Source organism: Ziziphus jujuba, chromosome 8 (assembly GCF_031755915.1).
Source record: "Ziziphus jujuba cultivar Dongzao chromosome 8, ASM3175591v1".
Taxonomy (NCBI): domain Eukaryota; kingdom Viridiplantae; phylum Streptophyta; class Magnoliopsida; order Rosales; family Rhamnaceae; genus Ziziphus; species Ziziphus jujuba.
The window spans coordinates 4,456,135-4,600,313 of NC_083386.1; the positions used below are offsets into that span (position 1 = coordinate 4,456,135).

Sequence of the window (144,179 nt, forward strand, 5' to 3'; positions counted from 1 at the left end):
ATACTTTCTTCGGAGACATATCGGGGAGACTTGGAAAAGATGATACCTTAGGTGATTCTGGACATGGAACTAATGGGCCAGGAGGCAAAAGAAAACCAATTAGCAAACTGAATGTAGGAATAAACTAAAAAATAGAACAGTATAACAATTACAGAAATAATATAGTCGAAAAAAAAAAAAAAAAAAAAAAAAAGCAAGAACAAGAAATGCGTACCATCCTTGTTATTGTTCACCTCAGCAACCCTACTAGTTTTTGCACTTGGTACAGCAGGTCCAAGCTCTACCAGCAGAGGCTTTATTGTAGGAATGAATATTTCATTGTAAAATGTAATAATATCAACATGCTCCGGTCCTGGTCTCTGCTTCCAAACCTTTAGAATGGTTAGATCTGCCTAGGTAATAGACAGTTAAGAAGAGAGTAAGCTTAGAAATCATACCCCATTACTACGTGCTGATGACCAATCAACAAACACACTGCGAAAAACTTGGGGTTTACAATGTGGTTGCTTCCTATAGTTGTAAATTATTTCCCTAAAGGTGAGGCTAAGTTGAGAAATCTGCAATCCAGAACAATGGAAGAGTAAGGAGAAAAAGGGAAAACAAATGTTTTTGGGGGGAAAAAAAAAAAAAAAAAAGGTTGAACAAAAAATAACACGTAACAAATTACTGATATCAGACCTTTGCAACACCATAGAAACAACAAAGGATAATCTGGTCAATATGGCGGTTAAAGAGAAGTGCTGTCTTCCGACCAAGTATTTGTTGAAAAAGACAGTAGACATGCTCCCTGATTTGCTGGGGCAGTTGCAGCCTTTCTACCATACCATTGATTCTGACAGCAGCCAACTTAATAATCTAGGTGAGAAAAAATACAATTGATGAGCAGTAAAAAAGAAAACTAGAAAGAAAAGGAAAAGCCAGAAGAATCATATCCTAATGAAATTCAATGGCAATTCAATGATAAAACACATACCATATAAGATATGGATTCTCACAAGACCAAAGCAATTTCTACAACATAATTGCTAAAGATGAAAATCATAAAAATTATATACAACTAAAAGAGGCACACAGAGCAGTACAGACGCATTCACTTGGAAAATACAACCAAAAATCCTCTGTCTGTCCAGAACAAATCAGCTTGTTAAGATATACTTGTCATCGCCAGGGACATCTATCATGCAATTTAACAAAAATACACGCTTGGTTGGATGGCTCCATAGAATGTGGTCAGGATAAGTTTCCAAAACTAATTACCTCAATGGCCTTATGCCTCATTACATCCCTCTACCATGTTCCAAAATCCAGCAAAAGATGCCTCAAAAAAATCTTAAACATAGCATGATACCTTGAAGAAAATTTCTAATCTTTTTGAGTAAGTGAAACAGAGAATGTATATTTTAAAGTCTGATACCTTGCTAAAGAAAATATTGATTCCAGTTTCTGCACATGTTTCCCCCCCACCTCCTGGATTTGGCCGCGTTGGACTTTACAACATACAACAAAGGTAGAATCCAATTAAAAACATTGAAAAATTTAATACAGAGCAAATAAATTAGTTTGGCACTTCCTGGGATCAAGTATGGTACCTTGCAAATGCAGACTGCAAAGGGGGAGGAGGAAGCTTTGATTTAAGGTTACTGAAGGGTAGAAGACGATCCTTCACAGGTGATGTAAACGAATTCCGCTCTACTAGTACACTTCGAAACTCTGCATTTGGTCTCTTTGGAGACCTGATATCCCCATTATGGCCTGGAAAAATAAATATGTATATGATCAGTTGGATAAGTTGAATCTAATTTTTACTACTTCCACATACTACCACAAAAATTTCCACTGTGGAATTAGTAAAAGATTTCTGAAGTCCACCTGGTGACGTCTCATTCTTTTGTAAAGAAGGTACTGGAGGCAACACTCCACAAGAGAAGTCGGCAATTGCATCCAAAGATGGCATCGGTTCTGCTAATAAACCAAGACGATTTATTTCTGAAGAGAGAGAGGGTCTTGCAACTGTCAAAGAATTGTACATTGAGGAACCCTTCTCCCATACCATACTTTCCAAAAGGCGTTCTTCCAATGAATTTAGATGCCGTCTCAATTCTCTAGGAAGAGATACCTCATGTCTAACAAAACTTTCTATCACCTTGCTAAGATCAAAAGCTGTGATACCAGTTCTCTCCAACACTGCAGGAAACAACATTGTAACAGTCTTATGTGTTGCAAGAACTAATTCAGCAGAGCAGGCAAGCATACATCTGTGAAACCTCTCATTAGTCAATAAAGAGGTCAAATTAGGAGCATGCAAAATTTGAGCCTCTGCTCTACACATTGCTTCCAGTACCCGAAAATATAGTTTGACTGCTTCCAATCTTCGTTGTTCTGCCCAGACATTGTCCATGAGGTTAGCACTATGTAAACTCCCAGTTACACAACTATCTCCCAGAGCACTGCCCGGAAATATGGCCTCCAATATTATTTTTGCCCTGCGAATCACATCATTAGTAACATCCCTATCACATGATGCAAGAAAGCATTCCAGCTCCTGTGATGGTTTTGCTGGAAGTGGAGAAATAACTGTCCGAAGCCACTTTGCTGTTGTCATTGCAGTGCTCACAGGTGTAGCTGCCATCTTTGAATTAGCACCATCAAGAATTCCATTAGCATGAGAACCAGGAGAGCGATGGGGAGAGAGTGGACTTGTAATTGTTTTTGTTGGAGAAGCTATCAAATCATATTTCCTCTAAAAAACAATATGGAAGACACTGTCAAACCAATTTTGTCCAAGGGACACACAAAGAAGGAAAAACTTCAAATAACCTCATAGCATTTGAACAATGTGATGCACATAGAAGGCATACCTTGACACCACTTAAACTCATGGAACCTCCTGACGAGCTCCCTGAATTAAGTAAGCTGTCTTCCTCATTAAGAAACACCCTCTCATCCAGTTCACCCTTATTCCTAATTGCCTCATCATAATCTTTATCTAAAATATCTACACTAGATGACAAAGACTCGTCCATCAAACCATCAAAATAGGCTAAACCATCTGCATTTCAAGGGACCAAATAACAGAAGCTTCAATAAGCATTAGAAAAAGCCAAGCTATCAAAACAAAAAATTGTATACAATAGAAACTAAAAGCTTTCAAAGGAACCTGGATCGATGTTCTCAAGATTTTCAACTTTACACTCAGATGCCAAACGAGGCTTCTTCTTTAAAATTTCCGCTATTAAAGTATTGGCCTTTTCTATTGTCTTCTTTAGCTCATCTTCCGAGGTATTATATATGTTGCAAAGGGATGCAAGCAGATCCACGCCTTTGTTGCCTTTCTTAACTGAAATATAGATTAATGTATCAACAAAAATGAAGAACAAGATGGACCCAGAGCAAAAAAGAAGAAAATAATAAATTGATCAGAAAAAACAAAGTGTCAAAATGGACGCTAAAAAAAGCCCAACATAAAAGTACCAAATTTTGGAGAGTCATTGATGCTAAAGTTTCGGAAGTGAACAGGGACATGAAGGATTAAAATAGCCTGCAACAAATATCACCAAGAAGTAAGAGAAGTCTTCCAGATGCAGAATGCAGAACCCACACCAAGTTTTTTCCTATTTTATATGCATATGTATGTATGTATGTCTGTAAGTAGGCATGTACGCAGTATGTATAACTTTATTGAATGTAGAATTAACAAGAGGATGAGAAATCCTCTATATTATAACACAAAAGAACTAACAGCAAAAATTTATTAACATAGGAAGAAGATAACTGACCAGTACAGATACCAAACCATTCATGCAAGTCACTAGGTCCTTGAAGCGGCTGAACACATGCACCCTCAATGCCAAAAACAGCAACCAACCGAAACGATGGTACTTTGACATATGACCAGTGGTATCAATACTGGCATCACTTGTCAAGAAGAATTCTTGGCACGCGCGTTGATAGTACCTTGTAGAATTAAAACAAGAAGATATGAATTTAATATAAGATCTTCAATAAAATCTAGACAAATAGAAGTTTTACTTAGAAAATGCAAGTTGTTTGGTAAATTGAGATGATATGATACGATACCAGATTTACAGTTCAGTACAAGATATCTAAATACCATTCATCAAATTCATCAAAAGAAAAAATATCATTCACCAAATCATGCTATCTAAATCTCTTTCCTCAAATCAATGGCAAGATTTCAAACTTCAAAATGCTAAAATTTAAAATACATAATACCCATTCCCATGCAATGGTACAAACAATTATTACAATTGGAATGATTCTTTTAGTTGAACGATAATTGGCAAAACAGTTTCACTTTTCATGAAACCAATATGCAAATAAATAGGCTGCACAAATCCACAATGCAATCCGTAGAAAACCTCATATGGCCTTCCTAAGCAATTGTTGATACCTAGAAAAATATAGTTCATATGACTAAAAAGAAACCAGGTGGCCTCTAAGTGGTTAGAATTCGTAGCTATACTGTAAATATAGCATTTTGGAATCTAAATAGTAAAGCAAGCTTCTTTAACCAAACCCAAAATTTAATACAATGGATTTTTATCCATAACACAATTAAGAAACAAGAGAAAGTATTAGTTGTCAATTAACATTGCTATTGTTTCCACCACTACCAATTTGCAACCCTGGCTACCACCGCATAGAACAACGATTTGCTACCACAAAACCATACGTATGTATCTTACATCAGCACATTTCATGAATGCAAAGTAGTATCAACAAGGATCACTGATTGTTATTGTTCCTTTAAAAAGAGGATCAGGGATTGCCTTCAACATGAGCCTCCCAGAAACAAAATGTATTTCTGAGTTGGAACTTGGTTCCACCTTTTAAGCATGCAATTAATTATAAGAGTTTATACAAGATTAGATAAATTACTTGATGAGAGAGGAAGAAGTTCAAACCATCGAATTATATAATGATAATTAATCAGCAATGTAAATATAGGAAGGAAAAAAAAAAAATACGCAAAAGAAAGGATATCTACTTGATTAAACGGCTCAAGTGCGTAAAATTGACCTGTAATTCCTTTGCCTGATAAAGATGAATGCAAAAGCATGAGTAAAGTCTCAGATAGACTGGCAACATATATAAAAAACAAAGTAAAAGAAACCAGATAAAGCATCCCTCCCAAAATATAAACATAAATTACTATAAAGCATTACCTCAATCCTGTTCTCCCAATCCATGCCATACAGATGACTCAAAATAGAACCAGCTTTAACAACAAACTGAGGAAACTCTTTGAAAAAATCCATAATGCTGGGAAAAGAAAAAGGATGGCAAAAATTCAAAACCAAACGTTTACAAATTGAAACAAAGTAAACCAGACTAACATGGGACATACTTCAGCTTTGCAGCTCTCAATATCCGGCATAGAGTAATTCCATTATCATCAGGACTCTGCTGCACATAATCTGCATTCTTATCACTTAACCTCTTTACAGCAAACACGACAAATGCATTCCAGTAGCGTTCAGCTTCTTCAGGCTGGTACAATGAAATGTAGTTCGTTTAGTTAGCAAAGAAAGTAACAACCTCCTTAATTCAACATCGTACAGTTTTACAACTCTATCCAATTGAAAAAAAAAGTAAAATGTACCATTCCATTTCCGATGGCAGGCACATTCGTTGATAGTACATGTTTGGTCTCTTTAAACAGCCTCAAAGCTTCCATATAAGTGTTTTCATCCATAGATAATCCACTCTGCAACCAGTGCGGTGTCCAGTGTACAGATAGTTTTAGAATTTATAGAATTTAGTACCACCAAGAGACTATGTATAACACATATAAAGATAATCATAAAAGCATATAAAGCCAGGTTAAAACTGATAGCAGTTAAAATATAAAAACCTTGCAGAAATCGGTAAAACGAGTTTCCATGGGATCCACAATGCCACCATCTGTATGCAAACTATTTAAAACTTTATTATCTTCCGTCTTCTCCATAGCCGGCGGACTCATCAAACCCTAGCTGATTCAGTAAATCGAAATCAAACCCAGCTGCAAAATTTGTTAAATTTAATATATAGTCACCCATATATCAAACTTGACCAGGAAGAATTCAAATAATTTGGGCTAATTTGCTAATTTTATAAAGTTGCGGGCAAAACTCAACCCAAAAAATAAAGAAAAAGAACTCAAATTTTATAAACAAAAAAAGAAAAAGCAAACAAGGATTTCTAAAACGTATGAATAGAATTTGGTGGTGCATTCCTTGCCCTATTGAGCAAACTAACAAAGCCTAATTTTTTATCTCCAAAATTAATACTACTATTTCACTCTCCAATTAATTAACCGAAAGACCTAGCTAGAGACCAAAATAATTCAACGAAATCATAACCCAAAAAACAAAAAAAAAAAAGACACAAATTTAAAAAAGTTTGAACTAAAATGATAAAAATTAAAAAAAAAAAAAAATCTTACCGTTGGCTCCGGAGCAAGAAGAACCAGTAGAGATCTCTGAGTGATCTCTTACTGAGCTCTCACAAAGCAGCAGATCCAGAGAAGAAAACCTGAGCAAACCGCCAAGTTTTCACAGATCGAATCGAAAGCTAAAAAGACGAGGGTTTTTCACAAGCAAAAAACTCTCCCTCTCTCTCTCTCTCTCTCTCTTTCTCAATCTCTGAACCCTATCTCTCTCTCTCTCTCTCTCTCTATCTCTTTCCCTTTCTCTTTCTTTCTCTCTCTAGATTGGGCCTCTTTGTGGGGGAAAACACCCTTGTGGTCGCGCGGGAAAACCAACATGCGTCGTCATGGCATGCCAATCATACCCAACATACATACATACATCGAAGACCAATGGGAAATAGACACGTCATGGGTGTTAGGTTGTTTTACCGCCAAAACTTTTTTTTCTACCTTTTGGAGATTCTCGGTGAGAGAGAATCGCGCGGTTTTTCACAACAAGTCGCCGTTACGGCTGGATTGAGATGTCGTCTTGGGAATGGGGGAAAATTAATAAAATAATGAATAAATGAATAAAAGTTGGCCCCACTGACCCCACACGATTGAGGACCCCACTGAATAAGTGTCGTCATTCCCCCTGCCACTTGTCGTTTTCTGACGCTTTTCGGCTTTTCTAGTGCGGACGTCTACATGAACCAAATGGTGCACCTTTTTTTTTTTTTTTTTTTTTTTTTTGAGGTGTTTGAATGTCAAAATTAATGGTTCGGTTAAAAGTATTGAATAAATGAGCATTAAAATGCTGTTGAATTTAATCAAATCAGTTCAATATCTTTGTTATTTTGATATAAATCTTTAAAAAATAAAACAATGAATTTGAATTGCATATTTATTTTTTATTGCAATAAAAGTAAATATATTACACTTCTCTCATTATTTTTTAAGAAATAATACATGTATTGGGGGCAAGGGAATTTGAACTCTTTAACTCTTGTTAAAAAAAATTTAAAAAAAAAACCAAAAATAGCTTTGTCACGGACAATCAATTTTTTTTTTATATTATTCTTTTGTACTAAACCTAAACTTACAAGATACTAAATAATTAAATATATCGTTTTTTTTTTTTTTTCAAGTTGTTCTATCTTTTTGTCTCTAGTTAACCACTCTATCCCTTCTCAAAATAAATAAAAAAAAAAGAAGGTAATCTCTCATCATTCACATAATATATTATGTGATATTTATAATTTCAATATTTCAAAACAAAATTATACATAATTAAATAAGTTTGGTGTAGATATAATTCGCAAGGCCAATTCAATAGCTAAATCACTATTTTATTAAACGATGGTTTTGAGTTTGAATTTCCACACTTTGTATATTAAAAGAAATTGCCATCTGTGTGACGAGGTGGACGATCATGAAACATTAGCAAAAGTCCAACTTACCATATCTGACTTTGCCAATTTAACTTAATTGTGTAGTTAGGCTTTGATTCTTTGTGAAACACTTAACCTCATAAGGTTATTTACGCAATTCTGCAAATGGGATATTATGCTGATGTGAAATACCAATTAGCAAAAGTCTGTGATTCCATAATTGTCACAATTGACAATCTTCTTACAGTTTAGTTGACACTTTTAAAGTGTTGTAACATAAAAAATTTATTTGTTGACACACCACTTCCATAGCGACCGGCCATTGATATGGTAAAAGTGACACGTAGCGCAACTTCAAGTGCTTTAGCAAGTTTTGCCACCATAGGGTCTTTCCATTGTGAGGGGGGAAAAAAAAAAAACAAAAAAAAAGTGTATTTAGTTTTGCTTTATTGGGCATTGAGATCAAATATGTAAATTATATATGGACCTTTTACTTCTTTATTGTCTATTTTTTAAAGTAAAAAGTAGCAACTTTATATAAATTTGTGGAAATTGGGAACCAAATATTTGTAGTAAAGTGGCATATGATTATAAAAATCATCCTCAAATCAATCGACAAGTAATTTTCAACAACTTGATTACCCCCCCAAAAAAAAAAGGTAATTTTTCAGCAACTTGTTTTGAAAATGATAGCATGGACACAAAGAGTATAGGGATTTTTTGGTATTTTCATAGCAATTATAGCAAATGGAAGAAAAAAAAATATTATTTTTGTTATAAAATAAAGTAAAAGCAAAAGATATTAAGTTGTAAAGACCGGGAGAAATGGATAGAAAATCATAATATTTCATTAATTTATTCCATCTATCATTATCTCTATTCATATAGATAAAATTTAGGATATATACCAATACAAACGATGATAGAGTTCTAATGGCATAAAACCTCTCAATGGTATAGATTGATTTTAGTATGTTTATATTTATCTACATATTTATCACAGTTTTTGAATTTTAAAAAATAATATTAGATTTAAGTACGTTTATATTTATCTACATATTTATCACAGTTTTTGGCTTTCAAAAAATAATATTAGAGTGTGTACAAAGTCATAATGTTATGGCAAACAGAATTTCCTTTACCTCATCACTTGAAACCCTTGATTGGCCACATATCAAGGGCTTAGGTGTGATCTGGAAGGCCCATTAGACCATTTCAACGGCCCACTAGAGTTCAACTAAAGGGTCAAAGATCAAAACCCTTGGTCAATGTAAACCGTCCTCTTAAGAAAAATTGGAATGATATTAGTAGTTAATAAAATATACTTAAAATTACATCTAATTCCAATGGTCATGAAAAGGTTTCAGACAATAAATAGACAATTGAAAGTAGGTTAGGGTTATTTGGACTTGGAAAACATAGTTCTGGTCAATTAGAGAAAAAAATAATGAAATTTAAAATCAATATATATTTTTATGTTTTTTTTCTTTGTAAACAAACATATATTGTTATTTATTAAAATTTCTTCTAGAAATTTAGTTTTTATTTTAATTATTTCCTGTAGCAAAATTGAACAAGTCCTATACCATAATAGTCAAACAAGGGTATTTTTAATTTTTTTAAAAATGTTTTACCTTCATTTTAGACAACAAGTCTTTCTCTTCACCATATATGCACTGTTTCCAAATAATACATTTTCCAATGCAAGTATGAAATTGTGTATCTTTAGAAAACCCTTTTTTTGTTCCCTGTCAAGAAAATAACAAACATTTTTTGGGGGGTCTTTTTAGATACCTTTAAGCTTCTTTATGTGCACAATTTTTTGAACATCATATTCCCTATCTTTAGAACCTTTGTTTTTTCATAAAATGTTCAAAAGTAAATTAACTCTAATTAAAAACCCATAAAACAGACGTGAAGGAGAAAATATATTTTGGAATAAGTTGGATAAATGAAAACAACAACAAAGATAAATAAATCCTTTACCTTTTAATAATTTACAAATACTAGACCTTACAGAATTGCATATTTGCACACCAAGGACCTTCAACACGATAATCTACCGTATGCCTCCAGATGGACGGTTTGCTTGGTGCTGTCATCTCCAAATTTAGCCAATGCACGCCACGTCAACATTCGTTAACTTTTTAGTACCCATCTCACCCTCAATTATTCGCCAGAATACCCGTTTTACCCTTATTGAAAGGAGAATAATTTTTGAAGCGGAAGAAACGGGTTGGATAGAACACCTTCACACGTGTACAAGCAGCCAACCCACTGACCCACTGAGCCAAAATCCAGCCCAAACGAAGAAAACCGGAAGAAAAGGAAAAGAAATAAAAAAATCAAAAAAATCCCTCACAATCACAAGCTGCTCTGTTTTTATTTTTTATTTTTTCTTTCTTCTACTTCACCTTTTTCTCTCTCCAAAGCCCTCCAAAATTTTTTTCCCTTTCTCTCTCTAGATTTCTTTTTTCTCTGAAAAACCTGAAATTTTCTACCATTCTATTTTTTTTTTTCAAACACTTTGGTTTTTCTTTCTTTTCAATTCATTGATGGATCTACCATTTCCATCCCATTTCTTTCCAATTTCTTCTCCACCAGATCTTCTCAGCTAGCTCTTTATAAAAGCCGAAGCTCTAAATTTTTATTTTATTATATATATATATTGGGTTCTTATTCTCCGTTTGGATTTTGGATTTGTTCCGAAGAGAAAGCGAAACACAAAAAGAGAGTATGAAAGTGCCGTGTTGTTCGGTGTGCCAAACGCGGTACAACGAGGAAGAAAGAGTGCCGCTTTTGCTTCAGTGCGGGCATGGCTTCTGCAGAGAGTGTCTATCCCGAATGTTCTCGGCGAGTTCGGATACCACGCTTGCTTGCCCCAGGTGTCGCCATGTGTCCGTAGTCGGGAACTCCGTCCAGGCTTTGCGGAAGAACTACGCCGTTTTGGCTCTCATACACTCCAACTCCAACGCCCGCGGTTCCGGCGGCTCGGCGGCCAACAATTTCGACTGCGATTACACCGACGATGACGACGATGGGGATGATGATGACGATGAGGATGATAACGATGACGACGACGATGCGGGGGACAATGAAGCTGATTCGCGCCGCCGGTGTAGCCGGCCCTCACGGACGTCGAGCTCCGGCGGCTGTGGGCCGGTGATTGAGGTTGGAGTGCACCAGGAGGTGAGATTGGTGAGGAAGATAGGAGGGGAGGGAAGGCAGGCTGGGTCAGAGATGTGGGCGGCTGTGATCGGGGGAAGCGGGTCGGGTCGGTGCAGGCACCGGGTTGCGGTGAAGAAGGTGACGGTGGCGGAGGAGAGCAGTGTGGATTCGGTGCTTGGGCAGTTGGAGAATTTGCGTCGTGCTTCGATGTGGTGTAGAAATGTGTGTACTTTTCATGGGGTTACGAAAATGGAAGGTTCTCTGGGTCTTGTAATGGATAGGTGTTATGGGTCGGTTCAATCTGAAATGCAACGTAATGAAGGCAGGCTTACTTTGGAGCAAATCCTAAGGTTTTTTTCTTTATTTTATTTCTTTATAATGTATATCATTGGTGCTGAGTAAAGATTCCTGAAAATGAGTTCTGATAAATTGTTGGCAAACTGCTTTCTTCTATTTATTCATTATTATTATTATTATTTTTCTTATCCCTTCTTATGTTAGAAATTTACAATTTTGATATATAGTCAGCAAGTGGTGTGATGGATGCCTTTCCCTGCAAATAGCAATTATATTGTCTGTCATTTTATCTCTAAACATTTTCAATGTGATCCAATCCCTATGGCAGCCAGCCTTTTTATTATTCTCAATAGGTTGGTAAATATGATGACATGAACCAGGAGATGATTTGCTGCTTCACCCAAGTTTGATGGTCTCCATTTGTCCTCTTTTAGGAAATACGATTAACCCTTCATACTTTGTTATTATTAACTCTTCTATTTATTGTCCTCCCATTAGTCGAAGCTACAATGTGGGAATGAAAAACGTATGGGAATTTGGAATGGGCACTAGGGCTGATGTCGGAAGTGAGAAATTTCTTTCTTATTTGCTTGTATGGATATTTATGGGAAATACAAGAATTGTAAGGGAGAACATTTTCTGTCAAATCGAGGTAGATATGATGCCTTTTGGCATGAAAAAGAAAAAATCATCCATGTTCCAAATACTTATTTTAATGACCTTCCTTCCTCTTTCTTTAAACCCATCAATATTCATATAATACTGTTTACTGACAGGATCTCTCCTTTCATTAGATATATCATACAGTGAAGCTTCCCTTAATATGATATTTTGATATATCAGTATGAAACTTAATGATCTTAGGAAGGAAGGTAAAGAATTGATGGTGGATATTGTAATGGGGAGAGATGTATTAATATGTGATCTTGAATTTTAAGCGTCTGTGGAGTTTCAATCATATTGCAGAATCTTAATCTAATTCTTTAAACCCACCAATATTCATATAATACTATTTACTGACAGGATCTCCCCATTCATTATATATATATAGCTTCCCTTAATATCATATTTTAATATAGCAGTATGAAACTTAATGATTTTAGGAAGGAAGGTAAAGAATTGATAGTGGATATTGAAATGGGGAGAGATGTATTAATATGTGATCTTGAATTTTAAGTGTCTGTGGAATCTCAATTGTATTACCGACGTGCTGATTTAGTATAAAAGTTATTGTTGGTTGACAATTAGGAATGCCCAAAATAATTTTGATATTTATGTTAGTTATGTATTTTCTAATATATTTTATCAATAGTTTTAGAAAAAGATGAAAAGCTAACTGGAGCAAGATTTTGAGCTTATTATTATTATTATTATATGTTAATTTCTTTTAATACTTTTTTATAGGTAACGAAACTTTCGTCTCAAAAAATGCATTAACATATATGATCGTTTTATGCTCCTTTTTCCTTCTATGGCCATTTTCTCCATTGGTGCTGCATTTTTTCTATGAAAATATATTTTTTAGTTTAATTTGGTGAACAATGAAAAGTTTTCCTCTGTTTTTGTTGGTGAAGACTGGGAAAGATTTAACTAAAGAAATATGCTCTAATAAAAGGACTTTTGAATTCTTTGGGAACATCCTCAGCCTTCATGAGATCATTGATGGAACAGTCCTGGTTCTTTCGAACGAAATTTTCATTTTTGTTGGAGAGCTTCTGATTGAAATTGGATTCTTTTAATATGAACTGAAGCTTGCTTTTAATTCCATACGAAAAGGAAAGAGGAAGAAATATGAATATTAAACTTGATTGTAAAAGCCATCTTGAATTTAATTCATTGTTAAAGTCAGGCCTTTATGTATGAACTATTTGGAGAAAGAAACCACAATATTTTTTTCCATGCGAGTGTGAAATGCAAATAAATATTACTATTCTATAGTAGCTAAATTGATTCTTATATGTTTGGCAATTTGCTACTTCGATTAGCAAGAGTTGGAAAATTTTTATCGTAGAATAGATGGCAAAATTATGTTTATAAGTATGCTATAATTGAATATTATGTATGTTTAATTCTTTTAGGTAAGTACTAAAACCATTTTGATTTCATACCAAAACTAAGTCACCCATTTTGAAGTGTATTCTGTGATTTATATTGGTAACAATTAGGTGGCATATATTCTTGTCCTGACATATTGAACGCGTGACAATTGTAGATATGGGGCTGACATAGCACGAGGGGTAGCTGAACTTCACGCAGCTGGTATTGTTTGTATGAATCTGAAACCATCCAATCTTCTTTTGGACACAAGTGGCCGTGCAGTGGTTTCTGATTATGGGCTTGCTGCAATTCTGAAGAAACCTTCCTGCCGGAAAGCTCGATCAGAGTGTGATAGCTCAAGGATCCATTCATGTATGGAGTGTACAATGCTCAGTCCTCACTATGCAGCTCCAGAAGCCTGGGAGCCAGTAAAGAAGTCATTAAATATTTTCTGGGATGATGTAAATATTTCTTCAGAGTCGGATGCCTGGAGTTTTGGTTGTACCTTGGTGGAGATGTGCACTGGTTCCATCCCGTACGTAAAACAGCATAGGCTCTATTTGAAAGTTTATTGCTACCTTTGCACTTATGTTTTAGTTTCTAAGTTGACTTTCTTTATGCAGGTGGGCTGGTTTAAGTGCAGAGGAAATCTATCGAGCTGTTGTCAAGGCTCGAAGATTGCCTCCGCAGTATGCTAGTGTAGTAGGGGTTGGGATTCCTAGGGAATTGTGGAAAATGATTGGTGACTGTCTGCAGTTCAAGGCATCAAGACGACCAACTTTTAATGCGATGTTAGCAATTTTCCTCCGTCATTTGCAAGAGATACCACGCAGTCCTCCTGCAAGCCCTGACAAGTAAGATTTTATCTTATTTTGTTGCCATTTCTTTTTGTGTCTTTTGTTTGATGGTAGGTTTTGTTCAATGCATTGGCACGCATTTCTGAAAGACTTAGGATGGCTAGCATGCAATATTTCCAACTTCTGATTATCTTACAAAAAGTTTACATTTCTTGTGTGCATATACAGTGAAGTTGCTAAAATCTCTGGATCAAATGTGACAGAACCATCTCCTATATCTGATTCAGAAGTTTGTCAGGACAACACTATCCTTTTACATAGACTTGTGTCTGAAGGGGATGTGAATGGTGTTAGGTTAGTGTGCATAACATGGAACTACTTGAGCTTGTTTATCTGAGAACATTATGGTTTTTTTATCTTAATCTCTTTATGCCTTATTTCTTATTCAGAGATCTGCTGGCAAAGATTGCATCAGGAAATGGTAACAATGCAATATCTTCATTATTAGAGGCTCAAAATCTAGATGGTCAAACTGCTCTCCACTTGGCTTGTAGACGTGGTAGTGCAGATCTTGTAGAAGCTATTTTGGTGTATAGAGAGGCAAATGTGGATGTGTTGGACAAGGATGGGGATCCTCCACTTGTTTTTGCATTAGCAGCGGGATCACCAGAATGTGTTTCTGCTCTCATTAAAAGAGGTGCTAACGTGAGATCTAGGTTGAGGGAAGGCTTTGGCCCATCTGTTGCCCATGTTTGTGCTTACCATGGACAACCTGATTGCATGCATGTGGGTTTTAATTAATACAATTAAAGATTGTTTTCTTTTTACTTTTTCTTGTTTTTGGAAAGTCTTGCCCTGACTACTTATATTCTAAACTTTTAACAGGCCTTACTATTGGCTGGAGCTGATCCTAATGCAGTAGATGATGAAGGTGAATCTGTACTTCACAGAGCTGTTGCCAAAAAATATACTGATTGTGCTCTTGTCATATTGGAGAATGGAGGATGTAAATCCATGGCTGTCATTAATCCGAAAAATTTGACGTAAGTACTAAACTCATATTATGTCGTTTTTCACTGATATTAATAAAGTGATATTATAGCAATCAGATGGTCAACTTTATTTATGATTCATGATGCATTACACATGTTTGTTTGACACTCCACCCTCTACGCTTGTGACATATTTTATAATTATTCAGGTTAAGAAGGATAAGTAGTGTCTTCGTGCTATTTGCTAGTGCCTTTTTTGTTACCTACTGCCATCAGAGGGTACCAAATTGTAGCCTCTCCATGGATGTCAAGTTTGACATGCAAACTTCAGGCATCTTGACTATACCACTTATTTTTTGCATGATATTTATGCAGGTGGTGACTTGATATCATATTTATAAAACTCTTTCCATGACTTGGTATTCATTTTAGCATATCCGTCAATTGTGGTTTGAGCCAAATCATCATTTGCTATTTCTGGAGCTTGTGATTTCCGATTACATGTTTAACGGAGTTGACATGTTTGTAATTTAAAACATAATATTACATTTTTAGTCATGCATATATATATATATATATTTCATAGGTTCTACTTCCTTAGTACAGAAATGTCTGCTTTTACATTTATAAATATTTGCAGTGGTTCTAGTGGGAGCTGCTACTGAATTCTGCCGTAGTGTGCATGCTACCTTTGCCTCTTGGCATCTCAGATTATGCCATTAACCTGGTAATTGTCATTGTTTGATTAAATTTTTATGTTTTTCCAGGCCATTGCACTTGTGTGTGGCAACATGGAATGTGGCCGTTGTCAAAAGGTGGGTGGAAGTTGCTAGCCCAGAAGAAATTGCTGATGCAATTGATATACCCAGCCCAGTTGGTACTGCATTGTGCATGGCTGCTGCTGTAAAGAAAGATCATGAAATTGGTAATACTATTTACAGTTTAGTTTGGAGTCACTTTGCATAAAAGTCTTGATTTTGGGGTATTTGTTGATGCGAACTGTTGTCAATTATCATTGGTTAACAGCTTTTAACAGAGTGATGGCTACTCAAGAGGCCATAGTATGTATGGAGATGTATATGTCTTTTCCGTTCTTTTCTGGTTTAATCTGTTTGATTTATTTTAACTTTCATCAATGAAATGGCTTGAGTAGCTTTTTGAAGAGAAATTTCATGGCAATCTGATGTTTGAAGGTTAAACTTCAGTGAACTTGCTGGCTTTGCTTTTGAATTAAATCTAGAGTTTTGTGTATTATGTTATCGACTATCTGTTTTTCCATAAAGATAATCCAATTTCCAGGAACATATTACTTACTACCTATTTTTTCATTCTATTTTCTGTTGTTTGGTTATGCTATGTCCTTGATTTTTAGCAAGATACCATCAAACTTAAGTTTGTTGCTTATTGATATTTATTTTCCTTTTTACCCATTATCTGCACTCTCTATTTATTCTTCTGTTTACTCCATTGTCAAACTGTTTAATTTGTCTTTGACTCTTCTTGTAGAGGGGAGAGAAATGGTGCAAATACTGCTTTCTGCTGGAGCAGACCAAACTGCTCAAGATGCCCAGCATGGGCGTACAGCTTTGCATACAGCTGCAATGGCTAATGATGTTGAGCTGGTGAAGGTATGTAAGATCCTTCTGTTGTAAATGACTTGTACTTAGCTATTGGCAACGAAGCTTTATGTGCATTATGCTTCTGTCATCACTTATCAACTTGGACATTTCATTTGGGCATTTTTATGTTTTAGATTAAATATCATATTTTTTATTATTGTTTGAATAGATTATTCTAGATGCTGGAGTTGATGTGAACATCCGGAATGTACACAATACAATTCCTCTTCATGTAGCACTGGCCAGAGGGGCAAAATCATGTGTTGGATTGCTCCTATCTTCTGGAGCAGATTGTAATTTGCAGGTTTTTCTTCAATCCTTCAAATACTTTATTGCATCATACATATGCTATTAGGAAGTTATTGTTGAAAGATACATTATAACAATACTTAGCTGTCTTTGTGGTTGACACCACGTTAATTTATTATTTGTACTTGTTAAATCAATTTCCACCTTTTTTTCCCCTTCCATCTGGCTCTGACACAATGATAAAATTAATTTAGCAATCCATGTTCAGTATAATTTAATTTAGGTCAATACTGATATTGGTTTATCTAATAAAACTGCCCTTGATGAAAGTAATGTGAAAGTAATGACAGAATCATGGAAATGGTGACAAGTTGATGAATGTTAAATTTTGTTTCCTTGATTCTTAGAAATCATAGATCCATAAAACGAAGGGATTTTTAGTTTTAGACCAATTATCCCCATGACCACTTTGTAAATGATCATTGCCTAGATGTTGGCTTGGGAGATTTGTGCAGTTTTGGATGAATGCATTTATATATTAAAGTGCATTTATTAATTGCCATCAAATTCTGGATTAGTTGTTGATTGCTTATGAAGCTGTGGGGAAATGGAGAAGGAATGAAGAAAGTTTAGTATTAAAAGTTAATTTTGAAAGGCATATATGGTCATCTTGATGGGGAATTGGGGATCTTTTGATTTTACCGATTTGCAAGTGTGAGATATTGTCTATCCATAATCAGCTTGCACAATATCTATTGCTCTTATTGCCAGGATGATGAAGGCGACAATGCTTTCCATATAGCGGCGGAAGCAGCAAAAATGATTCGTGAAAATCTTGAATGGCTCATTATAATGCTTCGGAATCCAGATGCTGCCATTGAAGTCAGAAATCACAGGCAAGTGTCAAATAGAGGAATCGCTATTTCTTGTTGCTTGGCCTATTTAGCAAGCGATTCTCACATTTCAAGTCTATTTAGCATTATGTCTTAACTTTTTAAGTTGATTGCAATCAAGTGAAGAGACAAGATACTGTGTCCCCTCTGATCAATTTCAGATTGATGAATATATGCTTGGTTACAGTGGCAAGACTTTACGTGACTTTTTGGAGGCCCTTCCCCGTGAATGGATTTCTGAGGATCTGATGGAGGCACTTGTAAATAGGGGAGTTCATCTGTCTCCTACAATGTGAGAAGACATGATATGGTTTTGCTGATTAGTTTGCCTGTCTTAATAATTCAGACTTTGTTATCTAATACTTCTGTTCTTTATGATCTAGATTTGAAGTGGGTGACTGGGTTAAATTTAAAAGAAGTACCACAACTCCCACATATGGCTGGCAAGGTGCAAAACATAAAAGTGTTGGTTTTGTACAAAATGTGCCAGACAAGGACAATCTCATTGTTTCATTTTGTTCTGGGGAGGCTCGTGTTTTGGCTAATGAAGTTGTAAAAGTCATTCCGCTGGACAGGGGACAGCATGTTCAGCTCAAGCCAGAAGTAAAAGAGCCCAGGTTTGGTTTGGACATTTTCCATTTATTGTTATTAAACTGATATGAATTCAAGTAGTTTCCTAAGTTATCCTTTCAGCTTCTTTCTGCCTTTTTCTTTGTTCTAGTTTTGGTCCAAAAATGAAGATACAAGAAATTAAGTGAAGGTTTGAGAGGGTTTCCTAGGAAGGCTTTGTTAGAGTATTTATAAATAAAAATACAAGATGATGAATTAAGCAATGTTGATCTCAGACATAAATAGAGCAAATGAATGACTGTGGACTTTCCAAGCCTTGGACCTAAACTTTGAGTTTTAGAAAGATGCATTTTGGATGTGCTACAAGTGATTGTAATCAACATAATGTCATCCACGTGTCATTGACCATTTTTTATCGCCTTGAGCATTCTTTTGGCGATTTCTTTGTTCACCATACAAAAAAGAAAAGAACCTTGACTTTTCCTTGTTCATGCTTAGTTCTTTTTTAAGTCATCTGCATTTTTTTTTTTTTTTTTAACTGAAGTAGCATTGAAGTTGCTGAATGACCTCTTCTGTTATCAGGTTTGGTTGGCGTGGCCAGTCACGTGACAGTATTGGAACTGTTCTATGTGTTGATGATGATGGTATCTTACGTGTTGGGTTTCCTGGAGCATCAAGAGGATGGAAAGCTGATCCTGCAGAGATGGAAAGAGTTGAAGAATTCAAGGTTGGGGACTGGGTTCGTATTCGTCCTACTCTGACAGCAGCAAAACATGGATTGGGATCTGTGACTCCAGGGAGCATTGGTATCGTGTATTGTATCAGACCGGATAGCAGTCTACTGTTGGAGTTGAGTTATCTTCCAAGTCCATGGCATTGTGAACCTGAGGAGGTTGAGCCTGTAACTCCTTTCAGGGTATGGGGTTTATACTGTCATTTATGTTATGGTGATAGTAAATAATTCTATAATTATGTTTTTCCTCTGTTTCATTTGTATGCTAATATGCTGTTGGCTTTATAGATTGGTGACTGTGTATGTGTGAAGCGATCTGTTGCGGAACCTAGGTATGCCTGGGGAGGTGAGACCCATCATAGTGTTGGAAGAATAAGTGAGATTGAGAGTGATGGTCTTCTGATCATTGAAATACCAAGTCGGCCAATCCCCTGGCAGGCTGATCCTTCTGACATGGAAAAGGTGGAAGACTTTAAGGTAACACCTCTTTGTTCATTCTTGTATATGTGTGATTTGGAATATCCAATTCGTGGTACTTAAATAGCATTTTTCCTTTGTACAAATCTTGTTATATCCACTGTGGGCAGGTTGGGGACTGGGTTAGAGTGAAAGCTTCAGTGCCCTCCCCAAAATATGGATGGGAGGACATCACGAGAAACAGTGTTGGGGTAATTCACAGCTTGGAGGAGGATGGTGACATGGGTGTTGCCTTTTGCTTCAGGAACAAGCCATTTACTTGCTCTGTCACAGATGTAGAAAAGGTGCCTCCTTTTGAAGTGGGTGAAGAGGTTCATGTGATGCCATCTGTGACTCAGCCCAGACTTGGATGGTCAAATGAAAGTCCAGCAACTGTCGGAAAAATTATTAGAATTGACATGGATGGTGCTTTGAATGTAAGCATGCATATCTTTTCACTTGCATATGTAATATCTAACGTGATGATTTCTGAACAATTGCCTTCTTGTACGTTATGGAAAGAAGTTGCTGTAGCATTACGTTTATAAAAGTCAACAAGGGATAACAATATTATCTTTCATTAAGGAAATTGATGACATTTTATTTGAACAATTTAAATAAGGTTATTGTAGAAAACGATAAAAATAACTGTTATCTACAATTAATGATAGCTTATCTTATATATTTGTGTTTTTGATTTAACAAACTTTGATAGGTTTTAGTTACCAAAAGAAAAAATAATTAATGTGGTTATGAAACCTTTAAACTTTTTCCCTAAAATACCGTTTACCTGGTGCAAAGGACATGTGTGGTTTCATGGCCTACTTGTCTGCTTCTTGTTCATACTTAATAGGTTTTGATCTATATTTTTATTACTAGAAAACTAAATCTTTTTTGACACAGGTTGTGAATGATAAACTGTAAATTTTCGGTCTGATAAGTACAAATCTTTTATATCTGCTTCATGCTTGATGTTTGGTTTTCTTATTTTGATGCAGGTAAAAGTTGCTGGCAGACGTACCTTCTGGAAAGTTTCGCCTGGAGATGCAGAGCGACTTTCTGGTTTTGAAGTTGGTGACTGGGTAAGATCAAAACCATGCCTGGGGACTAGACCAAGTTATGATTGGAACACCATTGGGAAAGAAAGTTTAGCTGTTGTGTTCAGTGTACAAGACAATGGTTATCTAGAGTTGGCTTGCTGTTTTCGGAAAGGCAGGTGGCATACTTACTATGCGGATGTTGAAAAGGTTCCATCTTTCAAAGTTGGGCAACATGTGCGGTTCCGTAGTGGATTAGTTGAGCCAAGATGGGGCTGGAGAGGGGCTCAGCTTCATTCACGAGGAATTATAACCACTGTTCATGCTGATGGGGAAGTGAGAGTGGCTTTCTTTGGTTTGCCAGGGTTATGGAAAGGTGATCCAGCGGACCTTGAGCTGGAGCAAATGTTTGAAGTGGGAGAATGGGTGAGATTAAGAAAGTATGCAAGTAGTTGGAAGTCCATTGAGCCAGGTAGTGTTGGTGTTGTGCAAGGAATAGGGTACGAAGGAGATGAATGGGATGGAACCACATTTGTTGGTTTTTGTGGGGAGCAAGAAAAGTGGGTGGGGCCTACTTCCCATCTTGAAAGGGTAGACAGGCTTATTGTTGGTCAGAAGGTTAAGGTTAAACTCTCTATAAAGCAACCAAGGTTTGGTTGGTCAGGCCATAGTCATGCTAGTGTCGGAACTATATCTGCAATTGATGCTGATGGAAAACTAAGAATATATACTCCAGCTGGATCAAAAGCTTGGATGTTGGATCCGTCAGAAGTGGTACTGGTGGAAGAGGAGGAGCTTCATATTGGAGATTGGGTTAGGGTTAAAGCCTCTGTTTCAACCCCAGCATATCAGTGGGGAGAGGTTCGTCATTCAAGCATTGGAGTGGTGCACAGAATGGAAGATGGGGAGCTTTGGGTGGCATTCTGCTTCATGGAGAGGCTATGGCTCTGCAAGGCATGGGAGATGGAACGGGTAAGACCATTCAAAGTGGGTGACAAGGTGCGGATTAGAGAAGGACTAGTGACCCCAAGGTGGGGTTGGGGAATGGAGACGCATACAAGCAAGGGACAGGTGGTTGGGGTGGATGCAAACGGGAAGTTAAGGATTAAGTTCCGATGGAGAGAAGGCCGGCCATGGGTCGGAGATCCAGCTGATATTGTACTTGATGAACCCTCTTCTGGCCGAAATGAAACTCAAAAGTGAAGGCCCCTTTCACAGCCTATGGGTATTTCAATTGGCTCGCAAGCCTATGCATTTCTGCCATCACAAAGCTTTTTGCAGAGAAGTGGGAAGCTGATACTGATGCCTGCTGCACCATGATCCGATTGGCTATACATTTTGTTGCAAAGAGCACCGCAAGTGCAACTACATGATTTATTTATTGTTAATAAAACAGTATAAGGGATGGGATAGATAGGAATCTGAGGGAGAAATTGGTATGCCTTATTGTTAATTATAGGAGATACGGAAGGCATCCAGAGAAAAAGGTGGCAGTAGGAAATTTGTATTCTAAAGACGATGTTTGTAGTTTGACAAGCTTTTGAGGTATATATACATGTTTTTATATGTTTATTGATGTTCTTCAAATTGGAGGCTTTGATCTTTCCGAGTTACTATATTTTCTAGGTTGATCTTTACTTGAACTCTAGTCCTTGAAAATGTTCATATAAGATAAACTATCTGCATATTGAAAAAGGAAGTAAGTTTGGGATTAGTATTCTCATAACAGAGGACAAAGGCAAATTATTAGGGCATGGTAAAATAAAAATAAAATTGAACAGGGTAAATTTATATTTCATAGAATCATCACAGTGGAACAACATCATTTTTAGCTCATCATCGAATATGAGCAACCAAAAAAAAAGCCCAAAATTCCAAGATCCTGTTCTGTAGTTTTGACTTGTCAGGCTTTCTTCTTTCGCTCTTCTGTTTACAAGTGTCGTCCTATTAATTGTTGGCGGACCAATTAGGATTGTGGAACAGTCTTACTCCTGATCGTATATCATGTAATACGTATACTGCAAGAAATGTCACGTCACACACGCACTCACTGAAGCTTTTGGAGTTCGAAGTTTTACGTTTTGACAATACTTATACTGCAAGTAATGTCACACACACACACACACTCACTGAAGCTTTTGTAGTTCAAGTTTTACGTTTTTCAACGCGTAAACAATATTTGATTCATTTTTATCCTAAACGCGTTTTGGACCCTATAAGTGTGTTTGAACTCTTGTTTGAAATTTCAGTAAAACATCCAGAAGAAAGTTGTTATTTTACACTGGATTTGACCCATTTTTCCATCGGTGCGGAGCCTCTTGAATCTTGTTTTTCTGACATATCTCATGGGGTACCTAACAATGGGCACTGCAGGGACTGATAAGGTTTATCTTAGCGGTTTTGTTTCTCTTCTGTGGATCGTTCTGGAAAATGCAACTTAAAAGGTGATGCCAATTGGATAGGCACTTTGTTGATTTGTTTCATTACTGTTAATTTCTTTGTGATTATGCCTCGGAAATTTAGTGATATGTTAGGAAAGTTATTGTCACATGCAATATATGCCTCGGAAATTTAGTGATATGTTAGGAAAGTTGTTGTCATAGGCATTTCATATTGCATGCAATTGTGAAGTTTGCTTTGTTGGGGTTATTCTCTATGGTTGTTTTCTGTACCAAGTATTCTGGCCTCAAATTTCATTCAAAATCTGGGTTTGTGGTGAAAGGAAAGGGATCAGGAAAGGTAAATGATTTATTGGGTGTTGGATATTTATCTCTTCTCTCCTTGGTCGTTTCATGGGAAAAGGAGGGTGCTGGATTTGGTGTATTCGAATTTCTACTTAGAGGTGACAATGGATGATGCTTCTATGGAGATTCCTGGGAATGATGGAGGAAGACCAAATCTTTGATTGGTGCTTGTGTTTATTGTTGGTTCTTATGTTTATTGTTTTTTACTACTCATCCCCAGAAGCAATCGGGATTATTTCTTGATGGGACAAGAAACTGATAATAATCAACAAGAAGGAGATCATCTGCTGCCAAGAATCGACTCATTTGGTATTGATATAGACCAACTATTGTTTGCATTGTACCAGCGGTGACGATATGGGAGATCTTGTTGGTGAATGAGGATGAAGAGGAGAATAAAGAAGCGATTGGATTTGAAAAGTATGAGAGATAGGAAGAAAAAGATGAGGATATAGAGAACTTTATGCTGGATGAAGAAGGCAACTCCAATAGGGAAATGATTGAAAGGGAAGATTATGAGAGAGAGGGAGAAGATGAGGAAAAGAGAGGACTTCATGTTAAATTATGAAAGACGGAGAAAACAAGGAATGGAAGACTAGTGAGGTTACACTACGGGAACTAATCAAAGTCCATGTGGCACATTGAAAGCGTAGATTTTGAGGTGGCGGTGGATATGTGGTTGTGGACAATACAGGAGATTTTGGATCAAGCATTAACATGGATTTTCGAGTAAACATCTCTTGAAGTACAATACTTTCCACGTATGAATCTTCATTTCATAGTAGAAATTTGCTTTCAACAAATAAACAACCAGGTTAGTGGCACCAGGAGAATAATAGAGATTTGTTTTCTGCGGATGACAATATTCAGTTGTCTACTAGTCCCCACCTCCAACAACCAACCAAAAGACGATAACAACATTCAACCTACAATGCCATGAAACTGAAACTCTACCGCAATGTTTTGAGCAAGATCATTCAAAAATTGTTGCAGCCAAGGAAACCACCCAAAAACGATAGCTACCACCGACTATGGTGATGGTATAACCGTAGTATAATCTAGCTTCTCAGAGAAAGGGTGTGTTGTTGAAGGCAAACTTAGAATTTCAATTATGATTTGCTTTGGTTGGGTATATAGCAATCATGTAAAAGAAAAACTTTCTGGAAGCTGACAATGGTAGCTTTTATTTAATAATAGAACTGTTAAGATGCAAGCAGATTTGCAAATTGAACTCTGAATTGTGTGTTGTCATTGATCTCTTCTTATTGACTTTTGACCACATTTCCAGGCTATATATAAACATGTTTTTATATTTTCTCATGTTGTTCAAATCGAAGCCTTTTCATCTTTTGAGATTTTTTGGGGTCTTTTTGTACCAATCTTATACTTCCCTCATATTGATCTTTAGCTTAACACAATCACATTCAACTTTTGGTGACTACAAACAGTCAAATTAACAGTTCCAGCGTCCTTTTAAAAATAGGTAGGCTTGGTTCTTTAGTAACCCAAACTTGATGGTCCAGTCATTGGTTATGGTTCAAGGTTCAAGAAACACAAACTTTTATTTATGCAGTGCGCCAAAGTAGATGAACATATATAGATGCTACAACTCTTACCATTCAAAGTAAACAAGCAGCAAAAGTGATTGAAATGAGTTTATACAAATGAAATGCATAGTGACTTCATTTGATGGAAGCGAGCCTTAAGGGAGCCACCAAAAAAAAAAAAAAAAAAAAAAAAATTGCTTTCCTAACTTTTGCAAAATGAGCCACAAATATTTAAACTAGTAAATGCAAATGGGATACAATTAGTGAGCATCTGGGACCGGGGAGTTGAAACTTGAGCTGGTGACCCTTTGGGTTACCCTCTGAAATAAAATTTGTCAGAGGTCGATTGCGAATGGAAATAAACTCAAAAGTAAAAGCAGAAAAATTCCCCCCAAAAAAACCAACACTGGCAGATGCTCGCTTGTGAGCATGCACCTAAACATGCTTTAGTGTCAACCATACAAGCTTTAACAAAAACACTCTTCCTCAGGGATGTCCTCCCATACACCCATTCATATTTTCAGCAAGCCACTTTGAGAAGCCATCTACCAGCGCATCCCTCATCCATGCATGCCGGCAACTGTCAGCTGCCTCTTCTACAGTCAGCCAACTTCTGTTTCGGGTATTCTGCTCTGGCCATGACTCGAGTTCCTCCGTGACAGACAGCGCAAACATTTCAGCTTTACATAAACCTTCTGGACTAAACTCGTCTTGAGCGGTTTTGCTCTTAAAATCATAACACCCCAAATGACCCTGACATAAGAGTAAAACAAACAAGAATTGGTTATTTGATCTAACTGAGAAGGCATATAATATCCATATAAAAGATGACACCCTATAAGTACATGCTAATTTTACCAAATACTAGTTTTAGTTTCAGCACATACAGGTTATCATAGAAAACCAAGTGAAACCGAGCCATAACAGTCACATATTTTCTGAGGCAAACAAATCCAAAAGTTCCTTCAAAATAGTACCTTTTATCAACCAATTTGATAAATCCTTACCTTTCTTTATTTATTATTTTATAAAAAGAATAATAAATAGCAGCAACTAAAGATAAAACCAGCATAAATAGTCCACAGTGCAACTCATAAATCTCCCAGAGCATCCCGAGTCACACAGAAGGAAATTACCTAAAGTTATAATCTTGAAATGAAAACAAACGGACAAGCCAATAATTCAAGATCTTAAAAGATCAAGACACAAAAGGATAATTGGAGAGTTTCATTATGCTGAAAAAACCAGAGGAAAAGGATATGCACATATAAGATTATTAAGAGATATTTCACCATTAGTTCTCCTCGAACTCCAGCCTCTTCAATAGCTTCCCTCACTGCAGCCTCTTCAACGGTTTCATCGTTCTCCCATCCTCCCTATAAGAAGAAACAGGACGGTAATCAATTGATGTAGTCATGTAGGTTTGACAAACCACCACCAAAAGTTCCTAGAGTTCTTAATGTAGTAATTTTAGCATCTATCTCATCGAAGATCTTTTGGTTGCTCCACAAACATAAGTTCAATACCTAAGGGAGACAAGCCATGCATTGCTGACAATTAATTATTACACAAAGAAATAAACTTGTAATCTTCAACCAGATTTCATTCCTAGGCCACATTTTAGCTCATGACTTTCAGAATGCTATATCTTTTGTATTCTTATTTCAAAACAAAACTGAATGTTTAAACAAAAGAAGAAAGGCAAAGTGAAATGGTACTCGTCAAGTGAATTTCACAAAGAAAAGTATCACAACTTTTTTACCTTTTCAAACTCCAGTATAAGGAAAAGAATGTACCTTTGGAAACAAGAGACCTGGACCACTAGGGGAGTTAATCATAAGCACCTCAACAATCTTTTTGGAACCAGCATCTCTATTGTCATCAGAATTTCTATACCTAAATGGAATACACCTGACAAAATATGCCAGTTTAGTCTTTAATTTATATTAAACAGCTAGTAACCTCTTAGCAGATTTCAAATAGTTTTAAAATTTATGATAAAGCTATGAAATAACACATAATTATCAAACCAAATAGCAAAAATGTCAATTAAATATATTGCCAGCGAATAAATTGCTGCCTTCCTTGGCCACAGTAAAATTTCATCTTATTATTGTACCACCAAGATCATCCCAAATAAATATTACAATGGGCAAAAATGTCAATATCAACTGATACATTGATGATCTGAATTTACTAAAGAATTGGCTGATAAGTACATTATTATCAATTTCAATAATAGTAAATAGATGACAACAATGGATATATTCCTTAAAATATAGAAAATTCAAATGATGCAAATGTCATAGATACTACAAAACTTCTCGAAACAACTCTCCTAATACAAATGTCCAGTAGAAATGTTCAATTATACAATAAAATTTCATTGTGATATGTACCACCATAGATCTCAGACATGTTACCAATCACGAGGAATGACAAGCAAATTAGAGGGAGTTGGGTGCATTAAACCACTAGCTGTCAACCAAACTAACTACTTCGTGTTATCCATCAATATTAAGGGTTTCTATGTCTTTTGTGAACTTTGTGGTTTTAGTCAATGGGAAACCCAATAGGTAGTTAGTGGCTCCTTAGGTCTTAGGCAAAGTGACCTTTCATCACCTTTCTCATTTACATTAGTGGGAGATATTCTAAGAAGAATTCAAGTTAGAACATCCTTAATATTTTAACAAAGGTTTTCAAATGTGTAGAGGGTGAAAATCATCATGTATATGCTTAATTATTCTATAAAAAAAAAAAAAAAACTGTGCTAGGAAATAAGAATTTCAAGGTATTCAATCATCCTTGTGGGGCTTAACACATTAGATCCTAAGTACTTTGCTTTTTGGGCCACAACAAATTTTATGTACTTTCTGATTATGTACGGATATTAGCACGTAATATGAGGGTAGAAGTTGAATAGCATCTATAGCTTGAGCAGTTTTTTGTTGAACTCAACCTTAACTTAGGTTCCTATTTATACTATTTTTATTATGAATAGTATAAATAGTGTATAAATATTATATATATATATATATAAATATATATATATATAACCTCAAGCATTAAGAAAATTAGGGCATTTCCCTAAAAATATGCCATATCCCTGCCAACTACATTGATAACATTCAACAAAATGTAAACGTAAAACTCAAAAACAACATTCAATCTCCATATCTACCATGGTCAACTGCAAGATTTACTTCTATAATTTTCTCAACCCAACTTCTCAACCACTTCTATTCCAGTTTGACGTCATGTAACTTAAGCCTCACCTCATAGACCCACTTATGCATTTGAAGCTATAGGTTTAGAGTGTTTTTATCTAGATCCTTCTTCAACTTGAATCCTCAAAAATCATTTTATTCATTAGACCAGTAATAAACATTTTCATAATCCCTCAATCTTCTTAGGAAAATATGCCACCACAATAAAAACCACTAAATTCAACTCAATGTCCTAAAAACTTTGACTATATTGATTTACAATCTACCACACACTCTTCACACTCCTAGAGGGATAAAAATAATATATGTCTGAACAGAACAAAAACTCCAGCAGAGGATTCAACATCTAACCAACAACTCCCAACCCAACCCAAGAATAGAGAAAACCAAAATTCAACTCTGACAGCAATGTAAAGATACTGAAGATATCCCAATGTGATACACCAGTTCCCGTCAAATAATAAAATAAATCCAATAATCTGATCAACAAATTACCATGTTTTCTTAATAAACCAATGAATAACCTTCACCTAATCCACATTATCCACCTAAAAACATAATAAAAACACAAATCAGATTAAAAACTATTCATTTCTGCTCCGTATAAGATTAAAAATGAGACAAGGACCATTGTCATAGCCATCAACCAGTCAACATATATTAAACAATCAAAAATTCATTTATCATTCATTTTTTTTTTTTGTCCCTTAATATATAGACACTTCATAAAAAAATCTTTCAACTTTGACCACATTGCCATTGAAAGCAACATTTCACATAAACAACAAAAAAATCAACATCCACCAAAAACCCAACAAATGAATACATACATATAAACAGTATATAATGTCACGTGCTAAAAAAAGGTAGATTAGAAGATGAAAATGCAATGTACCCGGCGATGAGTCGACGACCATCGTCGTACCGTTGCTGATGCCGACCAGTGCGGGCCACCAAATCAGACATACTATGCAAGAGATTGATCTCCCAAAAGGTCCTTCCTTTTTCACGGATTTTCAAAGCCTCAGCTCCATTTTTTGTTTTTTCAGTTCTTTTTCTCTTTCTTTCTCGGTCACAACGACGAGGAGTCTCAGAGTTTCACACAATGCTCACGCCTGCACCGGAAAACTGCTCCACCATTGCTGTCCTCCCCTTCGACGGCGCTTCTCAAAGCTCTCTTGCATGATCCAATGGCGGGTGTTTGGTTCGTTTCTAGGGTTTGTTTCAGTTTTTGCAGAGAGAAAGAGAAATCAGAGAAAGAGAGAGAGCGAGAGAGATGGAAATGAGGGGTTTGAGGTTAGAGAGAAAGAGAGTGTAGAGAGAGAAAGCGCTTAGAACGGATCGGACAGGTGGGGTCGGTCAAAATCGCGTGGGCTGATGGGTCAAATAATCGGGGGCCCAGTTTCTGAGATCCGGTGGGGGCTACTATGCTTCTAGGACCACCGTATTGTAAGAAAGCTTCTTTGATTTTAATTGGTTGAGGAAATCTTTTAAGCGTTTCCATTGGATTGTTTCTGTTCTACTACTGTGGTGTTGACTGCACCTGATTTTGAAATCGGTGGAAGAAGTCAGCGTATACCGTATTGGTTGTTAAAAGGCAAGCTCTGTTTGTTTTCGCGTCGTGTACGGAACGGTTGTAATTCAGCGGTTCGATCCAGTGGAGTCTTCCTGTCCGTTGGATTAGACTTTGCTTTTTTTAAAAAATTCGTTTTTTCTAATTTAAGTGAATGTATAATGAGTACCTTCGCCATGCAAATAGAACTACATTACGACAGAATTTTGGCCCATCAAAAAGAACCCGTGTTTTGTTTTGCAAGATTCCATTGGGCCTAATAGTGAAGCCCAAAAATTACTTGAGCTGTTTTTTTTCCCTCTCTTTCTCCAACCTTAGGCCTCTGTGTTACACAGTAGCAGCTGCTATAACCTAGACTTCTAAGCAATTTCCATCCTCAATCTTCATCGTTGCAAAGTGCAAAGCCGGTGAGTTCTCATCTCATCTTTCTCTCTCTCTTTCAGCATTTCATCGGAAATCGTGGAATTTCTGGCTATGTCACTGGTAATTTCATCAAAAATCGTGCAAAGCCGGTAACTTCACACAATGTTTTTTTTTTTTTTTTTTTTTTTTTTTTTTTTTGGTCTCAAACGTCGACCGACACCGGAGCCTTTTTTTCCCCCCTTCAGTTTAGTAAACAAATTAATTCTGAATTAAGAGAATGGCGCTTGATTTTGGCTTTGATGGTTTTTAGAGTAAGTGCTATATGCTAAACAAACAGTGCGCGATAAAGAATGAAGAAAGTTTTTGCCTATTATATAATGTTGAAATTTCTATTGTGGTATGGAAGTCTTTCAACTTATATATATATTTTTTCCCCAATGTGAATTTTCTTTGGTGCAGTAAGTTTCTCTAATCTTTTTCAAATTCCAAAGCTGTTGGAGAGGTTAAATTTCCCAAGTTGGAGGAAGATTGTTTATGCTGTCACTATGGTCAGTCTTAGCTTCATTTTTTTGTGATTTTTTTTTTTGTCATTATTATATTTTGATCCAGTGGATAAATATGCCATATGGTGCTTTTGTTCTCAGGACGTGTTCAGGAGTGCCATACTGCAACCTAGGCCACCTGAAAGTTTTGCTCTACAGCTAGTTCAGCAAGTTATAAAGCCTCAGGTAATCATTGTGTGAAGTAATTGATCCTTGGTGGAGTTGTCATAGTCTTTGCATTACTTTGTTGACATATTAGCTGCGTATCATTTCACATGCACATGATGAAGATTTCCCATTTATTTGTTTATTTTTTCATAATTTATATTTATAGTTTGTTGTGATTTGCTTGCCTATGTTTTTGGATTTTGTCATGTTGTTATTTCTATTCAGTCGATTGATTTTTGTATGACAGAAACAAACGAAGCTAGCTCAAGATGAGAATCAGTTATTAGAAAACATTCTTCGAACATTGCTTCAAGAATTGGTGGTATGTTTTTCTCTCTAGTTCTTGTTCTTCAAGAGCTGATAGACACGCACATGACCCATATTTGAAAATTATTACTGACATTAAAACAAAGTGGGGGTTTGAACTTTGCTTGGTGTGGTGTAGCAGTTTAATATGCTGTGTTTTTGAGATTTGAATGTAGCTCTGTTTAGAATCTTGTATAAACTTTATTTTAACTCTAAAAAGTAGAATATAAAACAAATTGGAACGGAACCTTCCTATCAGTGTGGAGTTTTTCCATTTTAGCAATCAGCATGGGAGTGATCCTCTATTTTCATTGTTATTCCTTGAAATTATGTGTTAATAGACTTAGTTTTTATTGCTTGTATTTGGTGCAGTCCTCTGCTGTACAGTCAGGGGAGCAGATAATGCAATATGGGCAATCAATTGATGATGGAGGAAGTACCCAGGGTCTTATTCCTCGTCTTCTTGGTTTGTATATATTCTCATTTGCTTTTATTTATTTATTTTTTTTTTCCGTTTAAATTTTTTTTCTATTTTATCAAATACTCGAATATGCTCAAAAAAGTTATATTATTTGGGACATCTTTCTGCAAGAAGTATTATACAAAACCTTTCTTAGGTATTATTTTGGTACTAGGGAAGCTTGTGAGTTGTAAGCTTGTTGGTGAAGGCCCAATCTAAGAAAGTTTTACTCTTCCAAACATCTGTCTGCTAGAATTATTATACAAAACCTTTAATTAGGTATCTTCTGATATTATGACGGCTTGTAAGCTTGTTACTGAAGGCTTAACTATTATCTGGAGGGCTCCTCATGGAAGCCTTGCATGGATCTTAAAAACCATGACAATTATTTGTTGCATATGACTTTTTAATGTAATGAGCATGTCATTTTATGTTTCAGTAAGACTTATATGTTGTAGATAGAACTAAACAATAATACGTTTTAATTTGGAATAAATGATTATTGACAGACATAAAATAGTGTCAAAAGATCTATTTTAGGTTTAACCAAAACTATTTGATGGCTTAGCATTTCTAAATTTTAGGGTTATTGTGGTTGAAAGGGGCAGCATTATAGGTATGATTCAGCCATTTGTTTTGGGATGAGAAAAATTTGAGTTGGGGGCTGTTCTGGGGCAATGAACAATGCTTGTGGACAAATAACACGTAAAAGGAAGTGGCTGTTGATGGAGTTTGGGATTCGTTGTTTGTAGATTGATATTAAAGTTTCCAGTGGTAGGAATTGAGGGTGTTGATGAGATTAAGAGCGTTTTAATTGCAGTTGGGTTTGTGTAGACTTGCAGAAGGTAACTGAATGGTAACCATATTAGCTGAATGGGCATAAGTATGTTATTATTTTTCCTGTAAAAGAATAAAGCCGATGGAGAATGTTTTTGTCCCTTGATTAAGCCACATTAAACACTTAGTGCAAACTTGGCATCTTTATCTACTTCTTGAAACTGCTTCTCTCTCTCTCTCTCTCTCTCTCTCTCTCTCTCAGTTCTTTATCTTCTTTCTACCAGACATTGTCTTGTATCTTTGTGAGAAAGAGCATATTGAAGGTGGCATGATATTCCAGCTATTGGAAGACTTAACAGAAATGTCTACAATGAGGAACTGTAAGGATATTTTTGGTTATATAGAAAGTAAACAAGACGTACTAGGGAAGGTATGTTATTTTTTATTGTCCCCAGATCTTGTTATTTTCTTATTACTTTTTGGACTATTTTTCTATCTTATGATCTCTTTACTTACATTTCTATATAACAATGACTGCATTACTTGCAGCTAGAGCTTTTTGCTCGTGGAAAACTTGTGATGTTGAGAACATGCAATCAACTTCTTCGTCGTCTATCAAAGGTAGGTGTATCAACCATAATACTTGGCAGTGGTTTTAATAGTATATTTTTCCTCAATGTTGTGATTTTCTCTTGAATTATAAGGCATTTATGCAAGCTCTAAAAGTAAGTTCAAAGCTATATAAGTGTTGGAAAGTACTTAAAAAAACTGATGCTCAATGGTGAATGCTTGAATATTTGGTAAACTTTTAGGATTTGTCGACCTCCTTTCTTTTTCTTATGTTTTTGATGAAAATGTGTCCCTATAAGGGGAAAAGGGGGGGGGGGGGGGGGGAAGGTAATGCTAAATAGTTAATATATTACCTATTATATGTTTTCTCAATAATATGATTTAACTAATATTGCTTATTCTAAACAAATTTACATTTTAAAGCTGATTTTTGTATAATGTAGAAAAGCTCTTATGTAACTTTTGCTCATTATAATATCTCATACAGAATTGCATGATGGTAGTTAGTAATTGTTCATTGAAATTTTGAGGATGACATGTTTGACTGTGCCGATACACCTAAACACCGTAGTATATAGAAAAGGAATAGAGTTGGTCCTCATCTCCATCTAGTTTGATTTGAACACATGTTTTGATTGTGCCCATATACCTAAACACAGTAGTATATAGAAGAGGAATAGACTTGGTCCTCGTTGCCATCTAGCTTGATTTTAACATGAATTTCTAGTACCAATTATAATTTTCTATATGAGAAAATTTTTGCCGATATATAAATTTTTTGAATTAATAACATAATAATATATATATATATATATATATATTTAAAACATAGCAATAACATTTATTTACTTGTTTTTTAAAAGTTTTCTTACTGATGTTTTGAAATTCTGAGTCGATAGGCAAATGACGTGGTATTTTGTGGACGGATTCTCATGTTTCTGGCACATTTTTTCCCATTATCTGAGCGTTCAGGTACTTAAATCTCTACTCTTCACTTATGTTTTGATTGTCTTTGATGGGTATTCATCTTTGCTCTTCTGGTTAATGTTTGCAGCGGTGAATATAAAAGGAGTATTCAACACATCAAATGAAACAAAGTATGAGAAAGACCCTCCTGATGGTATATTTTGGCTGCACATAATATTTTACTTCCTTTAATGTCAATCTATTTCTAATGAGTATAATTTTGTTTGAGTATAACTTTCATGAGTACATATTTGAGTTTCTTTAATTTTCAGGCATTTCAATTGATTTCAACTTCTATAAGACCTTTTGGAGTTTACAGGTAAATCTATGCCACAAAGAAGCATGATTCATGACAAAATAATAAAAGTATTTGCTTTTGCAATTCTTTTGTAATAATTATTATATTTCTTCCTTTAAATTTAATATTCTGAATATATTTTGTCTGAAAAACTAATGGAGTAACTCAGTTGTCGTAGTAAAAACATCTTTTGCTGATAGCACAAGATATTCTATGAATATAAGTTGGAAACTGGAAAAAATCTGGAATATTACATTGTCAGTCATAACAATATATATATAATATATATATATTTTTTCAGCAAGTCATCCTTGACTTTTGGCATGTTATCAAATGGTAGTAATGTTGTTTTTCGTATATAAGATAAGTTGTTCTTAGTATTAGACCTTATTCACATCAATCTTGAAAGGGGAGGGATTCTTCTCCTTGTTACCCTTGTGGTTTGATGTGGCATTAAGCATGCATCAACGTAGCTCCTCCCCTCCTTCTCAATTCTCATTCTCAAAAGTGAACTATATATCTATTCTTCAGATCTAACCACCTTATTGACTTCTTGTGCTCCTACGAACATTTCTTTTGCTTTGGGTTTGACGGGATAGTAGTTCAATTTTGTATGAATAGCTGAGAAAGCTCTTGAAGTGCTGTGGAGTAGATGATGGATAATTAGCTACAAAGATGTGATCATAGACTAGATTGGGGATTTGATTTAAATATCAAATAAATTGAAGCTTATCTTCTTTTCATTTACAGTTACATTTGCTGATAAGTATTTTCTGTTTGGATTTTCAGGAACATTTTTGTAACCCTGCTTCCTTAACTCTCGCTCCTACTAAGTGGCAGAAATTTATGACCAGTTTAATGGTATAATCATTCTGTCTTTCTTTTTTGGTACTTTATCTTGAAATTTTGTTCTTTCTCAACATAATAGTTTTTCTTTCTGTTTTGTTATATACATCAAAACTCTTTTCATGAATTTGATGGTTCTACATCTATATACTTTTTTTTTTTTTTTTTTTTTTCTCTCTTTCATTTTATACATCAAAACTCTTTTAATGAATTTGAGGTTTGTAGGTTGTCCTGAGTACATTTGAAGCTCAACCTTTGAGTGATGAAGATGGAGATGCCAATAACTTGGAGGAAGAGGCAGCAAATTTCAGCATAAAGTATCTTACAAGCAGTAAGCTTATGGGTTTGGAGGTAAGCAATGCTGAAAAGTGTTCATGTCTATTAGTTTTTGATCTGTGGCAAAACATTTATTTTTAATTTATTTAAAAGTCTTCTTATCGTCTCTCTCTCTCTCTCTCTCTCTCTCTCTCTCTCTCTCTCTCTCTCTCTCTCTCTATCTGTTCTATTTTCATTTCTATTGCCGGGGGTCGTTATGGGGTTGCTTATGATTAACAGTTAAAAGATTCAAGTTTCCGGCGCCATGTACTTGTGCAGTGCCTCATATTGTTTGATTACCTGAAGGTATCTACTACTGAAGTTCTTAATTTTATTCTTATATGTTTATTCCTTATTTTTATTCTAAGTGGTGGATGATCGGGGAATTGTTATTTGCTGGTAGGCACCAGGGAAAAGCGAAAAAGATATGCCTTCTGAAAGTATGGTTAGTTCTGTTACTGTGTTTTGTAAGTTATATAATCATGTCTTTTAAAAGAAAAATTATGCATCACCTACTGCTATGCTCAGAAATAATGATTATATATTTAATGTGGTGCAGGACCTGAGAAAGAACAAGAACAGGGAAAATAAAGTAAAGAAAACTGGAAAACAATGCACTCATTTGATATTCAATAATAAAAATATTAGTCTTCTATTCAGGGTTTTAGAAGACCCTGATTTTATAAATAAAACTACTAATTGAAGGAAACCGAACCAAAGGGAAAAGTGATTAAATAAGAAAAATTAATTAAACTTGTAAACTAAATCATTAACTTGCATCATCTCCTGCATCCTGTTTAAGCATGCAAGTTTTATAATTTGGAATATCATGGTTTTCACACATTTTGCTAATTCGATATTGATTCTCATTGCGGAGATCAAATTCCTATGCATATGTTTACCTTATTGTAGTTTTCTCAGAATTCTTCTTCTTGTTTACAGAAAGAAGAAATAATGTCTTGTGAGGAGCGTGTGAAAAAGCTGCTTGAAATGACTCCACCCAAGGGGAGTGATTTCCTTAACAAAATTGAGCATATCTTAGAGCGTGAAAAGAATTGGGTCAGAATGTTTCTAATCTCTTTCTTTCTTTTTCACACAAACATCCACACTAATGCTCTATTTCATGAAACTTTTGACGATTTCTATTGACTTAATTATGCTGTATATTGCATAGGTATGGTGGAAACGTGATGGTTGCCCAGCATTTGAAAAGCAACCAATAGAGAAGAAAGTAATCCAAGATGGAGCTAAAAAGCGGTAAGAAACTTATTGCTTTACTCGACATAGGATTTTAGACTTTAGTAATTGTATGAGATTTAATTAATTTGTTCCACTTATGAATATAATAGTTGGTTTGTAACAATTCTAGGAAGAGAACATTAAGCAATTTAGTTGTGCAACGGGCTTGATGTTGTTATTAAAAAAGAACAATAATGAGGAGCATCTCAGCGACTTGATAAATGTGAACCGAAATGAAGTGACTATAAATATGTGGACTTACATATGTATATGCATATGGTTGCTTTTAGTCGTTAGATGAGGGCCTCTTTAATGTTGCCATTTCAAATAGTCTTATCATTGAGATTAATTTTCAGTTCTCGTTTTATTTCTTATTTTCATATTACTAAATTCAAGTCAAAATTCCGATAGTTTGTTACTTACTTGAAACTGTATTATTATCTAATAACGCATATAAATACAAATAAAAAAAAATAAAAAATAAAAAATAAAAAAGGTATAATGGTTTTGTTGAATGCAGATCAAGAACTTATACGATTACCTGTTTGATGCAATATGTGTTGCAATCAATCTTTGTCTACATGGCTTTTTATTCTAATGCCCAGGCTAACTAATTATAATTTAGAAATCTTTATAACTTTTTAAGGCCTTTCGCTTCAGTGACTTTCTTGGAACATTTCATTTGCATATATCAATGTGTTTATGGTGTCCATCTAGCTTTGGTTAAGAAACAAAGTCTTATTTTTTATCGTCTTTTAAATTCTTCAGTAGGCTGAAATGGAGACTGGGAAATAAAGAACTCTCTCAGCTATGGAAGTGGGCAGATCAGAATCCGGTGTGTACAATTTCACTAACTCCTGCTAATTTTACGTGGTAAACTCATATTAAAATAATCTGTTTTTTTATGCCTACTGCTTATGAAAATCAAAATATGGTTTCCAAGACTGCTTAGTTCTCTACGCTTCTCACTTTGGGTCACTTGGATTCACACTGGATGGGAATGGATGAATAAATCATAAGGAATTCATAGGCAAATGAAGATAATTCATCTTTCCCTACATCAATTAAACTTGTTATAGAGATGGCAATTGATTAGAAGTTGAATATGTGAGGAAACATCCAATACAGTGAAATGACTAACATTTGTGTCTTTGATATTGCCAAGATAATTGGTCCCGTCACAGTAGTTATGGAACTTTTTCAAATCATCATTATTTGCTCATGGTCTTTCTTGACATGTCCAGAATGCTTTAACTGATCCTCAGCGTGTTCGAACACCGGCCATCACAGAGTACTGGAAACCCTTAGCTGATGATGTAAGCACTTTCATTTGATTCTGGATGTCAATTTAACTTCTTGATATGTTGTTTAATGTTCTCTATCCTTTCACATACTATAGGACAACATATGCTGTTATGAGATTGTTGCATATCTCTGTATCTATACATTATGTTCACTGTTAGCTACCAATAAGGATCAATTCTTGATTACAGATGGATCCATCAGCTGGAATAGAAGCTGAATATCACCACAAAAACAACAGGGTGAGTTTCATGTCTTAGAGCGCAGTATATTATTAAATTTGGTTTGGAAATGCAAGATTTGCAGTCTTATATTTTTAATTGCTTAGTTATTTATTGTTTTTAAACACTTAGATGTAAATAAAAAGCAAGATGTAAGAGGATTAGGAATCGTCTAAAATTTTTGAAGATAAATCACCAACTAAACCAAAGAATTTTACAGTGTTTTTTCCAGCCAAACTGAAATGATAAGGGGGTCTTTAAACTTCTTAGATGAGGAAACCTACAGTGATACCAAATCTGCAATTTAATTCCTATATCCTTAATTTTGAAAGAATCAAATAATTCCTATATCCTTAATTTCCAAAGAATCAAATAATTCCTATGCCTTTTGAATTAGGAAGCTGTGAAACCTACATCATCCAGGTCCAATTGCAAAAGATGCAGGGGCAAAGACTGAGTTGGAACTGTTTTATTCTGTCCTATTCCATTTATTGTAAATAAACACAACAAAAAGTGAATGGCACTAGGAAATATATTTTCATCCTTTCTAATTATCCTCTATTAATCCATCGTCTCTAGTCATTCTCACTTTTATGTGCCACATGCCCTCTACCTCTCCAAACATCCTCTGAGCCAGAGATCATCATAGCTTTTTACCCATAATAGTCTGAAGATGATAAGCTAAATGTCTAAAACTAACCTTGTATGAGTACTCAGGTATAGTATCCTTATGTAATTGCTTTCCTCAGGACATTTAGAATTCACCCTATGGCCCCATTGGCATCAAAAGTTATTATTAGTCAAACTATAATTGCTTCTTTTCACTTTATAGCTCAAAGAATTCTGTTCTACAAGGAATCTCCAATGCTATTTATTCAATGAAGATTCCCAGAGCTAATATTTCCAAAGCCAAGGCGGCCCCCATAGAATTTGATCAAGTAGCTATCTTCCAATCTGCCAAATGATCCTTATACTCTTAATCATTTCCTTCCAACGAAAATCTCTTGTGATATTTGTGATCTTGACCACCAATTTGAATTTTAAACGTTGTCTAATAATACAATGGAATTCTTTCAAGAAACTGCCTTTATGTTAATGCTATTTCCATCCAATAACCAGTATCTTTTTGTAGGTTTATTGCTGGAAAGGTCTGCGATTTTCAGCTAGACAGGACTTGGATGGATTTTCAAGAGTATGATTATTATAACTGACAACTGAAACATATTTGATGTATATTTCACTTTAATTCAATGTTAAAGCTCATCTAAATTTGCTTACAGTTTACTGACCATGGTATTGAGGGAGTAGTTCCTCTGGAACTTTTGCCACCTGATGTCCGTTCGAAATACCAAGCTAAACCAAATGATAGGTCTAAACGTGCTAAAAAAGAAGAAGCCAAGGGTGCCTCACATCAAAGTGAAGAAAATCAGGTATAATTGGCAGCAGTACTGTTATACTACTATAGATTACTTAAGATTTTTCATATTTCAGAAAAATATTCTCATAAAAATTGAGACGAAGCTTTCTTATCGGTAGAACTTTAAAATTTTCAACCGTCTTTTTAGTCTGCGGGATCTTCCTGCATGTACACCTGCTACCGTGTATTTGATTGAGTATTTTGCGTTAGACTATGCTTTATTTATTTATTTATTTATCATTGCATCATACTAGATAAGTATTGTGTGCCATTTATTTATTTTCTTAGTTTTAATATTTTTCTTTTTCCCTCATTTAATTTTTTCCAAAACAACCTTCACATAGTACTACAGATTTTACACCATGTCCCTGAAATTTGAAAGCAGGGCTTAAGATAATTTATTTGACTTTTTAGCATCCTGTGTTACTAATTTCATATTCTTGAGACAAGCATGATTCTTGAATGATGGTAACAGTTAAAATAAATAAATAAGTAGACTACGAAGTCTAGGTCTATTGCATGTTGGTATTTTTCTATTTATCCTGTCGATATATAAACATACTTAGCAACTTTCTTCTAGCTCTCTAACAAGGTTTTGCCTTTTTCTTTTCGTTTCTGCCAAAGATTGCCACACCTGCAAGTGAGATAGATGAGGGAATCAAAGCGGATCTTGAGGCCTCTGGAACACCAATGGACACTGATGCCACTGCTGCAACTGGCAGTATGTCTCAAGGTGGCAGTCCAACTGCAGATGAACACCAGAAGCAAAGCTCTGACACAGATGGTCAAGAGGCAGCTGGCCAGTCAGAACCAGATGCCGATGTAGAGGCTGGGATGGTTGATGGTGAGGCAGAGATGGAGGCAGACACAGAGGTCGATTTAGATGCAGTTGGCTGAAGGATGAAAGAATTTACTGCCTCTTGAAGGAAGATAGTTGTTGACATCTATTTGACACTTTCTAGAATAGGATCAGAATCTGCCTAAACCGTGGAAGGCAGATTAATACCTGTTACAAGTATTAACCGTGGAAGGCAGATTAATAACTGTTAAAAGTATTCCTTTGGCCAAGTACCGACTTTCAACGTTCTGCTTTCTATGCAACAATTTATCCTTTTCAAGTAGAGGTTCCATCACGTTAATCCATATTGCTCAATCCAATTATTCTCTTCTAAAATATCTTAATTTTTTTTCTCCTCTTTATAGATTTGAACTTGAAACGCAAGAAACAATGTAGTCTGATAACAAATGCAGAACCTGATATCCGGGAAAATCCATCTCCAGTTTTTTAATGGATATTCCTCTAAACTTAGTATTTTTCAAGTTAATAGGCTCGTAACGAAAAAAACAACAATCCGTCACATTAATTCCACATCGAAAATTATGCCTTTTGATTCAATTGATGTTCGCAATTTCAATATGCTTGTCCAGAAGGCAATGCAAAGTCTCTAAATCCATATTTTTTTGGATCTGTTAAATCATTGAAAATAATTCGAATTATTTGGAATCTAAATATAATCTCAAATCTTAAGCTAAGTGAGGGCACCCATCACAAACTGCGCATATACTAGTATTGGTTGCCACAGAAAAGCAGCAAAAGTGGTATAAAAAATAATACTTGAATATCTTAAACAACAAGCGTGTATACATGTTAAACAACAAGCGTGTATACATGTACTGCTGAAAATCTTGAAGACCTAAGAAAGAAAATTCCCTAGAGATTAGCTCAAATGTTCCCATGATATGACCAGAAGCTCTAGAAGAACTGGCAGAATCTTTGTTAGAACAACAACAGATATAGCTTAGGATGGAACGTTGGGAGTCTAGTCCAATCCAGCTCCAAATATTTTGCCTCTTTGTCGGATAGCCCTATGCTCTCTGTAATAAAACATAAGTAACATGAGATTTGACCACCACATTATATAAGGTACAGAAAGCAATGCAGTCTCATTGGCTCTAAGCACAATATAAAAGGTACAGAAAGCAAAGCAGTCTCATTGGGTCTAAGCATGGCTCATCACCTGCTGCATTGGAAGGTACAACTTAAATTCAGGAGGAAGTTCCTCTTCTGAGTACAGGCGGTCGGAAAAGTATATCCTCCTCAGGCGGCAGTTCGCATGAACCTGAACTCGCAATGTCTCCACATAGTTTGTTCCGTAGGCTCTCCTTGTAAAGTCAGCCAGATTCAACTGGATTTGATTCCACCCTTCATCCATTTTCAGCGGCATGGTACAGATGTACGGCTTCACACGGGTGATAGCCTACAAATATAAAAGATAAAAATAATTAATCCACACATTTCTATTTATTATTTTACAGTGGAACAAGATCACATAAGACATCTTTTAGTCTACACCTAATAATTCCCAAAACCAACATCTATCAACATCAAATAAAATCCTAAAATCAATCAACAATGATAACAATTGTACATAACATTAAAAGCAAATAAAATAAAAAAATGCTAGAGCACCATGTTCAGTCACTCAAATTTCAGAAAGATTAGAGGCAATACAGTATTCTAAAGATTATGTAAACAGGCACATTAGATAAACTACGGAGGTGAATAGGAGAGTATGCACAGTTCAACACTGCTCGTAGTAGTGAATAGTTCCAATAGGGTATGTAACATTTCAAAAAAGCTTCACGGTAACTAACTCAGACTATCTTTACCGAGTATAAACTAACTCTGACCTCTTGATGTTTTGCTATATTAATGAATTTGCAATGCCTGGACTAGACAATGCGTAGCAGAAAAATGTATTGAACAGCTCATGTTTCAATGTGATAAAGGTATTTCTCATGGATTATAAGACAAAGCTATTTCTTACTTGAAGTGTTCCCTGATACATAATAGGATTGTAATCAGAAAAATAATAATCATAAATAAGCATGGTTCAGACTTACAGACTTGGAAATTAGAAGCTCGGAATCGTCGCCTCACATTCTTATCATCCAACACTTGAATCTCAAATGTGAAATATTTCTTCAGGTTTTTTACTATCATAACCAAGAATGGCAGTTTTATACCAAGTGTCGCGGCTGGATCTGCTGGGCAAGTGATGTATGTGGACTGGATATTTGATCCAACTATTTCAAGGACATTGGATTGTATATCTTCATCTTGAGGTCGTTTTATATGGCCATTGACAACTGCTCAATAAAAAGCAATAATATCAATAAATCAAAAGTGACAGTCCTTTATACTATCCCCAGGCCTGATAAAACATCTGCCTCAATTTGAAGCATTAGATCATAACAACAACCCCATAAAACTGAGATATAAAAACAAGTAGCCAGTTTGTTCACGTGAAAGCAAGATAGTTCTGTACAAGATGATTACTAAAAACACTGCCTTCAGAGAATCTGAACTTCAAACCACAGTTTTTTCACTGTATTCATCCCTTTAGCACACCAGAAACAGGCTTAGGAACCGAATTCTTTATATTGGTGTATATAACAATTCTAATCTCTCCAAAAGAAAATCTCTGTTCTCTAATTACAGGAATTCAATCCAAGTACCAACAAAAGAGATGGGAAAACTAGCAAGAACGGAGCAAAATAAACCAACAAAAGAGAACTCCCACTTGCTTAATTGACCATAGTAAAAAGAAAACAAGTTCATAATAAACAGGAAATCGTGGTGTCTCTGGCCAACCCACAAGAAGAAAAGCTTCTGTTGGTAAAAAAAAAAAAAAAAAGATAAAAAAAAGAAAAAGAAAAAAAAGGGGCATCTCTAAGAGGAAAAAAACGTGGTTTTGCAACCATTACGAAGAGTAACTCCACCTCCAAGGTCCAAACTTCCAGACAAGAATTATGACTCAATTCACTATCACTCCCTACGACGTGCAAGAAATCTTCATAACCAAAAGACAAACAAAAAAATTCGAATGATTAAAACAAGCAAACAACATATCAAAAGGCAACTTTATTCGTCATGAAACACACAACTCGAAAAGCCAAAATTTTGTATCAATTTTCACTAAAAAAGATGCATTGTTTAAACAGGGAAAAAAAGAAAGAAAGAAAGGGCCATTAACAAAGGAAGTTTGAAGGTAAAGTCAGCCTTTACCTTCTTTATCCCATATCTGCAAAGGCTTGCTCCTATACAATCACAAAGGAAACGAAGCATAAGAGTCAAATTTGAACCAGAAAAACCATTTGAGCCAAAAAAAAAAAAGAAGAATCAAGATTACCCAAGACTGTAGAGAATTGAAAGAAACCCAGATTGGAAAGTGTTCTTAAACATCTTTTCTGTGATGCTATAAAGCTTAATCTGCAAAAAAATCACAAACCCATCTTATATATAGAACGAAATACGGAGTAAAGATATACAAATTCAACATAAACATCCCAAAAAACAACAAAAAAGTAATATATCGGTTTGGACCTAAAACGACAACGTCAGGCAGAATGTTGAGGGAGACGAAGAAACCCTGTCGGAAGAATCGACTCTCCGTCTCAAACGAAACAAGAAAGGAAAAAGCAAAAAAAGCTTCAAACTTCGGACTTCCGGTTGCACTTTACCTCTTTTTTTTTTTTTTTTTTTCCTCCACTTATTTTTTTAAAAATAATTTAAGTAATATCACGAATAAATTAATTTGTCGATAAGTCCATAGTAATTCAAAGTGATAATAATCTTCTAAATGTGGAGATTTCTTAAAGTATATATTTCATATAAATAGCTAGATCCTAATTGGTGTAAAAAAATTAATAAGCTTTCCCAATAACTCTTTTGAAAACCAATTTTAAAAATTACGAAAAAAAGAAGAAGAGGATATTAATATAAATTACCCCAAATAATTTCTCTGCCAAACATCTAACTATTTGTTTTACATTTTTTTTTTCTTTTTCATTTTTTCACAACAAAAAATATCCTTACTTATTTTTAGTTTAAAAAAAAAATGACAATAGATAAAAATATATATATATATATATAAATATAATTTACAGCTCAACGATTGGTCTTTGAAAAAGCTAAATAGTAGCCCAACCATCGTTCGTCTGTAGGGCCCATGGAAAATATTAAATAAATATTAATAGTATTTGGGGTTAGCCCTATAAATTGATGGTTTTCTCTCCCATACCAAACACTGTGAGCCTCACTTTGGTTGACTTAATTTTTTTTATTTTTACAGTTACTACGTCTCACGCCTCTATAGGGTCTAGAGATGCCTTCAAAGCCAAGGAAACAAAAGACTCCATCAAAGGCTTCAAACTCTGATCAAAACGAATCTCCTACTCTTACTCACGTGGTGGAGGCAGATTTTATGTACTCCCTGTAAAAAGCTTCTAGAAAATATCCTGCACTCATTGGAAAATCTGCTTTCATCGGTGAAGTCTCTGATGATGGTGAATTTGATTCTAAAGGGTGTAAAATTTGGATTTCTGAGCATTCTATGGTCGCATCTTCCTTCACTCCTGGTTCAATCGTATCGGTATTTTACCATTGTCAATAATAGTATTCTATTGTCGTAGGGGATATATTTCTTGAATGTGTTTTTCTATTGCAATGCATGCTTATAATTGATTTTTCTTATAAGTTATCACTTGCCTACCTGCATCTCTACCACAGGCATTAAATACATATACGAATGACCAAAAACCAAAGTAATAATACCATTTCATCATTTAATATAGTGTCATATCCCACCCTTTGCAGTCATAATCTAGTTATAATATCTGCTACTAATTTTATGATGTTGTGGTGCATTAAGGAAGGTTTTGTAAATATGACTGTTTGTTATTTGTGTTTCGTTCTGTTCTTTATGTATATTCCAATTCCTTCATCTTTTCATTTGCTATTTAGCTTTCTTCTTTTACGTCCTAATTCTTGCACTATTCTTTATGTCTCTTGGAGGTTGTGTATGTTTTTTATATTGTCTTCTTTTTTGCTAGTTGATCTTCCTTGTATAAATCCTATTGACAGGTGTCATTGCCTTCCCTGGATAGTGAATTTTCAGATATTTTTCTCAGCTCATTAGCAGATGAATGTGCTAGGCATTTTGGAATTGATCCGGGTGACCAATTGGCTGATAAACCGGGGAACTACTTTGCCCTTGCAAGAATTTTTTTCTTCTAGTAAGGTTGGAATTGCAACGATGTTATTTTCACTGTGTATTTCTAATATTTAGAACTATCTCTCACATGGCAATAACATCAAAAGTTGATAAAGTTTAACTCAATGCAATATAATGTTTTGTTTGAATAAGTAATGGCAATATATGTGTCTGAGCACACGTTTTTCAAGAGAGATCATTAACATGCCACGGGGTGAAATACTGCTGTTTCAAAAGTTGTTTCCATGGAAGATCATGAGATTTTAGTTCAATGCGTTTACTGTTTTCTTTTTGTCTTTTTGGATCTCCACTGCTAAACTATTTGAACTTTATTTGAAAGCACACTATCATATTTATTAGTCGCCATCATACAATCTAATTATCTCATTAGTTAGCTGCACAATTTGTGTTAACCACTTGAATGATAATAATAAAAGGAATATGGATAGATTTCTTGAGGAAATTCTTAGGTGACATTTCAAAAGCAGAAATATTTGTTCTCTGGTCTATTTTAGCAAATTGTTGATGGGTTTACGCTTTAATTTATGTTGTCTTCATTCCAGGTTGCAAGAAATCAAGTGAAATTGTCCGCTAACCTTTCAAACATAATGGGACGTCCTACCTCTGGCAGAGTTGTGTTTGTATACTCTACACAAAATGAATATGAATTGCTAGCTGGTCTTGTAAGTAAATGTGAAAAACCTGATGGCTCCAGGGCTAATCATCTCGTGGTACATGATTGCAATGAATTAGTTTTAGAGCGGGTTCATTCTAGGAATACACTAGCCAGAAGTAGAATTTCCATGAACATTTCTTCAGACAAGTCTTACAAGCATCCCGAAAACGAGGTGCTTGCATCCCATAAGACACCATTGAATCAGTCAAAGTCTAGTTTTTCGAGTGTTTGTCAGTTAATTTCTTCTTCATGTGAAGACTCTAGAGTGAATTCAACTTATTCAAATGGCTTATCTCCGGGTCCTTTTGATGTTATGGAGGTGTTAGGGGATGAAGTTTCTAGAAGGCTTCTGCAGACATGCGCTGCTGCTTGGCTGCATTCTTGTTGTTTACTTAATGGAAACATCGTGACAATTCCCGTACTTTCCCAGATTTATAGTTTCAAAGTGATTGGTGCTAAAACATTGTCGGTAAATGGTTCTCATGATAATGACAAATGGAACTAATGATGGCTTTCTATATGAAGCGTGTGGAGTTGATCGTGTTTATGAGGCTTTTTTTGTAAAACGTGAAACAAAAGTGTGTCCACATTTACCATGGAAAAGACAAGATTCCTCTTGTGTAGACACTGGTTATCGCAATGCAAAAGCTAATACAGAAGATAAAATTTCAAATTTGGGTGGTCTTTCTAAAGAATATGAAATTTTGAAGGAGATTATAGTTTCCTCATCATCGAACACTCTGTCAAAGCATGTAATGTAACACCAATATCATGGTTTCCTCATCATAATTTCTTTATGTTTTCTAAATCAAATGTTAACCATTGATGGAACTGTTTAGATCTGGTTGTCGGCCTATAAAGGGAGTGCTTCTTCATGGCCCACCAGGCACCGGAAAGACTTCTTTGGCGCCATTATGTGTCCGTGATGCTGGTGTTAAACTTTTCTCTGTAAATTACGGAGAAAGTGAGCTATCTTTGCGAGAAGTGTCTGATTCAGCTTGCCAAGCTGCACCTGCTGTGGTGACACTTAATTCCTTTTTAAATTATTTTCCTTCTATTTTGACAGATTATTATCATTTTGTGTTTTCTAGTGAATGTATGTAGTTGTAATTAGGTTTTTAAATACTTTGTTAAACTCCTCAAATAGCACTTCCAAAGCACTACATTTATATGGCGAGCCTAGAGGGATGTTGATGATGATGATGATGATGATGATAATAATAATTTATTTATTTGTGTATTTCAGTTAAATGGCTAACTAATAGGTTTCGCTTACAGGTTTTTATTGATGATTTGGATGCCATAGCACCTGTAAAGAAAGAAGGGATTGATGAGCTATCTCTGAAAATGGTTACTACATTATTGATTTTGATGGATGGGATAAATAGAACTGAGGGAGTACTTGTAATTGCTGCCACCAGCAGGCCTGATAAAATTGAGCCCGCACTCAGACGACCTGGAAGACTTGACAGGGAAACTGAAACAGGTAATATGAAATGTCTTTGTGGTGCCGAATTTTCATTTAATGGTGGAATCCAGAGCCTTTCTAAAGTTTCTCTGCTTGAGATTCTCTATTGCCCTTTGGACATGATCTTTTTCCAGGACACAGTGTTGTCAACTTGTTGCCATCCCACCTTAGAACTAACCTTCACTAGAGAGAACTTGCAAATATACTTCTACTTTATAAACGCATTCTTTTTCCATTAATGTAGTGTTGAGAGAAATTGTTTCTTATCCCTTTAGAACCAACCTTTCACTTGATAAATATGAATTTTATAGACCTCTAATCTTTAACGAGGCATAATTAAGCAATGAGGACTTCTCTGGTCTGCTCACTCAATTTGCTGGATGCAAAATTGAATGTAGCTTAATAGATTTGGCCAGATATGTGACTTGGCTTCTTGTTTGGATGTTGATACGCAGGTGTGCCATCTCCGAAGCAGCCGTTGGATATATTACTCTCCATTTTAAGTGAAATGGACCATGCACTTTCGGAAATGCAAGTTCAACACCTGGCTAGGGTAACACATGGTTTTGCAGGTGCTGATCTCGCTGCACTTTGCAACATGGCAGTCTTGGCTTGTCTCAGAAATCATGCCAAGTCTAGAAATTCCTATGATATTCAGAATGGCGTTGAAGGTGATTGCATGTTGAAAGTGACTTTTGAAGATTTTCAAGAGGCAATGATGAGAGTGAAACCCAGTGCCATGCGAGAGGTATTCTAAATGCTTTGTTGTTTGTAATTATTCAACCGTGGTTAATCTGTGACATGATTCTAAGGCTTAGTAGCTTATTCTTTGTGAATCATCTGGCCTACAATTTTTTTTCTTGAACTTATCAAATGATGGGAAAACAGAGGCCTCCAGGACATCTACTGAGTGTAGATCCGACTTAAAAACATCACTTGAACACCTTTAGAAGTTTATGTCCTTTGACATTTCCAAAAGAATACTACTCCTAAGTTAATAATGTGAAACTCCATTTGTCAATTGTTTGATTATCTATGATGTGTGTTTTTCAGTAATAGTAGCAAATGTTGTTGGAATTGCCAGTCTGTTTTCAATGATGATCAAATGGTAGTTAATTAAAGATACATTGGAGTTGGACTTTTACTGTTGTTAGTACACTCAGAGGATTAATTCATTCAGGCAGTAATTTCTTACAAACGACAATGGAAGAATTATGCTTGTTGAATCAACCACTCATTGTAATTTCTTTTTATTTATTTATTTTTTCAAATACTTGTAGGTTAAACTTGACATTCCAAAAGTTAAGTGGGAAGATGTTGGCGGACAGAGGGAAGTTAAAAATCAATTAAAGGAAGTTGTAGAATGGCCTCAAAAACACCAGGATGCATTGACACGTATAGGGATTCGTCCCCCGGCAGGGGTCTTGTTGTTTGGTTCTCCAGGATGCAGCAAGACCCTCATTGCGCGAGCAGTAGCTTCTGAAGCAGGATATAATTTCCTTGCTGTTAAAGGGTACAGAGGTTTTCAATAAATGGGTTGGTGAATCTGAGAAGGCTGTTAAATCTCTGTTTGCAAAGGCAAGGGCCGTTGCCCCATCCATCATATTTTTCGATGAATTTGATGGTCTTGCTTCTATTAGAGGGAATGAAAGTGACGGAGTTTCAGTCTATGATAGGGTCATATCCCAACTTCTTGTTGAATTGGATGGTTAGTGGCAAATTAATAATGTTATTGTCATATTATTTTTCAAAACATGATTTTTTCTGTTTATAGGAATTTATTTAGACAAACATAGAAATGGAATTCAATTTATAAAGCTCTCTAAAATAATAGGAAAACAAACTCTTGATAATTGATCTCATTATGCACCCTTAAAGTCTATATATTTGTTAATCAATTTGACTGCAGAGATATTGATTTCCAATGTAATTCAGGCCTAAATAAGTTTTTATTTTTACTGTGTTTTTACATTTTCTTGAAAGAGAGTCTTGGTTGAGTTCAGGTTTGCATCAAAGGGTTGACACTGTTGTTATTGCTGCTACAAACCGGCCTGACAAGATTGATCCTGCCCTCCTAAGACAAGGTACTCTTCCATTTTATTTCTTCCACTCATTCCATCTTTCTCGATTGGACACTTGTGCACACACCAAGACTTTAATTCATCAGTATAAAGACCTATATACTACAAATTTGGTTTTCACCATTATGTGTGTGCCATTTTGAACACTTTGCATTTTTTTAAGAATTGTTAAAATTTTTGTAGAAGGTCGCTTCGACCGGCTGCTATATGTGGGACCTCCAAATGAGAGTGATCGTGAAGAAATATTCCGTATCCATTTGCGAAAGATTCCATGCAATCCTGATGTTAGCATTAAGGAGTTTGCTTATCAAACAGAAGGCTTTACTGGGGCTGATATTTCATTTGTATGTGGTCAAGCAGGTCATGCAACTCTGGAGGTTTGTTGAGAACCTGGGAATGGGATTACTTTTGATTAATTTTTTTTTTATGCAAACATGTTCGCAGCTTCATTCTATTTTATGTTTATCATCAGGAGAGTTTGAATGCTACGGAAATAAGAATGCAACATTTGAAGACTGCTATTGGACAAGTGAAGCCGTTAGACATCCGGCCTTATAAAGCGTTATCAGCAAAATTCCATAGGCTTGTTATTTCTATTGGACAGGAAGAGAAAACAGAAGAGAAAAGGAAACATCCCTTGTTTAATTGGAAGTGTCTGATCCATAAAGTTTCATCTTGTTTTACTCTTACTACTCCCCAGTTAAAATAGACAAATATTTAGTGAGGGCCCTTAGGGTATCAAGGGCCGTATTATGCTGTTTTTTTATTAATTATGTCATATTGAATTAAATTTTATTGTGTAATATTTTGTTTTGTTACATATAAATTTTTATAAAAAAAATTATTTTAACACAAAAAATATAGAGTTTTTATTAATAAAATTGATTTTTCGTTGTTATTTGTAGATTATTTTTAAAAATAACTACATTTTTTAAAATAGGTTAAATTGATTTTTTATTATTCGTTTAGTTTTATTAAGAAATTACGTTATCCATAATAATATTAAATAGAATTATGATTATTATTTATGATCTAAAGTTATATAATATTAAAAGCAGTTATAAAAAAAGTTTTAACATTATCTAAAGTGTTACATTATCCATATTATATTAAATTGAGTTTTGATTATTAATTATTAATTATGATACTGTTAAATTATAAAAGTTACATAATACTAAGAAAATTTAGAAAAAAATTACGTCGAAAAATAAAAATTAATATTATTTGAGTATTTTTTTTTTAAGTAAATATCTCTAAATTACCATAGCAAAGAAAGAAAGAAGAACATTTTAAGGAAAAAAAAACAAAAGAATAAATCTTTTATGAAACTCTAATGGGGTATTTAGGTGATGGTAAAATTAGTACGAATTCAAAATTTCTTTAAAAAATGAAATTTTCTCTTGTTTATATAGTTTTTAAAAGGAGGAATTTGTAGGCTCCATTAGAAAATAAATCGCATAATGTATGAAAGTAAAAAGGAAAGTGAATCCTCCCAAAAAGATGTCATTTTAAAATTCCCCTATAAATTAGTTTTACATATTTTTTTAAATATAATTTTATTCTTTGATTTTAATGTATAAATTTATTTAATTATTTATAAATCCTATATTCTTCTATAATTAACCAAACACTATAAAAAGAATTCAAAAGAAATACCTTATATGGAAACTAAATTCCAAGAAACTAATTCTCGAAAACTAGTTTCCTTCAATATTTTCTTTTTTGCCAAATACCCCATAAACGGAAAAAAAAAAAATGACGTTGTAAGGAAAAAAAAAAAATCTTCAGTTTAAATTTTTAACTTACCATGGCAACAAAAAAACAAAAGAAAAAAAAGAAGAAGACATTTTAGGGAAAAAAAAATCCAAAACTTTCCAATCAAGGAAAATATAAAATAAAAAAAAGACCCCCCCCCCCCCCCCAAAAAAAAAAAAGGCAAATGCTGAAAATAAAATAAAATAAACAAGAAACCATGGATTCAGCCAAGAAAAGAGAATACATCAGTTATAATGTGAAGTCCCACATCGGTTGGAAAAGGGAACGAAGCATGACTTATAAGCATGTGGATACCTTTCCTTTGTAGACGCGTTTTAAAACCTTGAGGGCTGGGTTGTAAGAGGATTTCCTAAGCCCAAAGATGACAATATTGTATGCGGGTGTATGCGGGTGGTCTGAATTGTCATAGATGGTATTAGAGCCAGTACCTGGATCGGTGTGCCAGCGAGGACGCTGGGCTCCAAGGGGAGGATTGTGAAGTCCCACATCAGTTGAAAATGGGAACGAAGCATGGCTTATAAGAGTGTGGATACCTTTCCCTTGTAGACGCGTTTTAAAACCTTGAGGGCTGGGTTGTAAGAAGATTCCCTAGGCCCAAAGAGGACAATATCACATACAGGTGGTCTGGGCTGTCACATATAAACTTTCAGCAAAAAAAGCAACATTGTAGGAAAAAAAAATCCATTAGTTTTAAATTTCCAACTTACCATGGCAACGAAATTAAAAATAAAATTAAAAAGATATTTTAGAAAAATAAAAATATCTACCAAACTTTCCAATTTTGACCTGTATAATGCACTTCATACAACATGTAAAATTCTTGTGGAATAGCATAAATTTGTAATTTTATTGATTTTATGCTACATTAGACGTGCATGCTTCAAAACAGCTAAAAATTAAACGAAACATAGTTTGCAGAAACTAAAGTGTAACAAAAATAAAAGCTCAAGGACTCAAATGTGTAAAAAACAAAAAAAACATAAATAAATTTAAGGACCACAATGCAAAGATGAACATAAAGGACTAACAATTCCAATAACTTTTTCTTCCTTTTACAACATAAATTAGGGAGGAGAGGGAATATCTTTTATCTAAATATTTGATCAATCCAAAACATGATGTTAATGCTAGCAATCATTGTCATCAGGAATTAAATTGAAAAATAAAGGCTCTAATTAAAATTTTTCTCTGATGAAACTTTGTTGATGTTATATTACCAACAAAAACATCTACTCTGGTGAAACTTTGTTCATGTTCAATTCCAAGAAAAAGTTGCTTCAGGCACATGGTAGGAAAAGTTGTTTATATTTGGGTTTGTGCTATAATATAAAAGAAAATGTTTTGTAGCAGCAATTAATACAAAACTTGTAATCAGGATTTTCAATAACACTGTTGGACCTAAAAGTTTTTTTTGCACAGCATGGAGCTTGTTTCAAACTCGTCAAGTAGACCTTAAAGATGAACACGTGATGGCTTCATAGAATCTTTCACAATCTGAAAATGACGATCGCACACCATGATGGCAGACATGTTGTGAAGTTCCACATCAGTTGGAAAGGACAACGAAGCATGATTTATAAGCGTGTGGATATCTTTTCCATACGATACGTTTTGACAAAACCTTGAGGGCTAGGTTGTAAGAAGATTCCCCAAGTTCAAAGAGGATAATATCTAACGCGGGTGATCTGGGCTGTTACAGTTGGTATCAGAGCTAGTACCCGGATCGGTGTGCTAGCGAGGACACTGGACCCCAAGGGGGGAGGATTGTGAAGTCCCACATCGGTTGGAAATTGGAATGAAACACTCCATATAAATGGGTGTGGATACCTTTCCCTTGCGAGACCTTTTAAAACCTTGAGGAATGGGTTGTAAGAGGATTCCCCAGGCCCAAAGAGGACAATATCGCATGCGAGTGGTCTGGGCTGTCACACATGTCTTCCCTGAGAGCAAGCATACCAGCTTGTCAGGACCCGTCCAGAATTCCTTCCCCGGAACCCTAGACAAGCCCTGATCCTAGGGAAATACCACCGAACCTTTCAACGGAAAATCCAGCAGCACCTCCGCTAAGGGTAGGACTAACCAAAAATTACCTGCACTAAAAACACACTTCTATAAACATCCCTTTATTCCTCCCGCAATACTACAATCTGATTCCACAATTTCAGCACTTCGAAAGATAACAGCAACTCAGTGCAAAAAATAAAACAACTACACGTCCAATACAGTATACAGAGCATTAAGCAGAAACATGTGAAATTTATACAATGACAGATAAGAAACAATACAGGATGGAGAGGAAAAAAAGAAGAAATACTTCTTGAACCTTCGGCAACGAACTGAGACGTTAGGCTCGCCTCGGACAATCAACGTGTCCAACCTGAACCTAGGGGAACGAAATTTAAGAGTGTGAGATGCTAATCATCTCCGTGAGTGACCCTAACTACCGAACACCTTTAATATTAATAATATAAAAATAAAGGAATTTAATCAATCCATACCGAACAATTACATAAATAAATAAATAAACAATTGAAATAATAATTTCTCTCAAAACCCTCACTATTCACTCCGTTGGAAATGTTCCCCTTTTTAAAACATTTTCACAAAGCCCGATGTACGTACTCCCCGAAAACCAATGGATTAAATCATTTGATAAACAATAAATAATAAATACCCCAATATATAATTAAAATGTAATAAATTATAGTAAATAATTTTTGAATACCTTTGGGGTTTAAAAAATTATTTGCAAATTACACCTGACGCACCACACCATATATCGGTGATGCCCTCCGATACCCAGCGTCCCGAGCACCGACTGGCGGGGGGGTTAAAGAGAAAAACCTGCAAACGGCACTTCGGCGTCTCGACAACACCGCTGCTGAAACCATCTCCCGGCCAAGGAGGGGGGCGGCTGTGGCCAATAACAAACTTGCATGCCCACGGTCCAATGGCAACAACGGGAGAAATAATAACCGCACGTTAAACCACATAATACCTGCGCGCTACCACGTGTCCATACACCAGAATACCAATACTGTATGAGTGCGTCTAAAAATGAACATTATTAACCAACCGTACCGTTTTTCAAAATTACCGTGGGAAATATATTAAATTCTCACACTTACCATCCCACATATTTTTATTAAACACATCGGTATGAACCATCGATAACAAAGAAACCACAATTTTTTTCGAAATACGAGATGCAACCATAAAAATACCGCGGGCATAATTTATAAAATTTAAACAAATATTTTCGTAAAATATTTAACCCAATTATGCCCAAAAAATATTACTTAACACCACGTACGATTAATACCGAAATCCACTTTGCTCATGCGTAAAAATAAATTAAATCACAATAAAATCACAACCAAATTGTACCACATGAGCATAATTTAAATACAAATTAAACACCAATTAATTGCCCAAAAATGATATAAAATCCAGACGTAATTAATTACTGAAAATACTTGCTCATGTGTAACAAATACCATTTAATCACAATAAAATAATAATCGAGAATTTCTTAATGACCCCAAAATTTCATTTAGCACCAAGGGGTAAGTATATATATAAAATAATATTTTTCCCGATTATATTTAAAATACGCCACATGAGCACCAATTACAGTTATCAAATTAATACCACATAATTACAATTAATTACCCCAAAAACATTTTCAAAGGTGGGTCACTCATATGGAGCACGCAATTAAACCATGATCCATCATGGGATCAATTCCATGACTCACCGGTGCTCCTAGAACACAATTCACACACAGTCAAATAAATTAATATTTTATTCGGATAAATAATATCCGGTACCCGGGGGGGTCAAACACAAACGTTAACCGAATCGAAGCTTGAGCGACGAGGATTACAAATCCGATCTCCATCGACCCCAATTCCGCCGGAGGTGGCTGGAATTTGGTCGGGAAGCTTCGGCCGGTTTTAAACTTGAGGGATCTTTCAAACGGTGGGGATTTTGGGCAATCTAACCCCGGAAATGGGCTCAGAGGGGTCGAAAATGATGGGATAGAGGTACAGGACGGGCTGGGTTGGTCGGAAACGGCGAGAATCGCCGGAAAAACATAACCGACCGCCGCCGACTTCACCGGCCCGATCTGGGCCCGTCCGGCGGCGACAGGCCGGGAAATTTGGTGGCCGAGATCGCGAGGAGGTGGGCTTCACCGGTGGCCTGCGCGTGTGGCATTCCGGCGACTGAAATCCGATCAAAACGCCGATCAACAGAGAGAGGGTGAGAGAGTCAAAGGAGAGAGAGAGAGAGAGAGAGAAGGCTGTGTGTTTTGTCTTGCCTTTGTCGGGCTCGGGGAAGAAGGGAAGGGAAAAGAAAGGGGGTGTTTTCCCACGTGGGGAAAAAAGAAAAAGAAAAAGAAAAAGAAAAAGAAAAAGGAAAATAAAAATAAAAATAATTAAATAATTAAATAACAATATTATTATTTAAAATAATAATAAAATAATTTGATTTTAAACATGGTTGACATGTGGCATTTCACCATGGTGACACATGGTCACCTTCATTAAGTCACACGTGGCACCTCGTTACGCGTTTAAAAATAATATTAAAATAATACGATGTTTGAAAAACTCTACAGGTCCATAACTTTCAAACCACATGTCCAAATTGGACGTGCCGCTAGTCTACGGACTCGTATCGACGAGCACTTCACAACCATGCATGAGTCAACGCTCAACCTTGCATGAATAAAAAGTCAACTTCGGCACCCCTTGGACAGTTTGGACCTCAACTTGTTTTGCTCATAACTTTCAAACCGTAGCTCCGTTTTCAACGTGCTACCAGTCTACGAACTCGTGCCAACGTGTACTCCATAACGGTACCTCAGTCAACCTAGAATTCCAACCGGGTCAAAAAGTCAACTTTTGACCCCTTTGGTCAACGGTCAACAGTCAACCTCGGTCAACGTGCGAAAATTCCGATATGGTTCGGGACGGGGTGTTACAAGCTTCCTTACACAGGCCTTCAAGGTCAGCCCTTGTAAAGAGGTCGGTATCTTATGCTATTCTTAGAAGATCAACATCATCACTTATTTGCATTTTATAGGTCTACACATGCAGTATCTCATATCGGGCTTCTAAATCCGGTGGTGGTACATAGAGCACCTAGAATAATTTCATTAGGACAACAAAATCTTCAAAAAGTTTTCAGTGGAAAATTTTCACTAAATATTACAGTGGAAAATTTTCAAAAAGTTCAAAAGTTCATAACCTTAATTATTATCTTATTCTTGATTAAGTGCATTATGTATAATGTTGGGCAAAATGACAAATCAACCAGGAAATGCCAAAAAAAAGTCAACTCATTGTTGGATGATTCACAATCTGTGCTTCCAACTTTAGAAAGAAAACAATAACATCTTACTTGAACCATCTGGGCTCAATTAAGACAATTCACATAACTCAATTTCAAAAATATAGTAATTTAGACAAGAGACTAGGCCCACTATAGGACAAAATTCTTACCAAATCAAAACGCCCACAACGCATTAATGCAGCATCAATTTCCTTTGGACGATTTGTAGCAGCCAAAACAAGAATTCCCTAAAATAAAATTAGATCATATATTCAAGCCACTAAATTATAGATTGGACTACGATAACTGCAACTGCATAATAAATAGATTTTCAGCCTAAAATGTCAGTACTTACCTTAGCCACTTCGAGGCCATCCATTTCAGTTAGCAGAGTAATTAGAAGACTCTCTTGTACAGTAAAGTCGTTGTTTGAACTCATACCTCTGCCATTTAACATGCAAATCTCAAACAACTTGTATTCATGCTTGTCTGCTCATCAGATACAATAAAACACCAGAGAATATCCTTATCCTATTGCATCTCTATAATTTCTTCCATAGAGAACAAATTGTGAACATCACTGCTACCAGATTAGTAAATTATCAATATTACCTTTTTGGGTTCTAAAGTGTCATCTTGCTCATGCGGTTTCAGATATACATGAATCCCTTTAATGAACCATTTGAAGCATCCATGTAAAATCAAAAAGCTCATAAAGAACACATTATGATTGCTAAAACTCCCAGACATTCAATATGAATTCAAAATGTTCAACAGCCCATGCTGCATTCCAACCGCAAATACAGCATATGCCCTATCCCACCTAAAAGCCTGTTTTAAAAGATTTCTTGATGGAAATTCATATTTCAGATGGTAAAAATTCCATATTGAATACTCATTCGCAATGCAAAGAGTCCTAATAAAAAGTTGAAGCACACTAACCGTTTCACAGCAATATTATCAACCTCATCCAAGAATATTATACTAGGCGCAACATCGCGAGCTGTACGAAAGATATTCCGCAACAAAGCTTCACCTTCACCAACAGACTTAGAATATATATCTGCACAGCCGATACATTGTATTTCAGAGCACAAAATATAACATTTCATAGGCATTTTCAACAGGATTTACAGATAGCAGGAGAAGGTCAAACTGGTGGCTAGGGTTGTAAGAGAAAAGGAATAATTCATGGCATAGGCATCCTTTACATTGAATAGAAAATTCCAAAATTTATTTTTTCAGGTTGACCGACCTATTATTAGCATGTCTACAGACTACTTGATTCAAACAATGATTTTATAGCTAACAAAGCCAGTTTATTAGACTAGTTCAATCATGCAATTTTATCTAGAGAAGACAATAGTACAGGGTGAGTTTGTAGTTTGTGGGGCAAAGTGCATTAACCCTTGAAATAATTTAGGTTTGGTAACATAGTTAGAATTTTTTTTTATGTTTTTTTTATTTTGTTTTTACCTAATTATATGTTATTTGCTTATGTTAAATATTAGACATCTTAAACAACTAAAAACTAGAAATAAAGAAAACAAAAAAAAATTTGAAATTGTGTTCAATTTGGTGTTTATTTTCTTTTTCGTCCTTAACTTTATAGTTAACTTAGATACGTAACAAACTCTGAATTACACGCAACCATATAGAGAAAAATAAAAACGAAAACTTAAAATCAACCACATTACCAAACGCCACTTTAGCATTCCCTGTGCCAACTACAGTTTGATTTCAAATCAATCTTCTCTAGGGGCCGTGTTTCTGTGTGATTTATGATCAATCTATCTTCTGAGATTTAACAAAGTATTTGAAGATGTTTGAACCAGTATTTTTGGCTAAATAGATTAGCTTTAGGCCTAAAAGACAGGTATGCTGAAGATTGGAGTCAAGCTCTGTCTCACAGAGTTTGAAAACTAAAGTTAAGTGATTAGACTACTACACGTACCTGTGTTTTTGTCCCACATTAAAATACTTTTCTGTAAGTAAAGCTTGTTTTTCCAATTCGGCAGGACACCCCTATAATTTCATTACTATTCTACCAGGATGATTATCTCTGGGGAAAGCTCTTAGTTATTAGAAGTCCTTAGTTTATTTGATAGATCTTTCTTTCTTCTCTCTCTCTTTCTTAGATCTTTCTTTCCTCTCTCTCTCTCTCTCTCTCTCGTTATTTATTTATTCTTTTCTCTATAATTTATTAGATCTTTCTTGTTCATCCTAGTTCTTTATTATTCTTTTCCATAGATCTTTATTTATTTATTATTTTATTTCTATAGATCTTTGTATTTGTTCTTGGTTGACATCCGAGTTGCTTTTCAAGTCATTTAATTACTAAGGCAGCCGTCAGATAGTTTTATGCTATGTTATACACAATTATTTCATTATTAGATTATCTTATGTGCACTGTTATTATCATTTTTTTCTAAGTTATTTTAATTTGAACTGGCATGCTTAGAAGGGCAATGTTTACTAGAAAAATTAACCAAATAGAAGATGAGGAAGAAAGTTCCAACCTCAAGGAAAAAAAAGAAGCCTGGGCAGCATTGGCTGCAGCTTTAGCAAGAGTGGTTTTTGAGCACCCACGAGGACCATGCAGAAGAATTCCACGCGGGGTTGGTATTCCCAACCTTTCACATGATGCAGAATGTTTAATTGGCCGCTCAACAGCTTGTTGGAGCTTTCTCTGTCCATGCAACGAAGTATGATATAACTAGTTCCCAGAGACTTTGTATTAAAATGACTTGTGTAAATATACATACCTTCAGATCTTTTAGTCCTCCGATGTCTTCCCAAGTCACCTCTGGGATTTTCACTGCTAAACCTTTTGTTATACTTGGGCCAACTATAGATGTTGCATGTTTCCAGTCTTCCAGAGATACGCTAAATTCATCATCATTTTCATCTGCATCAGAAAACCTTTTAATTGCAAACATGGTAGCTTGACGATGTAAATCTTCCAGATCAGCCCCAACAAATCCATTGCAAGATACAGCTATGGCTTCCAAGTCAAAATCAGAATCTATACGAGTACTTTTAGTGTGGAGGTGAAATACCATGAACGCAGCTATTACAACATTTTACCACTCATATTCCTTTACAAATTGGAGAATATATTTCGAAGGTCAAACAATAAATTGATTTTAAAAAATAAATCTTGTGAAACAAATGGCCTAAAAGACAGTGTAACTGTTCTTTAAAGAATTGAACTAAACCTTGAGAATTTGAAAGCGCTCCTTTGCATTAGTGCAACTTCTACTTCATAATCAAAACGCCCTGGCCTTCTTAGTGCAAGTTCAATTACATCCACTCTTTATACATAGAAACCAGATATTATTTCTAAATACGAAAATCTAAAAGTATAACAGAAAATAATAGACAAAAGAATACATATATATATATATATAAAGCACAGAATCACATTTGCTAGACAAGAACAATACTAAAGATATAAGACATGGCAGAGTTCGCCACTTAGTTGTCCACCGGATATAAAGGAAATGAAAACGATCAAGGATGGGTTACTCTTAGGAATCACACTACAGAGTTCTGGGAGTGAATTGACTTGGTTGGTTTTGCTGTTGGATAATATTTCTATAAGATTTGATGCCATTAATCTCTTATTTAGCAAAATTATCTCAAAGCATTCTATACAAGGAATCCCAAACTCATTAATACCATTATTTCTCCAATAAATAAATTTAGTAGTTATAAAGGAACATACCTGTTAGTTGATCCAACAATAACAATTCGTTCTGAGTTAATGGAGTCCATCAGTTTACAGAGTTGAGCCGACACACGAATATTTTCTTGTCCACTGCACATGATCAATTTGGAATCACAAGTTACGCCATATAAATTCAAGGCTCAAGGCTCAACTAGATAGAATTGATAAAAGAAAAAAAAAAAAAAAATATATATATATATATAATATTATTAGCAAAAGAACTCTTTAACCAAAAAAAAAAAGTGTTGGTGGTTGCATATATACCCAGGAAAGAGAGCATCTATTTCATCTATAAAGATAACTGAAGGCATGCCTCCAGATATAGAGTGTGATGAGGCCTCAGAGAAAGCCTCCCGCAAAAGTTGTTCTCCTGAATGAGCGCTGCGGACATAACCCGGATCGACTTCAGTTAAATGTACACCACACTCTTGAACCACTGCACGAACCATGCTTGTCTACCATTTAAAAAATAAATAAGTAAGAAGAAATTGGATTTTAACTAAACACAAATAGATGATACAATATCTTCTTTATACCTTTCCCGTGCCAGGAGGACCGTGGAGAAGCAAACCACCACTGAAGCGAAAAGATGAATAAAATTAGCAAAGCAATCAAATAATAAATAAATAATTTGTAGATTGAAAGAGAAAGAGTTTGTTACTCTGAGACCCAGCTTTTCTGCTTTTCCTGAGAAGAGATAAGGAAAGGTTATAAGTTCTCGTAGAGCTTCTAAAGCATCGGCGTTGCCACCTATGACTTCTTCTGCTTTCCACTGCTTCACCTCCATACCTCACGCCGCTGAAGTTATAGTTATAATGCAAAATAATCTTTATACGTTCTACTTATACTGTAAAATGATCTCTTAAGTCTTAACCTTTTCAATTTTCTAAACTATTCTTCCTTTTTTTTTTTTTTTTTTTTTTTTAAGTAGATTTTTTTTTTTTTGAGTGTTGCTTTTAACACGACCAAATTTTCTTTCTACACTGCAATTTTATATACAATCACCAAAAGCTCCTTTTGAGCACCCCCCCCGGCGCCCCCCCCCCCTCTCTTTTTTTTTTTTTCTGTTCTGAATTTTATGGCGAATTTTCATGAAATTTTTGGTTATCAACTTTGGGAAGTAAATCAACTATTTCCCTAACCCTAACCTTAATCAATTTATTATATATATATATATATATATGAGCATGGAACTCTACAATGACACCACATCCAAAATTGTTAATTTATTCGACATTGCAGATCTCTCGGGTTTCAATTCCATTCTTGATGGGTTTATCTAGAATTTTGCTTTTTAATCTTCCTTTTAAATATAAAAGCAAAAAGCAAAAAGCAAAAAGCAAAAATTAAAAAGAATGAGCCGTAGCAATGAGTGTCAACAGTGGCAACTATATTAGAGTAACCCTAACCCTAATTGAAAGGGAAAAAAAAAAAAAAAAGATAAATAAGGGATCTTTGGTAAATTTGATTTTCAAATGATTGTATAGAATTAGTTTGAAATTGTAAAAATAATTTCTCGTTACTAAATTGCTTCCAAGGTTTAATGTCGGATCGGGATTATAGTTTCATCACATTATTTTTATACAACAATTTTTGTTATTCTTTATCTTTCAGAATGAGTAAAAAATCTCATTAAATAAACGGTAAACGAGTGTAAATGAGTTAAATTTTTACTTATTAAAGAGTTTTAAATATTGATTCTATATTGAAATCAAAGTGAAATATGAAGAGGTTGTCTCGATATTTTTCATAATAAAAATGCAATATTAAAAGAAAAAGCAAAATAAAGGGGTTATAATGATATTTACCCATTTATATATAAAATAGATACAATAAGACATAAAAAAAAAAGAATAATTGCCAAATAATTAATATTTTGGTTACATGGATAAGGAAAAGATCAAAAGTGTCACTCGAAAAAAATTATAACCATTAATATACACTTTGACTACCAAAGTTTATATACTGAATTTATCTTATTAAAATCACCACATATATTTTTTTTAAAACTTCAAATTTTTTACTTAGCTTAAATAAAATTAATTAAAATATAGATTCAAGCTCTACCTTGCAATGGTTTGTTATATGCTGTTGGGGAACTTCACTACAGCCCTATTTGTTTTGCTTTTTCAGAAAATTAGTTGCTATTATGGAAAATTTTATGAAAGATCCTCAAATTTTAATTTTTGTTTTATTTTAGCACTTTTATATTTTATTTTTGTTTTACATAATTTGGCCTTTTAGTAATTAAACTATTAGTCAACTTTATAATGACTAACATGTGCTAGGCATGTGACCTTTATATAAAATGATGTAGTTTCACACCAGCAAATCTAAATTTATGGTTATTTTCCATAAATTCTTCTTCCTTTACATATAATTAGAAAAGCACAAAACTAAGTATCTTTCCTTAAGAACCTATAGCAAAAAAACAAGAAGCATGAATTATACAACTATAAGTTCTATGATGCATAAAATATAGAAATTAATTTAAATCTAGGTTATGCCTCAGTTGGTTCTAACTCAACAAGACTAACATCATTCACAAAGTGATAAAATTAAATGAATATATTAAAAACAACAGTAAACTTTTAACGATCAAAAGCAAAATTAGGTTTTAAGCAACTTCATTAAATGATTATAGAACTAGCAACATTATGGTCGTAGAAAATAAATTTAGTTCATGATAAATTTAAAATGAAAAATCACTATCATTGAAGAATTCATGTTCACAAAACTAAAGAATTAAAGAGAAGAAGAAGAACAAATTAAGAACAAAAGAAGCCCTAAGCTATTGCTTAGCCACCTTCTTGAACTCTTTAATGCTGCTGCCCACTCCTCTTAAAAACCCTGGAATTGCTTTTTAAACACTTCTTCAAAAATTGCTTCAAAACTTGGATTGGACTTTATATCCTCTTTTTTTAAAATTGCCACATATACCCTTCATATAGGACTTTTGGAGCTTCAGTTCATTTCTCTTTTCAATGTGGGATTGTTGCAAAACATATATCACCTTCTACAAAGAGTGTTGGATGAAATTTTTTATGAGAGAGTGAGAAAATTTGATTACTTGCAATCAAAGTTGTAAGTTGTCTTAATGACGTGCAAATCTAGCATTATTGATAACTGCAAAGTATGTGAACATAAGTCCCATTTAGACTAGATATGGGTATCCTAAAGGGTATATAAGAGGCTCGGATTACTCCCTTATTCGGTTAACATTTTAGAGTGGAATACCAAGCCTCAATAAGTAATATTAGAGCCAGGGACTCATATAGAGCCATATGTATGCATGAGATAAAAATTCTAGGTTATTGAATAGTGGCCCTCAGATTGCAGACTATGATGATGAATTTAAACCCCATGATCGACGATTGAAGTTTGATGATACAAAATTTCATGTTAAGGTGGTGCGGCGATGGGGACCTACATGCTAGTGGTACATGTAGGAGGCTATGCCACCAATGAAGCTCCATGAGACATCCCAATGAGATGGGGACAAAATAATGGTTGTCAGTTTGAGGGAGTGCTGGCCAAAGAGAGGAGAAAAAAAAAAAAAAAAAAAAAAGAAAAGGGTAGGTGGTCCTTAGTTTAAAGGGGTTTCAGGGGGTGATTGTAGAGTGTGCAAACATAAGTCCTACATCACCTAGATTTAGGTATCCTAAAGGGTGTATAAAAGGCTTGGGTTACTCCCTTATTAGGTTAACTTTTTAGAATGGAATCCCAAACCTCAACAATAACTTTATCCATCATCTAGATTAGCATTTCTCTTTAAAAGATCTTGGTCCAATATCCTTTTTTTCTGGGAATTAAGATATATAGAGAATTCTCCGATTTACATAAAATATAAATGATCTCCTAATTCGAGCTAAAATGGAGTATATCCAAATTGGCTATGAGCACGTGCAGTGTATCCGAATTTGTTAAAATTAGATATGTAATATGGAAATTACAAAATATACAAAATTGGCAACTTAGAGTTATTTTTTCTCCACTAGGCTTCAATTATTATTATTTTTTCAATAAATTTAAAGGGAAAGGCTAAGGTTGGGACAACCTAACTTTTTTAAAATCATGTCTTAAATGTTAACCTTTGATTTTTTACACTTGGATAGGACTTTATTATTTTTTTAGCCCAAGTGATAGAATCAAGGGAAAATTTCATTTACATCCTTTCAATTTTGTTGTTATTTTTAATTTCCTTTTGGCCTTTAACTATCAAAATTAATTAACAAGTAAAAACTGACAAAAAGTAATAAATTGGCTTGTATATATATATAGAAGAAAACTAAATGAAGATTAATGATCATTTTTCAAAAATATGAGGTTTAACTAAAATGATAGCAAAACTAAAGGGTGTGAATGAAATTTGCCTTAGTATCAAAACTCATGATTTAAAACCTGATTTTAAAAAAGAAAGGAAAGGAAAAAAAAATTATAATAATTGTTTGTTTGGATTATTACATATGGAAAGGAAAGGAAAAATTAAAAAAAAAAAAAAGAATTTAGTTTATAATTTCACCAAATATTTTAAATATAAAATATTCCAATCAATTAGCTTTTGATTAATAAAGATAATATTAGAATATTCAAAAGTATCATTTAACTTTTATCATTTCCTTCCGTTTCTTGTCAAATTTGAGTTGGAAAGCTAAATTGGTTAAAATATACATAATATATTCTTTCCTTGTTTTTTTTTTTTTTTTCCTTCTTTATCCTTTCCTTTCATTTTAACAATCCAAACAAAAGAATTAAATCATTCCCTTTCCTTTCCTTCCTATTCCTTCAATCCAAACATAGTATTACTGAAATTTATTAATTCAAATTTGGAGATGGAACCTCTCCAAGAAAGTTTGGATATTACAAGGATAAATATACCTTAGTTAACCAAGCTAAGACATCATATATCTATTTTTGGATTTGAGCTATTAATAAATTTTTGAGTATGTATTTTGCTCGCTAATTACTAAAGTTGGTTAAACATCTTTAATGACTTTGTTTACACTTTCTAACCTAATCTAATCTATATATTATAAGGTGTTTTTTAGAAGCATGATTGGTGTATAATTTGATTAATTTGCTTTCTTTAAAATATGTAAAATTGGGAGATCGAAATATCAACTATATATTAGTGACAGATAACCTTTACCACTGAACTGTTCATTCAAAAACTTTTAGCGGTCTAATTAATACCAAAGTTGGTAATAAATCAAATTATAAGATGATAAAATTGCATAATTAGTGTTGACTAAAAGCTAGCATACTCTATGGTTATGGAGTCTGATATATTCACTTATTATTATTATTATTATTATTATTTAAATAACATTTAGATGGATTTTAGATTGACTTCCAAGTGAATATTATCTAAAACAAAAAACATGTTCAAGTGATGAGGTTACAAAGATCAATTCCAGTAGTACTAAGGTACAAAACTAATCTAATCTATTAAGTTTTTTTGTTTTTTTTTGTTTTTTTGCCCTTTGGTAGAAGATGTTAGAATTTATGGATCTAAACATACATAATAAATTCCATAAATCATAAATTACTAACCTCCAAATGCAGCCATTGATAAATTAAATCTTTAATCCTGCAAAATAGAAAACAATGTAAAGTAGTGCCTATGGACACACTACTTTCAAACCATTCTCAGATCTCTGAAAACCCTAATATCAAAATACCGTATGGCATATATTTGTTTGCTTGTCCTAGACCTTTTATAGTCTCTGCAAGTCACACTTACCCATTAATTTTAACACATACAAATTACTAATAATTTAATAATATAATAATACTAGGAAAAATATGGGTTAGTCAATCGGCTTATAAAGAGAGTTGGTCCTCCAGTCCAATGGGTCAACTAGAGTCTTATAGAGAGTGTGTGACCAAAGGCCGTACTACAAAATAATAAAATAAGCCAGTCCTATTAATGGCATAAATAGATCCTGTAAGTGAGTAATTGATTATGCTAAGTCCACAATTATTAATTTATTTAACATTCTCCTACTTGGACTGCATAATCATCATCATATATATAATCCAAACTCACTTATTACAGAATCTCCCAAACCATAATACCATTTCATCTAAATATATAGCATATCGACAGGGCACAACAATATACTAGACTAGGCAGTAGAGATTCTCTCAGTAAATCTCCCAAAACATGATACCATTTCAACTGAGCACTTTGCATGCCATAAACTCAGTCTAGGTAGTAAAGATTTACCTAACCACGTACAATCCCCCAACACATAAATACCATTTCATCCGAGCACATTGTGTATCGACAGGATACATCAATATACCCAAACTAGGTAGTAGGGACTCACTATGGCACCTGTGGATCAACATACACACATACATAGACTAATAGTTTCAACAGGCCTATAAATATAGGAGCATGTGTAATAAATCATCTCATAAATAAATAATGATCCACATACATCAATATATCAAAATACTCAAATAAATAAATAATACTCAACATGCATATTACTGCAGAAATTATAATAAACTCTCGCTGACCCACAACCGTCCCAGCTATCTAACAATCCCATACGGGACACATGCTCCTTAAATATGCTTACGGGTAAGGCCTTGGTTAGTGGATCTACCACTATGCTATAAGTAGGCGTGTGAACAACAGTAATGAGGCATTCATCAACTTTTTCCTTAACCACAAAATACTTAACATCAATGTACCTTAGACCAGGGGTACTTTTTAAATTATTGGAGAAAGATACTGCTGTAGAATTGTCACAATACATCATAATAGGCCTCTCAATGGAGTCAACCACTCCCAAATCACGAATAAAATTCCGAAGCCAAACTGCATGACGAGTAGCTTTATAACACGCCACATACTCTGCCTCCATAGTCGAGGATGTTGCCACTGACTGTTTGGCATTGCTCCAAGATACAGTACCTCCTTTCATGATAAATATAAACCGAGAGGTAGATTTCTTATCATCCACATAGCCTTTATAATCTGTATCACTATAACCAATAACATCTAGGGAGTTGGTACATCGATATGTCAACATATGATATTTAGTACTCTGAAGATACCTAAAGACCTTCTTAACTGCTTAGTAATGAATAGGACTAGGATTGCTCATAAATCTACCAAGTACACCCACAACAAAAGCTATATCAGACCGTGTACATATTTAAGCATACATCAAACTACCCACTGTTGAAGAATAGTGAACATTTCTCATCGTCATCCTCTCTTTATCATTCTTGGAACATTGATCCTTAGAAAATCTTTCACCCTTTGTGACCGGTACATTTCCAGGAGAACAATTATGCATATCAAATCTCTTAAGAATTCTATCAATATAGGCTCTTTGAGACAATTGCAACATATAATTAATTCTCTCTTGAACAATCTTGATGCCCAAAATAAAAGAAGCCTCTCTAAGATCTTTCATATCAAAATGGTTGCACAACATTTGCTTTGTCTCAGCCAATAGGTCAGTGTCAGTAGTAGCCAGAAGTATGTCATCAACATACATTACCAGAAATATAAAACTGCTCCCACTGACCTTTATATATATGCATCTATCAACAACATTCTCCTTAAAGCCATTTTGGATGGCAACCTCATCAAATTTAAGATACCATTACCTAGAAGACTGCTTAAGACCATAAATTAACTTTTTAAGCTTATAAACCAAATTACCATTCCCTGTTTGCTGAAAGCCAATTGGTTGAACCATATACACATCTTTAAATAAATCACCATTCAGAAAAGCAGTTCTGGCATCCATCTGATGCAACTCTAGGTCATAATATACCACAATTGCCATAATGATTCTAAAAGAATCCTTTGTGGATACAGGAGAGAATGTCTCTGTGTAATAAATTTCTTCCTTCTGGCTAAATCCTTTGCTACAAGTCTAGCTTTATACCTCTCTACTTAACCATTAGAGTCTCTTTTAGTCTTAAAAACCCATTTGCACCCTATAGGCTTGCTACCCAATGGTAACTCAATCAAATCCCAAACACCATTTGATGCCATGGATTTCATTTTATCTTCCTTTGCATCCAACCAAAAATTTGAGTGCGAACTGCTTATGGCTTCCTCATAAGTAACTAGATCTGAATCATCACTTATGTCAAAATCATGCTCCTGCAAGTAAACCTCATAGTCATCAGGAATAGCTGACCACCTAGTCCTTTGTGACCTTCTCAAAGGCACATCAGCATCTACAATAGCTGGGATATTCTGCTCCTTAATGATGGTTTCATCCTGATCAACCACTGGTTCATCAACTATTGGATTAATAATATCTCTATCAGGAATTACAACACTAGAAATGAATACATTTTTTTCTTTAAATTGAGGCTCCCTTGGACCATTACTATCATTAAACCCAAAATCATCTTCAAAATAAATATCCCTGTCTGATTCAACAATTCTCGTGGTGTGAGATAGACAAAAGAATCTTGAACCCCTAGATCCTATACAATAGCCAACAAAATACCCATTTATAGTTTTAGGATCCAACTTCTTAATTTGGGGATTATAAATTCTTACTTCAGCTTTGCAATCCCAAACTCGAAAAAGATGCAAATTAGGCTTTCTTCCTGACCACAACTCAAAAGGAGTCTTAGGAATGGATTTACTTGGAACTTGATTCAAAATATAAGCAGCCGTCCTTAAAACCTCTCCCCACAAGTAATCTGGCAAGCTAGAATTTGCCAACATAGATCGTACCATGTTCAACAAAGTGCCATTTCTCCTCTTAGCTATGCCATTCCGCTGAGGTGTAACAGACATTGTATATTGCATATCAATGCCACACTCACTTAAATAAATTGCGAATGGCCCTGGGTTCCGTCCAGTCTTATCATATTTGCCATAAAATTTACCACCTCTATCAGACCTTATAGACTTTATCTTGTTCTTTTGAAGCTCCATCTTTACCTTAAATTCTTTAAAAGCAACTAAAGAATCTGACTTCCCACGGATAAGCTCAACATGTCCATAACGAGAAAAATCATCAATGAAGGTAATAAAATACCTATAACCATCCAAAGCAATTGATGTAAAAGGTCCACAAATGGCAGTATGAATTAATTCTAAAACATCTCTACACCTTGCTATCTTATCATTTTTAACCTTAGAAGTTGATTTCCCTTTCACACATTCAACACAAGTTGACAAGTCCGAAAAATCAAGGTTGGGAAGTATTCCATCCTTCACTAATCTTTCCATTCTGTGCCTAGAAATATGTCCCAAACGCTTATGCCATAACATTGAGGAATTATCATTAACTTTGGACGTTTAGAAGCAATAATAGGGGCAACAATAGAATTAACAGAATAATTAAGACTATTATTAAATAAATCAAGTCTATATAAATTGCCACATATAGTTCCAAAACCAACAACTTTATCATCCTTATACATTTCAACTTTATTATTCCTAAACAAAAAACTAAAACCTTAACTATCCAAAAGTGAAATAGATAACAAATTCCTCCTAATTGAGGGTACATATGAAACTTTTTGTAACTCTAAAACATATCTAGTGGCAAGTTTCAACTTGATTGTTCCCATGATATCCACCTTCACTCTTGTTATCTCCCATATAAACATGCTGCTTAAGATTGGTTGGCCTCTTTTGCTTTATCATCCCTTTTCTTTTCTTGCTTTCCCTTCAAATGAAAATAATCTATCTTCTTGTGTCCAACTTTATTGCAGTAGTCACACTTTCCATTGAAGTAGACTTTCCTTTCCTCTATGTGATGAGCTCCATCCCTAGGTCCTTTTGGCTTCATACCAGAAAACTTCTTCTTGTTGGGCTTAAATCCTTGTCCAGGCATAAATCCTTGTCCAGGCTTAAATCCTTGTCCCTTCTTTTGGAAAATCCTCTTGGACTTATCTACCTGATGTTAAACTATAGCAATAGATCTTGACCTACTTAGCTTAATATCATTTTCTTCTTTTACAAGAAGAGCAGTTAATTCCTCCAAACTACATTCTTCTTTCTTAGTATTCAAACTAGACCTTATATTATCAAACTGAGATGGAAGACTCTTCATTATCGAATAGGTCAAGAACTCCTCTCCAATGTCCATCTTAAGGTCCTTTAACTTATTATAATAAGAAGAAAGTAACAGAATGTGGTCCTTTACTCCTTTAATTCCATCATATTTAGTATTATTCAAAAGGTCCAAATAATGATGCTTCTCATTCATATCAAACTTGATAAATTTCTTTCCCATCTCTTCAAGAAGTTCCTTCGTAGTTTCCACCTTTTGAATACTTGCATAAATTGATTCGTCCATATAATTCTCTATCATCATCATACAGCACTTATTAGAATGCCTCCAATCCTCATAAAGTTTCCTACATCATGACAGTCATAGGTAGAACATTCGGGGTGCTACTAACTGTGAAAATAGTAAACACAATAAAGCATTTAATATATATATATATAAAAGAATAATTATTTTCCAGTCCCTCAACACAAAACATAAAATATCAATATCGCTAGGGTCTTTATAGCACTAAAGATACCCTTTCGCAGGCCAGGGACAGTCAACCAAATAACCACAATCAAATGCATTGAACTGAATCACTAACAGGGCAACTCAGAACCTGCGGTATATGGCATTTAATTAACTTCCACTGTCATTCCAGGCGTCATACAAAGCAACTAAAACCACCGACAAGTATAGACCCTGATTAATAAGTGGGAGAAAATAACATATTGGCAATTTCATGAAATTGGTAAGTATAAAATATCCCATCCACTATGCCAACATACATTACATTGGTACACATAATGCAGACAAAATAAGTCTCACAACAGGTGAGTACCTAAAATTTCACACTATTATACCAACTAGACACAAAGCCTTTTTAGGGAAAGCTAAATTGTTCCAATTCCAAACATATATATTTAATTTTAATTCAAGCAAATTGGAATAGAATAATTAAACAACTAAATAAATAATTTTTTTTTAATAATATTGAACAATAGATAAATAAATAAGCATACAAACAAATAAATAAAACAATATATATATATATATATATATATATATATATATATATATTTTGAAATTTCAGCTGCTGACGTCAGCTTTCTCCTTCCCTCAGCTGGGTCCCAGGTCGACGCGGTTTACTGGTTAATGGGTCGTCCGACCCGCTTGACAAACCCGCCTATAAAACACAAGTCCAGTCACCGTTTTCTACAATACCGACGCCATTTTTCTCCTTTCGGTGTGGACAACAATTTTAAGGGATCAATTTGGCTAAAGGAGAGCTTAAAACAAACACCCAAACTCAAGATTATATTCGGCCAAAACTCAAAACAAACACGCATGAAATTCCATAAAATTCTAGGCACTTTTCGGGCAATATGGTGCCTCTTGATTCATGTCTTCTTAGGAAACTTTTTCCCCAGATCAATTTGACCCAAAGACCCAAAAATTTTAAACACCAATGTGAGAATGACATACGGCCAAGGGTTTCTAGATTTTTTTATTTTTTTTTAAGGAAAAATTAGGTGTTTCAATACATAATTGGGGTTCCAAAATATTCCATTCGATACAGAAAACACAATCCCGTAATATTCAGATCAAGTCAAAAAACAAAAGTCGGGCATATATTAAGTTTCTTTGTCAATAAGATAATAGCTTCACAAAACCATGTATGCAGGAAGGGAAAATAAAATTAAGAAAAATATATTTGATCATACAGAAAATCAATACGCATACTGTAATATTCGAAACATAGTCAACGTTAGTACGCATACTGTAATATTCGAAACATAGTCATGAGACAAATCACAACGAAATTTATTATGCATATTAACCACACGCTCTGATACCAATTGTTAGAAATTGTGGATCTAAACATACATAATAAATTCCATAAATCATAAATTACTAACCTCCAAATGCAGCCATTGATAAATTAAATTTTTAATCCTGCAAAATAGAAAATAATGTAAAGTTGTGCCTATGGATACACTACTCTCAAACCACTCTCTGATCTCTGAAAATCCTAATACTAAAATACCGTATGGCATATATTTGTTTGCTTGCCCTAAACCTTTTATAGTCTCTGCAAGTCACACTTACCCATTAATTTTAACACACACAAAATACTAATAATTTAATAATGTAATAATACTAGAAAAATATGGATAAGTCAATGGGCTTATAAAGAGAGTTGGCCCTCCAGTCCAATGGGCCAACTGGAGTCTTATAGAGAATGTGTGATCAAGGGCCATACTATAAAATAATAAAATAAGACAGTCCCATTAATGACATAAATAGATCCTGTAAATGAGTAATTAATTATGGTAAGTCCACAATTATTAATTTATTTAACAGAAGAGTTATCCATTAAAGGTTACTCGATGAAAACGTGCAAAATTGAGATTAATTTGTTTATAGGATATAATAGGAAATATATGGAATATGGAAAAATTAGAATAAGAATGTGATCATGTTTAGTCTTTTAGTGAACAATTTACTTGTGGATTTTGTCTCATTTCGAAATCAAGTTTTAGGTTCAATTCAAGATGTGTGTTTGTAAAAGAAAATATAAATTATAACGACCATCGACATAGTTTAGATGAGAATATATAAGTTCACTAACAAGAAAAAGAAAAAGTCAATACTACACAAATTTTTAAAGTTGACTTATCAAGAGATTAATGTGGATAAAGATGAAAGATTTGGGTATTCTCTCTTTTGTTAGGGATGGGAAATGACTTTAATCCCCACTTCATCAAACAAATCCATTACATAAACTTGGTTTGCTTAAGGAAGTTTGGAGTGGGAAGAAAAGGACAATAGAGGGCAACAATTTTAAAACCAAAGGCATATGTGTAAAAATAAAATTATTATGTGATTTTGACAGTTGATATTGATGAATTTAATTTCTATATTATTTGATGACGTGCCATTATTTATACTTTTAACAAATGGTGATGTGATATAAAGTTTATTAGGTTTGGATTTAAAAATAGTACATGAAGATAGATACGAAGGAAACAATAAGAAAAGGTACACGAAAATGGATGATGTTCTTAGTGTTTTTGGCGAAAGATGATGTTCCTAGTGTTGTGATTTATGTGGGTTGAAATTTTATTTCAAGTCAATTCTATTTGTCTTATTAAATTTTACTTGGTTTTTTTTTTTTTTCCAAATCATGTGATTGTTAGAAATAAATTTTTCATTTTTTTTTTCTATCTATAGTACGAAATAACAATTATTCAAGTCAATCAGAATTTATTGATATGTGGACAAACCAAGACTACAACTTAACTGTATAACATAATTATGTAAAACTTCATTTGAATGTAACCAACAAATGTAACATTTTTAAAATTTTTGGTAACTAATAAATCAGCTTACAATATTATTATAATTTTTTTTTACAAATTAATATTATCATAAGTTATAAAAAAAATGAAAATAGTTAATTTTGATAATTGAGTATTTTTATTTATACCATATATAAATTCAAATTATATAGAAGATGAATTTTGAATATTTTATAATGTTAAAAAAAGTTATAAAAAAAAACCTGTAAAAAAAAAAACTAGAAAGCAAATACTAGTTATTATATTGAAAATATGATATAAAACATATATTATCACTTATAACACTGCTCAATTTGGATTGAGCTGAAGCTGATGAACATTGCTGACTTGCTTTAAGGCCTTTTTTGTTTTTTAATGGGGATAAATACTTGCTTAAGCTTTACTTATTCGTGATTCATTGGACATTGCTGGCAAAGCAGTTTTTTATAAAGGCAGAGTTGATGGACAAGACAATCAGACAATAGATTAAGGATCCCAATGCATGAATGGGACCCACCAATCCCCCAACTTGCACCATCAAAATCGTGTGGACCATATAATCCTTGTACCTAGTATTACACCACACCTTATCTTTACCCTTCTACATCTCTCACCCCCTCCAGGTGACAACCAATCCATGCCTTTTTATTTTCATTTCATTTTTTCAAATCTACCCTTTACATTTGCTGTCCTCCAATCCCTTATTTCACCACCACGTGTCTCCTACCCCAAGAGATTCTCGACACGTGTCGTCCACGGCAAAGTAAATTAGCGGTTGTCAAAGCGTTTCAGGTGGACAACGTGTCACCTCATAAAGACCAAATAGGACACGTAGTTAAGCTGCATGTGAGGGAGGGTGAGTGGAGGGGTGTTTTGGGAAAATAAAAAAAAAATTGTTTCTGAATACAAACTCTCTGGGTCAGTCCACCACAATCCAAACTCTCTCATCGACCACGATTTGCTTATGGTGGGGCCAGATTCGGACATGTGTGCCAATAGGGTTGCAGTTTTAGATGGGGGACTCTCAGCCACTAGTCTCTCCTCTTGGCTTCTCAGCCACAAAAATTCATCACCATATCTCTTTCTCTCTCTCTCTCTCTGTGAGTATCTTTCCTCCTACTACAAGTTGACTATAATATATAAATATAAAAATATATTTACATTTTGTGAAACTAAACTGTAGGAACTTGAAAAACCTGTTTGTGCTCAAACAACAGCCGCCTCTGTTTATTTCTTTTTTCTCATTTTCATTTTATAGCTTGAAAAAACTGCTAGCCCTTCAAACTGAAAGACAACCCATCAGAGTTTTCAATCATTTATATCTCATTTCTTCAGCCGGAAAGGTGTTTTTGTCTGAATCAGGAATTCGGTCTGACTCATTTTCTGAAATAATTTATCACAAGGTATTATCTTTATTTTCTTTCTTGGGGTTCTTCAGGGTGATTTCTTGTTTGATTTATTGTTTTATGACCAGAGAAAATATGAAAGATGTGATTTTTATATTAAATTTGTTGTTTTTTTTTGAGAAAAAAAATGTGTTGTTTCGAGTATCTGTGATTTTAATGGGCTAGGATTGATCTGACTCAGTGTTGTTGTTCTCTCCTGGTTTGGGTTTGAATCTTTCTTGGTTTGGTAGAGAAGATAAAGCTAATATTTTGAAATTTCAAAATGAAGATGATAAATCTTAGAACTCCAATCAAACTGGTTCTGCTCTGAATGGTTAGCTGATTGGTAGTAACCAAGTTCATCTAAATATTCCCACCAAAAAAAAAAAAAAAAAAGAAAAGACGAAAGTAAATAAATTGATGATTTTGCTGTTTATTGCCTTAAAAAAATCATAAAAAAGGGATGAACATGTGTTGCTTATGGTTTATATTATTCTATGAATCGGATCCTTGAGCTGTAGATTTGAACTTTCTGTAGATACTAGATACATGGTTCAAGTGTATTTTCTCATTATTATTATTTTTCTCCAGCAACCGACCTAAATATTCCAATTCAAAAACAGAGTTCAATTCTTGAAATGTTTCAAAATGAAAAAGTAACCAGGAAAACTAGCAACCTGCTCAGAAAACTTGAGTAATACAAAAGAAAACCTTTCTATTTTCTTTTCTTTGTATAAGAAAAATAGAAAATCACACTTGGTTACCCTTCAAAGTTCAAGACCCAAGTTACATGAACGTTTCGTTACAAGAAGATCAACATGATAGAGAATTATAGAACTTCAAATGGCCTTTTTTATTTCTTGCTGAAAAATGGTCATATTTATGATTCTTTGAAGATAGATTTTTCACTTTGTACACTTTCATGACATTTTTGTTCTTTCATTCAGATTAAATATCATGGATTGGTACTTTGGGAGTGGCACGGATGATCTTGTTGTCCCAAAGGATAGGGGATTATCGGATAGGCTTCCTTCACCTGATAGTTGGTCAACATGGGGAATATGTCCACCTGAAAGCTTTCCATCGCCTAACAAATGCATAGATTTTGATCATAAATTCACTAGAGAAGATACCAGCTTCAATGGTATTGGTTTATGTGATCAAGTTGAGATGGAAGATTCTACTCATGATAAATACCAGTCTAGTAGTTCAAGCGGATGTGGAGGACTGTCTGATGAATCTCGTCAGCGGAACATATTTTCATGCAACCGGCCTGATTATCAGCTTGACGACCTTGCTGGACTTGATCAGATGGATGACATTTTCTTGTACAAGCGTAACTTCTGGAATTAAAATACTTTGTTTAATTCCTGTAGGAAATCATGTAGAATTTCTTAGTTGTCTAAGTTGTGATGATCATGTATGGCATCTTAGGAAATCTAATGGAAACTCAACTGCTCCATTGTTTTTTTCTCATTCATCAATATAGTATTCAGCTATCAAAATCAAGAATCTGAATTGATATTATACTGTCATCTGTTCATAGGGCTTCCATTTTCTTTGTGGATCCCTATTTTAAGAAATAAAATTATATTCTCTCATTTATGTGCAGTATAGCTCTTCATTCATTAGAGAGAGAATGATGCAATAGAGCATTTCAATATCCATAGGATGCCCATGCTTCCTCTAGATGCTTAAGTCTTTATTTTCCAATCAAACTACTCCTTTATTCTTGTTTACATATTTCACCCGCGCTGGTTTCCCTTAATGCAGGAATTCTTTACTTGAAGATCTTCCGGGAGCTGAAAATCCAAATGAATCATTTTACTCTCCTGAATCCCCATGTGACATGATGGAATGTGATGATCTTGAGAAAGAGATGAATTTGGATTCACAAAGTTTTACAAGCAGTGTACACAGCGCAGGAAGCTCAAGGTATCTGAAAACACATGCCTTCTCTCCCTCAGTGGGTTTGGAGAAAGAAGATCCCAATGCCTCAGAGATCAATGCAACCAATTCAAACCGAAAAGATTGCCCACAAATGAAGGTGAGATATTCCATTCTATTTAGATTGTAAGTGTGGATTTATTAAGTAGCATCATAGATGCCAAAGCTGAGGGGGGCATGGTCGACCAATAGGAAGATTAACTGTTGTCGTTTACTGTTTGGGTTGGCTAATCTGGTGAAAGTGAGCGTTGCTATTTGAATATAGGGTACTGTTTCCTGTAGCTATGTACCAAAGTAGAAGTTCCGACTTCTGGGTTCTGTCATAGGGGGTTGTAGAACTGTTTTATTCTGCTTGTGTTTAGTCACAGTTTCTGAGAAACCCTTCAGGTCATCGCAAAAAGTAGTTGAACCTAAAAGCTCGAACCTTCTTGCTGTATACGGTTAAATTATATGGTTCAAATCTAACATGGATATCATGTACTGTGGATGATTTTCTTAACGACAGAGCCTGAAACTTAAATGACTAGAACTAGAAGAATGGTACTTGCATTATTTCATAAATAAAGATCTTCTACTTGTTTCAAACCTTGCTATTTATCTGAATCGCCTCTTCAGGGTCAATTATTATGGAGTTCATTCTCATACCTTCAACATGGAGCATAGTTTTATTCATATTTGGCAATTTTGCTCTGTTATATTTTCAAACTAATATCCAGGCTAGCATAAATCTTGGAAATACACTATTTTATTCTTTGACATATTAAGATAGGTTCCATTTAATATTTGAAATTCTGAGAGTTGTCGTACGTTTTGAACTATCTGCATCAACGAATTAGTCCTTTTTATAGATCATGCTGAAACCCAAGAGAGCATTGATACTTTATTTGGGTTGGTTAAATTGCCAGGACACTTGCAGCATTTTTGTTCTATTAATGCTTATTTTGCATGATTGGGCTTGACGTTGTTTGGTTAGTGTCAACTGTTTATTTCATCTGATATTCTTCCGCCATTGCCCTGTCTAGTCACTGCTAAACGTCTGCAATTCTATTGATTAACATGATCAATGATTAGAGTTACAACTGACTTTTTGTCCATTGACTATTTATAATGTTGGTGTTTTCTTTTGGTAATAATCTATGGTATCTTGTTAGTAAACACTCTTGAATGCATTGAATGGGCTTATTCCATCATTTTATTGTAAGCATTTGGTCTCAGTGGTTTGATTTTAATTCCTTTGCAACTGCTGTTGGAAATAAGAATACTATTCCATATAGGGGAAGATCCTGCAACAATATCAGTATGTTGTAATTTTGAGGCTAAATGAAGAGTCCAAGCGTCATTAGTTATAGCGGAAGCATAAAGCTTTCATGCTTACAGGACTTTAATTCTAGCAGAGCATCTGAGTCTTTACTTGGTGGCTGTTCGTTTTTGCATTGATATTTTTATTTACCTATCTTTTACCTTTCCTCCTTTGGCAATAGTTTATAGAACAGGACCATGCCATTCTATCTTTTAGAAGTTTTAATGGTTTGTACCTTTCAATGTTTTTACTTTTCCTCCTCCGGCTGTTCATTTCCGACACTTTCTTCTCTGTTTCTTTTTAAAAACAATGTAAAACATAAGGCAGACCAAAAAAAATTTTTCCTACATATTTGTTAGCAAAGAATTTTATTTTTTATTTTTACTTGTTTTGTTTTTCCATCATATTATGTGATATCTGCTTCATTTTCTAGCTATTCCTTACACTCTATCACATCACTCAAGTCACCCTTAGACCCAAAATCAGGATTTTAACACCAGACCAGATGGTTCCGATAGTGTGTTGATCTACTATCGATCCAAAAAGCTTAAATTGTTAGGTGCTGACATCCATATAAAGCTTACACATAAGGACACTTACCATAAGAAACCGATTAGTGACAAGAAATAAAGATGTTACTACTTTCCAGCAGTTCTGTCAAGGAATGATGTTTTGTCATGATTTCTTTTCAGTGAAGATTGTTTTTACGTTTTATATCTCACCATTATTGTATGTATGAGAGTTGCTATGTGTATTTGTGCTTTTGAGGGAGAGATGGGGAGAGGATAGAGAGAGAGGAAGGGGGAAGAAGAGAGAGGTGATACAGGATTGAAACATTGTTGTTCCTTAGCTCCTCTATTTATATTCATTTTCAATCAATTTTAGGATCTATGCCATTAGTGTCTTTTATTTTTTTATTATTATCAATGACTTAAAATATGTGTTGTTGGATTTACAAGGTTATCTAATCAAGATAATTTTTGTTTAAGGCACTGCCGAAAAAAGTCTTGGTCCCTTCTGGGCAGAACAGCATGAATGGACATATCAATGGGGATAAATCAGTTGAAGAATCTGTTCTGCAAGAACTCAAAACGGTGATGACACAGGTAACTTATATGCAGCGAGAGAGAGTTGAAACACTAGAGTACCACAAGGCATGGGCTGTTCTCTTAACATTATCTTCTTTGATGTCAAATTAACAGTTAACAGAAACGACACGCATTTGCGTTCGAGATTCTTTATACCGCCTTGCAAAGAGCTCGAAACAACAACATAGCACAGCACATAGCCAGGATGAAGACCTCAAAACGGAAATTCCCTCTTCATGGACAGCTCATGCAGAAACGACAAGGTATATTTTTAGCTGTTCCTTATTTTGCCTTTTTTGTGATGGTTTTTTTGGCTTATTACTGCAAACTAAACTAACCTTTAGGTTATCCCCACGATTCTGTATAAGCAAGTCAGAATCTTTTAAGCATGAGCATGCACCGCACAAGGTGAGGCTGTTTCTTAGGCAATTGGAGCCAGATTGTATGGTTGAATCTTTATTATGTGTGGAAGAGTTACCGAGGAAGCTTAGGAACCTTGTTATATCATATTAGATTTTGTATGGAAAGTTTGCCTTATTTTCTTCTGTGTCCTTGTACTCGTCCTGGTTGTACAGGCAACCCCATTATCCTGATGACTATAAGTATCATATGCAGGTCTGGGACAAAGAAAACCAAAGAATCGGAGACCAACACTATTGACAGAGCCATTGCAAACCTCATGTTCAATAAGTTAGATTTTCCTGTACAAGATCTCTCTCTTACTGCATCGTCAAGCTCCGATAACAAAATCATGGGATCAATGGAGCCACTGGATTGCAAGCCCTACAAGTCGCAAGTCCATCATTCAAATTCTCACCTAGCTCAACCAAAGGATGCTGAAGTTCCTGTCCTTGGCCGGCAGCAGGATCAATACACAATGGTGAACATGGAAACTGGTTTCTCAATAAAAGTTGCAGAAAATAACAAGTCTTCTGTACTGGATTTTGGGTCCATAGCTGGGTAAATGGGATTTTTGAAAAGGCCATTAGAAGAGTGACACAACAGTTGCCTTCTAAATATTTTCATTCTGTATATACCCTTTTAATCATACACACGACCAAAGGCTTAACTACTTGCTCCATCTCGTTCTGTTCAGTTTTAACTACTTGATCTATACGTTCTGTTCAGTTTTGATCTGCCTGTAAATGATCGTGATGATTGAAGAACTTTTTGACAGATATAGTTTTTCATGTTAAGGGAAGTTAGCATTAGCAATTTCATATATGTTCTATAAAATATGTAGGAGGAAATGGAACATATTCTCTGTATACTGTTCATTTTTGTTGCTATATTAATATTTTGTATTATTCAGATAATTGAAACTTATAGGACTGAAAACGGCAAGCAAACATGCTTTGCATACCTGTTTGGAGTTTGCTTGCAAAAGTGGTTTTGAAGGTTGATTTGAATCGATTTGCATCATATTTCCAGTTGCAGAGGATTTATAAATTTCGGTCTCTTTTTTAATTTTTTTTGGTAAATATATAAATTTACAGTCTTCTTGGTACCTTGGAAGCATCTAAGGTGAGCATCTAAGGTGCTATGCGGACGATGGTTCTTCATGGTCCCATCACTTACCAAAACTACTTGATTGGGGCCCATATTTTTTGGTCCAAAATTGGAGTTCATGTCCAATTGATTGGAATGGGGCTTCAGATTTTATGAAGAAGTGCAAAGTCCCATACCCTATCATAAGCTTGTAAAACTGAACACAAACCCAAAGTTTTATAATTTGGAATCTTGGTTCAACTTTATTTTCATATTTTTGTATTGCTTCTCCATAAACGGGTTTTGAAATGGAAAGTTTGTGATATGCCATCAAAAGAGATTCCAGGGAAAAAAGGAAGGGAAAAAAAAAAAATAGAAAAGAGAAAAAAAAAGAAAAAGGGTAAAGTTACATGTCAACTTTTTCTCATTCTTTTTTAATTTGGATTTACAATTGAATATATTTTTCCTTTTCTACTTGTAATATATATCGAAATATTGGAATTGAGTGAGGTCATAGTGATTTTAAGTCTACTTTTGGTTTACTTTCGATGTCCATTTCTTTTGAAAAACGAGGGAATCAATGTTGACAAGAAAAATAATAATAATAATTAAGGAATTGAAATTAAAAAAAAAAAAAAACTTTTAATAGAGTTGAGTGAAAGAAAATGAAAAAAAAAATATAAAAGGAAAACGCATGCAAAGTCAGAGAGACACGTGTAAATTCAATTTTTAAGTGAGTACTATTAAATAAATTTCATAAATAATAATAAATTAAGGAACACTATTGATTCTTACGTTTTAGTTAAAAAAATTGGTTTTAGCTTATAAATTTTAGAAATGAGAAACAAGAACAATTTGTGTCTTTCTTTCTGCAAATAATTAAATCCAAAGGGATATATATAAAATTTAATTCTCCACACCAATCAAATTGTTTGACTAGATAATAAACAAGTTATAATTCGCATCCACAAGTCAACTTTGGTGGAGGACTGCTTATTGGTTATTTATTTATTTATTATTATTTTTTTAATATTTCACATCTTCAAAGTGCAGGTGTCAAATCAAATACAATATATAATATATATACATACCTGATTTTAAAACTATTGGGACATTAAAATCTATATCCAATTGATATAAATGCTATGCACTTGGACAAGATAAAAACAAAAATATAAACAATATTCACAAACACCTATTCCTAGAAAAAAAAAAAAAATTGCAAAGTTGACATGATATTCTAAAAGAGATTATTGTCAAGCTTGTTTCATTAATTCATTAATCTATTCAAAAAGTAATGGCTTTTTTATAGTAAAAAAATGATTTAATTAAACAACCTGATATATTTATAAATACATATATCTTGTTGAATTATTTGTCTTAAACTAGGAAACATATATATACTATTATATTTGTTTTTTTTTTTTTAATTTTTAATTTTATTTTATAGGCTATACAACAATACAGATGAGTACTTCATGATAAATACTGTCGGATTTCTACTATATTGATATCCATCAATATGTATTTCTATTTTAAATTATCAAGTCAGATAATAAACTGCCTCTAATAATATTGTCTATGTTTTATTTCACACTAAATTATTATGTGTATTTTGATGATTGAAGAAATAGAAATGTCAAATTGCATTAAATTTAAAACAGAGGACCGCTTAAGTTTGAAAATTAGAAATTCATGGTGTGATAGCCAAAATTACTCTGTTTTTAGTTTCCAAAATTAAAATCTTGTTTAATTACTAATTATTATTCTTTTAAATAACATTTTCATAATAGCTAATCCCACCTATTATCTTATAATGGATAATAACTAGATATTGTTATGAGATTGAAGCACATGTACCATATTCTCATCTACTTAGTGATATATTTTAACAGATTAGATGGAATATACTTGCACAAGTATGTATAGGAGAATCAATACCCTTTCTGATTTCTCCATCGATGTTATGGATGTATTTATGTATCTAAGCATGCATGTATACATATATATATATATATATTTTGTCCCAAACCTGTTGGCCACATGTGTGTTTGTTTGTCTATTTGATGTACATAGTTCTGTTTTCCTGGGAGACAGAATCTAAGATATCTTGACACTAAATGTCCTTTAATATGTTGCAGGAGAATATTTCACTATATATATATATATATATACATGTGTATATGTATATGCATGTATGATGTACATATGCTTTCCAATCCGGTATGCAAGGCAACGAAAAAGCCTTAAAATCCCTTCAAAGCATACTGTTGAGAAAAGATTTACAGAGAGCAAAGCCGCAACTAAAGCTAACCACTACTTTATTTGTCCATTTATAGCTATAACTTCTAAACTAAAGCTTAACCATAATCCACTTCTCTCTAAACAAGAAAAAAACATTGAAAAATTGAAAAAAAAAAGGTAAAAAAAAACGAAAAAAAAAGAAAAAGAAGAAAACTCCAATTTCCAAGTATTTTTTTAAATACATGAAAAAAAACCAACATTCCCTCAACGTGCTATCCACAACTATTAAAACTTGTTCATAAATATTCATCCTCTCTGCTGCATCTCCATCTGATTCATATATATATATATATATATATATATATCCTTCAGTCATCCTTCAAGCTTCACAAACCTCTTCAATGGCGGTTCCACAACCACCATTACCACCACCATCTGATCATAATCATCATCGTTCTCCGGCCAGGCCTCTCATATCTCTCCAACCAGCACATGCAACAAAAAATCCATCAAAATCAAAGAAGATTTTCCGGCGAGTCCGCTCTGTTTTCCGGTCATTTCCAATAATCACACCATCATGTAAAATACCAGTTTCGATCAACGGAACCCGAATCAACGACGGACACATCCACGGCGGGACTAAAATGACCGGAACAATTTTCGGGTACCGGAAGGCTAGAGTGAACTTTGCAATCCAAGAAAGCTCTCGTTGCGTCCCTGTTCTTGTTCTGGAGCTCGCAATTCCGACGGGAAAACTCCTCCAGGACATGTCAATGGGGCTTGTGAGGATAGCTTTGGAGTGTGAGAAACATCCATCGGATAAGACCAAGATTGTTGACGAGCCTATTTGGACATTGTATTGCAATGGAAGGAAATCCGGCTATGGCGTCCGGAGAGAACCTACTGATGATGATTTGGCTGTTATGCAGCTGCTTCATGCCGTTTCCATGGGTGCCGGAGTTCTTCCGATCGAATCCATTGATCAATCCAACGGCGAGCTTACTTATATGAGGGCACAGTTTGAATGTGTTGTAGGGTCTAAGGATTCTGAGACTTATTACATGATAAATCCTGATGGAAATGGAGGACCTGAACTTAGCATATTCTTTGTTAGGATTTGAGTTAATGTTTGTTTCTTGGGAAAAAAGAAAATTGGGATTTGGATGGAAAGAGAAGAGTTATCCACTGTAATGGTTTTTTCACTTTTTCTCATTGTGCATGTATAGGGAAGAAAAAAAAAAAAAAAAAAGACTGTATAATTTGGTCTTTTTGAGAGCCAGAAATGTTAAGAGTAATTAACTTCTTAATTCTAAAGATTGTGAAGTTTAGATTTTCAATTCTGTATTTTGTCTTTCATAAATCTTGAAATTCATAAAGAAAGAAAACAATCTCCAAAATTTCCTCTTAAAGCATTTTTTCTTTTCAATGGCTAATATTTGTTTGGATGGGGGGAAAAAAAAAGGGAAAGAAGAGGAAATTTGTAAGGTTTTTTTAGGGCTTTGACTTGTAAATATGGGCCTGGCTTGAACTAGTTCCTCCCTATCCCTTTGAGTAGGACAATTGTAGAAGAGAATTCACAATTCAAATAAACCAAATAAACCAAATTATTTCTATTACTTTCCCAAGCCATCTAGAAAAAAAGAATTCAAGAACCAGAAAAGAACAAAGGAAAATAAATTAAAAAAAAAAAAAAAAGGTTTCATAGAACTTTTGACTTGTCTTTATTAAACACAATTAAGAAGAATACAAGACCTGAAAGTGAAAGCTTCTTAAACAGTGGCTAAGGAATAGGGATTTCCAGCAAATAAGATTTCATTGAATTGCCTATAATAATTTGTCTAGAAACGTTAGAGTTAAGACTTTTTAGTTTTAAGCTAAACTAATATATGTACTTTACAGTTGATATTTGAAGATAACTTGAAAACAGAGTAAAAACTAGGTCTAGTACTTTTGACTTCGAAATAATACTTGCTAATTCTTTGTTTTTCGATGTTCTTATCTAATTTAAGACTTCCTTTACCATCAAATATGATCTTGTCGGCTGAAATACATGTACACATACAGATATATATTTAATTTATAAAATGGGTCAGATTAACTTTTTTTCAAAATTCTTTAGTTCTCATTTGTCACTTGGTCAAAAAGGAGAATATTTTTTTATTTTTATTTTTTTTGCTGTGCTGTAAATTTGTAATTATAGAGCACCATTTTACAACTTTGAAAGAACAAAAAAGTTTTATAAACATGATTTGGTCTTCAATATATATATATATATATATATATTCCATGCACTATGAATATATAATAAGTATAATCTTCTGTACGTGTAAAATTAACACTGACTTTGCTTGATCAAAGAGAACGTTACAATGAGTTGGATAGACAGGGATGTTATTTGACCTTCAATATATATATATATATATAGTTTACTTAATTTAAACTACTTATTAATTACCCATCTTACAAGTTAATCTAAAATCTCCCTCACATTTCCCTCCAAGTAAAAGGTCCTCCTTTTCATTTCTCAGTGTCTTTTTTTTTCATATATAAATTGGATTCTATACATAAAAAGAGTGTCTTCCTCATCATCATCATCAATTTCTTCCAATTCTGAGTGAAGAATCAACACCTTTACCAACACCAGCTGCAAAAAGCCTTGCAATCTCCAACTGGGTATTAGCAATGATCTCAGTTCTCTTCAAGTCCATCTCTCCTCTCTTAGCCTCAGCTTCCACTCTCATCCTCTCTATCTCCCTCATTGTCTCCATTCTTGCTTGTTCCGACTTCACTACCACCTCGGCTAGCCATCGGATGCTCTCTGCCACTCCATACTGTTCCTTCCTTCTCCTTTTCACATTCTTCTTCTCCATTTTCATCTTCATTTTCTTGGTTCTCAACCTTTCCTTCTCGCTGTAGAGTGCCGGTGTGCTGCTATCTGTCTCTATTACTTGAGGATTGTTTTTGTCCGATCCATTGTCCGATAAGTTTATTCCAGCTCCATCTTCCTGGTAACATATCATTGCAAACATGAATTTTACTGATCATGTTATAGTTATAACAATTAAATTGATGTTGTAAGGGTATGTTAAGCTTTAGAAACAGTGACTTTGCCACTGTATTCTTTCGAGATAGCTAGCTAACTTGCTGCTAACTATTTGTGACGTGTTTGATATATAATGATTTCTTTTCATTGCCGAGGTTTAGAAAGCTTTTGCAAAACTTACACATTTTTTTTTTTTTTTTGGGATCACAAAAGGAGTTACTAAAGTAATAGTACCTTCTTATAGGATTAGCAAGTTCGAGTATATTTTCACAACCGAGGTAATTAATTAGAAACCTCTAGGCTTGGTCCTGTGGAGTTAATATATACATAATCATATATATTATAAAGCATAACAGATATCTTTCTCTCCAGATAAAATTAAAAAAAAAAAAAAAAAGTAAAAAGAAAAACAGAGAAATGGGTTATCTCTGAAATCATCAGGGGATGAAATATAGCTTAAGTATTGTCATAATGCTATTATTTTTATATGTTGGAAAAACACTAAAAAAGTTTAATAGAAAATGAATATATATATATATATATATCTAGAGAGAGAGAGAGAGAGAGAAGTTGGAGGATTATGGAGGTCAACAATAAAACACTGACCTTTGTCCTTCCAACACCATTTGATCCATCGGAATTTTGTTGGGCTCCATGAGGAGGTGGAGCTAGAGAAGATAGTGGTGGTTGTGGTGGTGGTGGTGGTTGATGAGGCACCAAAGGCGAAGGTTCCAACAGCATCAATGGAGGGTTCGGAGGTTGTGGAGGAGGAGCAGGTAGTACAGCAGCCGGTACCGGATTTTGAGGCTGCGGTACTACGGAAGCAGCCGTAGCCGCCAACGCCACCGGGGACGGTCCATTTCCACGTAACAAAAGATCAAGACGAGGGTATAGAGGCCAAGAAGAAGCATCGGCAGTGGCAGACTCTGATCGGTACCTTTTCTTCATGGACTCGATCTTGTTCTTGCACTGTGTTTGAGTCTTTGGTGATTTTGTTGAATTAGACCTTGATGAAACATATCGAGCAACATCTTCCCAATCATGGCCTTTAAGCTTTGCCCTGTTTCTAAGAACCCATTTTTTCTCATAGGCTTCAAGAAGGCTTGATACTGCTCCTTCACTCCACTCATCTCTCTTTAACCTATCACCACCACCACCACCACCACCACTTCCACCAATGTTATTAGTACCACCGCCGCCACCGCTTGAGCCGAGAGGTTTTCTCGGAGACTCTTCCTTAGCTGTGACGGTGGTGGTTGTGATGGTGGTGGTGGTGGTAATGTTGTTTGGAAGGTGAGAGGGATTTTCTTGGTTAGTTTCTTTGTCCATCGCTCCCCATATTATTGCTGAAGTTTTACCCTTTGTTTAAGCTGCTAACATCCACACACAACCCACCAAAGAAGAAAAGTCTAAAGCATAAAGGGAAGAGTAAAGAGTGGGGTGAGAGAGAACCACTAGCATTTTAGAGAGGAAAAAAAAAAAAGAATGGCTAGCATTAGTGGGGGAACAACAAAAAAAAAAAAAAAGGGAGAAGTGAAGTGGAGAGAAAGAGAAAGAGAAAGAGAAAGAGAGAGATTGAACCACTAGCATATTAGAGAGAAAGGAAAATTAAAAAGAAGAAGGGGATTTTTGGGATTAGTGGGCAACCATGAGAGAAAATGGGTTCAACTTTTGTCAAATGAGTTAATGATGTTAACCTCCCAACTTTTTTTCATTGACACTTTTTAGGGGGGGAGGTGGTGTTATTGTGATTGCGGGTATGTTGGTTTTATTGTTGTGGTTGGGTTTTTTTGGCTGTTAGCGTTGATATGAAGCCAACCAAGACATCCACTGGACCTATGAACAAGGTGGTGGAATGGTGGTGCTTGGTGGGTCACTCACGTGGGTTTGTCACCCACTCTCCCCAAAAAAACCACAATTTCACCATCTTGGTAATGGTCTTCTTCTTCTACTTCTACTATTTCCACCAATACCCAATTGAGCTTTGGTTTGTTAACTTTGCTTTGTATTGTTTGCTTTCACTCACTCAATTCCTTATTAGTAATTTTGCCCTTTTGATCCTCCTTTTTAATTCCTTATTAGTAATTTTGCCCTTTTGATCCTCCTTTTTAGCTTTTTTGCCTTTATGCCCTTTTGAAAAACCTTTTGGTGGAGTCATGACCCACTTGAGTAACTTATTAGATTAAGAAGAGAATTTTGAGTCTTTATGTCTTTTTTTTTTTTTTTTTCCCCTCTCTCTCTCTCTTTCTATATATATATATATATATATAAAAACTCTCTTTCAATTGGAAGATATTGATTCTGTCTTTGGCCAACCAATTAAGAACCATAGACTGAGCGACTCAAGAAGGTTTTGCCGAGTCATTTTTGCTATACAAAAGATTACACTTTTAAGCCACCCAAAAAAGTTGTATGAGGAACAAAACCATCAAGCTCGGTTAACAGGAGACTCTTAACATTCTTTATTTTCCTCCCTCTCTTCTATATATTTTCAGCAATAGCTTTGATGTGCTCACTCCTTTTGTCTTGTTTTTGGACCTTTTTTTTTTTTTCACTTTCTATCTCATGGTTTCATATATATTGTACAGATGCTAGAAATATTATTAAATGGTTCTGGCATCTTACCTTTTTGTTTTTTTTTTTTCCCTTTTTTTACATGTGTATACGATACTTTAGAAGATGTACAAATGTTTAGAAAATAGTTCATACACAATAACTTATTCATGTAGTTTTCATGATTATTGGGATAAAAAAAGGCATTGTATTTTTACTCCCATTGAAATCAAATAGCTAATTAAATTGATTGAGAGCTAATCATATATATATATATTGCATTTAATTAATTTAGTGGTTACAAAGTGTCACAGCAAGGGAAATATAGTTTATTTCACCATAAGACCATTAGAAACAGAGGAGGGTGGGGTAGAATCGTTTCCTTCCCTGCCCCAAATTTCACCACTATTTTGCTCCAACCCCGTTTCCTTATTTCAAAATCCCCAAAACCAATCTTAGTTAATTACCTATTTATGCCACTTCTTTTAAATCTCCTCAGAATGTGGTATATTTTCCATTACAACACAACACCTCTCCAAATTGCATATTTTAACTTAAATTTTTTTTTTTTTGAAACTTTGTTTTTTATATAAGGATATTACCAAATGATAAGGTGTACCATACCACTATAGTAAGTGAGCAAAAAAGCATCATATATTAGATTAAATGGGAAAGAATTAGTACTATTCTTTTTTCTTTAGGGAAATTTGGAGTTTAAATAGTAGCAACTAGAAGGCTTTGCAATTTGGAGTCTCTAATCACCACACATAACCCCCCACTACTCCTTCAATATATTTACTTTAACATTGAAAAAGTTGTTTTTCCTCTAAACCTTTTGTTGTTTTGTTTTTGTCTCCTCTTGCTTTGATCAAACAAGTCTTTACTCTTTGGAAAAACTTTCTACAAACATTATCAGCTACCCAGAATCTTTTGTTTCTTATTTCGCATATAGTTAGCATTTTTTTTAATTTTTTTTTCCCAATTCCTTATTGCAACTACGAAAAGCAAGGAAAAAGAAACAAATTCCTCTTGATTTCCTGTTCATGCCACTTTTGGACAAAAGCTTCTGAAACTGGTATCTTTTCCATTGTGACAATGGTATTTGTCATTGTTTTTTTTTTTTTTTTTTTTTGGGTGGGGAATAAATACACCCTCAGGTTGTTAATTAACTTAAAGACAGAAACATTAGATGGGAACAATTTCAAAGTTTAGAAGTGCAAAATAATCGCTAATTAACTTAAAGACAGAAATATTAGATGAGAAAATTTTCAAACTTCAAAAGTGCAACATAACCGCTAGAAGGAGGGCTTGAACCTCCGACCTTGTGGTTAACAGCCACACGCTCTAACCAACTGAGCTATTCCAGCATGTTCGTAGGTCGGTTAAATTAATAATTCACTCAATAGTTGATTTTTTTTTTTTTAAAGTAAATTTTTATTTATTTATTTATTTTTCATTCGTCAATTCAACAATTTGTGGTGGTTTTTTGTAATTGATATATTATTTTTGTAGACTGCCTTTACGTTGCTCAGAACAGTATCAATTTGCATAAATTAACTAGCTTTTGCTAGTCAATCATGTCCAAAATATTATATTTATAAATGCAGCCATATATAATCCTTAATAAGGTGGCCGGAGGCCCCCTCACCTCCTCCCCAAAAACCCAGGAAAAAAAAATATATATATGAAAGTTGTTCCAATGTTTTTGGTTACTCTTAAGTCAATATAAAAACGTCATTGTTAATCTCCCTAGATGAAGTATTTGATGGGTGTTTTGGGCGAAAGAAATATCAATACGCAATTTATGCAAAAACATTGAAAAGAATATTTGGGTGAAAATTGCAGGTGAAAACAAGTTCTTCATGATGACGACCTTTCTTTCTTTTTATTTTTTTCAGAGGATTTAATTATATATTCATTGAATATATAATAGTTTAGCATTAGGTGTGAACATCTTATTGGGTATATATTACAAGAATATAGAACCAAAAAAAAAAAAAATATTATAGGTGAGGTTCATTCATCTTATATTAATTTTCTTACCCCTCTTGTTGGGTTTGAACATTTTGCTATGGAAGACATGTATATTGAGCAAAACTGGATGTGACTCTGAATACAGACAAGATTCTTTATCATAGGAAAAAAAGGGAAAAAATGAAATAAAATCAGAGAAACTAAATAAATAATATAGTTATATCTCCATCACAAGAGAAAAAAAAAAATGTTTGAAAGAAACATAATTAGCAAATAGTGGGCAAATATTGATCAAGAGTAGTTTTTTATTTTTGTTTATTTATTTATTTATTTTTTCTGACATGATTAAAAGTGCATTGGTATGCAAAAAGAGAAAATGGTGGGGTTTCTAATTTCTGTTGGGGGATCATATTTCAAGACAGCACATATCTTTTCAGACATTCAGCTGCAGTGGGGGACAAAGTCAATGACCATTAGACTAAATTCATGATAGTAAATAGACTAATAAATTATGGAAATGCATTATTAAGGTACTTTTTTTTATTAGTTAATCTACACAAACCTTAAATCTTAATAATGAATAATAATCTTTCACAGTTTGACCCATTAAATTAAGTGCTGATGATTTCTCAAAAGGTAGACTAGCTTTTTGCTTAAATTACCAAATTAAGTTATTGCTTGCCATTATCTATATTTAATATATGCAAAGAATTATTCTTTCACACTCTTTTATAATTTATTTTTGGAATATTATATGTAAACGCAACATAGTTCCACTAAAGATTTGCTTTATGTAGTTGGAGATATATTTGGTTGAGATCATTGTCATTCAACTTATTAGTGAGTGACGGATCTACAATGAAGTCCAAAAGCGTGTTTGAGGTTCTATACTCACAAATCACCTGTTTTTCTTTCGAATAATTTAGACCAATAATTCACCGGGTTTTTACAGAGAAAGGCTTGAGGAGAAAAAGGCAAAACCATAATATAAAGGAACTTAACGATTGCCTTTAATTGGGTCTATAACATATCTAGCAAACAGAAGAAAAACCAATCCTTTTTTTGCACATTCTATTCTTTTTTTATTAAAAAAAAAGAAAAATCTTTCGATGAGAAGGCATTTTCTTTTTACCTAAATGTTTCGAACTATAGGAGAATCAATTCAAAAACAAAAAATAAAAACAAATGAGAGGTTTCGACATGACGGCCTAGATTCCACATACTCTCGGATAAAAGGATGTTGCATAAATCTTGAATATAAAACTATTTTATATTTATCATATATGTCAAAATATCCAATTATCATTTTTTTCTTTGTTAAAAAAAAAAAAGGCGCTGAAATTTGTGACAACTTAATAAGAATATTATGTGTTAAAAAAGGTGCTACTTGTAACTTTCGATGATCGAAGAATATCAATAGAATTAAAGAAGTAATTAATTTGAAGAAACCAGAAGCTTAAAAATTGGATTAGGTTGAATAAGTCAACTAGAAATGGTGCCAAATTCTTGTATAAGATAAAATGTGGGATGTTAATGGATTGGCGTGGTTTATTTACCATATTAGATACAAAACAAGGAAAATCAAAAGGGGGTGATTGCATGCTGAGAAAATAGTTTCTCAATCAAAATCCAATTAAAAGTCAGAGTCCCGAAAGAGTCTCTTTTATGCTGCAGGTGCAGGTGATTCTTAAAGCCTTTAATTCAAAGATCTGAATCCAAATCCAACCGTCCAAGCAATTGAGGCTGAAAGGTTTCCATACCATTTGTTCAGAAAAGTGAGCCTTGGTGGATTCTTTCTACCTGGATTCACACTGCTTTTTCCCATTAGCTAGATGCTTGATCAAACTGCACCTGCCTTTGCTGCTATTTTATTTATTTACTTATTTATTTTTAAGTTTTGATTGATCACGTAATCATTTCAATTTAAAATATGGTTTACAGATGTGATTTAATATTAATTTCTATATTAAGATGATTATCAACTCTTTTTCATTAAATCAATTTATAACAACTCTTAGCATGTCTCTCAACTTTGAAAAATTAAAATCTATTCAACAAAGGATCTTATCATTAAAATTTTAACATAAAACACCAAGATTATCAAGTATATTAAAATTATTCTTAAAAGAATTGTTCATAATTCTTTCATCAATTCTACATTTTATAGTTATGGCATTTCCAAATAGAAAACTGAGGTTGGACTGTAATATAAACTTGATTATCACTCGTATAGATTTGATGTAATATATATATATATATATATCTATATATATATGCATACATATATATAACGTATCATTTTAAATTTAAATAATTCATATATATATATATAAACAAAATTTATTTTCATTGGGCAAAAATATTATATTTAAATTTAAATAATATAAAAAACTATTTAGCTACATATAATTTGCCAAATAAGCTTCTAATGTTGAATTCCTAATTAAGAGTTCAACCTCTTTCAATGAACAGTTTATGTCATTTACAACTGTAAAAATGATTTGTTATATAGCCAACCAAAATATAATATATATCTATATATAGAGAAACGTTTTCATGCATCTTAAATTTCATTATTTGCCCATGGAATTAACCACGAAGAGGAAATGTTAATTGCATTAGGGTTGGTTACATTTTAGTAACTTTTAAATTTAGGTCTTAAATTTTTAATTTGTTTCATTTTAATCCAAACAATTTTTTTTTACTAACAGTGATTATTAATTTTATCACATTTAATTAATATGAAAATATAATTCATTGCAATTTAGATCTTTTGATTTTAATTTGTTTGCTATTTTCAAAAACATTATCTTTTAATATTACTCTTAGATTGTCAACAGCCGTTTATCAAAAATTCAATGGATTAAAATAAAATAAATTGAAATTTAAAGGTCCCAATTTAAAAGTAAGAAATTTGAGAGCCAAAAATATAATTTTTTTTTTAATTATGGATATTAAAGTGCAACTTTCCTAAATTATAGATACAAGTGCAATGATCCCAAAAATCATCATGAACTACTGCTTCTTAGCTTCTGATAATAACCAAAAAAAAAAAAAAAAAAAAAAAATCATAGGCACCAATTGTATACCGAAGATTTTGTCCTCAGTCATCATCGTGTCCAGGAATGTCCGTGGAAATAATTGTTCTCGACTTCATGCATTTAACATGCAAAACATCCTACAAAACTTAGAATTCATGGATTTTGAGTGTCAACAACAACTATTTACAATTTCAATAAAAATAGATTAATTAATGATGACAAACTTTTATGAAAACATGCCAGACCTTGAAGGCGAATTAAAAATTGTTTACATATGCTAATTTTTGAATTATTTTATTTTTATAATTTTAAATATTATATTTTCTATTGGGCAGCGATAAATATTCTTCCATAGGAGTTAAGTGTGGGATTTGAAACCCCCTCCTCTTTCTGGGAAATGGGCTGGTACGGTGATACCATACCATCCTTAAGAAGAGACTGAAAATTATTCCTTTGTTTAATAACAAATTTGATGTTTAAATAATTTGGTGACCAAATCAATAATATTATAAAATTATGAAGACCCTCCTAACAATAAATTAATCCAATTTTTAAAAAACAAAGAAAGAACAAAATGCCTATACCATCCAGAAGTATGTGGCTTTACAATCAGGAAGAAAAAAAAAAAAAAAAAAATTGCTCTCAGCTGATCTACTTACAATTCCCTACAATTGGTAGCCTCTCTGTATCAAAGTTAGCCAATGGCTCCTCCAGGTACAGAACTTCAACGATTGATGGGGCCAGGGCCCGGTGTTTTGGCTGCTTTGAATTTCTTCATGACCCATATGCATATTATTTTCTTCCTTAATTTCCTATTCATTATTCAAATTAACTGATAAAGTCGAGCATTTGCTACAAAGAGCCAGATGATCATGAAGTAGTAGTACTCCTGCTTCATCTTGTGCTTACCTAATTCTTTGATCCTCCACAACCAACATCTATTTCATTAGCCTCGTAATCCAGAAACCTTCTATATATTTCCAGCTCCTTTTCGAGTCTTTTTTTTTTTTTTTCTCCCTCTTCATGATAATAAGCTCATTCAAAAGTTGCAAACTTGTATGGTCAGGTTCATATTCCTCTTCGTCAATCATTCTCCAGTACCCCAAGACTTGCATTTGAATTTCTGCTTTCTCTTCCTGCAGCCTACTTATCATTGCCATTGCCTTGTTGGCAGCTTCCGCTGAAGCATTTCCCACTTCTTCTAAGTCGTTGCTTTGTTAGAGTGTGAGAGTAATTCCCACATTCGTTAAATATGGGCTGTTAAAAGGGTATAAAAATGTTTGAATCACTTCACTTAGTCGGTTTGATTGCCTCAGTGAGCCCACCTAGCTGCGGTTGGTCCAAAGGTCTCTACGCGTGTTCTCATAACAAAGGCTCCTCTTCTGTGCGTTCATACTACCAATCAAATGTATCAAAATCTGAATCGAATTCATCCAAATCTGAATCTGAAGCAAATGTATCCAAATCTGAATCTTTCAACCATGGCATCGCATCATTTTGGTCTTGCAACGTCCTCCTATTCCCGAACACACTCCAATCATTTTGGTCTTGCAACGTCCTCCTATTCCCGAACACACTCCAATCATTTTGGTCTTGCAACCTCCTCCTATTCCCCAACCCATCCACCTCATAATTTCGTAAATTAGTCAGCCTCAACCCACTCCTCTCATTTTGGTCTTGCAATCTCCTCCAATTCCCGATCCCACTCCTATCATTTTGGTCTTGCAACCTCCTCCTCCTATTCCTCAACCCATTCTCCTCATAATTTCGTAAATTAGTCAGCCTCAACCCACTCCTATCATTTTGGTCTTGCGACCTCCTCCTATTCCGGAACCCACTCCTATCATTTTGGTCTTGCAACCTCCTCCTATTCCCCAACCCACTCCTATCATTTTGTTCTTGCGACCTCCTCCTATTCCTCAACCCATCCACCTCATAATTTCCTAAATTAGTCAGTCTCCCACGGTTGTTCTCTGATCCACGCTCCAAATCAATCGCATCCAAATCCGTTCCTAGCGGCTGATCATTTTGGTCTTGCAACCTCCTATACCTCAACCTGTCCACCTCATAATTTCCTAAATTAGTCAACCTAAGTGTGACAAAGGTTTCAAGGTCCATATCCGCATCCATATCCATTCTATGCATTACTAGCGGCTGATCATTTTGGTCTTGCAACCTCCTCCTATTCCTCAACCCATCCACCTCATGATTTCCTAAATTGTTCTCTGATCCACGCTCCGAATCACTTGCATCCAAATCCGTTCCTAGCAGCTGGTCATTTTGGCCTCGCAACAAAGTTTCCTGTCGACCAACAGAGTTACTGATTTCTTGTTCAGTACTCAAGGATCCACGCTCCAATTCAATCGCATCCAAATCCGTTCCTAGCAGCTGATCATTTTGGTCTCGCAACAGAGTTTCCTGTCGACCAACCGAGTTACTTTCAAAAAGCCAATCAATCGTATCCAAATCCGAATCTTTCAACGATGGCATCGCATCATTTTGGTGTTGCAACCTCTTCCTATTCCTCAACCCATCCACCTCATAACTTCCTAAATTATTCAGTCTCCCATGGTTGTTCTCTGATCCACGCTCCAAATCAATAGCATGCAAATCCGTTCCTAGCGGCTGATCATTTTGGTCTCGCAACAGAGTTTCCTGTCGACCAACAGAGTTACTGATTTCTTGTTCAGTACTCAAGGAATTCCCATAACTTCTGATGATGAGTAACAAAAAACAAAAAACATAAGCACCGACCATATACCAAAGATTTGGTCCTGATCCATCATCATGTCCAGCAGGAATCTCCATGGAAGCATCCATAGTCAACTCAAGCATAAATTCGAAGACACCGAATCCTTCCCCACCATGCTGCCTTTCCCATGATATCACCAAAGCAAAAACAGAAAACGATCCAACACCCAATAAATCGTATACCTTCCGTGATCTCTTTCCCCCTGTATGATGAAGTTTGAGCCCGGGATACTTGGTAAAGAAAATCACCATAGAGAATAACCCCAGCAAAAGTAACTTCACAACGGCAATCACCAAGAAACGCGTCTTACATAACTTCATCTCACATAACCTCTCAAACATATCATTACATATCAGAGGCTTATACACAAAGAAACCAACACCGAGACTGAGAATAATAAAACACATGCCTTTCAAGCTTGCGTGATCTTCAAATTGCATCTTCGAGAAGGATCCTTGGAACAGTAAGATCAGGCCTCCAGCAGCAAAGATTAACCTTAGAACAGTCCGTACAATGTTTTGGAACTCCATTGGTAGCCACAGCAATGACAGATCAAGAAAAAAAGCTTGTTCGTGGAAGCCAAGGAAAAAAACAGTTGGTCAAGATGGAGTAGAGAGAGAAACATAGAACTTGAAAAATGTGAGAAATTTTCAATGCTCCTGGAGCACTGCTCCGGGGATACCCCAACTTTTCCGTACAATAATGTTTTGGAACTCCGTTGATGGATAGACCAATGGAGAGCGAGGAGAATAAGAAAAAAAAAAAAAAAGTTTTGTAATGACGGAGGACAGAATTGGACTTAATGTTCATCGCCTGCTTCTAGGATTAACATTATTTATTAAGAGCTTGACTGCAAGTCAACATGGTCCAGACGGTTAAGAAAAGAAAAAATTAGTATCTGAAAATTCTACGATGGTTCCATAGCGTTGAGATGGGGTCATAAACATCGACCGACATGAAATATGTGGTCTTCAATGCTTCGACATGGGGAATCTGGACCAACATACTCATTATTTTTAATATATATATAACTGGGGATCCACTGTAGAAAAGTAACCCAAGTAGGACAGAGGCAGCAGGTGAGATGCTTCTCGCTTTACCTTTTTTTTTTTTTATTATTATTATTATTATTTTTTTTTTTTGGTTGGGGTGGGAGGTGTAAATGAGAAGCTCCTTGCATCTATTCTAACAAGTGATCTTCTTTAAATTTCAGTATATTGTTTTGAGCAATTTGGATTACAATCTTAACATATTAGATTTGTGATTTCCTCTTTCTTCTTCTTCTTATTTATTTATTTATTTTTTTTTGGGTGACTTCCTCTTTTTTAGGATATTCTGTGCGATTTCAAATTTATTTGTTTGATGAATATTTTTGTTGAAGCCACCTTTTTTAAGTGATATGTTAAAGCTAACCTACAATCTGTAGTAAATAATTTTATACTAAAGTATTGTGTTTTTTTTTTTTTTTTTTTTTCCCTTAATCTTTTATACAATATTTGGTTCAGTTCTTTTCCCTACTTTACTTGAAAACCGAATCTGTTATTAAATATAATAGTGATAAAAGGAGCTATTCAGATGTTTGCCTAGAAAAAGGGATAGGACTCTCACTCCTAAGAATGAAACCGGTGAAATCAGTTACTTACCCTAGTGCTACTCCCTGGCTTCCTTCTTCCACAGAAGACTTGCTAGAGGAGCTTGTGTCACTTTCTTGCAAATTGGAATCTCTTTCTCTAGATAGAATTAAGGAAAAAAAAAAATTAAAAAAAGCACGTGTTACTGATACTTGGTCACTATGTTTATATGCTTTGTCATTTTGATTTTCTGATTTGCACTTTTAATTGCACAAAAAATAAAAAAATGTATACATATATACAGTCCGTCTATGGTGCGAACGTTACTTATGCGGACCACAGTATTGGTGACGGTTTTTCATAGTGTTGGTGACGATTTTCTAAGAAATTATCGTTAATACTATGAAAAACTGTCACTAATACTGCAGTTCTCATGCGGACCGTCCTCATCATAAAATTTCCATATATATATATATATTATTGATCTTTTTTCAACATTTAGCTCACTCGAACATTAGTCAACAGGTTTAAATTGATCTTTTTAGAACTTAACCAAAATTATGTAACACATTTTTCATGTTGAATAAAATTTTTTGGAAAGTCTCGCATTGGTTAAATATGGGAATTAAAGATCCCTATCGCGCAAGTCAACCTTTTAGGAGGTAATTGTCACGTCATGGTGTTCCTACTACTCCTCCTCTACCCGGCCACTTTATAATTTCCCCTTTCAACCATTTTCCCTTCGGTTTCCTTTTTCCTTTTTTTTTTTTTTTTTTTTCCCTTATCAGATAATTCCACGATGGTTCTATAGCTTTGAGACCCGAACCACTCAGAAGGCTCTCTGTACACGTGGAGTACGAAATTCGCTTGGGCGGTCGATAAAATGGCCCACTGATCGTTAAAAGTTCATTAAAGGTGGAGCAACTTTCTTTTTCACGGTTAACTCTTGAAAATTTTTGTTTGTGTTCATAAGCAGCGCATGAGTTTGAATCGTTGGAATGGTAAAAAATTTAGAAGGCGAAAAATTTGGATAGTTTATAATTTAGGTAACATATTAAAAGAAAAAAAATTTCTTTTTCACATTTGCAAATCAACCTCATTTGTTTCTACTAATCGTAAGAATTAGAAAGGCAAACTTTCATTTAGATTTTTTAATTTTGTTATAATTATATCTAAATTTAAAATTTTTAAAAACTATCATTAATTTTTTTTTTATTTTTTATATTTTTAAAAAAATTATCTATTAGTTTTTGTAGTTTCTTACTGGTCAATTTTATGAAAAATTTTATTTCAACTTTTTAATTTTGTCCGTTAGATAAATATTTATGGAGAATATACTCAGAAATCTTCTATTAGTTTTTATTATTTAATTTTAATATTTAAAAATTATAAATATAATTATAGTTAAATTAAAAAGGTCTAAATAAAATTTCTCTTTAATTTTAATAGTGAAAAGTCAAAATAAAAATTAAAAATTAATATTTAATAATTGAATAATATTGTAAAAGTACAATTTTATCATGTTAAAATTAACTATATTGACAGATAAATTTATTTTGATAAATATAAAAAACTAAAAAAAATAAACAATAATTTTTTAAAATTATAAATTTAAGTATAATTAAAACAAAATTGAATAGTTTAAAGGAATTTTTTGCAAACTAAAAATTCAAATTATATAGTAAATATAACAACAATTTTAAAATTTTAAAGTGCTTTCGATAGGGAATGCAAATTGGAATAAAAATTTAGCCCCGCAAAGAATTCAAATTTGGCTCACCGGGAAAAAGGAAAAGGAGAATTTGAACAAACCTGCCAAAGCCACGGAATAGATGGAAATTGGTTGGAAAATGCCACACTTACATTTAGTTACAAGTGTAGACTTTCCGGACGGTAAAATGGCGATATTGGGATGGTTCTGTTGGCTTCAAAGGGGGATTTTGGAAAATGTTAAAAAGAGAGCAAGGAAACGTCAAAAAGTAAGCTGTTAAACGCCGAAAGGTAAAGGAAGTGTCAGTGATGTCTTTTTTTTTTTTTTTTTTCTTTTTTTTTTCTTTTTTTTTTCTTTTTTTTTTTTCTGAGAACGACAATTATTAAGTCTCCGTCTATTTTTTTTTTATCTATTTATTGTTTCAAAAATAATATTTAATTTGTTTATTTTAATAGTTTATTGATATAAATTAATATAGTTAAATATTTTTATTAAATATAAATATCAAATATTTAAAAGAAACATAAAATACAATTTAAATTTGTATTTTTTATTAATATTTATAGTTAATTAATATATTTAATAAAATTTAATTATTGTTAATTAATATTAATAAATTATTAAAAGTAAACTAATTACATATAATTTTAAAAAATAAAAAATAAAAAAATAACTATCAAATAAAGCAGCTTAATTTTTCATAGTTTTTGAAATTTCAATTTTTGACTTGTGCTATTGAACTTGAAGCCTCCAGATTCACTCTTTCTGCTTAAAGATTCGATCTTCTTTGCTTTAGATGTTGAAGGAAGGAAGAAATACGGCTAAGGTATGCCTTTAACGGATTAATTCTTTTTTTTTTTTTTTTTCTTATTATAGTCAGTTTTCTCAGTATTTTAATTTAGAATAATATGCAAAGGTTGGCCAAAATAATTCTTTTCGACACATAAGGAATTTTTATTATTTTTTTATGGGTTATTAACTCTATTAGTTGTTGAATTATAATATACAAACCACGGCCAAAATAATTTATGTCAGACACTCAAATTGTTATATTCGTAAGTTATCAAGGAATTTTTTACTATTTTTTCAAGGGCTATATGAAATTTCTGCGTTATGCTATGGCCTTTTTGCAAACGTAATACAAAATGGATTTTTTTAAAAGAGGAAGCGAATTGTTCTTATAGTTATGAAGATATTTGCCTCGAGGCTTTCAAAAGTCGTGTCCCCCAGGTCCCCCATACTTTATTTATTTATTTATTTATTTTTATTATGGGATATAAGATTTTTTTGAGATACAATTCATGGTTTATTTCTGAAACTTCATTTTTTATCTTGTCAGGACGTGATAGGTTGCTGTGGAGATTGATGGTACATTGGGACCTAACTCTGGCTCAAAAAATATAATCTGAAACCAAAAGTATATTAAAATTATCTTTACACAACTTTATTAATTATTATTATTATTATTATTTGATGGATAATTTTATTAATTATTATTATTGATGAAAAATTTAAATTACAAGGTCTATCCATTTTTCTATATTAAATCTGTTCAGAATATCTCATTTACAAAATGTTGATGATCCAATTGGAAATTTTTTTATAATTATCAAAAAGATTAAATATTAATGTTGGAGTTAAAGAATATTTACCTTGTGGTATTAGACAAGACATTTATTTCTCGAACTAATGTCAATTAGTTTTATACATAGAAAAAACTTTAATTCTTTTTGGTTAGGTTGAGATACTAATTTTGAATGGCTTTTATCACATCTTCAATATTTTGTTTGTCATAATGGAAAGTAATTAGTTAATACTACTTTTGTTTTTACTAATTTTTTTGATAGCTATTTTTTGTCATGACCTTTTTTTTTTCTCCCAGGATGTGAGTATTGTAATTGTAAGATTACGAAAAGTAATATGGTTAAGAGGGAATATCACCATTTACAATCATTTTTAGAGGAATCATTTCTATAAGTTAGGGATGTGGGCTTTTGTTTGGTCAAGTGGTAAATGCCCCAATTTTTGACAGTGAAAAATAGAGCAAAATAGAAGAGAGAGAGAGAGTGAGAGAGATAGTGAGACAAAGAGTAGAAGTTTTTTTTTTTTTTTTTTCAAACAAATTATATAATTACAAATTATCTAAAAATCTTCCTCATTCCGTATGATTCGAATTATGTTCTTGTACGTATAGATAGAGATGTTCAACCATTGGAGTTCTAAAATTCCTCCACATTCCATGTGATTTAAATTATGTTCTCGTGCATATAGATAGAGATGTTCAACCATTGAAACTAACATTTTTCATCAACAAAAAGTAGAAGTTGAGAAACAGAAAGGTGGAAAAATTAACTTTCATTCATTATATCCTCTTTACAGCCCTTCTGTTGCTATGTATGTATACACATTACCGTATAAATCTTAGTTTTCTACTAATCCATAATTTCCATAGACATATAAAATAACTCATAAATAACTGCCAGTAACCTCTTCCTGTACAATCCCATGCGTATGCAGTTTTCCATGCATGGTTGCTGCACGTTGGTTCTCACATCCTTAGCTGTTGTACGTTCTTAAGTTCTCACACCCTCAGCTGTTAGACGTTGGTTAACACATCTCTGCCTAAGTTGCTACACGTCCCACATGGATTATATGGGAATGTTATCCACGCAAGGTCTCCATCAGTTTGACAGGTTGCATGTTGACAAATATTTTTTACAGAAAAATATACTGTCGTCCCCTTTTTTTGCCCATATTACAGGAACCTACTCTGGCTCCAAAATATGTAATAAATAATTAAAAAAAAAAAAGAATATAAACCAATTTGACCTCTGTTTGTGAAACTTCTATTTGTTCTTTCAAATTTTTTTTAAAAAAAAGGTCTTTTAAGTTTTTAAAAACGTCCAAAATATTAATGTTCTTTTTTTTTAACAAAATTAATTTTAATGCTGAAATGATCATCGCATACGTTTTAAAGGTGTAAAATGAAGAAATTGTTTGTGTTGAAAATATAATATATGTTGGCAACAAATTTGCATGAAAAGCACTTTGAATTAAAAAAGAGAGTGGATACTCAGTATTTTGGATTTTTTTTTTTTAAAGTATTTCGGAAAGTTAAAAAATTTGGTTACTCTTGGGATATATATATATATATATATAGGCTAGAAACATCCATATATTTTTGTTCTTTTTTGGACGGAAGGCTATACAAGTTGATAAATCTACAAAATAGTAACAAAAATATTCTGGCAACTTCATGCTCTGTTCAACAAAAATGACGTTAAGCAATATGACCATATAGCAATTATGGGAGGATCGTAGCAAATTTGTGCAAGCAAAACCAAAGTCACAACCAAAAATTGCCAGTTGGGAAGTAATGAAGAAATATTTTGGTCCTCCCATTGATGACGCTCACCAAATTCTCCTTCCTCAAGAAATATTTTAAGCTCGACCTCATTGACATATATATCTGTTGTAGCCCCAACACCAGCAAATCCACAGCCTTTTTCGGTTGTTCTTGGCTGAGCAACGATAGAAGTGGACCTGCATAGTGTCTTACTACAGGGGAGTTGATATCTCATGACCATTCTGGTGTTTTGGTTCATCATTGTTGGAGAAGAGGGAACAGCCAAATAGGGACAGAAGCTCGGTAAATGACTCAAAACACATTCTTTGTTAGCGTTACAGAAACTAAATTATCAGTAAATGAGACAGGTAACCTCCATTCCCATCCGTAAGGGTAAGGTTTTAATATTTGCATATCTGCAATTTCTACTTCATCATCGTCTTCTTCCTCCTCCTTAGTCCATCAACCTTATAATTTCCTCATTGCACATTTGGCTTCCCCATCTAGCATAACTTCTGTATACTCATCTTCTCCCTTTGTCTCATAATTTCCACATTCATTAGTTTCAACGTCCTTGCTTTCCCCAACTGAGTAAAAATAAACGCGGATTACTAAACAAGAAGTCGTTTGGCTTTGTTGACATCATCATGATCATATCAGCATGAGGTGGGACGAGGTGTCGTGGTGCTGATGTCAGCATAAACATGTTTTGCTGATGTCAATACGATGTTAGACGAGAGGTGTGGATATTTTGCTGATGATTTCAATGCATTATTAAGGTACCATTTTTATTTTTATTTTTATTAGTTTAATCTACACAAACCTTAAATCTTAATCATGAATTAAGTAAGTTTGACCCATTAAATTAAGTGCTGATGATTTCTCAACAGGTAGACTAGCTTTTTGCTTAAATTACTAAATTAAGTTATTGCTTGCCATCATATATATTTAATATAGGTTAAGAATTATTCTTTAACACTCTTTTATTATTTAATTTGGAATATTATATGAAAAAGCAGCATAGTGCGACTAAAGATTTGCTTTATGCACTTGGAGATATATTTGGTTGAGATCATTGTCATTCAACTTATAATAAGTGAGTGACGGATCTACAATGAAGTCCAAAAGACTGTTTGAGGTTCTACAGTCACAAATTACCTGTTTTTCTTTTAAATAATTTAGATCAATAATTCAGCGGGTTTTTACAGAGAAAGGCTTGGGGAGGAAAAGGCAAAACCATAATATAAAGAAACTTAACGATGGCCTTTAATTGGATCTATAACATATCTAGCAAACAGAAGAACAACCAATTCTTCTTTCGCACATTCTATTCTTTAAAAAAAAAAAATTATTTCCATGAGAAGGCATTTTCTTTTTACTTAAATGTTTCGAACTATAGGAGAATCAATTCACAAACAAAAATAAAAAAAAATGAGAGGTCTCAACAAGACGGCCTAGATTCCACATACTCCTGGATAAAAGGAAGTTGCATAAATCTTGAATATATAACTATTTTATATTTATCATATATCTCAAAATATCAAATTATCATTTTTTTGTTTTTGAAAAAAAAAAAAAAAAGCGCTGAAATTTTTTGACAACATAATAAGAATATTATGTGTTAAAAAGGGTGATACTTGTAGTTTTCGATAATCAAATTATATCAATAGAATTTAGGAAGTAATTAATTTGAAGAAATCAGAAGCTTAAAAATTGGATTGCGTTGAATAAGTCAGCTAGAAATGGTGCCAAATTCTTGTATAAGTTAAATGTGCGATGTTGATGGATTGGCGTGGTTTATCTACCATATTAAATACAAAATAAGGAAAAGCAAATGGGGGTGATTGGATGCTGAGAAAATAGTTTCTCAGTCAAAATCCAATTAAAAGTCAAGAGTCCGGAAAGAGTCTCTTTTATGCTGCAGGTGCCGGTGATTCTTAAAGCCTTTGGTACAAAGATCTGAATCCATATCCAACCGTCCAAGCAAATGAGGCTGAAAGGTTTCCATGCCATTGTTCAGAAAATTGAGGCTTGGTGGGCTTTTTCTACCTGGATTCACACTGCTTTTTCCCATTAGCTAGATGCTTGATCAAACTGCACCTGCTTTTGCTGCTATTTTATTATTTATTTATTTATTTTTAAGTTTTGATTGATCATGTAATCATTTCTATTTAAAATATGGTTTACAAATGTGATTTAACATTAATTTCTATATTAAGATGATTATCAACTGTTTTTCATTTAATCAATTTGTAACAACTCTTAGCATGGAGGTCTCTCAATATTGAGAAATTAAAATCTATTCAACAAAGGATTTTATAATTAGAATTTTAACATAAAACACCTGGATTATCAAGTATATTAAAATTATTCTTAAAACAATTGTTCATAATTCTTTCATCAATTTCTACATTCTATAGTTATGGCATTTCCAAATAGAAAACTAAGGTTGGAGTATAATATAAACTTGATTATCGCTCGGATAAAGTTGGTGTAATTTATATATATATATATATAACTTATCATTTTAAATTTAAATAATTCATATATATATAAACAAAATTTATCTTCATCGGGCAAAACAAAAAAAATCTAAATTTAAGTAATATAAAAAAAACCTATTTAGCTACATATAGCTTGCTAAATATGCTTCTAATGTTGAATTCCTAATTAAGAGTTCAACTCTTTCAATGACTAATTTATGTCATTCACAACTGTAAAAATGATTTGATATATAGCCAACCAAAATATGATATATTGTATATATATATATAGAAACGTTTTCATGTATCTTAAATTTCATTAATTTTATACGTTGAAAACCGGAACCAAGCACACTTCTTTACGCGGTACTAACTTTTCCACAACTAAACCCTCTCCAATTAGAATTTTCCGACAAATTAATAAGAATATTATATGTACTAAAATGTGATACTTGTAACTTTTGATAATTGAATTATATCGATGGAATAAATAAATAATCGAACCTTATAATATTCATTTAAATCGATCTATGAAAAAAATATAATATATATATATATATATATATATATATATATGTATATATATATGATCCTTAATGCATGCCGATACTGGATAATGCCTACAACATATAATCCGACCACCAACCATTTGCTCATGGAGTTAACCACGAAGAGGAAATATTAATTGCATATTAGGGTTGGTTACATTTTAGTATTTTTTAACTTGAAAAAGTTACATTTTCAATTTTTAAATTTAAAATATTTCAATTTAGATTTAAAATTTTTAATATGTTTCATTTTAATTCAAACAAATTTTTTTTTGACTAACCGTGATTATTGATTCTATCACATTAAATTAATATTAAAATATAATTCATTGCAACTTAGATCTTTTGATTTTAATTTGTTTGCAATTTATGTTCAAAATCATTATCTTTTAATACTCTTAGATTGTCAACAGCCGTTTACAAAAAATTCAATTGGATTAAAATAAAATAAATTAAAATTTAAAGACCTCAATTTAAAAATAATAAATTTAAAAACCAAAAAAACAATTTTTCTAAATGAAAAATTTATGGATATTAAAGTGCAACTTAAATTATAGAGAGGAGTGCAATGATCCCATATCATTATGAACTACTGCTTTTGTAGCTTCTAATGATAACCAAAAAAAAAAAAAAAAAAAAAAAAACATAGGCACCAATTATATACCAAAGATTTTGTCCCCAGTCATCATCATGTCCAGGAACGTCCGGGGAAATAATTGTTGTCGACTTCATGCATTTAACATGCAAAATATCCTACAAAACTTAGAATTAATGGATCTTGAGCGTCAAAAACAATTATTTACAATTTAAATAATAATAGATTAATTAATGATGACAAACTTTTATGAAAACATGCCAGACCTTGAATTTGAATTAAAAAATTGTTTAGGTATGCTAATTTTTCAATTATTTTATTTTTATAATTTTAAATATTATATTTTGTGTTGGTAGCGGTAAATATTCCTCCATAGGAGTTTAGGTGTGGGATTTGAAACCCCCTGATACCACACCATCCTGAAGAAGAGACTGAAAATTATTCTTTTTTTTTTTTTTTTTGGTAAGTAGACTGAAAATTATCTTTTTTGTTTAATAACCAATTTGATGTTTAAATAATTTGGTGATCAAACTCAATAATATTATAAAATCATGAAGACCCTCTTAACAATAAATTAATCCAATTTTTTTTTAAAAAAAAAGAAAAAAAAAAGTGGCTATATCATGCAGAAGTGTGTGGCTTTTCAATCTGGAAGAAAAAAAAACAAAAAAATTTGCTCTCAGCTGATCTACAATTCCCTATAATTGGTACTCTCTCTGACTCAAAGCTAGCCAGTCACTCCTCCAGGTAAAGAACTTTCAACGATTGGATGGGGCCAGGGCTGGGCCTGGGCCTTGTGTTGGCTGCTTTGAATTTCTTCATGACCCGTATGCATATTATTTTCACCGAGAATTTGGTCCAATATCCTTTTTTGAAAAGCTCCAAGTATATTCACCCATTCCGTTTTAAATTTTTTATTTTACCCTTATGAAATATAAAAAAAAAAGGAAAAAAAAAATTAATGAAAGGGTTTGCTATTTTTCCCCTAACTTGAATGGAGCACAAAGATTTTCCAATTTTTACCCTCCGATCAGAGGTAGATTTCTAAATTAATTGGAAAAAAAAAAGTCTACCGAAATCACTATTTAGCTCTTCTGCCGCCATCACCACCACGTCCAACAACCCTTTCAACTCTCCTGTTGCTAGCACCACCACGTCCGACTACCTTTCGCCGACGGCAGCATCAGGCCCCAAATGGGCTCAGAAGACTATTTTTTTTCCTTTCTTTCTTTCTTTCCTTTTTTTTTTTAAGTTTTTTTTTTTCTTGTTTGTTTGTTAGATTTCTATGGCTATATTTTTATTTTTCCTATAAAAATTCAATTCTGTGGAATTTTGATAGGATTTGCAATGCTTTTTTATGGAGAGTTGTGAGATGCTTTTTCACAGAGGAAAGGAAAGCAGAGGTGAAGCAGGGATTTTTTCTTTTCAATGTGGATTTTTTGGAAAAAGAAGGAAAAAAGGAAAAGCAGAGGTGTAGGCATGGCTTTCGGGAAGGAGGAAAGGAAAATAAAGGAATTTTTTAGTTTATTAAGGGTGAAATAGGAAATAGAGGGTAGATAAAAAAAAAACTGAAGAAAGAAGGGATAAATATCCTTAACCTCTAATTTTGATGGGTATTGGGCCAAATACCCCTATTTTCTTCCTTATTTTTCTCACTTCATTATTCAAAGTAACTGATGGTGTTGAGCATTTGCTATGAAGAGCCAGATTTACTAGTACTCCTGCTTCATCTTGTGCTTGCCTAATTCTTTGATCCTCCACAACCACAACATCTATTTCATTGGCCTCGTAATCCATAAACCTTCTATATATTTCCAGCTCCTTTTCGACCTTTTTTTTTTTTTGATTTTGAATCTCCCTCTTCATGATAGTAAGCTCATCAAAAGTTGTAAATTTGAGTGGTCATGCTTATACTCCTCTTCTTCCATCTTTCTCCAGTACTGCAACACTTGCATTTGAATTTCTACTTTCTCTTCCTGCAGCCTATTTATCATTGCCATTGCCTGGTTAACTGCTTCTGCTGAAGCATGAAAGATTTAATAGAGAGTATATACTAGAAGGATAATTTATATTATAGCATGAGCTAATATTTCTACAGTTTATGGAACAATGAGATAAGGTCTAAAAAAAAAAAAAAATCTTATTAAGGCAATCACATATTGTTAGGCTGGCGTACATATGTTGAGAAGTCATTTTATCTTCTGATGAAACTCTTCTACATATTTTATCACTACTGACTAGGATACTATGGTAATATCCCTAACAAAGCATTTCCCATTTCTTTTAAGTACATTAGTTTGTTAGAGTGTAAGACTAAATCCCACATCGATTAATTGTGGGATATTAAAAGGTTTTATAAGAGGTCTGAATCACACCCATCGTCGGTAAGATTGCTGCAAGCCCACCGAGCTACAATTGTTCCAATGCCCAATGCCTCTATTTCTGCCCTCAATGCCTCTGGCCCCTTCCAGCCCCATGCCTCTGCCCTTACTTGTCTCTGCCATCTTCCAATCCAATGCATAGCTCTTCATCGCTAGTCCAATGCCTCTGCCCTCTTCCAGTCCAATACAGAGCTCTACCCTACTTTTGGTCCAATGCAGAGCTTTTCATCGTCGATTCAATGCCTCTGCCCTCTTTCAGTCCAATACAGAGCTCTGCCCTCTTCCAGTCCAACGCAGAGCTCTTCGTTGTCGGTCCAATGCCTCTGCCCTCTTCCGGTCCAATGTGGAGCTCTTCGTCGTCGGTAGGATTGCCCAAGCCCACCCAGCTACAATTGGTCCATTGCCGAATGCCTCTGTTTATGCCCTCAGTGCCTCTGCCCTCTTCCGGTCCAATGCCTCTGCTCTCAATATGCCAAATGCCTCTATTTCTGCCCTCTTCCAACCTAATGCCTCTGCTTCTGTCTCTATCCCTACCTTCCCAATGCCTCTGTCTCTGTCTTTGCCCTTTTCCAGCCCAATGCCTCTGCCCTCTTCACGTCCAATGCAGAGCTCTTCCGGTCCAATGCCTTTGCCTCCACCCTCAATGCCTCTGCCCTCTTCTGGTCCAATGCAGACCTTTTCCGGTCCACCCTCAATGCCTCTACCCTTAATACCTCCGCCCTCTTCCCGTCCAATGCCTCACCCCTCTTCCTGTCCAATGCCTTTGCCCTTTTCCAGTCCGATGCCCCTGCCCCTGCCTCTGCCCTCAATGCCTCTGCTTTCTTCCACTTTGCTCTCTTCCTCCACCAACGATCTACTTCCATTGCCCATATAATACACATAAGCGCCAACAATATGCAATATCTCTCCAAACTAGCCAAAACTTGAGCTGGCCTATAACTTCTGATGCTGAGTAACAAAAAACAATAAATATAAGCACCAACCATATACCAAAGATTCGGTCCTCCTAATCCATCATCATGTCCAGCAGGAATCTCCATAGAAGCATCCATAGTCAACTCAAGCATAAATTTGAAGACACCGAATCCTTCCCCACCATGCTACCTTTCCCATGATATCACCAAAGCAAAAATAGAAAATGATACAACACCTAATAAATCATATAGTTTCTATGATCTTTTTCCCTCTGAATGATGAATTGTGAGCCCGATGGGATATTTGGTAAAGAAATTCACCATAGAGAATAACCCCAGCATAAGTAATTTCACAACCGCACTCACCAAGACATGCATCTTATATAACTCCTCAAACACATCATTACATTTCAGAGGCTTATACACAAACAAACCAACACCAAGACTGAGAATAATAAAACAAACGCCTTTCAAGCTTGTGCGATCTTCAAATTGCATCTTCGAGAAGGATCCGAGGAGCAGGAAGCCAGCAGCAAAGATTAACCTAAGAACAATCCATACAATGTTTTGGGTGGTGGGCGTCGGATCTTCAGTCTTGATGGGCAAGGACATCCTCCTCCTCCTAATCTCATAATTCCCATAATTTCTAATGATGAGTAACAAAAAACAATAAACATAAGCACTGTAAGGTTTCTTACATAAAAGAAATAACATATGCAAAGACTTAAATATTTACATTGGTAGTAGAATAGTTATATACACCGTACAAGATAAGAATAGCAACAGCTAATAACGATTACACCTGCAACAACAACTAATATATACACCAGTAGTGATAAGAATATTATCAAGATAAGTGTTGGATTACAACCAAACTTCTCTTAACCAATCTAACATAAACAGCACAACCTCACACACTTAACCCGTGAGTTTCAGTTTCTCTAACATCCCCCTTCAAACTGGACAGGGAAGATTTCAAGTTCAGTTTGTCTCGAAGAAACAGAAAACGAGTAGAGGACAACACCTTGGTAAAAATGTCTATAAGCTGATTGGTACTGGGAACAAAATTAACTTGTAACTTCTGTTGGAGCACCCTATCATGAACAAAGTGCATGTGAATCTCAATGTGTTTGGTCCGAGCATGAAAAACTAGATTGGAGGCTAAAGCTCGAGCATTCGTATTTGTCGCACTAGAGAATAGGAAGATGAGTCATGGGCACACAAAGTTCAAGAAGTAAAGACTCAATCCAAATAAGCTCAGTAACACCATGGGCTAAGGCATGATATTTAGATTCAGTACTTGAATGTGCAACAACATGCTATTTTTGGGATGACCAAGAAACCAAGTTATCACCGAGGTAGATGCAACAACCACTCGTTGAACGCCTATCATCGATATTAGATGCCCAATCAGCATCGGTATAGCCATAGAGTGAAAAAGATGATGAAGGCCGAATATGAAGTCCCAATTGGAGAGTCCCTTTTAAATAACGCAAGACTGGTTTACATGCAGCCCAATGAACTTCTATTGGGTTTTGCATGAACTGGTTAAGCTTGTTGACTATAAACGCCAACTTTGGCCGTGTGAGCAGCAATTATTGTAAGGCACCAATTGTACTTCGATAGAGCAGTTTATCAGCAAAGGGAGCACCGATATCTTTGCCAAGTTAAACGGTCATAGAAGCAGGTGTGGGATTGGTCTTGCACTCAAGCATGCCAGTTTTGGTAAGAAGTTCACGTACATTCTTGGCTTGAGACAAGTAAAGGCCAGTAGAGTTTTGAGCAACCTCTATTCCAAGAAAAAAGGATAATGGTCCTAAGTCTTTAAGAGAAAATGAAGTACTGAGTTGAGCAACAAAGCAAGTAATGGCACATGAGTCACTATCAGTAATAAGTATGTCGTCAACATAGATTAGAATCCAAGTAATGGCACTGACAAAGCCCCATTGACAAAGGGTGAAACGCAACTGATCATACCAGGTATGGGTGGCTTAATTCAACCCATAGAGAGACTTGTGAAGCTTACATACATGCATCGGCTTGGAGGAATCTAAAAAACCAGCAGGTTGCTGCATATACACACCCTCACCCAAATGTCCATTCAAGAATGCGTTGTCTATATCCAACTGCCGAATACTCCATCCATGAGAAACTGCAAGAGATAAGATGATTCGAATGGTGGAAGGCTTAATCACGGGACTAAAGGTCTCTTTGAAATTGATTTCGGGATTTTGATGGAACCCCTTAGCTACCAGCCGGGCTTTGTAGCGATTTGTAGTGCCATCAGGATTTTGCTTAATCTTAAACACCCACTTGTTACCAATGATGTTCATACCTTTATTCTGAGAAACAAGTGTCCAAGTCTTATTATGGTGCAAAGCAGCAACTTCTTCTTGCATGGCATGAGCCCATTTACGATGAGACAGGGCCTGTGTGATAGAAGTGGGTTCATAATTATCAAGATCTGCAAGTTTCTCATGGAGAAACACTTTCTTTTTGGAGATGCCTGCCTTGAGCCACGTGGTCATGTGATGGGTAGGCCGTTTGGTGGAGAGGAGGAGTGACAAGCAGAAGGAGCAGCACCAGATTGACGAGGATTGGAGGCAACAGGTTTGGAACTAGCCGGAGAAGGTGATAGTACTGATTGGACTGAACGTCTAGTAAGGATGCCAATGCCCGGGGATGGATTCTCGGCCTCCAAAGAAGTAACTGGTGGATGTCTTGTGGGGGAAGAAGGAGACTGCACGGCAGCAGACTGATCAATCTAGTGAGGAGTAAGAAACTGAGACGTATTCGTTAGGTTGGGTGTAGACTCATGCTGTGAGTTGGAAGGACCAGATGAGGATGACCCACTGTGGTGCCCAAGAGATGGGCGTGGCTGCTTATCTGGATGAGAAGAAATTAAAGAATTAAAAGGCACAAAAAAAGAAGAAGTGGAGTTAGAATAGGACTCCTGATTGTGGGAGCTACTGTAGGGAAAACATGACTCATTGAAGATCACATTTGGTGTAATATAAATTTTCCTAGTTACTAAACCATGGCATTTATACCCTTTGTGAATGGAACTATATCCTAAAAAGACACGTTTTTTATAATGGTAAGAAAATTTATTATTTTGATACGGTCGAAGATAGGGAAAGCATTCATAACCAAAACATTTTGAAAAAGAAAAATTAAAATGTTTCTTAAATAACGTTTGAAGTGGGGATTTGTTTTGCAAAACTTTCGTAGGGAGTCTATTAATTAAATACACAGTTGTGGAACAAGCATTCCACCAATCTTTAAGAGGTAAGGAGCTGTGAGCGAGAAGAGAGAGTACTATTTCAGTTATGTGCCTATGTTTTCTTTTGATTTTACCATTTTGATTATGTGTATGGGGACATGGGTTCTGGAAAGCTATACCAAAATTTTTTAATATAGGAGTTAAAGGCCTATACTCACCCCTCCAATTAGATTGAAAAGTCTTTTGAAAAAGATTTTGTTGTTTGAAAAAGATTTTCAACCAAGGCTTTAAATTCCAAGAAAATTTTGGGTATTTCAGATTTTAATTTTAAAAGGAAAATCCATGAATATCTCGAATAATCATCTTCAAAAAGTACATAATATCTGTAACCTTCAGTAGAGATAACAGGTGCAGGTCCCCAAATATCAGAAAAAATTAAGTCAAGAGGATGAATATTTTTTGTATGAAAACAAGATGCAAAAAGTCTATGGGAATTGCCTAGAGGATAGATAGAACAAAAGTTATCTTTATTGGAGACTAAAATTTTTTTACAACCATCAGCAACAATTTTCATAGTAGAACTAGAAGGATGTACAAGGCGAATATGCCACAATTTATTTGTAGACAGATCAGAATAAAAGGAACTAAATTTATCACTTGCATAGAAAGCTGAAGTAGGTGCTTTATTAAACTTAGGCAAATAAATTTGATAAAGTCCATCTCTAAGGGTTCCTTTCAGTAGGAGCTTCCTCGTAGCCAGATCCTTCATAAACACAGAAAGAGCGTTAAACTCAACAATAACGTGATTATCACGAGTTAATCTTGCAATACTTGAAAGATTTTTCTTAATTTTAGGAACATGCAACATACAATCTAGTTTAATATTCTTAGATCCAGTGTTTAAGAAAAAAAAAAAACCAGTAGAAATGATAACCAAACCTTGTCTGCTGCCAACAACTAATTTATCCATGCCTTTGTAATCCATTTTTTGATATAAATTTGATGGATCAGCTGTGACATGGTTAGTTGCACCACTGTCCATCAGCCACTCTAGATTAGTCACAAGTTCAAGACTAGAGAAATAGACAGATGACCTGTTGTTTTTGTGTTGTGGAGCTTGAAATTCCTTGTCAAATCTATGGTAACAATCAGGAGCAATATGACCTAGTTGTCGACATAACTGACAGAAAACTCGAGATCCAAAGCCACAACCCCTTCCACGGCCTCGTCCTCCTCTGGTTGAAAATGGTTCACCATGGCTAAGACTGGTCTGATCTGATTTTTTGCTTGTTCTTTCTACACCATGGACAGCAGGTTGTATGACTGGTGTGGCACTTGAAATTCGCATCTCTTGGCTTAATAAAAGTGCCTGCACATCTTCAATTTCTAAAGGCAAACTGTGAGAGTTAATATTTGCTATGACAGCATCATATTCAAGGGGTAAACCTTGTAAAAGATGCATAATGAAGTCTTCATTATTAAGACTATAACCTACCATATTGAGACTATCTGAGATTTCTTTTATCTTCATGTAATATTCAGTGATAGTCATTGATTCTTTCTTTGTGGATTGAAGTTGTAACTTCAACTGCATAATCCTTGCACATGAATGAGTTCCAAACAATCTGCCTATCGAATTCCATAACTGAAAGCATGTATTAGTATGTGATAATTGGATCTGTACCTCTCTGGAGATTGAAGATCGAATCCATGCAAAAAGTGCCTAGTCTAACCATCTCCACAGCAAGAATTCTGGGTTTGGAACTTGTTTTGATGATCCTCCATCCTTTGATTCTTCAATAATCAGTGTTGGTGGTGTTTTGATTGCACCTGTTACAAATCCCTCTAGATTGCTGCCAACAATAGCCGAGTAAATATGAGATTTCCAGAGTAGATAATTATCTTTTTCAAGTTTGAAAGGAAAAGGATAATTTGGCAAGGAGACTTTGTTGAGTTGAGGTATTTCAGGGAAACTGTAGGAATGATCGCCATGACGTTTGTCTGAGGCTCTAATAATATGTAAGGTTTCTTAAATAAAAGAAATGATATATGCAAAGACTTTAATATTTACATTGATACTAGAATAGTTATATACACGGTACAAGATAAGAATAGCAACAACTGATAAGGATTACACCAGCAACAGCAACTAATATATACACCAGTAGTGATAAGAATACTATTAGTGATAAGAATACTATCAAGATAAGTGTTGGCCTACAACCAAACTTCTCTTAACCAATCTAACACAAATAGCACAACCTTACACACTTAACCTGTGAGTTTCAGTTTCTCTAACAAGCACCAACCATATACCAAAGATTTGGTGCTGATCCATCATCATGTCCAATAAGAATCTTCATGGAAGCATCCATAGTCAACTCAAGAATAAATTCGAAGACACCGAATCCTTCCCCACCATGCTGCCTTTCCCATGATATCACCAAAGCAAAAACAGAAAACGATCCAACACCCAATAAATCATATACCTTTTATGATCTCTTTCCCTTTGACCGATGAATTTTCTCTGAATGATAAATATTGAGCCCGGGATACTTGGTAAAGAAATTCGCCAAAAAGAATAACCTCAGCGAAAGGAACTTCACAACTGCATTCACCAAGAAATGCATATTACATAACTTTTCAAACATCTCATTACATTTCAGAGGCTTAAACACAAACAAACCAACACCAAGACTGAGAATGATAAAACACATGCCTTTCAAGCTTGCACGATCTTCAAATTGCATCTTTGAGAAGGATTCCTCGAACAGTAAGATCAGGCCGCCACAGCAAAGATTAACCTTAGAACGGTCTGTACAATGTTTTGGAACTCCATTGTAGCCACAGCCATGAAAGATCAAGAAAAAAAACTTGTTGGTGGAAGCCAAGGAAAAAAAAGTTGGTCAAGATGGCGTACAGAGAGAAATATAGAACTGCAAATTTTCAATGCTCCAGGAGCACTGATCCGGGTATACCAGAAATTTTCTGTCCAATAATGAGCGAGGAGAATAAGAAAAAAAAAAAAGAAAAAAGTTTGTAGTGATGGAGGACAGACTACATAGCGCGAGAGAGAGAGAGAGAGAGAGAAAGAGATGGAGAAAAAAGGGGTTATTGGAGTGTAATGTTCATCGCCTGCTTCTTATTAAGGGCGTGGCTGCAAGTCCGCACGGGGTCCACATGGTTAGGATATTCTGTGAGATTCAAATTTATTTGTTTGATAAATATTTTTGTTGAAACCACCTTTTTTAAGTGATGTGTTAAAGCTAACCTATTATTTGTAGTAAATAATTTTAAACTAAAGTATTGTGTTTTTTTTTGCTTTTTTTTTTTTTTTTTGCCCTTAATCTTTTGTACAAGATTTGCAGTTCAGTTCTTTGCCCTACTTTACTTGAAAACAGAATCTGTTATTAAATATAATAGTGATAAAAGGAGCTATTCAGATGTTTGCCCTAGAAGAAGGGATAGAACTCTCACTCCTAAAAATGAAACTGGTGAAACCAGTTACTTACCCTAGTGCTACTCCCTGACTTCCTTTCTTCCACAGAAGACTTGCTAGAGGAGCTTGAGTCACTTTCTTGCAAACTGGAATCTCTTTCTCTAGATACAATTAAGGGAAAAAAACAAAAAAAAATCACGTGGTGTTGATATTTGGTCACTATGTTTGTATGCTTCATCATTTTGATTTTCTGGCTTGCACTTTTAATTATTGCACAAAACAGAAAAAAAAAAAAAAAAAACATATATATATATATATTATTAATTTGTGTGGCTTTTCCTAACATTTAGCTCACTCGAACATTATTCAGTAGGTTTAAATTGATCTTTCTAGAACTTAATCAAAACTATGTAGCAGATTTTTCCATGTTGAATGAAAGTTTTGACGTTGAAACTTTAAAAATAATAATAACAACAACAATGATAGAAAGCCTTGCATTGATGAAGTATGAGAATTAAAGATCCCTAGCGCGCGAGTCAACCTTTTAGGAGGTAATTGTCACGTCATGGTGTTCCTCCTCCTTCTCCTCTACCCAGCCACTTCATAATTTCCCCTTTCAACCATTTTCACTTCGGTTTCTTTTTCTCTTATCCAATAAATATATATATATATATATATACACACACATACATATTTTTGGTTAGAATATACGTTTATCCCCTACAATAAATCGGCATCTAGCATCAAGTAATATATTATTACCTTTCTTTTGATATATAATGAACAAAAAATGAACAAAGAACGATCCAGCACCCAATAAATCATTTAGCTTTTCTAATCTGCAATCTCTATCCACAATAGATTTTGATGAATGAATTTTCAGCTTAACAAGACAAACTTCACAAGGACATTCAACAAGAAATGTAAACGGAATAACTTTTCAAACATATAATTTCTTTTAAGAGGCGCAAATACAAAGAAAGAAACGGTAAGACTGAGAGTTAATAAGACACATGCCTTTCCCGTTTTCATCAACCTGAAATTTGCGTCTTCGAGAAGAAGATAAACCTTATCGTACTCCGTACAATGTTTTGGAAGTCCATTACTTGTTAGCTAGAGCAAGGGTGTCACTATGTTAGCCAGTGCAATGGAGCGCAAGAAGGAAAAGAAAAAAAACAATTGATAAAGATGGTGTAAAGAGGACCCTGGAAAAACTGGAGTGTAGCCTACAACGACCAAAAGTCAAATTTTTATACCTAAAAAATAAATAAATAAGTAAAAATAAAATCGTCAAGATCATATTTAAATAAATTTATATTTTAAGGTTAAACATATTTAGTGGTCAAAATTATTTTCAAATTTACACTTTTTGATTAACCAAATTTAATGATCCAGATCATTTTGTCAAAAATATTAGCGTTCGTTCATCCCTATTTTTTTTTAGCTGAAAATAAGACCAAGCAATTTTTTACATGCTAATTACAATATTTTTAAAACTAACAATTTTTTACATGCTAATTACAATATTTTTAAAACTAAGTTAACCGTCTCCATGAAAAAAAAAAAAAGTCTCAAATTAGAAATTAGAAATTTTTTTAACAAATTAACGAAATTTATTATTCAAAAATATTTGAATTATATCAATGATTAAGGCAGTAATTTTAGGATGTTGGGCAATTTTGAAGAAATCATAAGGTTCATTGGTTCTTTTCAAAAAAAGGAAAAAAAAAAAAAGTTTGATTGGGGTTGAATAAATCAGCTAGAAAATGTGCCCAATATATTTAAGACAAGTTAATTGCGGATGATGATGGATTGCATACGTGGTTTATTTAAAATACAAAATCTAGAAGGAAAAAGCAAATGGGGGTGATTGGATGCTGAGAAAATAGTTTCCCAAAATCCAATTAAAAGTCAGTGTCATGAAAGAATCTTTTATGCTGCTGGTGCAGGTGATGCTTATTGCCTTTAATACCGATCAAATCCAAATCTAAAACCAAATCCAACGGCCCAAGCAACCGACGCTGAAAGGTTTTTATCACTAAATGTCCAAAAAGCGAGGCTTGGTGGATTCTTTTCTAGTTGGATTAATTTTGCTTTCTCGATTATCAGGTGCTTGGTCAAACATTTAGATGCAAATATCCATAATATTATCAACATTTTCATTTATATTTTTACATTTTTAATATTAAATATTGATAATAGAGGATAAAATATAACAATGGATATATTTGTAATAAATGATAAATTTTATTCATCATCAATATCAATGGAATATCAATTTTATCTTAAAGATGATGTCAATAGTTATTTATTAAAATTAAAAAAATTATAAAAATATTGAAAAAAATACTATATTTATCAAGGTTATCAATAAATATGATATTTACTATTTAATTATTTATTGTTTATAGTTTTTTCTCTACTTTTAATAAAAATAAAAAATAATTATTACTGTTTAAAATTTATATATTTTAGATAGTATTTATCATATTTTTTAAATTTCACTGTCATTTACGTTATTGACAAGTATATGTATGTATATATATATTTTAACAAAAATAAAAAATAATACTTACTGCTCAAAATTTATATATTTTAGATAATATTTACCATATATTTCAGATTTCAATATCATGTGTTACTGACAAATGTGTATATATATATATACACATATGTTTATGTATATAATACATTTTTAAAATTTGTATGGATATCAACATATGAATGGATATTTTCATGAAATTGTAACTTCCATATTATAACTTATATCTATATTTTTATGGTTGGTAAAACTGCACCTGCACCTGCACCAGCAGCTGTCCCAATTTGCAGCTCATCTTTCTTTGCACCTGCGCCTGCAGCTGTCCTAATTTGCAGCTCATCTTTCTCTATCTTTTTTTAATTTTAATTTTTAATTTTTTTTTATTAAAATGATTGAGCTATTTTTCATCGAATTTATAACACGCATTGATACGAGGACTCTCAAAATTTGGAAATTAAAAAAGTGGTGCCCTATAAGTGGACACAAGGACAATCGTGTACGAGAACGTTATGCTTAAAAAAATGTTTATTATTTGCATTTGGGAATTTTTTAAATCAAATTTAATATGTATGATTAAAAAAAAAAATTCAATTTGATATGTTTTTTCTTAAGTACATTTATTATAATATTGGCTTGTACATGTTAGACAGTTAAAAAACTGACCTTGAGAATTAACATATTTTATATAATATAAACTCGAATATCACAAGGATAGATGTATCCTTGTTCCTTGTTCTTCCAAATCTCTTTAAAAAAAGCGTCATTATTCTAAATTCAAATAATTCTTGTATCCAAACAAAATTAATTGTGTGACTTTTTTTTTTTTTTTTTTTTTTTGGTTTGGCATAGATTAATTGTGTGAGTTTGATGTACATAGGTAGACCAACTTCTTAACCATTAATGCAATGAATAATGCAATAAATGGTCTTAAAACTATTTCAATTTTTTTGTTTATTTTTATTTATATATATATATATATATATATATATTTATTATGTCATCTAGAAAGTTAATAAACTTACAAATTAAACAAATTCAAAAAAAAAAAAAAAATGTAACCACTTCAAGTACAGCCTTTTATCACTTTCAAATACCTCGTAATCTCACATGGTAATGATATAGTGAAACTGGAGGTTAAGAAAACCCAAGAAGAGTTTATCGTAACCAACTTTGCTTACAATAATTTAGACCTTTACAATTTCTGTTAATTTATTGTATTTAATGAGTTGGTGGTGATAAAAATATTCTGGCAACTTCATGCTCTGTTCAACAGAAATGACGTTAAGCAACATGACCATAAAGCAATTATGAGAGGATCATAGCAAATTTGTGCAAGCAAAACCAAAGGCACAACCATAAATTGCCAGTTGGAAAGTAACGAAGAAATATTTTGGTCCTCCCATTGATGACGCTCACCAAATTCTCCTTCCTCAAGAAATATTTTGAACTCGACCCCGTTGACATATCTGTTGTAGCCCCAACACCAGTAAATCCACCGCCCTTTTTGGTTGTTCTTGGTTGAACAACGATAGAAGTGGACTTGCCTAATGTCTGAGTACAGGGGAGTTGATATCTCATGACCATTCTGGTGTTTTGGTTCATCATTGTTGGAGAAGAGGGAACAGCCAAATAGAGACAGAAGCTCAGCACTCAAAACACACTCTCTGCTAGCGATACAAAAACTAAATTATCAGTAAATGAGACAGGTAACCTCCATTCCCATCTGTAAGGGCAAGGTTCTAATATTTGCATATCTGCAATTTCTACTTCGTACCATAATCCTTTTGGCCTCGGCATCTTATTCCTCCTCCTTAGTCCATCAACCTTATAATTTCCCCATCGCACATCTTTGGTTTCCCCATCTAGCATAACTTCTGTATGCTCATCTTCTCTCTTTGTCTCATAATTTCGACATTCATTAGTTTCAACATCCTTGCTTTCCCCATCTGATGTGACTTCCACTTCTTATTTTCTCCCTCTACATCATAACTTCGGCATTCGATCAATTGCACAGTAATGTTGCTTTCGCCATCTAACATAACATCCCCTCTTTTCTCTTCTTTTTCTTCTCTCTCTAGTACTACTCCAACAATGCTTTCATGATCATAGCCACCATCCATGGTATCACCATTGCTACAGGAAACTACACTCCCCCTCAACCAGTCTAATATTCTACTACTGGAAGTGGTAGTACTACTTCCAATGCTATCACTATGGGAATAGTAATTGGAGTAATGACGAAGACGAGGAACTCTCTATTGTTGGTCTATATCAACTGTAACTGAATCCATCTCTAGTAGCTGATCTTGGTTTTGCAACAGAGTTTCCGGTCAAGCAACAAAGTTATTGATTCCATATTCCGTCAAGGAATTCCCATAACAATAAACATAAGAACGAACCATATACCAAAGAGTTGGTCCTGATCCATTACCATGTCCAGTGGGAATCTCCATTTTTTCGCTGAAAGGGATTGTTATATTAACCAAAACAAGACTAGATAAAGCAGTAAAACACATTTCAAGGAGAAGCAAGGCAGCCTCTATCCTGATTTACAGCCTCTTCAAAAAGATCAAAATTTAACGAAGGTGGGTAGACACCATGACAACGATTCAAACCCCACCTGGACACTAAATGGGCTAAACAATTAACATTTCTTGGAACCCAAGCAAAAGAAATAGTATGAAAAACTGAACGTAAAGCTAAGATTTTTTGAATAAATCCGGCTTCAGACCAATGGCAAGAAATATTGAGAGGATCATTGAGGCTTTGAATGATGGATTTGGCATCGCTTTCACAACAGATGCTGCGATATCCTTCTTCAATAGCCAACTGGATTGCTGAAAGAATTCCGCCAGCTTCTACTGTTTAGGGAAAACTAAGATTGAGAGTGAACGATTTTATCCTGATGACTTTGCCCTTGTGGTTCCTTATAATCACTCCTATGCCAGCAGAGTTATCTTTGACAAATGCGTCACAGTTTACTTTGATTACTTCAAAGAGAGGCTGGTTCCACGAACTCATCGCATTTGCCATATTAGGAGAGGTAAGCCAAGAAGGACGATTAAAAGTTGAAAACTTTTTGTGTTCTTTGAATCTCTGAAGAAGAGCTTGGACTTCCTTGTCCAGAGCAAGCCTGGTGCTTTCAAATAAAATACGATTCCGCAACTTTCACAGAGAGTAAAAAATGAGGGCCGAAAACAAGAAGAAGGAGCCATAATCATCGGGGTGGACTAGAAGGACATCACATGGTTTCATCAAAAGATTTAGGTAACTATGGAGGCTATCGATCTGGTAGTGGTCCCACCTTAAACTCCAGGGAGACGCTAGCCAATAGGCTCGTGCAGCGTCACAATGGAAAAATAGGTGGACTTCATCTTTGGGGCTTCCACAACCATGTGGACAGTCAAAATCTGTAATTGTCCCATTGCGACTTCGTAGCGTTTCCCATAACAGAAATGTAACAGCCTAGTCCACCCGCATGAGATATTGTCCGCTTTAGGCCTAGCCCACATGGTTTTGAAAGGCCTCTAAAGGGAAAAGTATCCACACCCTCTTATAAGGCATGCTTCATTTCACTTTCCAACTGATGTGGGATCTCACAATCCACCCCCCCTTTGAGGCCCAGCGTCCTCGCTGGCACACCGATCCAGATCTGGCTCTGATACCAACTGTAATAGCCTAGTCCACCTGGATGAGATATTATCCGCTTTGAGCCCAGCCTACACGGTTTTAAAAGGCCTCTCAAGGAAAAGGTATCTAAACCCTCTTATAAGGCAAGCTTTATTTTTCCTTTTCAACCGATGTGGGATCTCATAAGAAATCCCTTAAATGCCATCTTCCACAAGAAGAATTTTAGACGGTCATGTTACTCTTCCATAAGAATTGCCACTAGCTAGAATGGTCCCAGATCCTAACCACACAAACGTATCTTCTTGCGAGTTGTCTGCCCAATATATCTTCAGGATTTTCTTTGAGGAATCCCTATTGAAGAGTCTTTGAACCAGTGGTTTATTCCACTGCCCATCGGGTAATAAGAGTGAATCAACCATGCCCGAGTGAAAGCTTGATAAATTTGGATTGGGAGAAGGCTTGAAATTTGGACAATCAGGGATCCAAGGATCTTCCCAGAAATTGATATTATTTCCTTTTCCCACTTTGAGGCATATTCCCTTGGCTAGCACAGGTCGGATGCTTAATAAACATTTCCAGTGCCATGAATATGATTTTTTTCTTGTCACCTTCATGAATGTGTTAAAAGGGAAATATTTGGCTTTCATCGCATGGACCCATGGCAGACATGTGTTGGTCTCAAGGTACCAGCCAATTTTGCATAGTAAGGCTACATTGATATCTGCCATTTTTCATAGCCTAACCTTCCAAGCTTCTTAGGTCGGCAAATCTGAGACCAAGACACTAGACGATAACCTATTTGAGAGAAAGAATTGTCGTGCCAGAGGAACCTGCTCGCCAACCTATCTAACTTGTTACACCATGCCTTAGGGAGTGTATAGAAAGACATAGTGTAAATGGGGATGCTTGAGAGGACTGACTTGACTAGCACCAATCTTCCTACCTGGGAAAGGAGGGAGGCTTGCCAGTTTTGAAGCTGGGTTTCCATTTTGTTTCGCAAGTCATCAAAGTCTTTTGTCTTGTTTCTGCTCATAAATAAAAGATTGCCCAAATATTTAGTATCATTTGGGAGTTCTTTAATGTTTAGAATCAGTTTGAATTCTGCCTTAAGATTCCCAGGGACGTTCTTTGAAAAAAAAAAATCCAGATTTGGTAGTATTAACCTACTGACCAGTCCAACGGCAGAAAAGGTCCATGCATTTTGCGAGCTCCTGCATTTCGCTACAATTGGCTTTGCAGAAAACTAGTAAGTCATCTGCAAAGAAAAGATGAGTTATGGCGCTGCCTAACCTGCCCAACTTAAACCCATGGAATTTGTCTTCCCTTTCCAATTTATACAGCATTCTCAAGAGTAGTTCCTCAAATATAATGAAAAGGTAGGGTGAAATTGGATCTCCTTGCCGAAGTCCTTTTTCCCATTTAACCGACGCACAGATGCTGCCATTAAGGAGAATAGCAGTAGAATCGATAGAGAAACATTGTCCTAGCAAGGTCACCACCCGAGCCGAGAAACCATAATGGATAAGAATCTCATGTAGAATGCCCCAATGGACTTGATCGTAAGCTTTATGAAGATCGAACTTGACCCCAATATACCCCCCGTTGCTCCTCTTGTGTGGTTCAACGAGTGCACTATTTCATTTACAAGAAGGGAGTTTTCGCCAATCCATTTGCCAGGAATAACGCTGCGTAGTTGGGAGATATAAGTTTGGGTAAGAGCGGTCTTATCCGAGAGGCCAGTAACTTAGCAAAAATTTTGTAAACGGTGTTACAGAGACTGATTAGGCTTAGCTGGTTGAACATGGATGTAGAATTTTTCTTAGGAATAAGGACCAAAGTGGTTCGATTTAAGGTCGTGGGAACTCTCCCTGAAATAAAGATATCTTGGATAGTTTTTACGACGTCTCCCTCGACTATATTCCAATAGTATTGGAAGAAAAGGGCTGGCATTCCATCGGGCCCCAGGGCTTTGGAGGGGTTCAACTTTTTTAAAACCTCCATAATTTCTAGTTCGGATGGCAGGGCCAAAATGGTATTATTCTCCTCACGTGAGACAACCGGGTGGAAAAGCTCACTAAAGTAAGGACAATGATCCACTCACTCGTCTTTGTATAGCACAGAAAATTTATCTACGACATACCTACCAATGGCTTCCCTGGTCATCATCCACTCCTCTAAATCGCTCTTCAGAGCCGTGATGTGAAGTTTCCTTCAGTTGGTCATGGTGGTCATGTGAAAGAATTTAGTATTTTGATTACCTGCCTGTAGCCATATCTCACGGGATTTCTACCTCCAGATAAGTTCCAACAGTAGTGCCATTCTTCTAGTTCATGTTGAAGAAAGTTTTCACGTTCTAAATTTGAGTCCGTAGGCTTAAAGCTCTGAAGAACGGATAATTGACCGTCTAAATCCTTAATTTTAGCCTGGCAAAAGCCGAAACTTTCTCGATTCCATTTCTTCAAAGCTTGTGCTGTGGCTTGTAACTTTGCTGTTAGAGATACTCTTTGTATGCTCCTCCCTGCGTCCATCCAAGCAGTAGATATTACATCTTCACAGCCTGGGTCCCTTGTCCAGGCTTCCAAGAAACGAAATGGAGGAGGAGTGCAGTGATGGTCCAGACAAGACAGTAACATAATTGGGGCATGGTCGGAACTAGAGGCATTAAGGTGAAGAACGCCTGCTTGCTCAAACAATACACGCCACTCTGTGCTTGCTACTGCCCGATCCAGCCATTCCTAAATGAAAGGGTGTCCAGCAAATCCCAAATCCACAGCGCCAATCTCCTGCATGAAATTTTGTAGGAAAAAATGTGATTTCTTAGTAACTCTTCACCCTCCTTTTTTTTTTTTTTTGTCTTGGGTCAGGACATCATTGAAATCGCCAATGCAGGCCCATGCATCATGGTTTGTTAAAACGCACTCTGTTAACATTGGCCAGAATTCGTTCTTCAGGTTCCATTCTGCTGGGGTGTAGCAACACCAGAGATTCCAATGTTTTCCTTGAATAGAGGTAACTTGAACTCCTATACACCATTTGGAACTGAAGATTATGTCCCAACAGCATTCCTCATTCCAAAAAATTGCAAGACCCTCACTCCCTTTTGATCCTTCCTCAAAATGCCAATTGTCAAAACGAAGAGACCGAGATACTTTTTGCGTAACTAACCTTGGTTTCCATAAGAAACAAGGCTTGGGGGGAAGACTTTCGAAGTAAGCCTCGTAGGTTGTGGATTGCAGAGGGTCTTCTCAAACCTCTGCAATTCCAAGATAGGAGTTTCATTTTGAAGAGAGAGAGAGGGGGGGGGGGGGGGGTGCATGTTAAGGCCCGCCTCCTCAGTCGTTGGTAAATTATTGGACACTTCAGTGTTAACGAGTTTCCGCTTTAGAACTCCACAAGTCTTACTTCTTGCCTGTCTTTTGAGTCGTTTCCATGGGGGGACCATCCCGTGATTTTATTTGTCCAGCTCCTGACTCTCCAAAATCGTAATATCCACAAGTCCAACAGGAATCTCCATAGAAGCATACACAGTCAACTTAAGGATGAATTTGGATACACCGAATCTTGCACCCCCTTGCTGCCTTTCCCTTTCCCATGATATCACCAAAGCAAGAACTTGAAAATGATCCAACACCCAATAAATCATTTACCTTTCCTGATCTCTTTCTTTGTTCCTCCAATGTAGACAAGAAATTGACTGCTTAATATTGTTTATTGCATGTTTACTGAGTTATCATAGAATGAATAGTTAGACCCACTCCTTAAAGTTGTTTACTTTATTGTGGAAACAGTGCCTAATTATCTAAATAAAATGTTTGAAGTGTTTGAAAGCTACAAATCCAATTTTTGTTAATTTATTGTACTTGATGAGTTACTAGGTGATAAAATCCGATAACCTTCATGCCCTGCTCAACAAAAATGACATTCGGCAATATGGTCAAATAGCAATGACAAAAGGATCGCAACGAACTTTTGAAAGTAAAATCAATTCAAATAAGTCAGGGGTATGAAATTTTGCCAATGATAAAGTACTGAATTTTTCCATATATCAAGAAAATCCTAAGTTGTACATTGATCCTTTTTTTTTTTTTTAACACTTTTTTTGTTTTATGCTTGTCGTATTCTTTTGATTTCATATTTGATATAACCATATAAGTATAGATGTTTGATTTTGAAAAATAATAACCCTTTTCACAAAAAAAAGAAAAAAAATGACAAAAAATAATATTCCAATTCAAGGAGACCGACCATTATCAATCATACTCAACAAAGCCAAGGCCCTTCCTTTCCCTTTTGAATTGCCATTCTACAAATTTACTATAGCTTTGTATTGTGTGTGTGTGTGTGTGTGTATGTGAAAATTTTAGCTATAAGAAAAATAAAATAATACTCCAAATGAAAATTTTAGTTATAAGGAAAATAAAATAATACTCCAAATTATCAAAATTTTAGTTATAAGGAAAATAAAATAATACTCCAAATTATCATACTCTCCACACTAACAAGAAGATGAATATCACATGCCTTACCAAAAAATAGAATATCACATGTATGTGAGCTCCATATTGCTAAATGCTTCCAATATTGAACTCCTAATTAAGAGTTCAACCACTTTCAGTGACCAATCCCCAAGTAATTTAATTATATATATATATACAGTCCGTTTATGGTGCGGACGATCCTTATGCGGACCACAGTATTGGTGATAATTTTTCATAGTATTGTTGATAATTTTCTAAAAAACCGTCATTAATACTATACAAAAACCATCACTAATACTGCAGTGCTCATGCGGACCGTCCTCACCATAAAATTTTCATATATATATATATATATATATATATGCGTATTAGGCATAAGATAGCCATCATCAAAATGCACCACTTTATTAATTTTTTAGGGAAAAAAAAAAAAAAACTCGTAAAAACATGTGTGTTGCGTGTTTCACTCTCCGATATATAGGCGAATTCGCCTTCTTCAGTAATTCCATACATACATATATATATATGAATCTAAAATCATTTTCATGTTTAAATTTGAGTATATTTCTATAAGTTGAAAATAACAAATGCGGGACCTAGCACTTTTTTACATGGTAGTTACAATATTTTCAAAACTAAATTAACCGTCTCGAATTAGATTTTTTTTCTTTTTTGACAAACTAACAAGAATATTCTGCTTAATTTCGATATTTGAATTATATCAATGATTAAGGCAATAATTTTAGGATGTTGGGGAATTTTGAAGAAATCAAAAGGTTCAAAGTTTGATCGGGTGGAATAAATCAGCTTAGAGATAGTGCCAAATACATTTAAGACAAGTTAACTATGGATGATGATGGTTCATTGACCATGTGGTTTGTTAAGTACAAAACCCAGAAGGAAAAAGCAAATGGGGGTGATTTGATGCTGAGAAAATTGTTTCTCAAAATCCAATTAAAACCTAAAAGTCAATGTCACGAAAGAGTCTTTTATGCTGCTGGTGCAGGTGATGCCCACTGCCTTTAATCCAAATCTAAAACCAAATCCAACCGCCCAAGCAACTGAGGCTGAAAGGTTTCTATCTCTTAAAATGTCCAAAAAGTGAGGCTTGGTGGATTCTTTTCTAGTTGGATTCACATTGCTTTTTCCACCATTAGGTGCTTGGTCAACCTTCACCTGCACCAGCACCTATCATTGCAGCTCATCTTTCTCTATCTTTTTTTATTTTTAATTTTTTTTAAAATTTATTGTTAATAAAATGATTAAGCTATTTTTCATCAAAATTATAAAGCCATTAATATGGAGGACTCTCATTTTAGAAATTATCAAATACATGAACGTTATTCCTAAAAAAATTGTTCACTATTGCATTTGGGAATTCTTTAATCAGTTTCATATTTTTTAATTACATCTATTATAATATTTCCCTATACAATTTTTTTTTATTTTTTATTGGTGAATATTTCCTTGTACAGGTTGGATGATAATATAAACTCGAATATCTAATATCATATTTCCTTGTTCTTTCAAATCTTCAAAAGCCATCATTATTCTAAATTCAAATAATTCATATATCCAAACAAAACTTATCAAAATTTAAGAAATAGAAAAAACTGCTATTGTTTGAGTTTGATGTACATAGGTAAACCAACTTCCCAACCATTAATGCAATAAATTAATGCAATTCATGGTGTTAAGATTATTTCAATTTTATTTATTTATTTATTTTTGTGTCATCAAGAAAGGTAATAAACTTACAGATTAAAGAAATTCAAAAAAATGTGACCACTTCAAGTACAGCCTTTTTTTTATCACTTTCTGTGGGACAATTAGATAGACATAATGTAAATCTTTTTAAATAGGACAAAAGCATACCAATTGAGACTGAACACCTATAAACATATGACCAGAATACATGTAACACAGAACATGATTTAATACACATAATACTAAAAAAAATAAAATAAAAAATCCAACAGCTCGCGAAGAATGAGCGAGTCACAGACAAAATCACAAGCTCAGCCAAAAAAACAAACCCATAAATTTGACCGTCTTTTTCTGTTTAGCACACGCATATAAGGACACTGCTTTTTTGCTCAAAGAAAGGAAGATTTTGAGCTTCACAATAAATTTTGGGGTTGGGCATGTCCTCCATAATATCATAAACCATATTATATATCTTAATAAAACATTTAACGCGGTATGAAAATTTTCGTGCTCAACTTCATGCATTAAAACATGCAATCAAATTTCTAACTGAAAATCGCAATTCCAAAAAAATTGCATATAGAATTGGACTCCAGTGTTTGGAAAGAGGCACTTTCAAACCCATCTCTCTCACCTCCTTCCCAACCTTCTCACCTCCACACCTCCCCAAATTCAGAAGCCCAGAAACCGCATTCTCCTTCGTCCTCAAGCTCGAACCCGTCGAAGGGTCCAGCAAATCCGCCATAACCCCAACACCTTTAGCCTTCAAGAACGCCTCCTCGCTCTCCTCGCACCCAGCGATCTGAGCCACCGCCGCTGTCGCATCCTCAACGATCCCGACCCTGCCATCCTTCACAACGAGCGAGAACAGCGGCGGAACAGCTCCGATCTCGATCAGCGAGCTCCGATTCAGAGGGTAGAGAGCGACTCCGAAGAGGGCTTTGAGAGCGTCCTTGATCGATCTCGGAGGCGAATTGGGGGTTTTGATTATGTGGATGAGGGAGTAGATGATGTCTCGCTTGGATCCAACAATGGGTCGGAGCTCATCGGCGACGAGGAGGCTGTGGAAGGTGGCGGCGGAGATGGAGCTGGAGCTGGAGCTGCAATTGTTACGGAGCGCGTGGCAGATGGAGAGGTTGAAAAAAAAAAAATATATATATATATATATATATAAATATAAAAATATATATATATATATATATATATATATATATATATATATGTCATCCTTAATATTGGATAATCCCTACACCATATGGTCCGACCACGAACCATTTGCCCATGGAGTTAACCACGAAGATTAAATGCTAATTTTATTAGGGTTCTTCTGATTTTTTATAATTTAAAAAAATTATATTTTTAATTTTTAAATTTAAAATGTTTCATTTTAATTGTTAAATTTTTAATTTATTACATTTTAATCCAAATAAATTTGTTTGACTAACGGTAATTATTTATTTTATTATATTTAATTAATATTAAAATCTAATTTATTGTAATTTTATTTTTTTAATTTTAATTTGTTTGCAATTTATGTTTGCTATTTTTTAAAAAAATTATCTTTTAATAGTTTTAGATTCTCAACAGCCTATTTACCAAAAATTCAATTTGATTAAAAAGAAATAAATAAAATGCCTATATCATGCAGAAGTACGTGTGGCTTTTTACGAAAGAAAAATGAGAGAGATCAATCACAAAAAGCAATAGGAAAAAGGAAAAACCATTAAAAAAAGAAAATTCAAAAAAACAAAATAAAGACCAAGTGAAAATAAAAATATTAAATAACAGTTCGAAAAGGAATTAAAAAAATTGCTCTCAGTTGATCGGCAATTCCCTACAATCGATAGCCTCTCTATTCGAAGTTAGCCAATGATTCCTCCGGGTACAGAACTACAATGATCGGATGGGGCCAGGACAGGAGCAGGGCTGGGCCGGGACCTGGTGTTTTGGCTGGTTCATGCCCCATATGCAAATTATCTTCTGCCGTAATTTCTCACTTTTATTCAAATTAACTGATAATGTTGAGCATTTGCTACAAAGAGCTAGACGATCATGAAGTAGTAGTACTCCTTTTTCATCTTGTGCTTACATAATTCTTTGATCCTTCACAACCACTACATATATTTTAGTGGCCTCGTACCCTAGAAGCCTTCTATACATTTCCAACTCCTTTTCAACTTTTTTTTTTTTTTTTTTAAATTCTCCCTCTTCAAGATAATAAACTCATTCAAAAATTGCAAACTTGTGTGATCATGCTCATATTTGTCTTTTTTCAATCATTCTCCTGTGCTGCAAGACTTGCATTTGAATATTTGCTTTCTTTTCCTGCAGCCTACTTACTCCTTCTCTGTCTCTGATCCATGGTATCATCATCGTTCCTCCTATTCCTCCTACTCTTATCATTATTGTTTCTTCTCCTCCTCGTCTAGCTCTTACTCGTCTCCTTTCTACTCCTCCTCCTCCTCCTACTCTTACTCCTATCATCATCATTCCTCCTTCTCCTCCTACTCGTCTCCCTCCTACTTGTCTCCTTTCTACTCCTCCTCCTCCTTTTACTTTTACTCCTACTCCTATCATCATCATTCCTCACCCTACTCCTACTTCTACTTGTCTCCCTTCTTTGTCTCTGATCCATGGCATCATCATTGTTTCTCCTTCTACTCCTATCATCATCATTCTTCTTCCTACTCCTACTTGTCTTCCTTCTCTGTCTTTGATCAATGGCATTATCATCGTTTCTCCTCCTACTCCTACTTATCTCACTTCTCTGATCTATGGCATCATCATTGTTCTTTCCCCTGCTCTTCTCCCTCCTCCTACTCCTACTCATCTTCCTTCTCTGATCCATGGCATCATCGTCCTTCCTACTTTTGTTACCGCTGCTGCTTTTCCTATTCTTGCTACAGCTGCTACTCCGACTCTTGCTCCCACTGCTGCTACTTCTGCTACCGCTGCTGCTTGTTCTTTTCTTGCTATTGCTGCTGCTCCTTTTACTCTTACGACCGCTGCTGCTTTTCATACTCCTGCTACCACTGTTGCTTCCATTCCTACTACCGCTACTACTACTGCTACTCCTACTCCTACTGCCACTGCTGCTTCTCCTACTCCTACTCCTGCTCCTACTCCTGCATTTACTCCTGCTACCGCCGCTGCTTCTTCTCCTCCTCCTACCGTTGCTGCTTTTACTCCTACTACCGCTGCTACTGCTCTTGCTACTACTCCTACTACCACTCCTACTCCTACTCCTGCTACCACTGCTGCTTCTCCTACTCCTGCTCTTACTCCTGCTACCACTCATGCTCCTACTCTTACTATCGCTGCTGCTTCTCCTCCTCCTCCTTCTCCTATTGTTGCTCCTACTCCTGCTACCACTCATGCTCCTACTCTTGCTATCTCTACTGCTTCTCCTCCTCCTCCCTCTACCGTTGCTGCTTTTACTCCTTCTACCATTGCTGTTACTCCTACTTCTACTCCTACTACCACTGCTGCTTCTCCTACTCCTGCTCCTACTCCTGCTATTACTCCTGCTACCACCGCTGCTTCTCCTCCTCCTCCTCCTACCGTTGCTGCTTTTACTCCTACTACTACTCCTGCTACCACTGTTGCTTCTCCTACTCCTGCTCCTACTCCTACTACCACTCATGCTCCTACTCTTGCTATCGCTGCTGCTTCTCCTCTTCCTCCTTCTACTGTTGCTGCTCCTACTCCTGCTACCACTCCTACTTCTTTTACTTCTGCTCCTACTCCTGCTACCACTGCTGCTTCTCCTACTGCTGCTGCTGTTATTCCTACTCCTACTCATACTCCTACCCCTCATATCAATAGTATCCAAATTTGTCTCCCTTCTTTGATCCACGACAGCATTATCGCTCCTCCTCAATCCATCCACCTCATAATTGGCTAATCCAGTTAGTCTCTCATGGTTGTTCTCTGATCCATGCTCCAAATCAATCGTATCCAAATTTGTCTCTCTTCTCTGATCTATGATATCATCGTTGCTACTACTATTGCTACTCCTACTCATACTCCTGCTCCTCCTCAAATCAATCGTATCAAAATTCATCTCCCTTCTCTGATCCATGGCATCATTATTGCTACTCCTTAAATCAATCGTATCTAAATTCATCTCCCTTCTTTGATCCATGGCATCATCATCTTTCCTCCTCCTATTCCTCAATCCATCCACCTCATAATTTGCTAATCCAATTAGTCTCCCATGGTTGTCCTCTGATCCATGATCCAAATCAATAGTATCCAAATTCGTCTCTCTTTTCTGATCTATGGCATCATCGTTGCTACTACTACTTCTACTCAAATCAATCGTATCCAAATCTGTCTCCCTTATTTGATCCATGAAATCATTATCACTCCTCCTACTCTTCCTACTTCTCAACCCGTCCACCTCATAATTTGCTAATCCAATCAGTCTCTCATGGTTGTTCTGTGATACATACTTTAAATCAATTGTATCCGAATTCATCTTGCTCCTTTGATCCATGGCATCATTATCGCTCCTCGTTAACCCATCCACCCCATAATTTGCTAATCCAATTAGCCTTTCATGGTTGTTCTCTAATCCATGCTCCATATCAATCGTATTCGAATTCGTCTCTCTTCTTTGATCCATGGTATCATCGTCGCTATTGCTACTGCTACTGCTTATCCTACTCATGTTACTACTGATGCTTCTCCTACTCCTGCTACAGCTGCTGCTACTGCTACCACTCAGATCAATCATACCCAAATTTATTCTTAGCAGCTGATCTTTTTGGTCTTGCAACAAAGTTTCCTGTCGACCAACGGAGTTACTGATTCCTTGTTCAGTACTTAAAGAATTCCCATACTTTCTAATGATGAGTAACAAAAAACAAAAAACATAAGCACCAAACATATACCAAAGATTTGGTCCTGATCCATCATCATGTCCAACAGGAATCTCCATGGAAGCATCCATAGTCAACGCAAGCATAAATTCGAAGACACCGAATCCTGCCCCACCATCATGCCTTTCCCATGATATCACCAAAGCAAAAAAAGAAAAAAAATCCTACACCCAATAAATCATGTACCTTTCGTGATCTTTTTCCCTCTGAATGATGAATTTTGAGCCTGGGATACTTGGTAAAGAAAATGACCAAAGAGAATAACCCCAGCGAAAGTAACTTCACAACGGCATTCACCAAGAAATGCATATTACATAACTTTTCAAACGTATCATAACATTTCAAAGGCTTAAACACAAAGAAACCAACACCAAGACGGAGAATGATAAAACACATGCCTTTCAAGCTTGCGCAATCTTCAAATTGAATCTTCGAGAAGGATCCTTGAAACAGTAAGATCAGGCCTCCAGCAGCAAAGATCAACCTTAGAATAATCCATACAATGTTTTGGAACTTCATTGGAAGCCACAGCAATTACAGATCAAACAAAAAAAACTTCTTGGTGGTTGCCAAGAAAAAAAAAAGTTGGTCAAGATGGAGTAAAGAGAGAAAAATAGAACTTGAAAAATGTGAGCAAATTTTCAATACTCCAGGAGCACTGCTTCGGGGATACAAGAAATTTTCCGTACAATAATGTTTTGAAACTCCATTGTTAGCTAGATCAATGGAGAGCGAGAAGCATAAGGAAAAAAAAAAGTTTGTAATGACAGAGGAGAGAAGAGGGGCTATTGGACTGTAATGTTCATCGCCTGCTTCTAGGATTAATATTATTTATTAAGCGCCTAACGACTACGGTGGCAGCAAGTCAACATTGAACACCTGCTTTTAGGATTAATATTATTTATTAAGAGCCTAACAACTATGGTGGCTGCAAGCCAACATAGTCCGCACGGTTAAGAAAAGAAAAAAATGGTATCCAAAAATTCCATGATGGTTCTATAGCGATGAAAATGTAGGCCTCATACAAAGGCAGCAAGTGAGAAGCTTCGACATGGGGAAGCCGGACCAAGATGCTCATTCTTTTTTATATATATAAATGGGGATCCAAAGTTGAAAAGTGTCCCAAGTAGGAAAAAGGCAGCAGGTGAGAAGCTTCTTTTTTATATATATAAATGGGGATCCAAAGTTGAAAAGTGTCCCAAGTAGGAAAAAGGCAGCAGGTGAGAAGCTCCTCGCTGCTGTGTTTTTTTTTTTTTTTTTTTTTTTTTTTTTTTGGGGTAAATGAGAAGCTTCTCGCATCTCACTACATGGAAGACGTTAAGTTGCCGACCACTCTAACAAGTGATCTTCTTTAAATTTTAGCATATCGTTTTAAGCAATTTGGATTACAATCTTAACAGTTTAGATTTGTGATTTCCTCCTCCTTTTTTTTTTTTTTTTTTGATTTCCTCTTCTTAAGATTTTTTGTGAGATCAAAATTTATTTGTTTGATGAATATTTTTGTTGAAGCCATTTTTAAGTGATGTGTAAAGCTGAACCATTATTTGTAGTAAATAATTTTAAGCTTAAGTATTGCGGTTCTTTTTTTTGTTTTTTTTTAATCTTTTATATTCTTTGACCCACTTCACTTGAAAACTGAATCTGCTATTAAATATAATAGTGATAAAAGGAGCTATTCAGGTATTTGCGTAGAAGAAGGGATCGAACTCTCACTCCCAGGAATGAAACTGGTGAAATCAGTTACTTACCCTAGTGTTACTCCTTGGCTTCCTTCTTCCACATACAATTTACTAGAGGAGCTTGTGTCACTTCCTTGCAAATTGGAATCCTTTCTCTAGATCGAATTAAGGGGAGGAAAAAAAAAAAAAAAGAAAAAAAAAGGCACATAAAATTGATGGTATTGATATATATATATATATATATATATATATTTTGCTATGCCCCCAGGCAACCCCCTTGCTCCCCCATAGACTCGAACCCCGGTCAGTGGCCTTGGGTGATGGTATTGATATTTGGTTACTAAGTTTATATCCTTGATCAGTTTGATTTTTTTGCTTGCAAGTTTAATTTCACAAAAAGAAAATATATATATATATATATTATTAATTTGTGTGGCTTTTTCTAAACATTTAGCTAACTTGAACATTATTCAATATGTTTAAATTGAACTTTTTCATACTTTTCCAAAACTATCTACAGATTTTTCTATGTTGAATAAAAGCTTTTGAATTTTAACGTTGAACTTTAATAATAATAACAATAGAACGTCCCACATTGGTTAAATATGGGGACCAAAGATCCCTATCTGAGGAGGTAGTTGTCACGTCATGGTCCTGCTTCTCCTCCGCCCAGCCACTTCATAATTTCCCCTTTCAATCATTTTCCCTTTAGTTTCATTTTTTCTTGTCCAATAAACATATATATATATACACATATATATTGTTATAATAGATGTTTATTCCTTATAATGATATGGACATTTAATATCAAATAACATATTGCTTCTTTATTATTTTATTATTGACATATACTGAACATGGAAAGAACAAAGAATGATCCAATACTCAATAAATCATTTAGCCTTTTTAACCTTCAACCTTTTTCCACAATAGATTTTGATGAATGAATTTTTAGCTTAACAAGACAAACTTCACAAGGGCATTCAACAAGAAATGTAAATGGCATAACTTTTCAAACATATATTTTCATTTAAGAGGCATAAATACAAAGAAAGAAACAGTAAGACTGAGAGTTAATGAGACACATGCCTTTCTAGTTTGCATCATCCTGAAATTTGCATCTTCGAAAAGAAGATAAACCTTATAATAGTCCATACAATGTTTTGGAAGTCCATTACTTGTTAGAGAGAGCAAGGGTCTCACTATGTTAGCCAGAGCAATGGAGAGCAAGAAGGAAAGGGAAAAAACAATTGATAAAGATGGTGTAAAGAGGACTTTGGAAAAACTGGAGTGTAGCCTACAACGACCAAAAGTCAAATTTTTACACCTGGGAAAAATAAAATCGTCAAGATCATATATAAATAAATGTATTTTGTTAGATTACACATATTCAATGCTCAAAATTATTTGTCAAATTTACATCTTTGATAAAAATATTCTGGTAACTACATGCTCTGTCCAACAAAAATGACATTAAGCAATACGACCATATTGCAATTATGAGAGGATCATGGCAAATTTGTGCAAGCAAAACCAAAGTCACAACCAGAAATTGCCAGTTGGAAAGTAATGAAGAAATATTTTGGTCCTCCCGTTGATGACGCTCACGAAATTCTCCTTCTCCAACAAATATTTTCAGCTCGACCCCGTTGAAATATCTGTTAGAGCCCCAACACCAGCAAATCCACGGCCCTTTTTGGTTGTTCTTGGTTGAACAACGATAGAAGTGAACTTGCCGAGTGTTTAGGTACAGGAGAGTTGATATCTCATGACCACTCTGGTGTTTTGGTTCGTCATTGTCGGAGAAGAGGGAACAGCCAAATAGAGACAGAAGCTCCGTAAATGACTCAAACACACTCTTTGTTCGCGTTGGAAAACCTAAATTATCAGTAAATGAGACAGGTAACCTCCATTCCCATCCGTAAGGGTAAGGTTTTAATATTTGCATATCTGCAATTTCTACTTCATCATACCAGATTCTTTTCGGTCTCGCCGTCTTCTTCCTCCTCTTTAGTCCGTCAGCCTTATAGTTTCCCCATTGCACATCTTTGGGCTTCCCCATCTAGCATAACTTCTGCATACTTATCTTCTCCCTATGTCTCATAACTTCCACATTCATTAGTTTCAACGTCCTTGCTTTCCCCATCTGCCATAACTTCCATATTCTTCTTTTCTCCCTCCATATCATAACTTCCGCATTCAATCAATTGCATATTAACGTTGCTTTCGCCATCTAACATAACATCCCCTCATTTCTCTTCTTCTCTCTCTAGTACTACTCCAACAATGCTTTCATGATCGCTGCGACCATCTTCCGTATCACCATTACTGGAAACTACTCTCCTCCCCGACTTGTCTAATATTCTACTACTCGAAGTAGTAGTACTACTTCCAATACTATTAACTATGGGAATAGTAATTTGAGTAATGACGACGAAGAGGAACTCTCAATTGTTGGTCTATATCAACTGTAACAGAATCCATCTCTAGCAGCTGATGTTGGTCTTGCAACAGAGTTTACTGTCGAGCAACAGAGTTACTGATTCCATGTTCCGTCAAGGAATTCCCATAACAATAAACATAAGAAGCAACCATATACCAAAGATTTGGTCCCGATCCATTACCATGTCCTGCAGGAATCTCCATAGAAGCATCCACAGTCAACTCAAGGATGAATTCGAATGCACCGAATCCTGCACCCCGTTGCTTCCTTTCCCTTTCCCATGATATCACCAAAGCAAGAACTTGAAAACGATCCAACACCCAATAAATCATTTACCTTTCCTGATCTCTTTCTTTGTTCTTCCTCTGTAGGCAAGAAATTGACCGCTCAATATTGTTTGCTGCATGTTTACCGAGTTATCTTCGAATAAATAGTTAGACCCCCTCCTTAAAGTTGTCTACTTTAATGTGGAAACAGAGCCTAATTATCTAAATAAAATGTTTGAAGTGTTTGAAAGTTACAAAACCAATTTCTGATAATTTATTGTACTTGATGATTTAGTAGGTGATAAAATCTGACAACCTTTCATACCCTGCTCAACAAAAATGGCATTCGGCAATATGATCAAATAGAAATGGACAAGAGGATCGCAACGAATTCATGAAAGTAAAATCAATTCAGATAAGTAAGGAGCAGGAAATTTTGCCAGTGAAAAAGTAATGAATTATTTACATACATCAAGAAAATCATAATTTGTACATCATTGATCTTTTAATTCTTCAAAATCAAACATCGGTACTTATATGGCTATATCAAATATGAAATCAAAAGAATACGACAAGCATAAACCAAGAAAAAGTGTTAAAAAAAAATGACGAAAAAAAAAAAAAAAACCCAATTCAAGAAGACCGGCTTAGTGAATCAAACCGGGAATTATAATCTTTCAGCGAGCCACCATCATCAATCATACTCAACAAAGCCAAGGCCTTTCCTTTGCTTTTTGAAAATGATACTCCAAATTATCATACTCTCCACACTAATAAGAAGATGAATATCACGTGTCTTTACCCAAAAAAGAATGTCACATGTGTGTGAGCTCCATATTGCTAAATGCTTCCAATATGGAACTCCTAATTAAAATTTCAACCACTTTCAGTGACCAAGTCAAGTAATTTAATTTATCAATATCAAAACAAAAAAAAAAAAAAAAAAGAAAAAAAAAAAAAAGAAAAAAAGTCAAGTAAACTATAACTGTAGAAATGATTTGTTATAGCCAACCAAAATATAATTTTTTTTTTTTTTGGCTGAAAACCAAAATATAATATGTGTCTATATATATATATATGCGTATTAGGCATAAGATAGGCTATCATCAAAACGCACAGCTTTATATATATATATATATAAATTTTGTTTTTTTTTTTTTGGCTGAAAACCAAAATATAATATGTGTATATATATATATATGCGTATTAGGCATAAGATAGGCTATCATCAAAACGCACAGCTTTATATATATATATATATATATATATGCGTATTAGGCATAACATTGGCATCTGAAAACTCCACGATAGTTCTTTAGCATTGAGATGGTTCATGGCCATGGATCGACATGAAGTATGTTATCTCCAATGCTTCGACATGGGGAATGGGGACCAACATACTCATTATTTTTTTATCTATATATAAATGGGGATCCGAAGTTGAAAGGTATCCCTAGTAGGACAAAGGCAGCACGTGTGAAGCTTCTTCCCCCCCCCTTTTTTTTTTTTTTTTTTGGGTAAATTAGAAGCTCCTTGCATCTATTCTAAAAAGTGATTTTCTTTAAATTTCAGTATATTGTTTTGAGCAATTTGGATTACAATCTTAACATTTTAGATTTGTGGTTTCTTTTTTCTTTTTCTTTTTTTTTTTTCCTTTTTTTCTTTTTTTTTTGTGATTTCCTCATTTTAGGATATTCTGTGAGATTCAAATTTATTTTTTTGATAAGTTTTTTGTTGAAGCCACCTTTTTAAAGAGATGTGTTAAAGCTAACCAATTATTTGTAGTAAATAATTTTAAACTAAAGTATTATTGTAACACCCCGTCCCAAACTGTCAGGACCCGTCCAGAATTCCTCCCCGGAACCCTAGACAAGCCCTGATCCCAGGGAAATACCACCGAACCTTCCAACGGAAAATCCAGCAGCATCTCCCCTAAGGATAGGACTAACAAAAAATTACCTGCACTGAAAACACACTTCTATAAACATCCCCTTATTCCTCCCACAATACTACAAATTGATTCCACAAATTTTAGCACTTCAAATAATAACAGCAGCAACCCAGTGCATAAATAATAACTACACGTCCAATACAGTATACTGAGCATTATACAGATAATGTGGAATTTAGACAATGATAGATAAGAAGTAATACAGGATGGAGAGGAAAAAGGGAAGAAATACTTCTTGGACTTTCGGCAACGAACTGAGACGTTGGGCTCACCCCGGACAATCAATGTCTCTCAACCTGTACTTAGGGGAACGGAATTTAAAAACATGAGATGCTAATCATCTCAGTGAGTGACCCTATCTACTGTACACTTTTAATATTAATAATATACCAAATAAAGGGATTTAATTAATCAATACCGAACAATTAAATAAATAAATAAATAAACAATTGAGGTAACAATTTCTCTCAAAACCCTCACTATTCACTCCGTTGGAAATGTTTCCCTTTTAAAACATTTTCACAAAACCCGATATTCGTACTTCCCGAAAACCAAGGGACCAAATAATTTAATAAACAACAAATGAATAAATAAATACCCCAAATATAAATAAACTGCAATAAATTATAATAAATAATTTTGTACTCTTTGGGGTTTGAAATTTCTATCCGAAAAATTTGTACTTGACGCACCACACCATATACCAGTGATGCCCTCCGATACCCAGCGTCCTGAGCACCGACTGGCGGGGAGATTAAGGAGAGAAACTTGCAAACGGCACTTCGGCGTCCCGATAGTACCGCTGCTGAAACCATCATCCCGACCAAAAGGGGGGGCGGCTGTGTGCACTATATAAGACTTGCCTGCCCACGATCCAATGGTAACTCACGGGAGAAATAATAATACTTGCGCGCTGAACCACATATACATATACCAGAATACCAATACTGTGTGAATGCGTCTAAAATAATTATTAAACCAACCGTACCATTTTCCAAAATTACCATGGGAAATATATCAAATTTTCACACTTACCATCCCACGTATTTTTATTCAACAAATCGGTACGAAAACATCGACAACGGATAAAATAATTTTCCTTGCAACACGCGGTTCAACAAATAATATACCACGGGCATAATTATGAAAATTAAACCACCAATTTGAACAAATAATTTTCTTAAAATATTCAAACCAATTATGCCCAAAAATAATATAAAATCCAAACACAACGATTTACTGAAAATACTTGCTCATGTGTAATAAATACCATTTAATCACAATAAAATAATAATCGGGAATTTCTAATGACCCCAAAATTCCATTTAGCACCAATGGGTAAATATATATATAAAATAATATTTTTTCCGATTATATTTAAATTCCACCACATGAGCATAACTGCAGATACCAATTTAACAGCAATTAAATATAATTAATTACCCCAAAATATTTATTAAAGGTGGGTCACTCACCTGGAGCACGCAATTAAACCATGATCCACCATGGGATCAATTCCACGACTCACCGGTGCTCCTAGAACACAATTCACACACAATCAAATAAATTAATATTTTAATCGAGTAAATAATACCCGGTACCCGAGGGGGTCAAACACAAACGTTATCCAAAATAGTCGAATAATATACCAAATCGAAGCTTGAGCGACGAGGATTACAAATCCGGTCTCCATCGACCCCAATTCCGCCGAAGATGGCCGGAAAGCTTCGGCCTGATTTAAACTTGAGGGATCTCTCAAACGGTGGGGATTTTGGGCAATCTAACCCCAGAAATGGACTCATAGGGGTCAAAAATGGTGAAATAGAGGTATGGGTCGGGCTGGATTGGTCGGAAATGGCGAGAATCGCCGGAAAAACGTAATCGGCCGCTGCCGAATTCACCGGCCCGATCTGGGCGCGTCCAGCGGTGACTGGCCGGGAAAATTGGAGGCTAAGGTCACGGGGAGCTGGGCTTCACCGATGGCCGGCACGTGTGGCTTTCCGACGACTGAAATCCGGCCAAAAGGCTGGTCAAAGAGAGAGGGGGAGAGAGACAAAGGAGAGAGAGAGAGGGAAAAATTCCTGCTGGTTTTTGATGGCTCGGGGAAGAAGAAGGGAAGGAAAGGAAAAGAAAAGAGAAGGAGGTGTTTTCCCACGTGGGGAAAAGAAAAGAAAAAGAAAAAGAAAAAGAAAAAGAAAAGAAAAAGGAAGATAAAAAAGAAATAAATTAAAATTAATTAAATAATATTAATAATAATATTATTATTTAAAATAATAATAAAATAATATGATATTACGCATGGTTGACATGTGACTTCTCAACATGGTGACACATGGTCACCTTCATTAAGTCACGTGGCACATCGTTACACGTTCAAAAATAATATTAAAATAATACAGTATTTGAAAAACTCTACAGGACCATAACTTTCAAACCACATGTCCAAATTGGACATGCCATTAGTCTACGAACTCGTATCGACGAACACTTTACAACCATGCATGAGTCAAAGCTCAACTTTGCATGAATAAAAAGTCAACTCCGGCACCCCTTGGACAGTTTGGACCTCAACTTGTTTTGCTCATAACTTTCAAACCGTAGTTCCGTTTTCAACGTGCTACTAGTCTACGAACTTGTGCCAACGTATACTTTGTAACGGTACCTCAGTCAACCCAGAATTCCAATTGGGTAAAAAGTCAACTTTTCAAAGTCGACGGTCAACCTCGGTCAACGTGCAAAAAATTCCGACATGGTTCGGGACGGGGTGTTACAACCTTCCCCCCTTACAAAAATTTTGTCGTCAAAATTTCTTACGTCGCTGAAATGCATAAGAACATCAGTCGCGGATTTGTGCCTCGAGCTTCCACGTCGCTTCCTCGACTAGATTAATTCACCACGAGACTTTTGATCTGAGAAAATAGTCTTATTGACCCATACGCATTCTTCATGACTTAAAAATCTGCACTGGTTGCTCCTTACATAACAGGTCTTCAATGTCCTTTCATAGTAACAATACGTGAATTACACTGCATACCCATGTTTGCTTTCCCGAAAATACTAACTTGCATGCCACAAAACCAATTCTTCCAATAACCTCGTAGAACCAATGTAACAAGAACTTGGCTTTCTTGTTAGCCAAAGCGTACAATCCTCTTCTACGGAGATAATTTCAAAACTCAATCTTGGACTTTGAACTTAACATCTTTTCCACGCACGTCGGCTTAACTCATTTATCGATCTTGAGCGGCTTTCAAACTCTCTTGGATGACCTCCATCTTATTCATAGTCATCTGTAGGTGTTTGCATCCAATTCAGGTTGGTTGTCATACGGTGCTTCTCCTTACCTACTTCACTTCAATACAGTGGGGTTTGACACTGCCTTCCATGTAGAGTCTCATACGAAGACACTTGGTGGCTAATATCGTAACGAATTCTATCGATGCCAATTGCTCAATCCAGCTTCTTTTCGACATTGCATAATGCACGGTCTCAACATAACTTCCAAGTGTGAATTCTGCACTTTGCTTGTCCAATGACCTGTGGTGGAAGGCGATGCAGTAGATAAGTCTCGCTCCAAGTGTC

The 144,179-nt window shown here is 34.7% G+C and overlaps 11 protein-coding genes, 1 non-coding gene and 1 pseudogene across 21 annotated transcripts in view; 6 read left to right on the top strand and 7 right to left on the bottom strand.

Moving 5' to 3' along the window:
* LOC107428703 (retinoblastoma-related protein) overlaps positions 1 to 6,918 on the bottom strand; it is a 7,792-nt gene extending 874 nt beyond the window's left edge. The window contains exons 1-17 of one of the 4 annotated variants that reach the window (XM_048469692.2): positions 6,449 to 6,918; positions 5,876 to 5,992; positions 5,624 to 5,728; positions 5,369 to 5,511; positions 5,187 to 5,283; positions 5,009 to 5,055; positions 3,777 to 3,954; positions 3,472 to 3,538; positions 3,158 to 3,337; positions 2,859 to 3,049; positions 1,870 to 2,740; positions 1,590 to 1,752; positions 1,415 to 1,487; positions 679 to 855; positions 438 to 557; positions 215 to 371; positions 1 to 69 (exon numbers count right to left, since the gene is read on the bottom strand). The exon at positions 1 to 69 is cut by the window's left edge and continues 44 nt beyond it. In XM_048469692.2, the coding sequence (XP_048325649.1) occupies positions 1 to 69; positions 215 to 371; positions 438 to 557; positions 679 to 855; positions 1,415 to 1,487; positions 1,590 to 1,752; positions 1,870 to 2,740; positions 2,859 to 3,049; positions 3,158 to 3,337; positions 3,472 to 3,538; positions 3,777 to 3,954; positions 5,009 to 5,055; positions 5,187 to 5,283; positions 5,369 to 5,511; positions 5,624 to 5,728; positions 5,876 to 5,986 (2,749 nt within the window). In that variant the 5' untranslated portion in view covers positions 5,987 to 5,992; positions 6,449 to 6,918. Of the gene's footprint in view, positions 70 to 214; positions 372 to 437; positions 558 to 678; positions 856 to 1,414; positions 1,488 to 1,589; positions 1,753 to 1,869; positions 2,741 to 2,858; positions 3,050 to 3,157; positions 3,338 to 3,471; positions 3,539 to 3,776; positions 3,955 to 5,008; positions 5,056 to 5,186; positions 5,284 to 5,368; positions 5,512 to 5,623; positions 5,729 to 5,875; positions 6,026 to 6,448 lie in introns of all 4 variants that reach the window. The other 3 variants (XM_016039281.4, XM_048469691.2, XM_016039280.4) reach the window with 3 other exon arrangements.
* A 3,273-nt stretch (positions 6,919 to 10,191) lies between these two features.
* LOC107428690 (E3 ubiquitin-protein ligase KEG) lies at positions 10,192 to 22,223 on the top strand. 2 transcript variants are annotated; one of them, XM_016039256.4, is made up of 16 exons: positions 10,193 to 11,321; positions 13,481 to 13,840; positions 13,929 to 14,159; positions 14,331 to 14,456; positions 14,552 to 14,888; positions 14,988 to 15,145; positions 15,862 to 16,019; positions 16,601 to 16,722; positions 16,883 to 17,017; positions 17,734 to 17,858; positions 18,043 to 18,147; positions 18,239 to 18,472; positions 19,008 to 19,341; positions 19,447 to 19,635; positions 19,746 to 20,051; positions 20,613 to 22,223. In XM_016039256.4, exons 1-16 carry the CDS (start codon positions 10,540 to 10,542, stop codon positions 21,852 to 21,854), a joined length of 4,944 nt encoding a protein of 1,647 aa, XP_015894742.1. In that variant the 5' UTR covers positions 10,193 to 10,539; the 3' UTR covers positions 21,855 to 22,223. The 2 variants fall into 2 exon arrangements, with proteins under 2 accessions (XP_048326868.1, XP_015894742.1); XM_048470911.2 differs by lacking the exon at positions 14,331 to 14,456 and having other exon boundaries at positions 10,192 to 11,321.
* Positions 22,224 to 24,927: 2,704 nt separating this feature from the next.
* On the bottom strand, positions 24,928 to 29,856 carry LOC107428676 (nudix hydrolase 16, mitochondrial). The gene is made up of 4 exons (XM_016039245.4): positions 29,065 to 29,856; positions 26,739 to 26,853; positions 26,235 to 26,318; positions 24,928 to 25,695 (listed from the first exon to the last, which is right to left on the bottom strand). Exons 1-4 carry the CDS (start codon positions 29,133 to 29,135, stop codon positions 25,429 to 25,431), a joined length of 537 nt encoding a protein of 178 aa, XP_015894731.1. The 5' UTR covers positions 29,136 to 29,856; the 3' UTR covers positions 24,928 to 25,428.
* A 157-nt stretch (positions 29,857 to 30,013) lies between these two features.
* Positions 30,014 to 40,653, top strand: LOC107428685 (THO complex subunit 1). Of its 5 annotated transcripts, XM_048469683.2 has the most exons (24): positions 30,101 to 30,225; positions 30,351 to 30,416; positions 30,565 to 30,653; positions 30,750 to 30,833; positions 31,063 to 31,137; positions 31,494 to 31,587; positions 32,643 to 32,788; positions 32,908 to 32,979; positions 33,828 to 33,900; positions 33,983 to 34,048; positions 34,167 to 34,213; positions 34,982 to 35,053; positions 35,264 to 35,389; positions 35,594 to 35,659; positions 35,757 to 35,798; positions 35,913 to 35,945; positions 36,296 to 36,412; positions 36,528 to 36,610; positions 37,361 to 37,427; positions 37,837 to 37,908; positions 38,086 to 38,136; positions 39,248 to 39,307; positions 39,396 to 39,545; positions 40,157 to 40,653. In XM_048469683.2, the coding sequence occupies exons 3-24, from the start codon at positions 30,651 to 30,653 to the stop codon at positions 40,427 to 40,429; spliced, it is 1,872 nt and encodes a 623-aa protein (XP_048325640.1). In that variant the 5' UTR covers positions 30,101 to 30,225; positions 30,351 to 30,416; positions 30,565 to 30,650; the 3' UTR covers positions 40,430 to 40,653. The 5 variants fall into 5 exon arrangements, with proteins under 5 accessions (XP_048325638.1, XP_048325637.1, XP_048325641.1 ...); XM_048469681.2 differs by lacking the exon at positions 30,351 to 30,416 and having other exon boundaries at positions 30,014 to 30,149; XM_048469680.2 differs by lacking the exon at positions 30,351 to 30,416 and having other exon boundaries at positions 30,089 to 30,225.
* A 403-nt stretch (positions 40,654 to 41,056) lies between these two features.
* LOC107404952 (uncharacterized) lies at positions 41,057 to 44,081 on the bottom strand. Its single transcript, XM_048469685.2, has 6 exons — positions 43,920 to 44,081; positions 43,726 to 43,805; positions 43,602 to 43,633; positions 42,441 to 42,682; positions 41,551 to 41,790; positions 41,057 to 41,407 (listed from the first exon to the last, which is right to left on the bottom strand). The coding sequence occupies exons 2-6, from the start codon at positions 43,776 to 43,778 to the stop codon at positions 41,399 to 41,401; spliced, it is 576 nt and encodes a 191-aa protein (XP_048325642.1). The 5' UTR covers positions 43,779 to 43,805; positions 43,920 to 44,081; the 3' UTR covers positions 41,057 to 41,398.
* On the top strand, positions 43,943 to 50,652 carry LOC107404948 (calmodulin-interacting protein 111-like). Its single transcript, XM_060819583.1, is given in 13 exon segments — positions 43,943 to 43,967; positions 44,819 to 44,967; positions 45,459 to 45,602; positions 46,140 to 46,740; positions 46,790 to 47,012; positions 47,104 to 47,284; positions 47,543 to 47,750; positions 48,188 to 48,480; positions 49,013 to 49,240; positions 49,242 to 49,440; positions 49,736 to 49,816; positions 50,000 to 50,190; positions 50,286 to 50,652. Coding segments are annotated over 13 exon segments (2,760 nt in total). The 3' UTR covers positions 50,523 to 50,652.
* Positions 50,653 to 53,696: 3,044 nt separating this feature from the next.
* Positions 53,697 to 61,684, bottom strand: LOC107404951 (cell division control protein 48 homolog B-like; annotated as a pseudogene).
* A 13,461-nt stretch (positions 61,685 to 75,145) lies between these two features.
* LOC107404949 (protein LNK3) lies at positions 75,146 to 81,028 on the top strand. 2 transcript variants are annotated; one of them, XM_048469674.2, is made up of 7 exons: positions 75,146 to 75,395; positions 76,325 to 76,705; positions 77,151 to 77,424; positions 79,614 to 79,730; positions 79,827 to 79,975; positions 80,057 to 80,120; positions 80,328 to 80,514. In XM_048469674.2, exons 2-7 carry the CDS (start codon positions 76,335 to 76,337, stop codon positions 80,370 to 80,372), a joined length of 1,020 nt encoding a protein of 339 aa, XP_048325631.1. In that variant the 5' UTR covers positions 75,146 to 75,395; positions 76,325 to 76,334; the 3' UTR covers positions 80,373 to 80,514. The 2 variants fall into 2 exon arrangements, with proteins under 2 accessions (XP_048325631.1, XP_048325630.1); XM_048469673.1 differs by lacking the exon at positions 80,057 to 80,120 and having other exon boundaries at positions 75,148 to 75,395; positions 80,328 to 81,028.
* Positions 81,029 to 83,609: 2,581 nt separating this feature from the next.
* LOC107404953 (protein MIZU-KUSSEI 1) lies at positions 83,610 to 84,708 on the top strand. The gene has a single exon (XM_016011963.4). The coding sequence runs from the start codon at positions 83,846 to 83,848 to the stop codon at positions 84,563 to 84,565; it is 720 nt and encodes a 239-aa protein (XP_015867449.2). The 5' UTR covers positions 83,610 to 83,845; the 3' UTR covers positions 84,566 to 84,708.
* Positions 84,709 to 85,769: 1,061 nt separating this feature from the next.
* On the bottom strand, positions 85,770 to 87,990 carry LOC107404950 (trihelix transcription factor ASIL2). Its single transcript, XM_048471031.2, has 2 exons — positions 87,094 to 87,990; positions 85,770 to 86,449 (listed from the first exon to the last, which is right to left on the bottom strand). Exons 1-2 carry the CDS (start codon positions 87,814 to 87,816, stop codon positions 86,039 to 86,041), a joined length of 1,134 nt encoding a protein of 377 aa, XP_048326988.2. The 5' UTR covers positions 87,817 to 87,990; the 3' UTR covers positions 85,770 to 86,038.
* A 2,343-nt stretch (positions 87,991 to 90,333) lies between these two features.
* Positions 90,334 to 90,407, bottom strand: TRNAN-GUU (transfer RNA asparagine (anticodon GUU)). Its single transcript has one exon. It is a non-coding gene; the product is annotated as a tRNA-Asn (tRNA).
* Positions 90,408 to 129,417: 39,010 nt separating this feature from the next.
* LOC107409267 (uncharacterized) lies at positions 129,418 to 131,635 on the bottom strand. The gene is made up of 2 exons (XM_060819584.1): positions 131,618 to 131,635; positions 129,418 to 130,621 (listed from the first exon to the last, which is right to left on the bottom strand). Exons 1-2 carry the CDS (start codon positions 131,633 to 131,635, stop codon positions 129,893 to 129,895), a joined length of 747 nt encoding a protein of 248 aa, XP_060675567.1. The 3' UTR covers positions 129,418 to 129,892.
* A 51-nt stretch (positions 131,636 to 131,686) lies between these two features.
* Positions 131,687 to 133,430, top strand: LOC107410208 (uncharacterized; the record flags this gene model as incomplete). Its single annotated transcript, XM_016017611.3, has 1 exon — positions 131,687 to 133,430. A coding segment is annotated over one exon (1,593 nt), but the record flags the coding sequence as incomplete, so codon positions are not given.
* Positions 133,431 to 144,179: the final 10,749 nt, after the last annotated feature.

What these genes read in the sequence shown, in the direction of transcription:
- LOC107404952 (XM_048469685.2), bottom strand. Translation starts at nt 43,778, where the DNA reads ATGTTTAAGAACACTTTCCAATCTGGGTTTCTTTCAATTCTCTACAGT. An exon ending in GCAGATATGGGATAAAGAAG is followed by an intron (nt 42,683 to 43,601) that starts GTAAAGGCTGAC and finishes TTTATTGAGCAG; the next exon opens with TTGTCAATGGCCATATAAAA. An exon ending in TCCGAGCTTCTAATTTCCAA is followed by an intron (nt 41,791 to 42,440) that starts GTCTGTAAGTCT and finishes TTATATTTGTAG; the next exon opens with GCTATCACCCGTGTGAAGCC.
- LOC107404949 (XM_048469673.1), top strand. Translation starts at nt 76,335, where the DNA reads ATGGATTGGTACTTTGGGAGTGGCACGGATGATCTTGTTGTCCCAAAG. An exon ending in AAGATTGCCCACAAATGAAG is followed by an intron (nt 77,425 to 79,613) that starts GTGAGATATTCC and finishes TTTTTGTTTAAG; the next exon opens with GCACTGCCGAAAAAAGTCTT. An exon ending in TCAAAACGGTGATGACACAG is followed by an intron (nt 79,731 to 79,826) that starts GTAACTTATATG and finishes TCAAATTAACAG; the next exon opens with TTAACAGAAACGACACGCAT.
- LOC107428690 (XM_016039256.4), top strand. Translation starts at nt 10,540, where the DNA reads ATGAAAGTGCCGTGTTGTTCGGTGTGCCAAACGCGGTACAACGAGGAA. An exon ending in ATGATGTTGAGCTGGTGAAG is followed by an intron (nt 16,723 to 16,882) that starts GTATGTAAGATC and finishes TTGTTTGAATAG; the next exon opens with ATTATTCTAGATGCTGGAGT. An exon ending in ACATGGATGGTGCTTTGAAT is followed by an intron (nt 20,052 to 20,612) that starts GTAAGCATGCAT and finishes ATTTTGATGCAG; the next exon opens with GTAAAAGTTGCTGGCAGACG.
- LOC107428676 (XM_016039245.4), bottom strand. Translation starts at nt 29,135, where the DNA reads ATGTCTGATTTGGTGGCCCGCACTGGTCGGCATCAGCAACGGTACGAC. An exon ending in GGTCGTCGACTCATCGCCGG is followed by an intron (nt 26,854 to 29,064) that starts GTACATTGCATT and finishes ATATTTTGTCAG; the next exon opens with GTGTATTCCATTTAGGTATA. An exon ending in GAGTTCGAGGAGAACTAATG is followed by an intron (nt 25,696 to 26,234) that starts GTGAAATATCTC and finishes CTCTTATGTCAG; the next exon opens with GGTCATTTGGGGTGTTATGA.
- LOC107404953 (XM_016011963.4), top strand. Translation starts at nt 83,846, where the DNA reads ATGGCGGTTCCACAACCACCATTACCACCACCATCTGATCATAATCAT.
- LOC107428685 (XM_048469681.2), top strand. An exon ending in TTCTTCGTCGTCTATCAAAG is followed by an intron (nt 32,980 to 33,827) that starts GTAGGTGTATCA and finishes CTGAGTCGATAG; the next exon opens with GCAAATGACGTGGTATTTTG. An exon ending in TAGAGCGTGAAAAGAATTGG is followed by an intron (nt 36,413 to 36,527) that starts GTCAGAATGTTT and finishes TATATTGCATAG; the next exon opens with GTATGGTGGAAACGTGATGG.
- LOC107404950 (XM_048471031.2), bottom strand. Translation starts at nt 87,816, where the DNA reads ATGGACAAAGAAACTAACCAAGAAAATCCCTCTCACCTTCCAAACAAC. An exon ending in ATGGTGTTGGAAGGACAAAG is followed by an intron (nt 86,450 to 87,093) that starts GTCAGTGTTTTA and finishes ATATGTTACCAG; the next exon opens with GAAGATGGAGCTGGAATAAA.